Source organism: Loxodonta africana, chromosome 11 (genome assembly GCF_030014295.1).
Source record: "Loxodonta africana isolate mLoxAfr1 chromosome 11, mLoxAfr1.hap2, whole genome shotgun sequence".
Lineage (NCBI taxonomy): Eukaryota > Metazoa > Chordata > Mammalia > Proboscidea > Elephantidae > Loxodonta > Loxodonta africana.
The window spans coordinates 22,507,385-22,651,563 of NC_087352.1; the positions used below are offsets into that span (position 1 = coordinate 22,507,385).

The 144,179-nt window shown below is 41.6% G+C and overlaps 3 protein-coding genes and 2 pseudogenes across 8 annotated transcripts in view; 4 read left to right on the forward strand and 1 right to left on the reverse strand.

The window, feature by feature from the left end:
• The first annotated feature begins 20,891 nt into the window (after window positions 1–20,891).
• Window positions 20,892–42,554, forward strand: ZNF761 (zinc finger protein 761). The gene is given in 5 exon segments (XM_010586601.3): window positions 20,892–21,017; window positions 23,163–23,248; window positions 24,690–24,816; window positions 35,432–37,563; window positions 37,565–42,554. Coding segments are annotated over 4 exon segments (2,343 nt in total). The 5' UTR covers window positions 20,892–21,017; window positions 23,163–23,233; the 3' UTR covers window positions 37,634–42,554.
• Window positions 42,330–70,658, forward strand: LOC104845569 (zinc finger protein 160-like; annotated as a pseudogene).
• Window positions 70,659–93,775: 23,117 nt separating this feature from the next.
• Window positions 93,776–110,121, forward strand: LOC100659319 (zinc finger protein 331). 6 transcript variants are annotated; one of them, XM_064294215.1, is made up of 6 exons: window positions 94,304–94,502; window positions 96,920–96,986; window positions 98,166–98,248; window positions 99,031–101,036; window positions 102,074–102,200; window positions 105,834–110,121. In XM_064294215.1, exons 4-6 carry the CDS (start codon window positions 101,013–101,015, stop codon window positions 107,102–107,104), a joined length of 1,422 nt encoding a protein of 473 aa, XP_064150285.1. In that variant the 5' UTR covers window positions 94,304–94,502; window positions 96,920–96,986; window positions 98,166–98,248; window positions 99,031–101,012; the 3' UTR covers window positions 107,105–110,121. The 6 variants fall into 6 exon arrangements, with proteins under 6 accessions (XP_064150289.1, XP_064150287.1, XP_064150285.1 ...); XM_064294219.1 differs by lacking the exon at window positions 94,304–94,502 and adding an exon at window positions 93,776–94,297 and having other exon boundaries at window positions 98,166–101,036; XM_064294217.1 differs by having other exon boundaries at window positions 94,269–94,372; window positions 98,166–101,036.
• Window positions 110,122–130,791: 20,670 nt separating this feature from the next.
• Window positions 130,792–138,564, forward strand: LOC104845570 (zinc finger protein 331-like; annotated as a pseudogene).
• Window positions 138,565–142,484: 3,920 nt separating this feature from the next.
• The window catches only part of LOC100659608 (cationic amino acid transporter 3-like), a 7,455-nt gene continuing 5,760 nt past the window's right edge, over window positions 142,485–144,179 (reverse strand). Inside the window, exons 5-6 of the mRNA XM_064294221.1 lie at window positions 144,033–144,141; window positions 142,485–143,864 (exon numbers count right to left, since the gene is read on the reverse strand). Coding sequence (XP_064150291.1) covers window positions 143,746–143,864; window positions 144,033–144,141 — 228 coding nt within the window. The 3' untranslated portion in view covers window positions 142,485–143,745. The remainder of the gene's footprint in view (window positions 143,865–144,032; window positions 144,142–144,179) is intronic.

A 144,179-nucleotide genomic window follows, 5' to 3' on the forward strand; every position in this document is an offset into this window, starting at 1 on the left:
AGGGAGTTTCCTTGGGGGTGTGGCCTGAATAGAATATAAGCAGACTCTCTGGCAAGGCTCTCAGGCTTTTGCTCGCTCTGCATCCTGCAGCTGGCTCCTATTCGTCTGACCTCCAATTCTTAGAACTTGAGCTAGCAGCTTACCTGCAGTCTTGCCTGCTGATCTTGGGATTCGTTGGTCTTTGCAGCCTGTGAGCACGAACCCTGCTGTCTGACCTGCCAGTCTTGAGTTCACCAGCCCCTGTTACTACGTGAATCAGGAAAAGCCTACAACCTGTCCCACAGGTTTGGAATTTTCAAGCCACTACAACTGCATGAGTCATTTCCTTGTTGTAAATATAAATCTCTTTATATAGATATAAATCTCTCTATATACGCTTTACTGGTTTAGCTTCCCTAGAGAACCCAGCCTAAGACAGATATTTAAATAAATTAATGTTTTTGGAGGGTTTAACATGTTGCATGGCATATAGTTAAGTACTGAAAAGTTACCTTTGTTTAGTAAGATGTATCAACTTTCTATCATGTTTATTATGGGATTGATTTTTTCCTTTTGCCTGCATCATATCTTGCGTGTTTTCATTTCACAATTCGATCTGTATCAATGTTGTCTGTGGTGTTAAATAATAAAATTTCAAAGCACACACTCTGTATGATGTAAGTCTTGTGGGGGCAGAACTGGATGAGGAAAGGGTGCTCCATAGTTAGGGCGTTGCTCTATTTACTGGCTGGTACATAACTGTAGGCGTGAAAACAGAATTATGATTTCTGAATGCCTTCCATAATTCTTGATCTTTATAATATATATATATTTACCTAAACCTGGTATTTCAAAAGCCAGTGATTCTCAACACATTTTCCGATCCTCATATAGTGTGCTTGTATGGATTTATAGTCTTTTCTCTTGTTCTTTTTAGAATTGCACAGACTACAATTTTGTATAATTGTGTATACTTATTATCAACCTTCTGGATTGATCACAAGTTACTACATTGTTTTATTTACTTATGATATACAGATGATGGCTTTTCAGTATCTAGTATAGACTATAACGGCCATGCGCCAATTGTTAATGTTTCAAAATGCCCATTTTTTGTAGGCGTAGTTTTATAACAGGTATTTAGAAGAATATTTTGTTATTCTTATAATAGTGTTTTACTAAATTCTTGAATTTCCCAGTGCTATTTTTGTTTTACAATTCTAAATTCCTGTTTATCTTATTAATTAGATAAGTTTTATGTGGATTGTTTACAAATATAATGCATCGGGGTGTTTTTAGCATTTATTTGTATATAATAAGTATTCAGTACACATGCATGGAAAATATTTGTTTCTCTTCAAACATGAGGCAATCATGTGGCTACTGCCAGTTGGTGTGTATTTTGGAGTGGCCGGCTGAAAAATACCACTTCTGTTAGAGCTAATATAACCTTACCTACTGTGAGTGGTTTGAAAATAGGTTACTTGAAACTATGAAAATAATTTGAATTGCATGTAATTACGCTTTTTCTATTGAGCAATCCTATTACCTTTGGATTCCTAAACAACTGAGTATCGTGGCTGACAAAGTTCATAATTCTGTCCATCACAGGTATTACTTTTGGTGTAATTTATTTTTCGGTATGAAATATTCACTTTTTAACTCTACTTGATAGGAAGTCCGTGGGCTCCCTGGGTGGTATTAAGCACTCAACTAATAGCCAAAAGATTGGTGATTCAAATCTACACAGAAGTGCCTTGGAAGACAGGCCTGGCGATCTGCGTCTGAAAGACCACAGCCTTGAAAACCCTGTGGTGCAGTTCTACTCTGCGCACGTGGGGTCGTAACGAGTGTGAATCAACTTGACAGCAACTAACAGCAACAGTGGTTTTTTTTTTTGATTGTTTATTCATCTTTCAGGCCTCTCCTCTAGATGTATGATTAAGGAATTGTCACCAAAAGAGACCATTAATAAAGGAGGATTATTCCAAACAATGATGTTGGAAGGATATGAGAGCCGTGGCATCAAAAGTTTTGACTTCAGGGAAAATATGCATGAGTTTGAGATTCAGTGGAAAATGGTGGAAGAAATGACAAGGGAGTGACTATGACCTATAACCAAAATCTCACTGTTAGAAGAGATCAACACAGTAGAAGAGATTCAGGAAACAAGTATATGACGTATTTTATAAATAGGCTTTCAGCCGCCTCCCAGTGATCTGCAAAGATTTCAGACTGAAGAGCAAATGTATGTATGTAACCAAGTTGACAAATCTGTCAACAAGAGTTTCTTAGTTTCACCACTTCAAGGAATTCCTTCTAGTGTCAGTACTGACATTTTTAGTAAATACGGGGAGGTTTTCATGCATCCTTCATTGCTTACGTTACACCAGAAAACCCATATTAGAGAAAAACCTTTCAAACGTAATAAAGGTGGAAAGGTGTTTAGCCAAAGGTCAAACCTCACTCATCATCAGAGAATTCATTCTGTGCAAATATCTTACAACTGTAACGAGTGTGGCAAACCCTTCACTCAATTTGCAAACATTACTAGACATCAGAGAGTCCATACGAGAGATAGACCATATGAATGTAACATATGTGGCAAAGTCTGTAGTAAGCGTTCAAATCTTGTAAGTCATAGATGAATTCATACCGGAGAAGAACCTTACAAATTTACTGAACATGACAAAACTTTTGAGCAGTGTTCAACCCTCACTCAGCATAAGCGAATCCATCCCGAAAGAAACCTTACAAATGTAGTGAGTGGGAAGAATTTTAAGTAATTCAAACCTCTCTAACCATCAAATAACTCACTCTCGGCAGAGACCTCAAAAACGTAATGACTGTGGGAAAGCCTTTAACACCTTCTCACACCTCACTATACCTCAGAGAATCCATACAGAAAAGAAACCACATAAATGTAACATACGTGGCAAGGTCTGTAGGCAAGATTCAAAGCTTGCAAGTCGTCAGATAATCCATACTGGAGAAAAACCTTAGAAATGTAATGAATGTGGCAAAGCCTTTAACCAGCCCTCAAACCTTGTCATGCATCTGAGAATTCACACTGGAGAGAAACCTTATAAATGTAATGAATGTGGCAAAGCCTTTACCCAATTTGCATACTTTATTGAAAAGAAACATTATAAAGCTAACATATGTGGTGGTGCTTTTACCCAACACTCAAGCCTTAGGGGTTATCAGAAAATTCATAGTGGGAGAGAAACCTTACAAATATAATGTGGCAAATCCTTTAATGTGTGTTGAAGCCTTACTAGACATCAGAGAATGCAATACAGAAGAGAAGCTATAAGAGTAATGTATTTGGCAAATCCTTTAACCAGGGCAATCTGCTCCTGTTAAGATTTACCGCCTTGGAAATCCTGTGAGGCAATTCCACTGTCATATACGGTTGCTGTGAGTCTGAATTGACTTGACAGCCCACACCTCTCTACACATGAGAATATACATTTTGAGAGGGAACCATACAAATGTAATGTGCGTGGCAAGGCTTTTCTCCAAAGTTCAAATATTGTGCAACATCAGAATACACATTGGATAGAAACCTTTCAAATGCAATGAATATAGTAAGCTATTACCAAAGTTCCCACCTTTGGGGTCTTGAGAGAATTCTGAAGAGAAACCATACAAGAATATTGAATGTGGCGAGGGCTTTAGGCAATGGACTGACCTCAGGATTCACCAAAGAATTTATACTGGAGAGAAGCCTTACAAATGTAATGAGGATAATTAATCATTTAACCAATTTTCAAAAAATTCATACTGGGCAGAACTGAGTTTCTACTTCTCAAAGATTAATCAACCTCAGATGTTAGATTGTGCAGAGTAGATAAAAGTCAGAATCATATATAATTCTTTTGATAATCGGTGTCGGAGGTGGCATGTCATCGGTGCAAAGGTCTATTACCTTCATTTGATTAAATAGGTTAATTCAGTTTTTTGAAGCTTCTTGAATAGGCTACAATAATATTGATGATTTTCAGCCTGAGGTTTGAAATCTGTTCATGTTATGCCTTCATTACAGGCTTTGCATGTGTCACTATGATGGTCTCTAGGCAGGGCTCAGTAAAATGAAAGAGCCTGCTTCATCAGGTGGGGTTGATTCATATCCACAGTCCCTGAAAGAACAAGGACACAGCTTGCCCAGTTATGTGAGGAAGAAAGGGAAAGGGACAGCTGAGGCTTAAAACTTAGTAGTCAAACATTGAGAAAATGAAATAAGATGAATTCAACATTGAATGTTTATTCTTGAATCTCCTACCTCTTTGATTGGGAAAACCCACAATTTTCTTCATACTCATAATTTTGAGTCCTTTTCCTGCTGCACACACAGGACTCATTGCACAATAATTGTTGAAAATGCTTATGAAGGACTGTCTAGATAAATTGAAACTTTTTTGCACTAGTTTCTTGAAAATGTTTAGAAATGTTTATCAGACAAATATTCAGTAATTTTACTAGAAGAGCAATTTTTCAAAGGCTGTAAAAATGTCAATTTGTGATTATAATAATAAGCCTTACATTTTATGGTTGTTTTTCCAACTTTTGCAAAATTCCTTTTTAGAAAAAATGTCCTTACCATGATACATTTTCCACACCTTTTAAACCAATGTGTTCAGTGATAAATTTGGAAGATACAGAGACCAAGGAGTTTTTTAGAGATGTTTATGACATAAAGATGCACAGAGAGCAGTGGCAGTTACAACGGAGGTGCTCCATAACACGAAAAGAGAGGCTCCATTTAAGCGTTTCATTCAGAGAAAGGACTTAAATTATACAAGATGATGGAATGAAATCTCATGGAAGCAGGAGACTTGTTTGTTGCTACACTATAAGCCTCACATGGAATTCTGGGAACACAATATGCTTGTTTTAAAATGATCTCTCTAATTTTTTCCCTTGCCATTATCATTGTAGTCATCATTCTCTCTTGCTCCATTGTTGAAACTGATAGGCCCCTGTATCTCCAAGCTCTTGTACTCTACGGTCAGTAGATCAGGATGGTTTTCTAAACTCAGTGTGAAGATAGAAGATGTTTGTTTTATTGATGGATAATAAACATACCATAAAATTAACTTTTTAAAGCATAGAATTCAGTGGGTTTTAGTTATGTTCTCAAAGTTGTGTAACCATCAGCACTAATTTCAGAACATTTTGATTACTCCAGAAAGAAACACTAAACCCTTTCGGTTACTTCCCACCTCTACTCCCCATCTCCTGGAAACCACTCATCCTTCTGTCTGTTTGTATGTGCCTATTCCGCACATTCCATATCAGTGTGATCATACAATATGTGACATACGTGTCTGCTTTCCCTGAGATGTTTTCTAGGTTCATCTATTATATTGCATGTATCAGTACTTGATTTCTTTTTATACCTGGATAAATAATCCATTGCGTGGATATATCACAGTTTATCTCTTCATCTGTTGATGGGCACTTAGGTTGTTTCTACCCTTTGGCTATTGTGAATAATGGTGTACAAGCATCTGAGTCCCTGCTTTCAAGTCTTTTGGGTACATACCTAGGAGTAGAATTAAAGGACCGTGTGGTAGTTCTATATTTAACTTTATAAGGAACTGTCAAACTTTTCTACAGCAGCTGCACCATTTTACATGCCCACCAGCAATGCATGAAAGTACCAGTTTCTCCAGCTCCTCATCAACATTTGTTATTTTCCATCCTTTTTAATATAGCTATCTTACTGTATCGGAAGTGGTATCTCCTTGCGATTTTGTTTTGCATTTCCTGATGACATGATGTTGACCATGTTCTCATGTGCTTATTGTCCATTTATATATTTTTGGAGAACCAAGCCAAACCAAACCCAGTGCTGTCGAGTCGATTCCGACTCATAGCAACCCTATAGAACAGAGTAGAACTGCCCCATAGAGTTTCCAAGGAATGCCTGTCGGATTTGAACTGCCGACCCTTTGGTTAGCAGCCATAGCACTTAACCACTATGCCGCTAGGGATTCCTTTTTGGAGAAATACCCATTCGAATCCTATACCTATTTTTTAATTGGGTTATTTGTCTTTTTTATGTTGAGTGGTAGAATTTTATATATTAGGGATATAAGACTCATCTGGATTGTCTTTTCACTTTCTTGATACTGTCCTTTGGAACATAAAAGTTTTTAATTTTGATGAAGGTTGATTTACTTTTGTAAAAACGGCATGGCAGCAGTGTCTGACCTCGTCTAACTTCACAAGGGTGAAAGAGAATGAAGATCAACAGCCCAAGGCTGATTGCTATGAGGCAGAGGTCAGACATGGCTCCTCTCTTTGCCATCTTTACCAATTCTGACACCAACCATCCCTTCCAGGGCACTCTCTACTTCTCTGCTGCGTTCAATTGTTCATTGCAGTGGCCACACAGAACTCACAGACAATACGCTTGATTATAGAGTTTATTAGAGAATTAACAGGTTACAATTCAGGTTGAGGAACACTCAGGGTACTGGTCTTCCATCAGGACAGCCTCTTCCCAGCTATGCTCGCATGCATGCCTTTCTCTGGCCCCTTGGCCTCAGTTCTGCTCAGACAAGTGTTCCAGAGCTCTTAGATCTGCCAAAGCGTGCCCAGAGGCACCCCACTCCTACAGTAAGTCTCAGCCCAAAGGCACTCAGCTTTCTCGCTCTGTGGTCTGGGAAGTCAACTGCACCATCTCTTGCTGGTCTCTCCTGCTGCAGTTTCTCTGCCACCATTTCTTGCTGTCTTCAGTGTTACAGCTCACTCTCTCTCTGCTTCCTGGTTCCAGGAGCTTCTCAGCGTAGGGGTCCCAGGTCCAACGGACACGCTCTGCTCTTGGCTCTCCTTCCTTGGTGGTGGTGGTGGGAGCCTCTCTTTCCTGCCTCTGGGATGGCTTATTTCAAGCCCCAAACCAAAACAAAACCAACCCCATTGCTGTCGAGTCAATTCCGACTTATAGCGACCCTATAGGACAGAGTAGAACCGCCCTGTAGAGTTTCCAAGGAGCGCCTGGTGGATTTGAACTGCCGACCTTTAGGTTAGCAGCCGTAGCATTTTACCACTATGCCATCAGGGTTTCCTTTTAAGCCCAGTGGATAGCAAAACTAACCAATTCATTTGGTGGATCACAATCACCCTATTTGCACAGTTCCACCCAATCACTTGGGTGGGAGTTACAAGACCGTGGCTAGAAAGGCCACAAAAAAGCAATCCATCACACTGCAACATCTTGTGTGTGTCGCTTGCGCTTTTGGAGACATCAAAGAGAACACTGCCTAACTCAGTGTCAAGAAGATTTACACATATGCTTTTTTCTGGGTGTTTTGTACTTTCAGCTGTTACATGAAGATCTTTATTCTATTTTGAGTTAGCTTTTATATATGGCGTGAGGTAGAGGTCCAACTAAATTCCTTCCTATGTGGATATCCAGTAATCCCACTTATTTGATGTTTTTAAGCATCAGAGTTCTTTTACTAGATTTTAAAGTATCATTAAAATCATTGAGACCAAATGCCAGTGGACCATGGGACCAATAAAGCAATGCTGGTTAAGATTATTAGACTTTGAAAACATGGAAATAGCATTATTCTGGAGGGTTGTATCAGTCTGGCCAGGAAAATATACTCACACAATTACATTGGCTATAAGAATTATTATATTTCTTACTAAAATACATTCTTCCTTCGTCATGAGGTTTCCAAACTGTGTTCCCTTGTTATATGTTTAACCTTTATGTATCACTTTTATATAACCTTTATGTAACACTTCCTTTGCCTGCATAAGTCATCATTATTAATGTTTATGTGAACTAACTTATTTAATCTTCACAACCCTATGAGACAGGCACTAATATTATTCTCATTTTATAGACAAGGAGGACTTTGGCAAAGAGAGGTTAAATGATGTATATAAACCCCGTTTAGGGGTTGCATCAGGATTGTGACATGGGCAGCCTGGTGCAAAGATGATATTCTTAATCACTGTACTGTGCTAACATAATGGGTTGGTTGTGTTCTTCAAGGAGGTTGCTGGATGGCATAAACGATTTGTGTTTGACTACTAACTTCATGAGAAGTTGGTTCAAACCCTCTCAGTGGCTCTTCAGAAAGAAAGATCTAGCAAGCTGCTTCCTTAATGATTCCAGCCAAGAAAAGCCTAAAGAACTCAGTTCCATTTTATAACACATGGGGTCACCAAGAGTCAGAATCAGCAGCAAAGGGTTTGGTTTGGTTTTTGTGTTCTTCAAATCCTTCAAAACTACATTAGATGTGTTTACATACCTTGCCATTTTCTTTTAGACTGGTGCCATTTAATTTTCAATTTGTTTAATATTTATTTTATAGGACAAAACCATTACCAGGGGAAAAAAATTGCCATTGAGTCGATTCCAACTCATAGCAACCCTATAGGACAGAGTAGAACTGCCCAACAGGGCTTCCAAGGAGCGCGGGTAGATTTGAACTGCCAACCTTTTTGGTTAGCAGCCGTAGCTCTTAACCGCTATGCCACCAGGACAAGTATTACATAAATAGGAATTTAGAGATGTTAAAATACACATACTGCTGTGCAATGAATTAATATGGTCCTTCTAGCAAAAGGAGGAAACTCTAAGCAAAATACATCATAAGCAAAATGCAGTATACCTGGAACCAAAATTTTTATACAGTATTGGAGTGTGTCCTAAGCTACCAGACATGAAACACAAGCAGGCAACAAATTAGGTAGAAACCGAATTAATTCTCATATCTGTTTAATGATCATTAATATTAACTGAAACTCAATGTGAGATTTAGAAAAGATATTAAAATATCAGAAAAATACGTGAAATGGATTCTGAAAGGCCAGGAATCTTGTAGTTTGAATAAATTAAAATAGCAGAGCAATGATTTGGACCTGGAAATGATACTACAACACTTCAAAACTAGAGAAAATATCAGAAGATATATTTGAACTTGACCATCACTAAAGCCCATAGTTTTTTACTGCAATCTGGAACCTTCAATTTTGAAAATAACTTTTCTTTAAATGCTGTTTCTCTAACTTCTGAAGGGAAAAATGTGTTAGTTGCCATAGACTCATGGCAACCTTTCCTGTAATACAATAAAACAATGCCCGGTCCTGCCTCTCACTATGGTCAATTTTAGAAATATTTTCAGTAGAGACATGGTTGCTGTCTCCATTAAGTTCATCATATGCTGAGATTTAACAAAGAAAAAATAGAGTTCAATTGGTGCTCAGATACAGGGTTTCTGCAAAGAATTAGAAAATTTGATTAACTCCGTTAGATTCATTATCAACGTATGGAGGCTTATAGAAACAGATAATTCTGATTTTTTTTTTTTTTGGTGATTTTGTAGAGAAGACTTTATAGCAACTTGATGTCTACATTATAACCTTAAGCACATTAAAAATTCAGGTTTCATTACTGCTTGGAATAGAAACATCAACAACAAATGTGAGGATTACAGTGATTTACTTTGGGAGCAACCGGGGATTTGTGTAGCGTCAAGAACAGCAGTCTTCACAGACTCACCCCTTCTTGTATGGCTTTGGCACTGAACCTATTTCTACCCCAAACGCGTTGCCATTGAGTCAGTTCTGATTCACGGTGACCCTATGTGTTACAGAGTAAAATTGCTCCCTATGGTTTGCCTGGCTGTAATTTTTACGGAAGCAGATGGCCAGACTTTCCACGATGCCACTGGGTGGGTTTGAACTACCGACTTTCGGGTTAGTAGTTGAGCGCACACTGTTTGCGCCACACAGGGACTTCATTTCCGCCCCAGGAAGATACTTTTTCTGGACATGAGAGCTTACCCAGACCTTAGTACACCTTCCCTTACAGACTCTGCCTGTCGGACTGAGATTGAAAGTACTTACCTGACTCCTTCCTGCTGCCAAGATGGCGGGCTCCATTGAGGGTCTTGACAACCATTGAGTGCGGTAGGGAAGGAGCCAGAGCCTGATAAGAAGGTTTGTAATTCTGCGACCTCACTTCCCCACAAAACTGCAATTATTTCATCCGTAGTAGCAATGGCAGTGCACGCATGAGGAGCTGAAATAATATTTGAAAAACTCTTTTCCCAGAAACTGGGAGAGCTCTTTCCTTTCCATGAGCCTAGGAGGTAGCCGAGGGCGTACAGAGAGAGAATGGAAAATGATGAGGTCTGAACCATTAGGGATTAGCAGAGATGCACATGGGTCCCACTGTATTCTGAACTTCCCTGAGAAGTTCTTTATCCCTCCCCCTGCCCCAAAATCTACTCTGACTTTCCTCAGACCTCTGAGCTACATCAACATTTTTTTATGGGCAGAGAAAGGCTATGTCACAAAGAAACGATGAGGATTTACCAATGGTGAAAGAGTGAAAGGAAGAACACGTCAAGGATCAATATTAAAAGTCACCAGAGAACAAATTGTACAATTCAGTGCAAATGAGTTTAAAAACATGAAAGGAATAATATATATGCAAAAAAAAAAATGAAATCTGTTGTTGTCAAGTTGATTCTGACTCATGTGTTGCAGAATAGAACTGAACTCCACAGGATTTTCTTGGTCTGTAATCTTTATGGAATCAGATTGCCAGGCTTTTCTTCCATGGCACTGCTGGGTGGGTTGGAACTGCCAAACTTTCGATTAGCAGTTGAGTGCAAACCATTAGCACCACCAGGGACCTATATATCTATATAAGAATATATCTATTTAAATAGATATAGAGTATCCAGTAAAGGTAGAGATTCTAAACTGAACCATATGCACAGAAGAAACAGAGAAGTCTATACAAGATTTCCTCACAAAAAGCACCAGATGCAAAAAAAAAAAAAAAAAAACCCCACCTGATGCATGTTTCACCATGACATTCTCCCAGTCTTAAGTACCAGATCAAGCAATGCTGCTTACATTACTTAAGAGGATTAAAGAAAGACTTCCAACTAATTTTTTAAATAATTTTTATTGAGCTTTAAGTGAAAGTTTACAAATCAAGTCAGTCTGTCACATATAAACTTATATACACCTTACTCCATACCTCCATTTATTCTCCCCCTAATGAGTCAACCCTTCCAGTCTCTCCTTTCGTGACAATTTTGCCAGTTTCTAACCCTCTCTACCCTCCTATCTCCCCTCCAGACAGGAGATGCCAACACAGCCTCAAGTGTCCACCTGATACAAGCAGCTCACTCTTTGTCAGCATCTCTCTCCAACCCATTGTCCAGTCCCTTCCATGTCTGATGAGTTGTCTTCGGGAATGCTTCCTGTCCTAGGCCAACAGAAGGTTTGGGGACCATGACCGCCGGGATTCCTCTAGTCTCAGTCAGGCCATTAAGTCTGGTCTTTTTATGAGAATTTGGGGTCTGCATCCCACTGATCTCCTGCTCCCTCAGGGGTTCTCTGTTGTACTCCCTGTCAGGGCAGTCATCGGTTGTGGCCGGGCACCATCTAGTTCTTCTGGTCTCAGGATGATGTAAGTCTCTGGTTCATGGGGCCCTTTCTGTCTCTTGGGCTCATAGTTATCGTGTGACCTTGGTGTTCTTCATTCTCCTTTGCTCCAGGTGGGCTGAGACCAATTGATGCATCTTAGATGGCCACTTGTTAGCATTTAAGACCCGAGATGCCACATTTCAAAGTGGGATGCAGAATGTTTTCATAATAGAATTATTTTGCCAATTGACTTAGAAGTCCCCTTAAGCCATAGTCCCCAAACCCCAGCCCTTGCTCCGCTGACCTTTGAAGCCTTCAGTTTATCCCGGAAACTTCTTTACTTTTGGTCCAGTCCAGTTGAGGTGACCTTCCGTGTATTGAGTATTATCCTTCCCTTCACCTAAAGTAGTTCTTATCTACTAACTAATCAGTAAATAACCCTCTCCCACCCCTCTCCCGCCCCCCCTCGTAACCACAAAAGTATGTGTTCTTCTCAGTTTATACTGTTTCTCAAGATCTTATAGTAGTGCTCTTATACAATATTTGTCCTTTTGCCTCTGACTAATTTCACTCAGCATAATGCCTTCCAGGTTCCTCCATGTTATGAAACGTTTCACAGATTCGTCACTGTTCTTTATCGATGCGTAGTATTCCATTGTGTGAATATACCACAATGTATTTAACCATTCATCCGTTGATGGACACCTTGGTTGCTTCCAGCTTTTTGCTATTGTAAACAGAGCTGCAATAAACATGGGTGGGCATATATCTGTTCGTGTGAAGGCTCTTATTTCTCTAGGGTATATTTCGAGGAGTGGGATTTCTGGGTTGTATGGTAGTTCTATTTCTAACTTTTTAAGAAAACGCCAGATAGATTTCCAAAGTGGTTGTACCAATTTACATTCCCACCAGCAGTGTATAAGAGTTCCCAGCTCTCCACAGCCTCTCCAACATTTATTATTTTGTGTTTTTTGGATTAATGCCAGCCTTGTTGGAGTGAGATGGAATCTCATCATAGTTTTAATTTGCATCTCTCTAATGGCTAATGATCGAGAGCATTTTCTCATGTATCTGTTGGCTGCCTGAATATCTTCTTTAGTGAAGTGCATGTTCATATCCTTTGCCCACTTCTTGATTGGGTTGTTTGGCTTTTTGTGGTTGAGTTTTAACAGAATCATATAGATTTTAGAGATCAGGCGCTGATCGGAGATGTCATAGCTGAAAATTTTTTCCCAATCTGTAGGTGGTCTTTTTACTCTTCTGGTGAAGTCTTTAGATGAGCATAGGTGTTTGATTTTTAGGAGCTCCCAGTTATCTGGTTTCTCTTTGTCACTTTTGGTAATGTTTTGTATTCTGTTTATGCCTTGTGTTAGGGCTCCTAACGTTGTCCCTATTTTTTCTTCCATGATCTTTATCATTGTAGTCTTTATGTTTAGGTCTTTGATCCACTTGGAGTTCGTTTTTGTGCATGGTGTGAGGTATGGGTCCTGTTTCATTTTTTTGCAAATGGATATCCAGTTATGCCAGCACCATTTGTTAAAAAGACTATCTTTTCCCCAATTAACTGACACTGGGCCTCTGTCAAATATCAGCTGCTCATATGTGGATGGATTTATATCTGGGTTCTCAATTCTGTTCCATTGGTCTATGTGACTGTTGTTGTACCACTACCAGGCTGTTTTGACTACTGTGGCTGTATAATAGGTTCTAAAATCAGGTAGAGTGAGGCCTCCCACTTTCTTCTTTTTCAGTAATGCTTCACTTATCCGAGGCTTCTTTCCCTTCCATATGAAGTTGGTGATTTGTTTCTCCATCACATTAAAAAATGTCATTGGAATTTGGATCGGAAGTACATTGTATGTATAGACGGCTTTTGGTGGAATAGACATTTTTACTATGTTAAGTCTTCCTATCCATGAGCAAGGTATGTTTTTCCACCTAAGTAGGTCCTTTTTAGTTTCTTGTAGTAGTACTTTGTAGTTTTCTTTGTATAGGTCTTTTACATCTTTTGGTAAGATTTATTCCTAAGTATTTTATCTTCTTGGGGGCTACTGTGAATGGTATTGATTTGGTGATTTCCTCTTCGATGTTCTTTTTGTTGATGTAGAGGAATCCAAGTGATTTTTGTATGTTTATCTTATAACCTGAGACTCTGCCAAACTCTTCTATTAGTTTCAGGAGTTTTCTGGAGGATTCCTTAGGGTTTTGTGTGTATAAGATCATGTCATCTGCAAACAGAAATAATTTTACTTCCTCCTTGCCAATCCGGATACTGTTTATTTCTTTGACTAGCCTAATTGCTCTGGCTAGGACCTCTAGCACAATGTTGAATAAGAGCGGTGATAAAGGGCATCCTTGTGTGGTTCCCGTTCTCAAGGGAAATGCTTTCAGGCTCTCTCCACTTAGAGTGATGTTGGCTGTTGGCTTTGTATAGATGCCCTTTATTCTGTTGAGGAATTTTCCTTATTCCTATTTTGGTGAGAGTTTTTATCATAAATGGGTGTTGGACTTTGTCAAATGCCTTTTCTGCATCAATTGATAAGATCATGTGGTTTTTGTCTTTTGTTTTATTTATATGGTGGATTACATTAATGGTTTTTCTAATATTAAACTAGCCTTGCATACCTGGTATAAATCCCACTTGGTCATGGTGGATTATTTTTTTGATATGTTGTTGAATTCTATTGGCTAGAATTTTGTTGAGGATTTTTGCATCTATGTTCATGAGGGATATAGGTCTGTAATTTTCTTTTTTTGTGATGTCTTTACCTGGTTTTGGTATCAGGGAAATAGTGGCTTCATAGAATGAGTTAGGCAGTATTCCGTCATTTTCTATGCTTTGAAATACCTTTAGTAGTAGTGGTGTTAACTCTTCTCTGAAAGTTTGGTAGAACTCTGCAGTAAAGCTGTCCGGGCCAGGGCTTTTTTTTGTTGGGAGTTTTTTGATTACCTTTTCAATCTCTTTTTTTTTGTTATGGGTGTATTTAGTTGTTCTACTTCTGATTGTGTTAGTTTAGGTAGGTAGTGTTTTTCTAGGAATTCATCCATTTCTTCTAGGTTTGCACATTTGTTAGAGTACAATTTTTCATAATAATCTGATATGATTCTTTTAATTTCAGTTGGGTCTGTTGCGATGTGGGCCCATCTCGTTTCTTATTCGGGTTATTTGTTTCCTTTCCTGTATTTCTTTAGTCAGTCTAGCCAATGGTTTATCAATTTTGTTAATTTTTTCAAAGAACCAGCTTTTGGCTTTGTTAATTCTTTCAATTGTTTTTCTGTTCTCTAATTCATTTAGTTCAGCTCTTATTTTTATTATTTGTTTTCTTCTGGTGCCTGATGGATTCTTTTGTTGCTCACTTTCTATTTGTTCAAGTTGTAGGGAGAGTTCTCTGATTTTGGCTCTTTCTTCTTTTTGTATGTGTGCATTTATCGATATAAATTGGCCTCTGAGCACTGCTTTTGCTGTGTCCCAGAGGTTTTGACAGGAAGTATTTTCATTCTCATTGCATTCTATGAATTTCTTTATTCCCTCCTTAATGTCTTCTATAACCCAGTCTTTTTTCAGCAGGGTATTGTTCAGTTTCCAAGTATTTGATTTTTTTTCCCTAATTTTTCTGTTATTGATTTCCACTTTTATGGCCCTGTGGTCTGAGAAGATGCTTTGTAATATTTCGATGTTTTGGATCCTGCAAAGGTTTGTTTTATGACCTAATATATGGTCTATTCTAGAGAATGTTCCATGTGGGCTAGAAAAAAAAGTATACCTTGCAGCAGTTGGGTGGAGTGTTCTGTATAAGTCCATGAGGTTAAGTTGGTTGATTGTAGCAATTAGGTCTTCTGTGTCTCTATTGAGCTTCTTACTGGATGTCCTCTCCTTCTCTGGAAGTGGTGTGTTGAAGTCTCCTACTATAATTGTGGAGGTGTCTATCTCACTTTTCAGTTCTGTTAAAGTTTGTTTTATGTATCTTGCAGCCCTGTCATTGGGTGCATAAATATTTAACATGGTTATATCTTCCTGTTCAATTGTCCCTTTTATCATTATGTAGTGTCCTTCTTTATCCTTTGTGGTGGATTTAACTTTAAAGTCTATTTTGTCAGAAATTAATATTGCTACTCCTGCTCTTTTTTGCTTATTCTTTGCTTGATATATTTTTTTCCATCCTTTGAGTTTTAGTTTGTTTGTGTCTCTAAGTCTAAGGTGTGTCTCTTGTAGGCGGCATATAGACGGATTGTGTTTCTTTATCCATTCCGAGACTCTCTGTCTCTTTATTGGTGCATTTAGTCCATTTACATTCAGCGTAATTATACATATGTATGTGTTTTTATGTGTTTAGTGCTCTCATTTTGATGCCTTTTTAGTATGTGTTGTTGACAATTTCATTTTTCCACTTACTTTTTTGGGCTGAGACGTTTTTCTTTGTAAATTGTGTGTTCCTCATTTGACTTTACGTTTGCTGAGTCGTTACATTTTTCTTGGTTTTTATTTTGAGTTACGGAGTTGTTATACCTCTTTGTGGTTACCTTAATATTTACCCCTACTTTTCTAAGTAAAATCCTAACTTGTAGTGTCCTATATTGCCTTGTATCCCTCTCCATATGGCAGTTCTATGCCACCTGTATTTAGTCCCTCCTTTTGATTTTTGTGATCTTTTACATATTGACTTCAATGATTCCGTGTTTTGAGCGTTTTTTTCTTTTTAAAATTAATCAATTTGTTTTTGTGATTTCCCTATTTGAGTTGATATCAGGATGCTCTGTTCTGTGACCTTGTGTTGTGCTGGTATCTGATATTATTGGTTTTCTGACCAAACAATTTCCTTTAGTATTTCTTGTAGCTTTGGGTTGGTTTTTGCAAATTCTCTAAGCTTGTGTTTATCTGTAAATGTCTTAATTTCACCTTCATATTTGAGAGAGAGTTTTGCTGGATATATGATCCTTGGCTGGCAGTTTTTCTCCTTCAGTGCTCTGTATATGTCATCCCATTGCCTTCTTGACTGCATGGTTTCTGCTGAGTAGTCTGAACTTATTTTTATTGGTTCTCCATTGTAGGAGACCTTTCTTTTATCACTGGCTGCTTTTAAAATTTTCTCTTTATCTTTGGTTTTGGCAAGTTTGATAATATGTCTTGGTGATTTTCTTTTTGGATCAATCTTAAATGGGGTTTGATGAGCATCTTGGATAGATATCCTTTCGTCTTTCATGATGTCAGGGAAGTTTTCTACCAACAGATCTTCAACTATTCTCTCTGTGTTTTCTGTTATCCCTCCCTGTTCTGGGACTCCAATCACACGCAAGTTATTCTTCTTGATAAAGTTCCACATGATTCTTAGGGTTTCTCATTTCAATTCTTTTATCTCATTTTTTTTCAGCTATACTGGTGTCAATTCCCTGGTCCTCCAGATCTCCCACTCTGCATTCCAATTGCTCAAGTTTGCTCCTCTGACTTCCTATTACGTTGTCTAATTCTTTAATTTTATTGTTAATCTTTTGCATTTCTGAATGCTGTCTCTCTATGGATTCTTGCAACTTATTAATTTTTCCACTATGTTCTTGAATAATCTTTTTGAGTTCTTCAACTGCTTTATTAGTGTGTTCCTTGGCTTTTTCTGTAGCTTGCCTTTTTTCATTTCTGAGGTCATCCCTGATGTCTTGAAGCATTCTGTAAATTAGTGTTTTATATTCTGTATCTGGCAATTCCACGATCGTATCTTCATTTGGGAAAGATTTTGATTCTTTAGTTTGGGGGGTTGTAGAAGCAATCATGGTCTGCTTCTTTATCTGGTTTGATATCGACTGCTGTCTCCGAGCCATCACTAAGATATTGTAGTGATTTATTCTATATTTGCTCACTGAGTCTTATCTTGTTTTGTTTTCTTTCAATATACGTAGATGGGCTACTAGATTGCACTGTCTTGATTGCTGTAGCCCTTGAATCACTTATGTCCTATTACCAGCTGGGGGCTGTTACCAGATATATAAGCCTGAGTCCATTCACTATTCTTGAGTAGAATCTGATTTTGGTCATCAAGTGTGTGGTGCAGACTGTCTCCTATCCACCTAGAGAAGTAGTGGTGATAGTTGTGTGCACCAGATTCTAGTAGCAGCAGGGTTTCACACTCTGGGGGAGCAGGATGCTGACAGGCTTCCCCCAAGTGCCAGTGAGGCGGGTGTGTCTCTATTCCTAAAGCACTTTGGTGGGTGGGCTCTGCAGCTGTACCTTAGGCCCCCAATGCAAGCACCTCTACAGATTGGTAGGTGTCACCCTCCTTAGACCCCTAAGGCAGGAGGCTAGGTGGTCTGGGGGGAGCTTCAGCCCTCAGTTCCCTGTTGTGGGTCAGTGAGGGCTCTGTTGAATAGGCAGAGATATCAGACCTGGGAAACTTGTCTTTCCAGTAATCAGATCCCTATCAGAATTGGCTTTGCATTATAATAGCCACCTTGTTCCCTGTAGGGATGCAAGCCCAAGGCTGTGGATCACATATGCTTGGCTGGAGCTAGTTCTGTTTTTTTAGTCCAATTAGGGAAGGATTTTTGGTTCCTGGGTTTTTTGTAGCTGCTTCTCTCAGGCCAGGAGAGTGGGTTAGGAAAAGACCAAAAAAAAAAAAAAAAAGAAAGAAAGAAAGAAAATCCACAGCACAGTTCACTCTCTGGCTCAGGAAATTCCAATGTTAATGAAGCCGTCTGGGAAGGGGAGGGGAGGGTTCAGATAAATAGGAGAGAGTGGCACCCCGGAATATAGACAAAGTTACTTATCTTGCTTGGGATGACTGTTTTATCTGAGATTCCCGAGGGGCGTGTCGACTGTGTGCGCTGGCTGTGTAGAGATTGCCCCCAAGGGTCAGGCCCGGGTCCCGTGCTTGCGCTGTCTCAGAAGCCGCGGTTAGTTCCTCCGCTCCCAGTCCAAATCCCAGCACCAAGGTTCCCCGGCTGGGACGCCGCACTCCCGGCTCCAAAACCAGTCGCTGCCTCCCGGTGACTTCTCCTCCTGTCAGCTGCGTCACTGGGCTATCTGCGTGCACTGGCTGGGCTTCCCCCAAGGTCAGTTCTAGGGGCTAGGGCTGCATCCTGTGTTTGTACCGTCTCAGGATGCCCTGCTCAGCTCCCCTGCGCCCTGTCCAAAGCCCGGCGCCAAGGTTTCCTGACTGGAACGCTGTCTCCAAGCTCTGAAAACAGTCGCTGCTTCCCGTGGTTGTTCGTTCTCAGTCTCTGTCACTCAGGTCAACTCTTTAGATTTGTGTTTGATGGTCAGGGTTCGTAGATTGTCATGTATGTGATCGATTCACTTGTTTTTCCGAGTCTTTGTTGCAAGAGAGATCTGAGTTAGCTTCTACCTAGTCAGCCATCTTGGCCCCGCCTCTAAATAATTTTTAAGTGTGAAGCCAAAAATCTTCCAAAGGTTAGGTCAAATATAATATTACAGAGAAGTCGTACCTATTAACAGAGATGAAAATATTGAACACTAGAAATATTGCGACACATTAAAATATTTCACAGCCAGGTTGAAGTTAGGTGAGGAATGCAATGATGGCTCAGTATTATAAAATCCATTAATGTTAATTAATTAAATTTATACTGTAAGGAGAAAGTCATGTGAACATGTTCATAAATGAAAAAGATGCTCTTTGAGAAAAATCTACAGGATATAAAGCAATCTCTGGGGGAATTGGTGTACACTTCCTTAACTGGATGCAACTTGTATCACTGAGCCTTTAAGCTATCATATTACGTATGGGAAAACGCTTGATTGAGTCCCACTAAAGTCAGAACATGAGTTGATCCCAAATCTCTATTTAGTATTGTTTTGGAAGAATTAGTCAAGGTAATTCAGATAAGGACAGTGGGAATAGACAACCTTGCAATCCTAGGGGGAAAGCATTAAGTCTTCACCATTAGGTATTTTAGCTGTTGGTTTTGTTTTAGATTCCCTTTATCACTTGGGATGTTCCTTCCTACTCCTAGTTTGCTGAGTTTTGTTTGTTTGTTTTGTTTTTATGGATACTGAAGTTTAAAAAAAGAAAAAAACTTTTCCTGTATCCTTCAAGATCATCATATGGTTTTGCTTTTTTTTTTTTGGACATCTCCCAATTTCATTGTGAATATTATCAATTTGTTTTTAAATGTTGAACCAGCCTTGCATTTCCAGAATAAACCCCGCTTGGATGTAGTGTATCATCCAATTTAATATGTTAGTGGATTTGGTGTGTTTGTATTTTGAGTTTTGCATTTATGTCCATGAAGGTGTGCCATTTTGTTGTAAAGTCTTTGTCTAGTTTTTGGGTTTTTTGTCTAGTTTTTGGTATCAGGACCTCACAGTGGCTTGGAAGGGGAGGTGAAAATGGTTGTTGCTCTTCTATTTTTCTGGAAGTTTCTTTCTTTGTTAAATTCACCAGAGAAGACATCTGCCCTGAAGTTTTCTTTATTGGGAAGCTTTTAACCATGAGTTCTATTTAATACATATAGGCCTATCCAGGTTACTGTTTTTTGTGAGTGTTGTTTTGAAGGAATTAGTTCCATTTCATATGTTGTTAGGTGCCATTGAGTGGGTTCCAACTCAGTGACCCTATGTGCAACAGAATGAAATACTGCCCAGTTCTGCGCCATCCTCACAATCGCTGTTATGCTTGAGCCCATTGTTGCCGCCACTGTGTCAATCCATCTTGTTGAGGGTCTTCCTCTTTTTCACTGACCCTCTATTTTACCAAGCATGATGTCTTTCTCCAGGGACTGATCCCTTGTGATAGCATGTCCAAAGTATGTGAGAGACAGGCTTGCCATTCTTGCTTTTAAGGAGCATTCTGGTTGTACTTCTTCCAAGACAGATTTATTTGTTCTTTTGGCAGTCCATGGTATATTCACTATTCTTCGCCAGCATCACAAGGAATTTATATATTTCATATAAGTTGTCTAGTTTATGAGCATGAAGTACAGTGAAACCTGTGAGAGCTGGAACTTGAGGGGATTTCCTTGTTTCTCCAGGTCTCGCAAGTCTTCAGCCTTTTCAGGGTGCAGTTTTACCACTTTGCTATGGCTCTTTTTGGTGGAAAATATTTGAGTTTTCCTTCTCTGACAGGTTTCCGCCTTACACAGGTTCTAGCTTTCAAGGGTTTGAATGTAGTTCCTAATATTCTTCTTATTCTTTTAATGTGAGTCGTAGTATCCAACTACAGTGGCCTACACAACTCTAATCTTTTACCTCAAATCATCTGAAACATTAACTTAAAATAGTCAGAGGGTACCCGTGAAAACGATGTGCATTTTGCAATTGTTTATGGAATGTTCTATAAACGTTAACCAGACTAAGGAAGTTGACAGTATTTGAAGATCTATGTCCTTATTATTCCTGTTTTGTTTGATTTGTCTATTTCTATCAACTGCTGAGAAAGGAGTATTAAGGTTTTTTGGAAAACAAAACAACAACAACAAAAATAGTCCCCTGTTCCAAGGGACACAAGCTAATTCAAACTGCTCCAAACCCAGAAACAGGGACACCTTAAGGGTGGGGAAGAAGGAAGCTCAGGCCTCGACCCCGCCTACCTTGTCCACGCCCCGCTCCGTGCCGAGCGCGCCTGCGCAGTCCCCTACAGACCCGGAAGCGAATTGCGCAGTGGGGCGGTCACACGGGGGTGAGTAAATTTACGTTTTTGTGGTTTGAATCTTCGCTTCGCGGTTCCGATCCTCCACACCTAGCCCGGGGGTCGCTCCGGACGTTGAAATACCCGTACTTGCCCTTCCCACCCCCGGAGATCCCGGCGCGGCCGTGAGACGTTCCGAGCCCTGGTTGCTCCGCCGCCGGCCGGGGATCCGCATCCGTTTCGGTGTAAAATCACACTGAGGAGGGTCCCCGCTCTGGGCTTTGTGCCCTCGGGCCGTGCAGACTCCGCCTGCCGCGTTGTTTTCCCGCTTAAACAGTTCCCTGACCCCCGCCCGCCTGCCCCGGGTCAAGTCCTCACCCGGGGTCTCTGGCGACATCCCGCCCCTCCCCCCTCAGTGTCGCCCCTGGAGGGCAGCGCGGGCTGCCGGTCCTGTCCTGGGACTCTGAGACCCCACCTCTCTCCAGAGACCCAGGACCTCACGTCTTACTCAGGCTGCGTCCCACCGCCCCGCCGGCCTCCCCGTCGCAGTCTGACCTCCGTGTCGGGAGAGGGGATCCGGGTGTGTCCTGTGATACCCCATGTCCTTCCGTCCCCGGTCCTACCCCCCTGGAAGGTGTGCTCTTCCCGGGCAGCGGGCATCTCTTTCCATCCCTGTGCACGTGTGGGCTAGAGGATCCGGAGAAACAGAGAGCAGTTGCAAGAGAAATAGAAATACTGAGAGGAGAAAAGAAGACTGGCAAAATAGAGGCTGGGGGAGGGACTTGATAAGAGACGCCAGGAGTGAAAGAATAAGCAGGAAAAGTAGCAGAGCAAAAAACTAGAGAAGAGGGGATCTAGGGAGTGAGGGCAAGTTGTGTCTGTTTTAATTTTCTCTCTCCTTCCTGATCACGTCTCATTTTCCTTCTCTGGTTTTTCCTGCACCCCCTGGTCTCTCAACTTTGGAACCCCCAGGCTGCAGCAGTCGGTGGACCTCTTCTTTAGTCTGTCCACACCCACGGCCTTTCGCAGTCATCTCGCTACTTTAAACACCTTGACATCTCCCAATGTCACCTCTCCCCAGATGTCCAGACTCGTGGCTACCTGCTCCAGATCTCCGCTGGGGCCTCTCACAGGCATCTCCACCTTAAAACGTGCAAAAATGACATCCAGCTTCCCCCAAATGTGTCACTTGTCACCTACACTTGTCAAAGCCTCGGTTAAGGGTGACCCCAAACTTCCTCGGACTCCGGTGAACATCTTCGTGTGTTTTTAAAATAAACAAGATAATTCATTATTTCTAAGTGTTTTAACTTATAAAAAAAAAAAAAGTACATTATTAAAACGGGTGAGAGGATACATAGTTTCCAAAATTCTTCCTAATGTGGGAGAAAAAAGAGTTTAAAGACCTGGGACCTCTCTGATCTCATTTCTTGTGTCCTCATACACCTGTTCCAGCCATCCTGGTCCCTCACAGGCACCTGTAAACACCCTTCCTCCCTCAGCTGTTTGTTCTGATATCACTTTCTTGGGGCAACTTTTCTGAGGACACACCCTCACCCCACCCCTGGCCCATAATGCCTGCTCTGAATGTTTCTCTCTGTTTCTGCCCCTTCCTCTGTCTGGATCCAGGTGACAGCTCAGTCCTAGGGGAGAGCAGAGGCACAAGTAACAGGTATGGTGGGCTTGCCTCCTCTAAGCAGGCTCAGCACTGGTTCTGCACTGATGGCTAAGACATTGTGTAAACATCTTGCTTATCCCCTCTCCCCGGAGATCCCCCTCAAATAGCTAGGGTAGAGCCATCATCTAGAAAGTTTAATTGCCTCAGGTGATTCTAATCTGCATCCAGTATTGAGGGCAGACTCTGGGTCATCCATTTCTCAGGGCTGAGACCAGCCCCGCTTCCAAGGGGAGCTGAAGGGACTCTGCTCTGCATCAGGTGTGGTCTCAGGGCAGGGTCTGTGACCTGAACGGGAAGGTCAGTCCAGTCCAGATCCCCCTGCTGCAGCAGAGTGTGGGCTTCACCAGGAGGGGAGGGTGGTAAACTCACCTGTTGGTCTCCATGTAGGAGGTTATTGACCCTCCTGGGGCAGTGGGCAATAGGGACCATCCTTTCCCCAAGGTTTTGTCCTCCCTGTGTGTGTGGTTGTGGCACACGTGCTGATTCTAAGAATTTGACAGCATATTTTCAACACTCAGGATTGATTTCTCAAGACTGATCTTGCCTGAGAAAGAATCCCGGAGAAAGTGGAAAGAAAGAGGCATCCAGAATGGCTCTTTCCCAGGTAACAGTCATGTTCCCAATTGGTGGCTCTGTCCTTTCCTTCCTGAAATGCTGTCCTGAGAATTTGCACATCTCCCCTGACCCTGATGGGTCCTGCCTGACAAGTTCACTCGCCATCACCAAGGGCCTTCCCTCAGTCCCCTCTCATCTCCACACAGATTCCATCTCCCTATGACCCAGGGACTTGGGACTTGTAAAGAGGCTCCATTTGGAGAGCGTTCTAGGAAGGGCTTCACACCAGGCCTGGGTGAGAGACACAGAGTGGGCCCCATGGGGGCAGTGAGGTTGGGAAGCAGGGAAGGTTTAGGTGCCACTCTCTATGCCCTGTGAGCAATTTGTGGACCAGCCTGGAAGAAATTGCACATTTATGTGCTGTATTGATGTGCACAACCAGCTGGAAAATTCTAGAAAAGGAGACGAATTAAGGGAAATCCTGCTCTGCCTGATTTTATAATACATTCAAAGCTAAATAAATTAGGCAGTGTTTTTGGCACAAAAATTTAAATCATTTGGAATTAAATGGGAAGTTCAGAAACAGATATCAGTGATAGAGAATGTTTTATTCCATAATTGGTTTTAAAATATGGAATCGACCTAAATGTCTAATACATGTTAATGAGTTAATAGTAGTAAGAGTAGTAACTCATTTTGTGTGTGTGCATATATATAGTGGCCTTTTATCCAGCTCCATGCTTTTGGCCTTGAACTTGTTGCAAGTTTTCTCAGGAAACTCTTTGTCAACATACTTTTAACGCTGTATCAATTTCTTAACTGTTGGATTTTTAAGGTTCAATTCTGAGGCTCAACTGTCTGGGTTCAGGTGCTGGCTCTGCCACTTATTAGCTTTTTGACCTGAGGTGAGATTTTCAGAGTGTCTGTGACACAGTTGTCTCCTCTGTAACATGAGAACATGTCTCTAAAGGGCTGTTATGTCATTATATTAGGTAATACATGGAAAGCATTTCAGTTAATACCTAGTACATGGGAAACGTTTAAAAACTTATTACATGCTGTTATGGTCATTATTAAACAAGGTTTAGATTCTGACCTTTCTTTGAAGCCACAGTGGACTTTGTCATCCCTGGAAGACCCCGCGTCTGCTCTGGCTCACCTAGAAATTGAATATTACTTGGTGTGTAGAACATAGTATCTGGAACTTCTACATAGACAGACCTTTGTTAAATATTTTTTATTTACATATTTCTTTTATCATCCACAGAAATGTGACTTAGCAGATTTTATATCCTCTGATGAAAAAGTACAATAAAACAAAATTAGGAAAAAAAATTAGGGACATATAACTTGCTTAAAGTTCTCACTTGTGGATCCGTCAGGATACTCACTGCAATCTAAGCACTAGCTAATACCTTTCTCCTCCTTATTTTGTGTGAAGATAAGAATTCTCCCCATGTCCACTTGGTGAGATGTGTTTTCCATTACAGGCACCATTGACATTCAGGGACGTGGCCATAGAATTCTCTCAGGAGGAGTGGGAATGCCTGGACCCTGCTCAGAGAGCTTTGTACAGGGACGTGATGTTGGAGAACTACAGGAACCTGGTCTCCCTGGGTGAGGATACTGTCCCTCCAGAAGTTGTGATCTGTCCTGTGTATATTTGCATTTTCACTTGTGAGTCTCTTGGGAGCTGCTCCCTTGCCTGGGGTAGTTTCAAATCCTGGTTCTTAAGGCAGAGATTGAAGTTGATTGACAAATGAAAAGCTTCATAATGTGACATCTGGACTGTAACCTTCCCTTTCTTCTGATGATCTGCCCACTTCACAATAGATCAGTGGTGGTTCCAGAACTTGAGTGTGCACAAAACCTTATGACCAACTTTTAAAATATCTGATTCCCTGGTTTTACCCCTATGCTTTTGATATACTAGTTCTTGGAAGAGAGTTGGATATCTGCATATTTTAAAAACTCCTTAAGCATTCAGAAGGAGACAGACAGTGGAGACATTTGTGACCCATCTGTAATGTCTTCTCAGCCAAAGAACTGGGATCGTATTCTGGAAAAGCCACAGCACATCATATACCTTTTTTCACATAAGCTGGAATCTCTCTTTCTGAGTGGAATATTATTTCCATTTGTAGAAAGGGAAAGAGGCTTTGTTTGTGGACACTAACGTGAAAATAGCAAAAAAAAAAAAAAAAGCCAGGTGGGTAGGAATGTATCAAAGGTGTGAACACAGGTTAGAGTTCAGATGGGAAAGCCGCACAATTAAATATTGTTTAGGGAACCTCCCAAATGCGAGAGGTCTGTGGAAAAACAAAAGTTTATTTCTTGTGAGTTCTCAAAATTTTTCATTCCCTGCACTTATCACTCTATTCTTCACACATGGAAAAAAAATTCATCCTTCTACTCTCCAGTGGTGCTCTAACTCATGCAGAGACAAAGGCAAAGTCTTTCTCAGGACCTACAATACTCTGTTGTCTTTGCTACATTAACTATGAGGGGCATAGGGACTTCTTTGATATATTAACTATGTATCAAACTTCTTTGGTACCTTAACTATGACTTCTTTGGTACATTAACTATGAGGGGCATAGGGAAAACTTTATATGGCATCCCCTTTGTCCCTTGGTCTCTCCTTGTATACTCCATTCTGAGTCCACACAGATCAGAGCTGAGTTCTCCCTAGCCCTGGCCAAAGGCCTTTTCCAGTTTCTATTCCTTTTTATGTACTTGGAGACCTTCTTGGGAGATGAGAAAACACTAGCTACTCTTCCATTGCATCGCGGCCCTCAGGAAACTGCATGGGGCTATCTTGTGCCTTCTCTGCCTGTTCCTACACCTCAGCCATTTCTTCAGTTTGTCTTTTGCGACACGTCAAGACAGTGTGTAGCAGGGAAATTGTGGGAACTTTCTGAGATATTTACTTGGCAGTATTGTAAAGACATTGTGGTTCTTGGTGGCTCAGGGGTGGTTTGAGCCTATATGTGGTAGACCTGGGCTCCATTTCCAGCCAGTGCACCTCAGTGGAGGCTTGCATGTTGCTGTGATGCTGAACAGGTTTCATCCAAGTTTCCAGATTAAAATGGACTAGGGAGAAAGGCCTAGCAATCTACTTTTGAAAATCAGCCAGTGAAAACCCTACGGATCACAAGGATTCGATTATGTGCACGGGGTCACCATGAGTCAGGGGTGAACTCAACAGCAGCTGACAACAACTGTAAAGGCAGGGGACAGAGAGATCCTCTATCAGATTCCTCAGTCCTAAATGGGGTCCATAACTCAGTTTTTAAGGCATTTAACCTAAGGTTTATGGGCAGAGCCTTTCTCACAATCCCCACGAAATTTGACCCATTTTCTATACTCCCATATCTTGCCTTTTCCAGCTTTTGACTTAGTCTGGAAATACAGAAAAACCTTGGCTCTTCCTGATTTCATTGTGTGATTTTCCCTCTGAAACATGTTTGTGTTTTTTTTTATAAGCCATACTGTCAATTCCTGCCTTTTAATTGCAGAGTTTAATCCATCTACATTTAATGTAATTACTAATAAAGAAGCACTTTTGCTATTTTACTATTTGTTTTCTATATGTTTCTCAGAGTCTACATTTTTGCCTTCTTTTGTGTTAAATGATATTTTCTACTGTACTATTTTGATTCTCTTCTCATTTCCTTTACTATGTGTTTTTCTGTTTTTCAGTTGTTGGCCTGGCGATTACAGTATTTTTACACAAAACATGCACGTTATACATTTTTTTGCCACCACACCCTGTTCCCCACTGAGGTATTTTCGTAAGTGTGCTATGCTAAGTTTTTTCACATGTTGCCATAAAAAAAAATTAACATAGCATACTTACAAATATACCTTGCAGGGGGAGGATGCAGATGGCAGAAAATATATAATAGGCACATTATTTGGATAAAAATATGGCCCAACTAACGTCATGATTTATAATGATCTGCTCTGAATTAATACCAACTTAGTTTTAATGTTGTCGTCGTTGTTAGGTGCCGTTGAGTTGGTTCCAATCGATAGTGACCCTGTGTACCACAAAACGAAGCATTGCCCGGTCCTGAACTATGTTCATGATCGTTATGCTTGAACCTATTGTTGGAGCCACTGTGTCAGTCCATCTTGTTGAGGATTTTCCTCTTTTCCATTTCACCCTGTCCTTTACCAAGCATGATGTCCTTCTCCAGGGACTGATTCCCTCCTGACAACACATCCAAAGTGTGTAAGACACAGTCTCGCGATCCTGGAGCATTCTGATTGTACTTCTTCCAAGACAGATTTGTTCATTCTTTTGGCAGCCCATGGTATGTTCAATATTTTTTGCCAACGCCACAATTCAAAGTCGTCGATTCTTCTTCAGTCTTCTTTATTCGTTGTCCAGCTTTCACATGCAAATTATGCGATTAAAAATACCATGGCTTGGGTTAGGTGCACCTTAGTCTTCAATGTGACATTTTTGCTTTTCAACACTTTAAAGAGGTCTTTTGCACTGATTTGCGCAATGCAGTGTGTCTTTTGATTTCTTGACTGCTGCTTCCATGGCTGTTGATTGTGGACCCAAGTAAAATGAAATCCTTGACAACCTCAATCTCTTCTCCGTTTATCATGATGTTGCTTATTGGTCCAGTGTGAAGATTTTTGTTTTCTTTATGTTTAGGTGTAATCCATACTGAAGGCTGTGGTCTTTGATCTTGATAAGTAAAGTGTTTCTTCTTCACTTCCAGCAAGCAAGCAAGGTTGTGTCATCTGCATAACACAGATTGTTAATGAGTCTTCTTCCAATCCTGATGCCCCATTCTTCTTCATATAGTCCATCTTCTCAGCTTATTTGTTCAGCATACAGATTGAATAGGTATGATAAAAAGATACAGTCCCGATGCATACCTTTCCTGACTTTAAACCATGCAGTATCCCCTTGTTCTGTCTGAACAGCTGCCTCTTGATCCATGTACAGGCTCCTTGTGAGCACAATTAACTGTTCTGGAACTCCCATTCTTCGTAATGTTATCCATCATTTGTTATGATCCACACAGTCGAATGCCTTTGCATAGTCAATAAAACACAGGTAAACATCCTTCTGGTATTCTCTGCTTTCAGCCAGGATCTATCTGACATCACAAATATCCCCGGTTCCATGTCCTCTTCTGAATCCGGCCTGGATTTCTGGCAGTTCCCTGTTGATACACTGCTGCAGCCATTTTTGAAGGCTCTTCAGCAAAATTTTGCATATGTGTGATATTAATGATAATTGTTCCATAATTTCCACATTTAGTTGGATCACCTTTCTTGGGAATAGGCATAAATATGGATCTCTTCCAGTCCGTTGGCCAGATAGTGTCTCTCAGATTTCTTGGCATAGACGAGTGAGCACTTCCAGCGCTGCATCCATTTGGTGAAACATCTCAGTTGGTGTTCCATCAGTTCCTGGAGCCTTGTTTTCTGCCATTGCCTTCAGTGCAGCTTGGGCTTTTTCCTTTAGTACCATCAGTTCCTGATCGAATGCTACCTCTTGAAGTGTTTGAACGTTAACCAATTCTTTTTGGTATAATGACTCTGTGTATTCCTTCCATCTTCTTTTGATGCTCCCTGCATCGTTTAATATTTTCCCCATAGAATCCTTCACTGTTGCAACTTGAGGCTTGAATTTTTTCTTCAGTTCTTTCAGCTTGAGAAATGCCGAGCATGTTCTTCCCTTTTGGTTTTCTATCTCCACCTCTTTGCGCATGTCCTTATACTTTACTTTGTCTTCTCAAGCTGCCCTTTGAAATCTTCTGTTCAGTTCTTTTACTTCGTTTCTTCCTTTTGCTTTAGCTGCTCAATGTTCAAGAGCAAGTTTCAGAGTCTTTTCTGACATTCATTTTGGTCTTTCTTTCCTGTCTTTTTAATGACCTCTTCCTTTCTTCATGTATGATGGATGTCCTTGATGTCATTCCACAACTCATCTGGGCTGTGGTCATTAGTGTTAAATGCATCAAATCTTTTCTTGAGATGGTCTCTAAATTCAGGTGGGATATACTCAAGGTCATAGTTTGGCTCTCGTGGACTTGTTCTAATTTTCTTCAGTTTCAACTTGAACTTGTATATGAGCAATTGATGGTCTGTGCCACAGTCGGGCCCTGGCCTTGTTCTGACTGATGATATTGAGCTTTTCCATCATCTCTTTCCACAGATGTGGTCACTTTGATCCCTGCATATTCCACCTGGCAAGGTCCATATGTGTAGTCACCGTTGATGTTGGTGAAAAAACGTATTTGCAATGGAGAAGTCATTGGCCTTGCAGAATTCTATCATGCGATCTCTGGCATCATATCTATCACTAAGACCATAGTTTCCAACTACTGATCCTTCTACTTTGTTTCCAACTTTTGAATTCCAATCACCAGTAATTACCAATGCATCCCGATTGCATGTTTGATCAATTTCAGACTGCAGAAGCTGGTAAAAATCTTCCAATTCCTTCATCTTTGGCTTTAGTGGTTGGTGCATAAATTTGAATAATAGTCGTATTAACTTGTCTTCCTTGTAGGCATATGGATATCCTATCACTGACAGTGTTGTACTTAGGGATAGATCTTGAAATTTTCTTTTGACAATGAATGCAATGCCACTCTTCTTCAAGTTGTCATTCCCGGCATGGTGGACCATAGGATTGTCTGATTCAGAATGACCAATACCGGTCCATTTCAGCTTACTAATGCCTAGGATATCAATATTTATGCTTTCCATTTCATTTTTGATGATTTCCAATTTTCCTAGATTCATACTAAGTACTTTCTATTTCCAGTTATTAACGGATGTTTACAGCTGTTTCTTCTCATTTTGAGTCATGCCACATTAGCAAATGAAGGTCCTGAAAGCGTGACTCCATCCACTTCATTAAGGTCCACTGTACTTTGAGCAGGCAGCTCTTCCCCAGTCGTCTTTTGAGTGCGTTCCAACCTTGGGGTCTCATTTTCTGGCACAGTATCAGACAGTGTTCTGCTGCTATTGATAAGGTTTTCACTGGCTAATTCTTTTGAAAAGTAGACTGCCAGATCCTTCTTCTAGTCTGCCTTAGTCTGGAAGCTCAGCTGGAACCTGTCCACCATGGGTGATCCTGCTGGTATCTGAATAGTGGTGGCATATCTTCCAGCATCACAGCAACACGCAAGTCCCCACAGTACAACGAACTGACAGATACGTGGGGGAGTTTTAATAGTATACTAAAACTTTTGTTTTGTAGCTCCATCCCTCTCTCACACACACACATCCCTCTCTACATATTGTTATTGTCACAGATTACATCGTTAGGCATCGTGTACTCTCAGCATATGTTTATAAGTATTGTTTTAGGTACTTGTTTTTAAAATTATGTAGGAGAAAAAAATGAGTTATTAATGAAAAATACATTAATATGATTTTACATTTACCGGGTTAGTTACCTTTATGATGATCTTTGTTTTTTTATGTAGATTTCAGTTACACTGTAATGTGCTTTCGTTTCAGCCTGAATGACTCCCTTTAGCTTTTCTTGAAGGGCATGTCCACTAGCAATGAAATCCCTGAGTTTTTATTTATCTGACAATGTCTAATTTCCCCTTCTTATTTCTTCACCCTCCAGCTGGGATCACTGTGTCCCATCAGCTAGTGTGAGAAGATTCATCACTTAACTCCACAGGCAGATTCATGTTTTGACCACTGCATTAACAGCACACCAACAGATCTTCTTTTAGCTACCTTTCCCAATATTTTTATGGCTAAATTGCAGTGAGAGTCAATATTTTTATTGTGGGATGGGTTCGTGAGGCTGTATTATCATTATTATCCTAGTTGTTCGTTGAGACCATATGACTGTTTTATCATGTAAATCCTTCAGCTTATATTGACTCAGACTATCTCCAGAAACATAATGATCTTATCAGATCTATCTTTGTCAATTATAACACATATAAAATATCCCTATGTTGGATCTACTTACTCTGCTCTAATGACAAGGAAGGTCTTGTGTGAAAAATGGTAGTGGCTGGGGACAGTAATTGTGGTGAAAGGTTAAGGAATTCCTTCACGATGCCAACTGAGCCACTTGTTATGTTAGAATATCGGTTAACATTGAAACAAAGAAAAATTTCATACTGCAGTCATTGTAATGTGTGATGTTATAATAGAAGACATCATTGCTTCTCTACAGGATCTAATACTCCATTAGTTCTGAAACTTGAGTATGCATCAGAATCACCTGAAGGACCTTTTCAAGCACAGATTGCTGGGCACCAGCACATAGTCCCTGGTTCAATATGTCTGTGGTGGCATCTGAGAATTTTCATTTCAGATAAGTTCCCCAGTGTTGCTGATGTTGCTGTTTCACTTTGAGCACTGCTGTGTTCTCAGGCCTACTGATCAGAAACGCTGGCCCTGGCACCCAATAATCTGTGCCCCGTTAAGCCATCTAGGTGACTCCGATGCATGAAGAAAGCCTGAGAATCACTGGTTAAATAACATTGAGGAAACACTGCATCCTGGTTAATTAATCTTTACCGAGCAGGTGGACAGAGTTTCAAGGAAGACATTTTAATTTCACTGACCTGTCATTTAATGAAAATCTTTTTTTTTTAATTCCCCGTCCCCAATTCCCCCTGCTCCCGGTAACCACCAATCTTTTGTCTTGATGGATTTGTCTATTTTAGATATGTCATACAAGCACAGTCATACAGTATTTGTCCTTTGGTGTCTCAGTTATTTCTCTTAGCATAATGTTTTCAAGGTTCATTCAGGTGGTAGCATGTATCAGAACTTCATTTCTCTTTATAGGTGAATAATATTCCATTGTATGTACAGTAAAACTTGCAAAAGCCAGAACCTCTGTAAGGCAGAAACCTGTCAGAAGGGGAACTCAAAATTTTTCCACTACTAGAGAATGATAAAGAAGTGGTAGAACTTCACCCTGCCCAAGGCAGAAAACTTGTGAGACCCGGGAAAAATGAGGCAGTCTCATTAAGTTCCAACTCTCAGAGGTTTCACTGTATATACCACATTTTGTTTAGCCTTTCATCTGTTGATGGACGCTTTGGTTGTTTCCACCTTTTGGCTATTTTGAATGATGCTGTAATGAATATTGGTATACATGTGTCTATTTGGGTCACTGTTTACAATTCTTTTTGGTATATAGCTAGGAGTGGTATTGCTGGGCCATGTGTAAGTCTGTGTTTGGAACCGCCGAACTGTTTTCCACAGCAGCTGCACCATTTTACAGTGCTGTCAGCGGGGTACAAGCGTTTCCATTTCTGTACAGCCTCATCCACAGAACTCCCTTTAGCGTTTCTGGTAGGGAACGTCTACTAGTGATCAGCTCTCTCAACTTTTGTTTATCTGAGAATGTCTTCATTTTTATTTCCATTTTGAAGGGTATTTTTGCCAGATACAGAATTCTTGGTTGACAGTTTTTTCATTCAGCACTTTCCATGTCATCCCACTGCCTTCTGGCCTCCATGGTTTCTGAGAAGAGACCAGCTATTAATGTTACTGAGGAGCCCTTGTATGTAACTAGTTGCTTCAGTCTGGCTGCTTTCCGATTGTTTCATTGATTTTGTTTTTTGGATGTATCTTGATTTTGATCTCTTCAAGTTTATCCTGCATAGGATTTGTTGAGCTTCTTAGATATGTAGATTCATGTGTTTCATCATATTTACAAAGTTTTCAGTCATTATATATTAAAATATTCTTTCTGTCCCTTTCTCTTCTCTCCTTCTGGGATTCCCATTATTTATATTTTGGTATGCTTGATGGTGTCCCACAAATCTCCTAGGCTCTGTTCATTTCTCTCCATTATATTTTTCTTTCTGCTCCTAAGACTGTGTAATTTCAATGAACCTGTCTATATATTTGCTAACTCTTTTTTCTTCCTGATCAAATCTGCTATTGAACCTCTCTTGGCAGTTTTTCATTTTAGCTGCTGTTCTTTTGCGCTCCAACATTTATATTTGTGTCCTTTGTATATTTTGTGTTTTTTACTGATATTCTTTATTTGTTGAAACTTTATTCTTCTTTGTTCGTACATGTTTTCCTTTGGCTCTTAGAGCAGGTTGAAAATAATTTATTTAAAGTGTCTACTCCATTGCTTGGGCTTCCTCAAGTAGAATTTCTATTAATTTGGTTTTTCTGGCATGTGGGTGCATACTTTCTTATTGCTTTGCCTGCCTTGTAATTGTGTGTTGCAAGCTGGCATTTTTAATATTATGGCAATTCTGAAAATTAGATTCTACCCCTTCCCCATGGTTTGTTGTTGAATGTTGTGATTACTATTGTTAGTTTATTAACTTCTCTGAGCTAATTTTGTATGGTTTGTTTTCTCTGTCCTGTGTGGCCACTGAAGTCTGTTCATTTAATTGAATCAGCAGTACTCATTTGCAGAAATTACCTAAAACACCTGGAAGAAAAAAAAAAAAAACTCCCACTTTTTGCAGATTGGCTCTTTGTGTGTGTTGGGGAACACCTTAGACACTCAACCAGGAACTCTGCCGCAGCCTTCATCACTTCTGGCTTACACAGAGCCTGACAGTCACTCAGAGGTAAAAGCTTTGGGGCTTCTCAGGTCTTTTTTTACCATGATCCCAAACCTGGGCATACACATGACCTTCTGGAGTCCAAGAAATTATGTGGGAGCTGGAAAATCCCTTATTCCCAAAAGCATTTCATTCCCCAGTTTTTATTCCCAGGCTTTTCATCTGTCTATCATTTATGCCAGGTGTTTTCCTCTGGCCCCAGGTAGAAGGACCTAATACATTTTCTTTAAGTGTTTTCAAAAAATGCTCCCTGGGTAGCATCTTCATCAGATAGATTTCTAAGTTAGGCAAAATAAAGGCATGCCTTTTCATCCAGTTTCAGGGAGCCAGCAGCAGGTGAAAACAAACAGCCATTATTCTCTGAAAATAAGGTTTGTTCTGTCCCCTCCAGTACTATAAACCTATATCAGGTTTGGGGCCTATCATCTTCAAGGGCACTGCTGAGTTGGGGACTAGGAGATGGGAGTCAGGGTAAGTTAAAACTCCACAGAGCTCTTAAATTGATATTCAGGTGACTTTTTCTTGACTAAGCATGTGCTTGGTTGCTGTGAACCTTTGATAAATTTCCAGAATTCTGATGGAGTTGATTCTGATATCGTTCACTAGTTTACTCACTGTTTTTATAGACAGACATACCTTTGGAATACTCAGCCCCATCATTTTTGCTGATGTCACCCATCCCCATTGTTAACCTTTATAATGTTGTGTGATTCTCAAGGTATTTTTCAATTCTCATATTGCGTGCTCCTTCTGGAGTAGAAGTCCTTTCTTTTGTCCTTAGGACAGAATTGTTTAGAATTACACACACTGTAATTTTGTATCCTCATCAAGATGAATTGCACAGTGGCTGCAAGAGTGGGCACAAACATAGCAACAATTGTGAGGATGGTACAGGACTGGGCAGTGTTTCTTTCTGTTGTATATGGGGTCACTATGAGTCAGAACCAACTCAATGGCACCGAAAAACAACAACATAATTTTGTATAATAACAAAAAAAAATAATAGCAGTTGCTTATTATTAACCTGCTGGATTGATCATGGATTACCAAATGTTTTCTTTGTTAATTTTTATTACAATTTACAGGTGATAATTTTTCAGTGTCTATTATGGAGTGTAACAGCAAGTCACTGGTTATTCATGTTGCCAAAAAAGCCTATTCTTGCCGGTTATAGATAGTTTTGCAACAGTTATTTAGAAGGATATTTTGTCATTCTTCCGACAGTGTAATACTAAAATTTTCTAATCTTTCCATTAACATTTTTGCTTTATAATTCTGAATTTCCATTTACCTATTTTATTATTAGGTAAGTTTGTTGTAGATTATTTGTCACGATATCACATAGTGCTATGCTTTAGCTTTTTTGTATTCCATAATTATACATTAAATATGTATTAATGTAACATCTGTTTCTTTTTTCAAATATGAGACACCCGTATGTCTCCTGTGCGCTGGTGTGGGCTTTGGGGTGCTGTGGAAAAAGACCTCTAATTATATGTAATCACCCTTACTTTATTGAGGAATCCTGTACTTCAAAGGTGCTCCTAAACCTTTGAAGGCCATAGGTGAAGTTTCATAGCTTTTCATTAAAAGAACATAAATATTATGTTTCTCAATATAAAATATTTGCCTTCAAACTCAAATTAATATGAATACTGTGATTTTTATGTACCTTTCAGATATCTCTGCTAGATTTGTGATCAAGGAATTACCACCAAAAGATGATAAAGGAGAATTTTATCAACCTGTGATAATGGAAAAACAAGAAAACTATGGTATTGAAGATTTTTACTTCAGTGATGTCTGGGAAAACAAGCATGAAGTCGAGAGTCAGTTGGCACATGATGAACAAAATTACAAAGTAGTAACTATGACCCATAACAAAAATTTCACTGGTATGAGAGGGCAACAACTTAACAAATCCTGGACTAATTTACCACTAAAACTGTGTGTTTCTGAAAGAAAACATGCATATCAATATTGTAAACATAACTCATTTATAAGGAATTTGTTAAGACTAAAATACAGCTTAGGCTATGTAGGAAGAAAATATGGGAAACATTTTAAAACCAATATTGGATTAAGCTTTCAGTCACATCTGGCAGAAATGCAAAGATTTCAAACTGAGGATAAAATGTATGGCTGTAATCAAGTTCAAAGCTCTATCAACAATGGCTCCTCAGTTTCACTTTTTGAAAGAACTCCTCTTAGTGACAAAACCAGCATTTGTAGTAAATATGACAAGGTTATTAAGCATCCTTCATTGCTTACACAACACCAGAAAATACACACTAGAGAAAGTCCTTACAAAGGTAATGAATGCGGAAAGGCTTTTAGGCAATGCTCAATCCTAAACAATCATCGGAGAATTCATTCTGAGCAGAGACCTTACAAATGCAATGAGTGTGGCAAAGCCTTCACCGATCATTCAAATCTTACTCAACACAAGAGAGTTCACACTGGAGAGAAACCTTACAAATGTAATAAATGTGGTAAGGAATTTACCAGACGTTCATACCTGCGGGGTCATGAAAGAATTCATACAGGAGAGAAACCTTACAAATGTAATGACTGTGGCAAAGCCTTTAACCGACTCTCAAACCTCAGGCGGCATCAGAGAATCCATACTGGAAAGAATCCATATAAATGTAATGTATGTGGCAAGGATTTTACCATGCATTCACACCTTTGGGGTCATGAGAGAATTCATGCTGGAGAAAAGACTTTCAAATATAATGACTGTAGAAAAGCCTTTACTGAGCATTCAAACCCTACTCAACATAAGCAAATACATACTGGCAAGAAACCTTACAAATGTAATGAATGTGTTAGGGATTTTCCCACACATTCATACCTTTGGGGTCGTGAGAGAATTCATACTGGAGAGAAACCTTTCAAATGTAATGACTGTGGAAAAGCCTTTACTGAGCATTCAAATCTTACTCAACACAAGAGAATTCACACTGGAGAGAAACCTTACAAATGTAATGAATGTGGTAAGGAATTTACCAGACGTTCATACCTGTGGGGTCATGAGAGAATTCATACAGGAGAGAAACCTTACAAATGTAATGACTGTGGCAAAGCCTTTAACCGACTTTCAAACCTCAGGCGGCATCAGAGAATCCATACTGGAGAGAAGCCATATAGATGTAATATATGTGGCAAGGATTTTACTATACGTTCACACCTTTGGGGTCATGAGAGAATTCATACTGGAGAGAAGCCTTTCAAATGTAATGACTGTGGAAAAGCCTTTACTGAGCGTTCAACCCTTACTCAACATAGAAGAATCCATACTGGCGAGAAACCTTACAAATGTAATGAGTGTGGTAAGGATTTTCCCACACGCTCACACCTTTGGGGTCATAAGAGAATTCATACTGGAGAGAAGCCTTACAAATGTGACGTATGTGGTAAAGCCTTTACTGAGAGTTCAAATCTTACTCAACATAAGAGAATCCATTCTGGAGAGAAACCATATAAATGTAATATATGTGACAAGGCCTTTAGTCAAAATTCAAGCCTTACCGTTCATCGGAGAATTCATACTGGGGAGAAACCTTACAAATGTAAAGAATGTGGCAAAGCATTTAAGCAGTACTCAAGCCTCACTAGACATCAGAATATACATCCTGAAGAGAAACCACACAAATGTAATGTATGTGGTAGGGCTTTTATCAAACGTTCACACCTTTGGGATCATGAGAGAACGCATAATGGAGAGAAACTCTACAAATGTGTTCTATGTAGTAAGGCCTTTAGGCAATGGTCTGACCTCAAGATTCACCAAAAACTTCATACTGGAGAGAAACCTCACAAATGCAATGAGTGTGGTAAATCGTTTAACCAGTTTTCACAATGGACCAAACATCAGATAATTCATTCTAGAGGGAACTAAATCTCTGGTCCTTTTCAAAGATTAATCAACCTCAGATATTAAATTCTGCAGAGTAATTACAAGTCGAAATCATTTAATAGTCATGAGGTATCGAGTGTCAAAGGAACAAGGATGTCTGTAGAAAGGTTCAGTTATATTCAGTCTATAAAATATTAATTGAGGTTTCTCTAAAAAGCTACATTATTATTGATGCCAGTCAGCAGGAGGTGTGAAATGTATTAATTTTATGCCTTCATCATAGATATTTTATGTGCCGTCATGATGTTTTCCTGAAAGGGAGAGGGCCTACTTTATTAGGTAGTGTTCATTCACATCCATGTTCCTTGGTAAAAATAAGGACTTTGAATTTTAAAATACAATATTGTATAAATGAGAATGACACTCTGGAGAGGGGAAGAGAGCAGATATAAAACTGTAATCTTAATCATCATATTTAATATGTTCAGGGTCCCATTCTACAAGTTTGTTGGTATGTGGAGGGCCACTGTGGATTATCAGGAAGGACTGCTCTGCCAGCTGGCCATGAAACAGAAAGAACAGGCCAGAACGTTGAGAGGCTGAGCTTTTTATTGCAGCACCATTATAAAATACCAGGGATTGCTTATCTGGTAGAGTAATAGAAGGGAAATGATGGTCACTCTCTCGTTTGAAAGGAAATAGCTGTTGTGTATCAAAGATTAATGAAAAAATTATATTGGTAACTGAAGAGAGTAGTTATCAGGGAGCAGAAATGAATCAAAAGAATCAGAATACAGTACATATGTGGAATTCACATAACCACTGATACGCATTTTGCTACCATTTAGAATGTATTAGCACTCATTTTAATTAATAAAATTTAATCGTTTTTCATTAGCCTGAATTGTTTTTCTTCTATCAGGTCTATCCCACATCACTAAGGTACTTCATAAGCAGTACAATTTAGGCTCTCCATGGTAGAATCAAACACTATACAATTTTGGGAATATACATAATTTGCACCTGAGTTATTGTCTCCACACTCTGTCCCTTGGATATTTATGTGGCTGTAATAAAATTTTGCAATTTTAGATTCTGCCCTCCTAACATCTATATCACTGTTCGTGAATATGACCATAAAGTTATATTTCTACAAGGCCCTTTTTTTCTTGTGGAAATATACACATCAAAATGTAGTCAATGTGCCAGCACAACTTCCACATTTACAACTTAATGACATTGATTACATTTTCATGTTGTGCCACTATTATCCTTTTCCAAAATATTCCACCATCATTAACATAAACTCAGTGCCCCCAAACAGTCACCCTTTCCTTCCCTCTCCCTTCCGTGGTAACAATAATCTTTGGTTTCTATATTTTGCCTATTTTCATGTAAGTGAGATCACTACAGTATTTGTCCTTTTTGCAGCATTTCACTCAGCATAATGTTTTCAAAGTTCATGTTGTGGCAATATATGAGAACTTATTTTCTCTTCATGGCTCTGTAATACTCCATTGTGTGTATATACCACATTTTGCTTATATACGTATTTGTTGAAGGACATTTTGGTTGTTTCCACCATTGGGCAATTGTAAAAAGTGCTGCAATGTACACTGGTATACAGGTTTATGTCCCTGCTTTCGTATCTTCTGGGTATATACCTAGGAATGGAATTGTTGGATTGTATGGTAGTTCCATGTTCGACTTTTTGAGGAACTGCCAAAATGTTTTCCACTGTGGCTACCATTTTACATTCCCACCAGCAATACTTAAGGGTGCCAGTTTCTCCACAACCTCACCAATTTTGTTGAGGGTTTTATCCATATAACAAGGATTGAGAAACTACAGACCCATGGGTCAGATTTGGTCTGTGGCCTGTTTTTGTCAAGCATGTGAGATGAAGTGGTTTTAACTTTTTTTTCATTATGATAAAAATAAAAAACGTTTGCCAATTCAACAGGTTTTAACATTTTTAAAGGATTACGAGAAAACATTACGAAGTAGAAACTATATGTGGCCTCCAAAGCCTAATGATTATCTGTCACTTTACAAAGTGTGCCAAACCTTGCTACCGGACATTATTTTAGATAACAATTTGCAACTCAGTACAATGAAGAAAATGTGGGCTTCACTTCAAATATGAATCAGCCATATATCTATTACTGATAAAAATATGTGTCTTTCCATGCGTATAAAATACTCTAGGTATATACCCAAGAGACTTGAAAGCAGTGACACAAAAAGATACATGTACACCAGTGTTCATTGCAGTGCTGTTCCCAATAGCCAAAAGATGGACACAACTGAAATGTCCATCAACCAAAATGTCCATCAACTAATGAATAAAGAAAATGTGGTACATACATAAAGTGAAATACTACTCAGTCATAAAGAGAAATGAAGTCTTGATACATAGTACAACATGGATGAACCTTAAAAGCATGTTGAGTGAGATAAGTCAGTCACAAAAGGACATACGCTACTTGTATGAAAAACAAGAATACGCAAATGTATAGAGACTGTCATGGATTGAGCTGTGTACCCCCAAAATACCTGTCAACTTGGCTAGATAATGATTCCCTTGTATGATTGTATGACTATCTACCATTTTATCTTCTAATGTGATTTCCATGTGTGTTGTATACCCTGTTACTATGATGCAATAAGATGGATTAGTGGCAGTTATATTGATGAGGTCTACAAGATTAGATAGTGTCTTAAGCCAATCTCTTTTAAGAGATAAGTGAGCAGAGAGACAGGACCTCATACCATCAAGAAAGCAGCGCTGGGAGCAGAGCGCGTCCTTTGGACCTAAGGTTCCTGTACTGAGATGCTCCCAGACCAGTGGAAGACTGATGCGTCACAGTGACTTTCCTCCAGAGCCAACAGAGAGAAAGCTTTACCCTGGAGCTGACACCCTGAATTTGGACTTGTAGCCTACTCAATTGTGAGAGAATAAACTTCTCCTTGTTAAAGCCATCCACTTGCGGTATTTCTGTTATAGCAGCACTAGATGACTAAGAGACCAAACTATCTTGGTGGTTACCAGGCATGGGAGGGACGGGGAAAGGGAGAGTCATTGCTTAGGAAGCAGTGAATTTGTTATGGTGATGGGAGGTTTGACAACGATTTATGGGTGATGGTTGCATGATTAATGTAATTGATATCACTAAATTGTATAACTCAAAAATGTTGAATTGCTAAATGCGTTGTGTACATTTTTACCACAAAAATATATAAAATACTCCCCTCTGTTTAAAGATAATAAATACTAAATGAAACTCTTAATGTGAAACTTCGAAAAGATTCAGATATGAGAAAATATTTTAAAATGGAATCTGAAAGGCTAGGAATCTTGTAGTTTGAATAAAATAGCAGAGAGATGAGTATGAACCTGGAAATGATATTAGAACACTTCAAAACTACAGAAAGTACCAAGATATATTTGAACTTGACAAACACTGAAACCCATAGTGTCTTCCTGCCATCTAGAATGCTCAACTTGAAAATAATTTTCCGTTAAATGTTACTTCTCTAACTTTCAAAGGGAAAATGTTAGTTACTGTAGAGTTCGCTCCAACTCATGGCAGCGACCTTAGCTATAACAGAACAAAATGTTGCCCCCTGCTGCATCTCACTGTAATCAAGATTTTAGGAATATTTTCAGTAGAGACGGTTGCTGTCTCCATTAAACTCATCATACATTGAGATTTAACAAAGAAGAAATAGTTCAATTGCTCCTCAAATACAGTGTTTCTGCACAGAATTAGAAAATCTGATTAACTCTGCTAGACTCATCAATGTATGGAGGTTTATAGAAACAGCAAATTCTGAAAATTTTTTGGTGATTTTATAGAGAAGATTTTATAGCAAATTGATTTCTACATTATAATCTTAAGCACATTAAACATTGAAGTTTCATTACTGCTTGAACTAAACATCAACCAATGTAAGGATTACATTGATTTACTTTGGAAGCAGCCAGGGATTTGTGTAGGGTCTAGGACATCAGTCTTTCTTCACAAGCTCATTCCTCTTGTATGGCTTTGGCTTGGCACTTGTTTCTACCTGCAATGCAATGGGTTTCTTTTTTATATGGCCTTTCTGGCCCTGGGTTTGTAATTCCGACAAAAATGACTGGTTGGGCTGCAGTCTGCCCTGTGGTTGGTCTATTTTACACACTTTAGAGGGATTGGTTGATTTTCTATTCAAATAATGGCCTGAAAATCCACCCAATAGGATTGAGTGACTTGTGGTCCATATTGGGGACTGGTCAGTTCATGGTTCTGCTGGGAGGGCCACACTTTGAAATTGACAAACAGTTTGCTTATATAAGTGGCTAACCTCTCAGGTTTGTTATAGGGAGAGAGGAGGAGGGGACCTACTAAAGGTCAAGGGCTGTAACACTGCAGATGATGAGGATCCCAGAAGGGACCTGTCTACAGAGCCCACAAAGGGGCCTGGCAGCAGAGAGCCAGTGGTGAGAGGCCTAGAATGAGGACTGGTGACAGCCGGTGGCAGAGCCAGAGGTGATGGCAGAAAGCTGCTGCTAGGAAAGCAACTAAGACAGCTGAGCAGGCTGCTACACCGGCCATGAGTTGGGACAGTTACCAGTGGAGAGGCTGAAGGCTGAGAGGTGTGCATGGCCGAGAGGATGTGTGCATGGCCAAGAGGGGCTTGCTGGTTTACATGGCCAAGACAGCCTGCTTGCTAGCATGGTAGACAGGGGCCTGATAGCATGGCAGCAAGCAGGTAAAGAGCTGTCCTGGTTGGAAGCTGTCCTGCGCTGATGAAAATTAGGGATGTTCTCTCCACTCCAGGAGAGCCTTCCAGACCTTGCCTATGCGCTTCCTGATTCTGAGGTATACCTGTTACTTCCCTAATAAACCACATAACTGTGAGTATGGTTTGTGAGTTCTGTGTGGGCCATTGCAACAAATCATCAAACCCAGCAGAGAAGTACAGAGTGCCATAGGGGGAACGGCTGGTGTCAGAAATGGTGAAAAAGTTCAAGAGTGGAGGTATGTCTGACCTCCACCTCGTAGGAACCAGCTTTGTGCTGATCCTGATTCTTGTCCCCCATGAAGTCAGATGATTCCTCAGGTCACATCTCACTACCCAAAACCTATTGCCATTGAGTCAATTCTGATTCATGGTGATCCTGAGTGTTACAGAGTATAACTGCTCCATAGGGTTTGCTTGGCTGTAATCTTTATGGAAACAGATTGCCATGCCTTAATTCTGCGATGCCACTGGGTGGGCTTTAACTGCCAACCTTTTAGGTTAGTAGTTGAGCACAAACTATTTGTACCACCCAGGGACCTCATTTCTACCCCGGGAAGATCTTTTTTTCCAGTCATGAGAGCTTACCCAGATTTCTGACATGTTCGTTCCCTTACAGATTCTGCGTGTCAGACTGAAATTGAAAATACTTACCTGACTCCTTCCTGTTGCCAGAACAATGGGCTCAGTTGATGGGCTTGACAGCAGCCGTTGAGTGTGGGAGGGAGGAAGCCAGAGCCTGATATGCAGGTTTGTGATTCTGTGACCTCCCAACTCTCCCATAAAACTGTAATTATCATTTGATCTGTAGCATCAATGACAGTGCTTGCTTGAGGAGCAGAGAAAATTTCTGAAAAGCTCTTTTTCTCAAATGCGAATTCCCAGAAATTGGGAGAAGTTCTCCCCTTTCCATAATCTTAGGAAGCAGACAGGGGCTTACAGGGAGAGAAGGGAAAATGCTGAGGTCTGAACCATGAGAGATTAGCAGAGAAGCACGTGGGTTTCTCTGGGTTCTGTGCTTCCCTGGGAAGTTCTTAATCCCCAAATATCTACTTACCTGATTTTCCTCAGAGCCCTGAGCTACATTATTATTTTATTATGGTCAGAAAATGCTACATCATAAAGAAACCAGGAGGAATTAACAATAGCAAAAGAGAAAAGAACATGTCAAGAATCAATGTTAAAATTTGTTAAAGACCAAGTTGTCCAATTCAGTTCAAATTAATTTGAAAACATACATATATATATATGACGGCACCAACAGTTAAACACTCACCTACTATCTAAAAGGTTAGCAATTCAAAACCTCCCAGAGACACCTATGGAGCAGTTCTACTCAGCCCACATGGGATTGCCATGAGTCAGAAAGGACTCAATGGAAACTAACAACATATGTATACCCGTTAAAAAACTGTTGCCGTCTATAAACCAAACCAAACCCAAATATGTTGTCATTGTGTCGATTCTGACTGGTGGCAACCCTATAGGACAGAGTAAAACTATCCTAGAGAGTTTCCAAGAGTGGCTAGTGGATTCAAAGTGCTGACCTTTTGATTAGCAGCTGAGCTCTTAACCATTGCACCTCCAGGTCTCCATATGATATATATATATCCAGAAAACCATATGATATATATATATATCCAGAAAACCAAACCAGTTGCCATTGAGTTCATTCTGACTCATGTTCACCCCACGTATGTCAGAGTACAACTGTGCTCCGTAGAGTTTTCAATGTCTGATTTTTTGGAAGTAGATAATCAGACAGTTCTTCCAAGGAGCCTCAAGGTGGACTTGAACCACCAACCTTTCAATTAGTAGTGAGTGCATTAATCATTTGTACTACCCAGTGACTCCTATGTACCTATGTGTATATATATATATGTGTGTGTGTATTATCTGTTGTTGTTAGGTGTCATCGAGTCAGTTCTGACTCATAAAGACCTTATGTACCACAAAATGAAACACTGCCCAGTCCTGCGCCACACTCACAATCATTGTTATGCTTGAGCCCATTGTTGCAGCGCTGTGTCAATCCATCTCGTTGATGGTCTTCCTCTTTTCCACTAACCCTGCACTTTACCAAGCCTGATGTCCTTCCCCAGGGACTGATTCCTCCTGAAAACATGTCCCAAGTATGTAAGACGCAGTCTCGCCATTCTTGCTCCTAAGGAGCATTCTGGTTGTACTTCTTCCAAGACAGACTTGTTTGTTCTTTTGGCAGTCCATGGTATATTCAATATTCTTCGCCAATACCACAATTGAAAGGCATCAATTCTTCTTCGGTCTTCCTTATTCATTGTCCAGCTTTCTCATGCACATGATGTGATTGAAAATACCATGGTTTGGGTAAGGCGCACCTTAGTCTTCAAGGTGACATCTTTGCTCTTCAACACTTTAAAGAGGTTCTTTGCAGCAGATTTGCCCAATGCAATGTGTCTTTTGATTTCTTGACTGCTGCTTCCATGGCTGTTGATTGTGGATCCAAATAAAATGAAATCCTTGACAACTTCAATCTTTTCTCCATTTATCATGATGTTGCTTACTGGTCCAGTTGTGAGGATTTCTGTTTTCTTTATGTTGAGGTGTAATCCATACTGAAGGCTGTGGTCTTTGGCCTTCATCAGTAAGTGCTTGAATTCCTCTTCACTTTCAGCAAGCAAGTTTGTGTCATCTGCATAATGTAGGTTGTTAATGAGTCTTCCTCCAATCCTGATGCACCATTCTTCTTCATATAGTCCAGCTTCAAGGATTATTTGTTCAGCATACAGATTAAATAGGTATGGTGAAAAGATACAACCCTGAAGCACACACTTCCTGACTTTTAACCACACAGTGTCCCCTTGTTCCGCCTTAACAACTGCCTTTTGATCTCTGTACAGGCTCCTCATAAGCACAATTAAGTGTTCTGGAATTCCCATTCTTTGCAATGTTATCCATAATTTGTTATGATCCACACAGTCGAATGCCTTTGCATAGTCAATAAAACACAGACGAACATCCTTCTGGTGTTCTCTGCTTTCAGCCAGGATCCATCTGACATAGCAATGATATCCCTCATTCCATGTCCTCTTCTGAATTTGGCCTAAATTTCTGGCAGTTCCCTGTTGATATACTGCTGCAGCCGGTTTAAAATGATCTTCAGTGAAATTTTATCTGCATGTGATATTAAGGATATTGTACAATAATTTCCGCATTTGGTTGGATCACCTTCTTGGGAATAGGCATAAATATGAATCTCTTCTAGTCTGTTGACCCAGTAGCTGTCTTCCAAATTTCTTGGCATAGAAGAGTGAGCATTTCCAGTGCTGCATCCATTTGTTGAAACTTCTCGATTCATATTCTGTCAATTCCTGGAGCCTTGTTTTTTGCCAATGCCTTCAGAGCAGCTTGGACTTCTTCCTTCAGCACTTCAGTTCTTGATCATATGCTACCTCTTGAAATGGTTGAACATCGACCAATTCTTTTTGGTTTAATAAGTCTGTGTATTCCTTCCATCTTCTTTTGATGCTTCCTGCATCATTTACTGTTTTCCCCATAGAATCCTTCACTATTGCAACTCGAGGCTTGACTTTTTTCTTCAGTTCTTTCAGCTTGAGAAATGCCTAGAGTGTTCTCCCCTTTTGGTTTTCTATCTCCAGCTTCTTGCACATGTCATTATAATACTTTACTTCGTCTTCTTGAGCCGACTTTTGAAATCTGTTCAGTTCTTTTACTTCATCATTTCTTTCTTTTGCTTTAGCAGCTCGATGATCAAGAGCAAGTTTCAGAGTCTCCTCTGATATCCATTTTGGTGTTTTCTTTCATTCCTGTCTTTTTAATGACGTCTTGCTTTCTTTGTGTATGATGATGTCCTTGATGTCATTCCACAACTCGTCTGGCCTGTGGCCAGTAGTGTCCAACGTGTCAAATCTATTCTTGAGATGGCCTCTAAATTCAGATGGGATATATTCAAGGTCGTATTTTGGCTCTCGTGGGCTTGTTCTAATTTTCTTCAGTTCCAGCTTTAACTTGCATATAACAACTGATAGTCTGTTCCACAGTCGGGCCCTGGTCCTGTTCTAACTGATGATATTGAGATTTTCCATCATCTCTTTCCACAGATGTAGTTGATTTGATTCCTGTGTATTCCATCTGGTGAGGTCCATGTATATGGTCACCGTTTATGTTGGTGAAAAAACGTATTTGCAATGAAGAAGTCATTGGTCTTGCAAAATTCTATCATGCGATCTCTGGCATTGTTTCTATCACCAAGACCATAGTTTCCAACTACTGATCCTTCTACTTTGTTTCCAAATTTCGAGTTCCAATCACCAGTAATTACCAATGCACTCTGATTGCATGTTCTATCAATTTCAGACTGCAGAAGCTGGTAAAAATCTCCAATTTCTTCATGTTTGGCTTTAGTGGTTTGTGTGTAAATTTGAATTACAGTTGTATTAATTGGTCTTCCTTGTAGGCATATGGATATTATCCTGTCACTGACAGCATTGTACTTCAGGATAGATCTTGAAATGTTCTTTTTGAGGATGACTGCAATGCCATTCTTCTTCAAATTGTCATTCCTGGCGTGGTAGACCATATGATTGTCTGATTCAGAATGACCAATACCAGTCCATTTCAGCTCACTAATGCCTACGATATTGATGGTTATGTCTTCTGTTTCATTTTTGACGATTTCCAATTTTCCTAGATTCATACTTCATAAATTCCACATTCTGATTATTAATGGATGTTTGCAGCTGTTTCTTCTCATTTTGAGTCATGCCACATCAGCAAATGAAGGTCCCAAAAGCTTGACTCCATCCACATCATTAAGGTCCACTCTATTTCGAGGAGGCAGCTCTTCCCCATTGTCTTTTGAGTGTATTCCAAGCTGGGGTGCTCATCTTCTAGCTCTATATCAGACAATGTTCCACTGCTATTCATAAGGTTTTCCCCGGCTAATTCTTTTCAGAAGCACACTGGTGGGGTCCTTCTTCCTAGTCTGTCTTAGTCTAGAAGTTCAGCTGAAACCTGTCCACCATAGTGATCCTGCTGGTATCTGAATACTGGTGGCATAGCTTCCAGCATCACAGCAACACGCAAGCCCCCACAGAACGATGAACTGACAGACACGTGGGGGGTAAAAAAATATTATATACACGTATTTTTTATATTATATATAAGGGAAAAACGTCTATATATATGTCTATATATATACATATCTATATATATGTCTATACATATGTGTGTCTATGTATATAGAGACCTCCAGTAGCGATAGAGATTTTAAAGTAAACAGTATACATAGAAAAAACAGAAGTTTGTAAAAGATTTCTGTCACAAAAGGCACCAAATTCATATAGTTTCACCATGACATTCTCCCAGTCTTTTAAATACCAGGTCAAGCAATGCTACTTACACTGCTTAAGACTACTGAAGGAGGAAAGCTTCCAATTAAATTTTATGAAGAGTATATGAGAGTGAAATGGACAGCTTTGAAAGATTACATTAAATATAATACTTCAGACAAATCTCACATATTGTCTTAGTTATCTAGTGCTGCTATAACAGAAATGCCACAGTGGATGGCTTTAACAAGCAGAAATTTATTCTGGCACAGTTTAGGAGGCTAGAAGTCTGAATTCAGGGCACCAGCTCTGGGGGAAGACTTTCTCTGTCAGTTCTGGGGGAAGGTCCTTGTCATTTATCTTTCCCTGGACTAGGAATTTCTCAGCACAGAGATTCTGAGTCTAAAGGGCGTGCGCTACTCCAGTGCTTCTTTGTTGGTGTTATGAGGTCCTTCTCTCTGCTCAATTCTCTTTTATATCTCAAAAGATACTGTCTCAAGATATAACCTAATCCTGTAGATTGAGTCCTGCCTCATTAACATAAACTTCCTCCAATTCTGCGTCGTTAACATCATAGAGGTTAGGATTTACAACACATAGGATAATCACGTCAAATCACAAAATTGTAACCTGACCCTATGAATGCCAGTGAATTTCTATTAGTCAGAAAAGACTGACTTAAACTTTTCCAAGCCAGATTTGGCCTGCCCTGCATGTGCAGAAGGGCCAGCTGTGACCATTTATTGCCCTCAGCAGCTGACACAGCAACAGGTGGAAGGAATCAGAAAGAAAATCATCACCCGGACCCCACTCCAAAGTGAGAGGTCTGACAAGAACCAGGTTACCTCCAGTTTCCTGACCACCATAATTTCTGCAATGTCTTCCTTCCAGAATTTTCCCTCCCCAGTATGCCTGCGCGGCTGTCATCTTGCTACTCAAATCACATACAAGCCCTGCTTCCCCCATAGCTCGGGGAGTCGGATCTGAGGAACTTCCTGCTGGCTCCTTGCTCTGTGCATTGCAATAAAGTTACTTTCTCTTTCTCAAAGGCAGGTGTACGGGTTACTTGCAAGTCTGAGCGCACCAGACAGGGCTCACCTCCCTGGGTTCGGCAACAAAATGGGGACAACCACACAATATGGGGAATCATGGCCTAGCCAAGTTGACTTATGTTTTGGGAGGACACGATTCAATCCATAACACATATTAATGCTGATGAAAATATTAATCATGAGAAATATTGCAACAACACATTAAAATATTATATCATGACTAGGTTCAAGTTATTCAGGAATGTAATGATTATTCAATATGACGAAAGTTATTAAAACATTTATCAATTTATAAAGAGAAAGTCATGTAGTCATATTAATAGATGAAAAATGCCATTTGGCAGAAATCTACAGGACAAAATGATAAATAAATTAAGCCATCTAGTGTATGGTTCTATAATTGGATATAACATATATCACTGAATTGTTAAACTATCATACTGCTTAGGGAAAACGTTTGATTGAGTCCCACTAAAGTCAGAAAGAACATGAGTTGATGCCAATTCTTCTCTACTCTTTATGTTGTATGGGAAGAATTAGTCAAGGTAATTAAATTAAGGAGAGGGAAAGTGGACAACCTTGCTTTATTCCTAGTCCTAGGGGGAAAGCATTAAGTCTTCACCATTAGGTATTACTTTAGATGTTAGTTTTGTTTTAGATTCCCTTTATCACCTGGGATTTTCCTTCCTATTCCTAGTCTGCTGAGAATTTTTTTTTTTTTAGTGAATGGATGATGAATTTTTTCAAATTTTTTCCCCGTGTCCTTTGAGATCATCTACAGTTTTTCTTCATCTATTGATATTGTGAATGTTATCAATTTATTTTTAAATGTTGAACCAGCCTTGGATTTCCAGAATAAACTCCATTTTGATATGATGTATTATACAACATATACATTACTGGATTTGGTTTATGTTTTGAGAATATTTGCATTTATGTCCACAAAGGTTTGTAGTTTTCTTTTCTTGTAAAGTCTTTATCTTGTTTTGGTATCAAGACCTCACAGGGGCTTGGAAGAGGAAGTGAAAGTTGTAGCTGCTCTTCTGTTTTCTGGAAGAATTTGTGTAGAATTGGTACTATTTCTTTCTTTGTAAATTCACCAGGGAAGACATCTGGGCTGCAGTTTTCTTTATTGGAAAGTTTCTAACTATGAATTCTATCTCTTTAATACAGATAGGCCTATCCAGGTTACTACAGTAAAACCTGTAAAAGCTGGAACCTGTGTAAGGCGAAAACCTGTAAGAGAAGGAAAACTCAAATATTCTCCACTAATAGCGATAGAAAAGTGGCAAAACTGCACCCTGTCAAAGGTGGAAAACGTTTGAGAGCTGGACAAACAAGGCAGTCACTTGTGTTCCATCTCTCACAGGTTTCACTGTATTTCTTCGTGACTTTTGTTTTCAAGGATCTAGTCTCACTACATCTAAATTGTGCAATTTATGGGCATCGAGTTCTTCGTAAAATTATTATTCATTTAATGTCTGTGAGTCTATGGCGTGCAACATCAGTGCCCCACACAATTACTAACTTTTAAATTGTATGAAATCTTAAAACAGGCAGTGATTAACGCGGTTCCAAACCCAAAAACACGGACGCCTTCGAGGAGAGGCAGAGGGACGCTCAGGTCCCGCCCCTGCCCCTGCAACGTTCCCGCCCACCTCCTACGCGCCCCACCCCTTGCCGATTGGCCCCGCCCCGACATCGCTTCGTCCCGGCAGGCGCGCTTGCGCAGTTTCTTACAGAAGCGGAAGAGAATTGCAAAAAAAGTCACCGTGAGATGAATGAGTTTCCTTCGTTCAGCCTACATATGCGCTTCGCGGTCCGAGTCGTCTACACGCGGACCCGGCGGTCGCTCTGAACGTTAAAACCCCCGCACCCGCCCTTCTCACCCCTGGAGATCCCCGCGCGGCCCTGACACGTTCCGAGCCCTGGTCGCAACGCCGCCGGCTGGGAATTAGCGTTTGTTTCGGTTAAAAATCCCCGCCCCGCCCTTCCAGCCCTCGAGCCGTGCCGACGCCGCCTGCCGCGTCGTTTTCGTGCTTAAAACCCTTCCCTGGCCCCCGCCCGCCTGCCGGGTCAAGTCCTCGCCTGTGAAGTCTCTGGAGACATCCCGTCCCTCCCCCTTTGCTGTCGCCCCTGGAGGGCAGCGCCGGCCGCCCGTCCTCTCCTGGCCCTGGGACTCTCAGACCCCACGCCTCCTGAGACCCCGTCCTCGGGTCTTTCACAGGCCGGGTCCCACCGCTCCGCCGGCCTCCCTTATGCAGTCACCGCTTCCTCCCTGACCCCCGTGTGGGAGGCGGGGATCCAGGTCTGTCTTGTGGCACCCCGTATTCTTCCATCCCCGATCCCACCCCCTGGAAAGTGCGCTCTTCCTGGGCAGCGGGTGTCTCATTGCATCCCTGTGCAATGTGTGGGTGAAGGCTTCGGGAGAAACAGCAACTGGGAGAGAAATGGAAACACTGAGGAGAAAAGACTGAGGGAGAGCTGTAAACAGATGGCAAAATAGAGGCTCGGGACCATAAGAGTGAAAGAGAGTAAGTGAGAGAGTAGCATGGGACGAGAGAAGACAGAAACGTAGTGAAAAGTGGGATCTCTAGAGAGTTAAAGGGAGCTCAGTCTGTTTTAATTTTCTCCCTCCTCCCTCCCTGATCACTTCTCAGTTTCCTCCTCTCCTTTCCCCTGACCCCCTCGTCTCTGAACGTGGGAGTGCCCAGGGCGCAGTCCTTGGACAGCCTTTTTCTGTCATCTAATCTCGGTTCCTTAAACACCTTGACGTCTCCCAATTTCACCTCCAGCCATACGGCTCCCCTGAACTCCAGTCTCATGTGTCCAGGTAGCTCCTCAACCTTTCTGCTGGTGCCTGTCACAGGCATTTCCACCCTAAAATGTACAAAAATGACCTCCAAATTCCCCCAGACATATCCCCCTTGCAGTCCTCAATACTTCTGTTAAGGGCAACTCCAAACTTCTGGAGCTTAGGTGAACATTTCAGTATGTTTTAAATATATATATTTATTTCTAAGTGTATTAACATGATAAAAAACTAGGAGCTATTTAAAATAGACATGTCTCCAAAAGTTTTGTGGTGTGGGAGAAAAAAGTTTAAAGACAACAAACAGGTCCATCCAGCTCTGCTTCCCTCAGATGATTTTGTTCATCCCCCGGATGATCTCACCTTCTTACCTCCTCACACACCTGCTTCAGCCACAGGCCTCTCTGCTCTTCCTGGAGTGTTTAAGAATGGTGAAGCAGTGTCAAAAGTCCTCAAACTTCACAAGGGGGAGGAGAGCCATCAGCATCAGCCTAAAACTGATTCCTAGGAAGTGGAAATTAAACATACCTACGCCCTCCAAACTTTTACCAATTCTGATACCAGCCATTCCTTCACGGCACTCTCTGTTTCTTTACTACGTTCGGTAATTCATTGCTTTGGCCACACAGAACTCACAGACAATCCTTATGAGGTTTATTAGGGAAGTAACAGGTTACAACTTGGGATCCAGATCAACAGGCTACAACTCAGGACCAGGATCAGGAACCACGTAGGCAAAGCCTCCCTTCTTCAGTGCCAGACAGCTCTCTCAGCTCCTGTCTGCCATGCAGGGCTCCTCTGGTCTCCCTCAGGAGAGGTTCTGCTCAGGCTTCTCAGATCGGGCCTCCTCTCTTAGCCCTCGGACTGAGCCCTAGGCCCAGCCTCTGCCCTGCTCAGGCAAGTGTTACAAAGCTCTTTAGCTCTGCCAATGTTACTGCAAATCACGGATTGGAGCTGCCTGCCACAAGGCCAATACTGAGACAGGAGGAGGTAAGCAGCAAGAGGGCTTTATTGGACACCAGCGTACAAGAGACAGAGGGGGTTAAATTTCTCCCAAATTCTGTCTTGTCTTTGAAGGGCTAATGGGAGGGTTTTATAGGGGGGAGGTCAGAGTTACCTAATGTTTTTGAGCATGTAGCCCACAGATGGTCATATACATCACAAAACAACTACAAGAAACTCTTAATTGAACTAAAAATATGCATGTCAGACAGCTGGACTCTAATCTGTATGTTTGTAACAGGCTGAAAAAAACTTATATAAGAATCGCTCAGCTAGTGGAACTGTTCTGCCAAGTACACTCTGAGATAAGGAGCAAGAAAGAAAGTTGCAGATGAAAGGGCCAGGCAGCCTTCCTAGCTGCTGCCTTGCGGGCTGAAGGCCATTTGCAAAACAAAGGTCAATCATGCTGGTTATGTTAAGAGCAGAACAGCTGCTCAGCCATCTCTTGAACAGAACCTGCACCATTTTTCAAAGACTAGAGATGAATCACAGCTTATACAGCTATACCAAAACAAACTAGAAAATATATTCCCTCTACTTTAATATTAAAACACTAAAGAAAATGTTTTTTCCCTACTTCACCAATAAGTGCCCAGAGGCATCCCACTCCGCCAGTAAGCCTCAACCTAAAGACGGTCAGCTCTCTCTGTGGATCTGCACGCCTACTGTAGCCGCCTTCATCCATGGGCTGGGAGTCCACCCTACTGTCTTGTGTTGGTCTCCTGGAACTGCTGCCATTTCTCTATCGCGCTTGCTGCTGCTGCTTTCTGTCTCACACCTTCTCTGGTGTTGTAGCTGTCTGTCTCTTGGGTCTAGGAGGTTACTAGCAGGGTCCAAAGGATGCACTCCACTTCTGGCTCTTCTTTTTCCTGTTAGTGAGGTCCCTTCTTTCTGCCTCTGGGATGGCTCACTTTAAGTCTAACAGCATGGCAAAACTGACCAGTCCCTTCATTAGGGTTCCATGTGTTTTATTTGCACAGTTCCAGCCATTTTGTGGGAGTCACAAGACCATGCATGGCCAGGAAGGCCATAAAAGGTAACTCAGTGCAGTGCATAGAGCCAGAATCCCCACTTCAGGGCCTTCACACGGGCAGTCCTTCTTCTTGGAACTCTCTGATGCTCACATGCACCTGGCAAACAACCCTTCTTCTTCAGCTCTTTGTTCTTATATCACCCTCTCAGGGGAACATTCTCTGATGCCCCCATTTAACATTCCAGCCACATCTTTACCCCACACCTGGACAATAATGCCTGCTCTGCACATTTCCCTCTTCTCTTGCCCCTTCCATTCTCCAGATCCAGGTGACAGCATGGCCCCAGGGGAGAGCATGGCCACAGGTGGGAGGTGTGCTGGGCTTCCTCCTGGGAGTGGGGCTCAGCCTTTGGTCCACACTGGATTGCTGAGGCATCTTACAAATTTATTGCTTGTACCCCTCCCAGAGAACCAAAACCAAGCAAACTACCATGAAGTCAGTTCCGACTCATGGCAATATCTTGTGTGTCAGAGTAGAACTGTGCTCCGTAGGGTTTTCAAGGCTCTCACCTTTTGGAAGCAGATCGCCAGGCCTTTCTTCCAAGGTGCCTCTGAGTGGGTTTTAATCACCAACCTTTTGGTTAGCAGCTAAGTGCTTAACCACATGTGCCACTAGGGACTCCCCAGAAATCTCCCTTCAAATACTCTGGGTGGGGCCTAGGTTCAAGAGTGATATATGTGTCCATAGTATATCACTGTGGCATCCAGCATTGAGCCCCAAGGCTCTGGGTCCTCAGTTTCTGAGGGTGAGACCAGTCCCCATTCCAGGGGGAGACTAGGGGGCTCTGCTGTACATGGGGTGTGGTATCAGGGCTGGGATTGTGACCTGAAGGGGAGGGTCAGTCCACCCAGATCCCCCTGCTGCAGTGGAGTGTGAACTTCACCAGGAAGGGAGGGCTATAAACTCACTTGTTGGTCTCCATGTAGGAGGTTATAGTCCCTGCGTCCCTCCTGGGGCAGTGGGCAGCAGGGACTGTCTTTCCCCAAGGTGAGGTCCTCCCTGTGTATGTGGTTGTGGCACCAGAAGGCGGTGTGCTGACTGTAAGCATTTAACAGCATATTTTCCACACTCAGCATTGACTTCGCAAGACTGATCTTGCCTGAGAAAAAGAGGAAAGAAAAAGGCATCTGGAATGGCTCTTTCCTAGGTAACAGCCATATTCCTGGTTGGTGGCTCTGTCCTCTCCTTCCTGAAACGCTGTCCTGAGGATTTGCTCATCTCCTCTGACCCTGACGTGTCCTGCCTGATAGGTTCGCTGCTCTCACCCAGGGCTTTCTCTCAGTCCTCTCTCACCTCCGCACAGATTCCATCTCAGCGTGACCCAGTGACATAGGACTTGTGAAGGGGCTCCATTTGGGGAGTGTCTGGGAAGGGCTTCACACAAGGTCTGGGTGGGAGATGGGGAGTGGACCCCATGGGAGCAGTGAGAGGGGACAACAGGGAGGGTTTAGAAGCCACATCCTTGTCAGCTGTCTGTGGACCAGCACTGAAGAAACTGCACATCAAAACTGCTGCATTGATGTGCACGAACAGCTGGAAAAGTTCTGGAAAAGGAGACTGATAATGAGAAACTTCTGCTTAATTTATAATGCAGCTGATGCTAAAAAAGCAAATCAGTGTGTTTCTCACCCCAAAATATTAATGATTTGGAATAGACATCAGTGATCGAGGGTGTTTTATTCCATAACTGGTTTTAAAATACAGAATCGACGTAAATGTCTAGCACATGTTAATGAGCTAATAGTAGTAAGAACAGTAACTCATTATGAGTGGCATGTGTGTGTGCAAATATGTACATAAAAAAAAACCTGCTGTTGAGTCGATTTTGAGTCATAGACAGAGTAGAACTGCCTCATAGGGCTTCCAAGGAGCGCCTGGTGGATTCGAACTGCCAGTGTTTTGGTTAGCAGCCATAGCTCTTAACCACTACACCACCAAGTTTTCCATATGTGTATATAGATACATAATGACCTTTTATCCAATTCCATGTTCTTGGCCCTGAACTTGTTTCAGGTTTTCTCAGGAAACATTTTGTCAAATCCTTTTGGTGCTATATCTCTTGCTTAATGGTTTGATTCTTTAGGTTCAATTCTGAAACCCAGCCACCTGGGTTCAGGTGCTGGCACTGTTACTTATTAGCTGTTTGACCTGAGGCAAGTTTTTTTAGAGTCTAGTCTAGACTGTAACATGGGAACATATCTCTCTCTCTTACACAAGTTAATACATGTAAAGCATTTTGATTAATGCTTAGTACAGGGAAGGTATTCAAAATTTTATCCATTGCTATTATGACTGTTGGAAACGCTGGTGGTGTTTAAGTGCTACAGCTGATAACCAAAGGGTCAGCAGTTCGAATCCACCAGGTGCTTCTTGGAAACTCCATGGGGGAGTTCTACTCTGTCCTGTAGGCTTGCTATGAGTTGGAATCGACTCAGCAGCAATGGGTGGGCCATTATGACTGGTATTACAACTTTTAGATTCTGACCTTTCTTTAAAGCCACAGCAGATGTTGTCATCCCTGAACACACCACTCCTACTCTGGTTCATCTAAACTGAAACACCAAACCCGTTGCTGTCAGTTGATTGCAACTCATAGTGACCCCATGTGTTACAGACTAGTACTGCATTCCATAGAATTTTCAAGGCTGTGGCCTTTTGGAAACAGATGCCAAGGCGTTCTTCCCAGGCACTTCTGAGTGGGTTCGAACTGCCAACCTTTTGGCTAGTAGTCAAGTGCTTAACCGTTTCTGTCACCCAGAGACCTGGCTCATCTAGAAATTGAATATTTCTTTGTGTGTAGAACGTAATATCTGGTACTTCTATATAAATGACCCTTTGTTGAATATTTCTCATTTGTATATTTTATTGTTTGCAAAAATGTGAAATGCATAGCAATTTAGTATATTTTATATCGTCTGATGGAAAAGTATAATAAAACAAAATTCAGGATATAAAACTAGCTCAAAATTATCTGTTGTGGCTCTGTCAGAACACTAACTTCTATCTAATCAATACTTAATACCTTTCCCCGTCTCATTTTGTGTGAAAATAAGAACTCCCCCATGGCCCCTCAGTGAAATGTGTTTTTTATTTCAGGGACTATTGACATTCAGGGATGTGGCCATAGAATTCTCTCAGGAGGAGTGGAAATGCCTGGACCCTGCTCAAAGGACTTTGTACAGGGACATGATGTTGGAGAACTTCAGGAACCTGGTCTCCCTGGGTGAGGGTAACTTCCTTCCAGAAGTCAGGATCTGCCCTTGTGTATCTTTGCATTTTCCCTTGTGAGTGAGTTTCTTGAGAGCCCGTCTTGCCTGGTGTAATTCCAAATCCCTATTCTCAAGGCAGAAGGTGCAGTTGATTCACAAATGAAAGGCTTCGAAATGGAGCATCTGGACTTTAACCTTCCACTTTGTCTTAGGTTGGGTTCTCTAGAGATGCAAAGCCAGTCAGCGTATCAGTATGTATATAAAAAGAGATTTATATTTAAAAAATGGTTCACATGGTTGTAGAGGCTAAAAAGTCCCAAGTCCGTGGGTCAGGCTGGAGTCCTCTCCTAATTCACATAGGCTCAGGTGCTAGTGAATCCAAAATCGGAAGGTAAGATAGCAGGCCTCTGGCTCACAGGCTGTGGAGACCTGCGAATCCCAAGATCAGCAGGTAAGAGCACAGGTAAGCTGCTAGCTCAAGTCCCAAGAGCCAGAGATCAGATGAACAGGAGCCAACTGCAGGAACCAGAATAAGCAAAAGCCAGCAAGCCTTACCAGAGAGTCCACCTATATAGGATGCAGGCCATACCCCCAGGGAGATACTCTTTCAACTGATTGGCTGCTCACAACAGATTTCATCATGGAGATGATCCCATTATATCAGATCTCATTATGGAGGTGATTACATCATTAACAACTGCCATACTACATTATAACTGCTAAACCACTGAAGATTGCGGCCCAGCCAAGTTGACACATAACTTTAACCTTTCTTCAGGTGATCTGCCTACTTCACACGAGATCAGTGGTGTAACTCAGTGTACAGGCAGTCCCTGGGTTACAAATGAGATCTGTTCCTAAGTCCATCTTTAATGTGAGTATGTAAGTAAGTTGGAAAGGGTACACCCATTGCTGTCTAGTCGATTTTGACTACATAGAGTTCTTATTTAGGATCGGTTGGTCGAATGTTTCTTTTAGTATATATTTTACATTTCTACGCATATAAAACACTTAAGAAACACTTCTTCCTGCTCATGAACCACTGAAGCCATGCAGTGTTTTCATGAGCGTCACAAAGTAGTGTGTGCATTTGTTATTATGAACCATTGTACGTAATTCAAATTTTTAATACGATGGGCTTTAAGTTCTTAAGTATGAGTTGTCCATAAGTTGGATGTTTGTAACCCAGGGACTGCTGTAAAATGAATTGTCTAAATTCATGAGGGATCAGAATCAGGATCAGGTGCACTTAATTTCATGCAAATGTCGCATGTGATCAGGCAGAGGTGCTCACAATTGATGTTGACATAAAGGCAAAGGTCTGGATACATTTTTGTTATCCTCTTTTTAAAAACTGTAGTCTTCTTAATTAAAAATAAAATTTGGTAACAAACAAAAACAATCAGGATCAGCACAGAGCTTGTTCCTTTGCTGCAGAATTCAGGTATATTTCTACCTCTCCATGTCTACTTCTCCATTTCTCCTGACACTAGCTGCTTCCTGCCCATGGCACTTCCGTTGCAGCAGGCACACAGAACTCAGCCACACAGAACTCAGAGATCATGCAGTTATATGGTTTACTAGGGAAGTAACAGGCCACACCTTGGGATCAGGCAAACTTGGAATTAACAGGAACAACTCGGGATCAGCATCAGAAAGCACACAGGCCTCCAGTGATCAGCAGGCACGGCATGTTTGCTGGGCAGCTGCCTTCTCTACCAGTAGGTGCCCCGACTTGGCCTCTCTGCCTGCAGCTGCCTTCTCTGCCATATGGGCCTCTCTGCTCTCAGGCTCTGCATTGTTGGGGTCCCTGCCATCTGCTTGTCTTCCATCAGCCTCATCTGCTACTAACTGCCCAGCTCATAGCCAGCGAAGCAACCTGCTCAGCTCTCTCAACTGCCTCTCTGCTATTGGGTGCTCTGCTGTCAGGCTACTGGCCATTGGCCTCTCTGCTGCTAACTCGCCCAGCTCATAGCCAGTGTAGCAGATTCAGGACCAGTAGGCTCCGACACGGCTTGCTTCTGTGCCATCCCAGCACTTAGCCAGCATCTCTCAAACAGCAATCCTCTCTCAAGTGGCCGTGTTTCAGCCATTTATATATCCTGATCCTCATCACCTACAGTTCCAGAGTTCAACAATCCTCAATCACCCATAAGATGTCAATCAACTTAGGTTTTGTTAATTACCAGCAAAAGTATCAAATCATCCTGTTGCTTACAGCTTATCCTGGAAATGTCAGTCAACCTAGAGAATCAGGAGGACAAAAGTAAGAAACCCTCTGGGCTACAAAACAACCTGGGAGCCTCCTCCCCAACTTGCCTCTCCAAAGAACTAGATTAAAGGTAAACAATTCCTCAGGGCTTAGGAGAAAAAAAATCTCTCAAGCTGTTTTTCCAAAGAACCAAGGCAAAAGGCCACGTAAAGGAGTTCCTTGCACCCCAAGTGGTGATTTCAGAACTTGAGTATTCACAAAACATGGCAAATGTAAAATACCTGGTTGCCTCGTTTTACTCCTGTGCTTTCGATGCAGTAGTTCTTGAAAGAGAGTTAGATGTCTGCATATTTTAAAAAGCCCTTAAGCATTCAAAAGGAGGCAGACAGTGTAGAAATTTGTGAACAATTTTTCTAGATCCATCAGTAATGTCCTTTCTTTTCAGCCAAACAAAGGGCTGGTCTTGTATTTTGGAAAAGCCACAGCACATCATGTACCTTTGTTCATGTAAACAGGAATCTCTCTTTCTGAGTGGAATATTATTTTCATTTTGGAGCAAGGGAAGGAGACTTAGGCTGTGGAAACTGAAGTGAAAATAGCAAAACCAAACCAAACCAGGTGGGTGGGAATGTATGAACGGTGTGAGCACAGGTAAGAGCTCAGATGGGCGGATAGAAGGCTGCACCATTAAATATTATTTGGCAAACTCCCCAAATGTGAAATGTCTGTGGAAAGATAAAATTTATTTCTGTGAGCCCTCAAAGAAAGTGTTTCATTCCCTGCACTCAGCACTCTGTTTTTCACACATGGAAAAGTTTATCTTCCCATGGTGTTCCAGCTTATGCAGAGACAAATGCAAAGTCCTTGTCAGGACCTACAACACTGTGTTATCTGTCTCCTGTGACTTCTTTGATACCTTGACTATGAGTGGCATAAGGAAGCCTCTTTATATGGGGTCCTTCCATGGTTTCTCATTCAATACTCAGTTGTCAGTCCACACAGATCAGAGCCAAGGTCTCCCTAGTCCCGACCCAAGGCCTTCTCCAGTTTCCTTTCCTTTTTTTATGTACCTGAAGACCTTCTCATGGAATGGGAAAACATTGCCTATTCTTCCATTGCATCTGGGCCCCTAGGAAACTGCATGGGGCCATCTTGAGCCCTCTCTGCCTGATCCCAAACCTCAGGCATTTCTTCAGTTTGGCTTTTGCAACACATCGGTATGATGAATGATGGGGGGTGGGGGAGGCTTTTGAGATATTTTTATTCGGCATTACTGTAAAGACAGTGGACAGAGAGATCCTCTGTTCGATTGCCCAGTCCTTCATGAGGACCTTATCTCAGTCTTTGGGGCACTTAGCCTAGGTTTTATGGGCAAAACCAATGGTCCTTTCTCATGATCTCCACAGAATCTGATCCCTTTACTCTCATAGCTTGTGTTTTTCAGCTCTCCATTTTTCTCCCTCCTCCAGCTCTCTACCTAGTCTGGAAAAGTAGGAAAACCTTGGCTCTTCCTGATTTTATTTTTTCCTAAGTTTGTGTGATTTTGACTCGGAAAAATTGCTTTTGAAATATACTTTCCTAGAGTCTGAAGTTTCACTCACTTTTTGTCCTGTGATAGCCCACCCTTCAGTAATGAACAACCTCTGATGGACTCTCCTATTTTGGTTGTGTACCAGGTAACAAAATTCTTAAGGAGAACACTTTGATTGATAGATTACAGTATCATCCTGCTACATACAGAAGTGCCCCTTGAAGCCACTGAGTGGTCAGCGTGTCCCAGCTGCAGCAGAACCAGGAGACCAGTGCCTGACAACGCTGAAGCTGACCCGTGGAGTGCAAGAGCTGAGTGTCTGTGTGCAGGAGGCTTCCTGGTGGACTGGGGTGCCTCCAGGCACTTATCGGTAGAGCTACAGAGCTTTGGAACACTTGCCCCAGCAGGGCAGATGCTGGTATGAGGCCCAAGGAGCAAAGAAGCCAAGAAACCAGGAAGCAGAAGCTGAAGAGACAAGAAACAGCCTCAGTCTCAAAAGGCATGGCCAGACCCTCTGGGGTTTCAAAGGGTGGAACCATGGCCTCTGGTATTTCTAACAGTGTAGTTGCTGCTTAGATGTACAAGGAGAATGGTGTGCCTAACCCGAGGGAGCAGAGTTGCTATCCCAGTGGCTGAGGGGCCTCCACTCAGAATCTGGAGAGTATGGCCACTACCTAGAATCTGGAGGGCAGGGCCATTGTGTAAATTGTCTCAGAGAACAGAGGATTATTTTCAAAGCCTTGAGGGCTAATGTAATGTGTTCTGCTGACTTGCTTGGTGCCTGTTATCCTTTCTTTTCCTTCAGTTTCTCCCATTTGTAATGGAAATATCTAACTTGTGCCTGTTCTGCCATTGTACTTATAGAAACAGATAACTTGTATTCTAGATTTCACAGTGAAGAGGAATTTTTGGATTTTGGACTTGGAGTTAAGACTTTTACTGTGATGTGATGAGGTGAATATGTTTTGCATATTGCAAGGATGTGATTTTTGGGGGGCCAAAGGGTGAAATGTCCTGGATTGAATTGTCTCCCCCCTCCCCGAAATACCTATCAACTTGGTTAGGCCATGATTCCCAGTATTCTGTGGTTGTCCTCCATTTTGTGATTGTAATTTTATGTTAAAGAGGGTTAGGGTGGGATTGTAACACCCTTACCAGATTACAGCTCTGATCCAATGTAAGGGAGTTTCCCTGGGGCGTGGCCTGTATCACCTTTTATCTCTCAAGAGATAAAAGGAAATGGAAGCTAGCAGAAAGGGGGGAACTCATACCACCAAGAAAGCAGCACCAGAGTACAGCACGCCATTTGGACCTGGGGTCCCTGCGCCTGAGAAGCTCCTCCACCAGGAGAAGACTGATGACAAGGAATCTTCCTTCAGAGCCAACAGAGAGAGAAAGTCGTCCCCTGGAATTGACACCCTGAATTTCGACTTGTAACCTAATAGACTGTGAGAGAATAAATTTCTCTTCGTTAAAGCCATCCACTTGTGGTATTTCTGTTATAGCAGCATTAGATAACTAAGACACTTGCTAATAATGTAAACAAGGTGCATGGCACCCTTGTGGGGGGTGGGACCATGCAAATAAGGTGTGTGGAACCCTAATGAGGGGATTGGTCAGTTTTGCCATCCCGCTAGGCTTAAAATGAGCCATCCCAAAGGCAGAAAGGGGGACCTCATGACCACCAAGAAGAAGAGATGGGAGTGGAGTGTGTCTTTTGGACGTGGGATCCCTGTGCTTAGAACCTCCTAGGCCGAGGAGACAGAGAGAGTTGTAACACTGGAAACAGTAAGAGACGGTGAGAAGCAGTGGAAGATAAATGGCAGCAGCAGAGGCAGCAGAAGTAGGAGGCTGGCAGGAGACTGCATGTTGGGCTTCCTGGTCCATAGAGCAAGAAAGCTGAGTGACTTCGGACAGGAGGCTTGCTGGTGGAGTGGGATGCCTCTGGGCACTTGGTGGAGCTAGGCTCACCAACTCACAGAACAAGAGAGCTAAGCACTTCCTGGCGGGGGGCTTGCTGGCAGAGTAGGGTGCCTCTGGGCAGTTATTGGTGGAGCTAAAGAGCTTTGTAACACTTTCCCTGGCAGGACAGAGGCAGAGGACCAGAGAAAGGCATGCCTGTGGGCTCAGCTGAGAAGGAGCTGTCCTGACTGAAGAACTGTATCCTGAGTTGTTTCCGATCCTGAATTGGAACCTGTTACTTCTCTAATAAGCCCCATAATCGTGAGTATTGTCTGTGAGTTCTGTGTGGCCACTGCAATGAATCATCGAACCCAGCAGAGAATAGAGAGTGCCATGGAAGGGATGGTTGGTGTCAGAATTGGTAAAAAGGTGTGAGGGTGAAGGTTTGTCTGACCTCCGCCTCATAGGAATCAGCCTTAGGTTGTTAATCTTGATTCTCCATCCCCCTCGTGAAGTTAGAGCAGGTCAGACGCCTCTGCCATACCATTTTTACAGATACCCTCGTCCAAAATCAATTGACCATAAATATATGGGTCTTTTCTAGACTCTCAGTTCTATTAGAGGTCTATATGTCAATCCTCGTGCCAGTACCACTTTATTACTGCAGCTTTGTTGTGAGTTTTACACATACCATATTTAAGTTTATATGTACCTATTTTAAAAATATTCTATCTGAATTCTCATACACCAGAATTTGTATCATGAATGGCTGATAGAATATTTTTGTTGGGCAGTCCTGAATTAAATAAGATTGGGTGGTTAAATTAATATGATCAAACATTTTTAAATTGTGATAGTAATTTCGGTTCAGCAAGTGTTATCACTGCTTTCCCCTTCTAAAGATATGTTTGGACTTGAGGCTGTGTTGGATTAGTAATGTCCAATTTTTCACAAAGATGGTGATTGCCATCTCACAACCTATAGAGGACTGATTTTAGATTTATATAACCGTGGTTATATGAATATATTTAAATACTGGAGAAGTCTCTTCACTGTCTCATGGAACATGTGTTTTGATTTGTATTCATTAGCCTGTTTAAATGCAAGGACTGGAGGTAAGGTAGCAATGGCCACTTTATCTTTTTGCTCTTAACTATGTCGATCTAATTAAAATTCCCTGTATCTTTTAAATAAAAAAAAGATCGGATTTATAAAGATATCGATAATAAAAGGCAATAATAAAACTTAAAAAAATTAGGTATTCGATTTATGTGAGAATTTATGACAGAGTCATCAGAACAGAGTCCTGTACTAAGCTGGGTACTACTTACATTTGCTTGTTTTGTATAGGTGAAATCATACAGTGTTTGTCCTTTTGCAAACTGACTTATTTCACTCAGCATATTTTCAAGGTTCATCCATGTTGTGGCATGTATTAGGACTTCATTTCTCTTTATGGCTGAGTAATATTCCAGTGGCATACCACATTTTTTAATCCATTCATGCACTGATAGACATTTCAGTCTGTCAGGCTATTGTGAATAGTGTTGCAGTGAACATCGATGTACATGTGTCACTTTGTGTTGCTGCTTTCAGATCTCTCGGGCATATACCTGCGAGTGGAATTGCTGGGTCATATTGTACTTCTTTGTTTAACTTTTTCAGAAACTTCTAAACTGTTTTCCACAGTGGCTGTAACATTTTGCATTCCCACCAGCAATGGATAAAGGTTTCAATTTCTCCATATTCTCCTTCCTTTTTAAGGATACTTTTGCAAGGTACAGAACTCTTGATTGAGAGTTTCTTCTTTCAGAACTTTACATATATCATCCCACTGCCTTCAGGCCTCCATGGCTTCTGATAAGACATCAGCTATTAATATTATTGTAGACCTCCTGTATGTAACTAGTTGCTTCTCTTTTGCAGCTTCCAAGATTTTTTGTCTTTGTCTTGCCACTGTCTGACTGTGGTGCAGTGAATTACTTAATATGGCCCTTCTAACCATTGTCTTTGTAACTCCCACGAAATGACTGGGTGAGACTATGCAAAAGACGTCTATGGAACCCTAACAAGGGGATTGGTCAGTTTTGCCATCCCTCTAGGCTTAAAAGAGAGCCAATCCCAGAGTAGAGGGGGATCTCACTACCACCAAGAAAGAAGAGCTAGGAGTGGAGCTTGTCCTTTGGACCTGGGATCCCTGTGCCAAGAACCTCCCAGCAGACAGAGAGCTGTAATACCAGAAATGGTGAGAGTTGGTGAGAAGCAGCAGTAGAGAAATGGTGGCAGCAGAGGCAGCAGGACCGGGAGACTGGCAGGAGACGGTGCATGGGCTTCCTGGTCCACTGAGCAAGGCGGTTATAGTCTGCGTGCCGATCCCCAGTATGAGAGAGCTGAGTGCCTTTGGGCAGGAGGCTTACTGGCAGAGCAGGGTGCCGTGAAGTGAGAGAGCTGAACTCCTTTGGGCCAAGTCTTATTGGTGCAGTGGGGACTCTGCAGGTACTTATCAGCAGAGCTACAAGAGATTTGTAATGCTTGCCAGAGCAGGGCAGAGGCCGGAACAGCCCAAGGGGCTGAGGGGCCAAGGGCCAGAGAGAGGCCTGCCTGTGGCATGGCTGAGAAGCTGTCCTGAGTGAAGAACTGTATCCTGAGCATTCCTGAACCTGAATTGTGACCCGATATTTCCCTATTAAACCCCTTAACTGAGAGTATGGTCTTTGGGTTCTGTGTGGCCACTGCAATGAATTATTGAACCCGGCAGAGAAGTAGAGAGTGCCGTGGGAGGGACAGCTGGTGTCAGAATTGGTAAAGAGGTCAGACAGAGGAGGTATGGCTGACCTCATAGGAATCAGCCTTGCGCTGTTGATGTTGGTAACGATTCCTCCCCCTTGTGAAGTTAGAGGAGGTTAGATGCCTCTGCCGTGCCATTCTTACAGATTGTAATGTGTTTTAGTTTGGATCTCAAGTTTATCCTGCTTGGAATTTGTTGAACTTCTTAGATATATAGATCCATGTTTTTTATCATGTTTAGGAAGTTTTCAGCTATTATCTCTTCTAATATTCTACCCCTTTCTCTCCTCTCCTTTTGGGACTCTTATTATTTATATTTTGTGTACATGATGGTATTCCACAGGTCTCTTAGTCTTTATTCATCTATCCTCATTATTTTTGTCTTTCTGTTCCTCAGGCTGTTTAATTTCAAGTGACCTATGTACAAGTTCACTAACTCTTTCTTCATCCTGGTTAAATCTGTTGTTGAGTATCTGTAGGCAGTTTTTTTTATTATATTTATTGTTCTTCTCAGCTCCAGAATTTATATTTGTTTCCTTTTTATATTTTTATTGATATTCCCTGTTTCTCCAAACATCGTTCTCCTGGTATCCTTTTATTCTTTGCCCATGTTTTCGTTTAGCTCTTACAGCATGTTTAAAAATAGTCAATTTAAAATGTTTATCTAGTAAGTCCATTGCTTGAGCATCCTCAGGTTGACTTTCTATTTCTATCAATTTTGTGGCATATGGGCATACTTTCTTACTGCTTTGCCTGCCTTGTAATTATGTGTTGAAAGCTGGCATTTTAAATACTATCTTGTGACAACTCTGAAAATTAGATTCTACCTTTTCCCCATGATTTGTTGTTGATTCTTGTTGTTAGTTTGTTTATTAGCTTCTCTGAACTAATTTTGTATGCTTTATATTGTTTGTCCTATATGGCTACTGAGGTCTGCTCAGTTGGCTGAGTTGTCAGTGCTGACTTGACAGAGATTTCCTAAAATACCTGGAACAACAACAAAAAAGGCAACAATAATAACAACAACAACAAAACTCTCCCAGTCTTTGCAGATTTGTTGTGTATGTGTATTGGGAAACACGGACACACAGCCAGGCAGTTTATAAATCTGCGTAGACTTCACTTCCTCATCACACAGAGCCTGACAGTCACTCAGAGTTGAAAGCTTTGAGTTTCTCAGGTCTTTTCTTTCATAATGCATCCTAATTTTCGAGCAATATGTAGGAGCTTTTCAAAGTCCTTATTCCTCAAAGCATCTCACTCCCCAGTTTTTATTTCCTGGCTTTTCCATATGTCCACTTCTGCCCAACTGTTATCCTTTGCCCTGGATGGCAGTACCTAATACATTTACTCTCTTAGTTTCTTAGAGCTGCTGTAACAGAAACACCTCAACTGGATGGCCTTTACAAACAAATTTATTTTCTCACAGTTTAGGATGCTAGAAGTCTGAATTCAGGGTACTGGTTCTAGGGGAAGGTTCCCTCTTTTGCCCTGAGGGAAAATCATCATCTCAGCTTCTTCTTGGTGTTCATTGGAGATCTCCACGTGGCACCTATATCTCCCCCACTCCTGCTTGCATTCTTCTGTAGCTAATCTTCTCCTTTTATATCTCAAAAGTAATTGGGATTTGTTTGAGACACACCCCACAGTGATATGACCTCATTAACATAACAAGGAAAACCCTATTCCTAGATAGAACTATATCCTCATAGATAGGGTTTAGGGTCCCAACACATATTTTGGTGGCGGGGGTAGGGGGAGCGCACAATTCAATTCATAACATTTACCTTTAAGTGTTTTTTAAAAATGCTCCCTGGGTAGCACCTCCCTCCAGGTAGATTTCTGAGTTAGGCAAAATAAAGACACACCTTTTAATCCAGTATTTCAGGGAGCCATCAGGCAGGTCAAAACAAACAACCACAATTCTTTGAGAATAAGGGCTGTTCTGCCCCTGCAGTACTAGAAACCTGTATCAGGTTTGGGGCTGACATCTTCAAGGCTAACACTCAGGTGGGGACTAAGAGATGGGATCAGTGTAAGTTAAACCCATGAAGCTTTTCTATTGAGATTCAGTTGCTTTTTTCTTGACTAAGCATATGCTTGGTTGCTGTGAACCTTTGATTAATTTCCAGAATTCTGATAGAGTTGACTCCAATATTGTTTACCAGTTTATTCACTGTTTTTGTAGACAGACAAATGTTTGAAATACCCAACTCCCCCACTTGTGCTGATGTCACCCTTCCCCATTGTTAATTTTTACAATATTGTGTGTTTACCTGATCCTAGTATTTCAAAAATTGGTGATTCCCAAAATGTCTTCAAAGTCTCATACTGTGTGTGTTCCCTCTGGAATAGAAGTCCTTTCTTTTGTCTTGGGGGAGAAGTCTTTAAAATCCCAAAGACTAGACACCTACTCCTCACTTATCAACTATCTCATCATCTGATATTTACAGCAATAGTAAAAAATCTGTCTGGCTATTTTGCCATTAACAATATACATCTGGCAATAACGAATGCTGAGGTGCGAAGTGAGAGTAATGCTGGCTGTGTTGGTTCAGGTTATGTGTCAATTTGGTTGGGCCATGATTCTCAGTGGTTTGGCAGATATATAATGATATAATTTGGCAGTTATGTAATGATGTAGTCATCCTCCACTTTGTGATCTGATGTGGTTCTCCTCCATTTTCACATAATGCCAATTTTTGCATAATGACATGGTCTTTGGAACCTAACAATGTCAATAAGTGAGGAATGGATGTATTTTACATAATTATGTTTACTTATTGAAGGTGCACTGGTGGCCTAGAGGTTAAGTGCTTGGCTGCTAACTGAAAGGTCAGTGGTTGGAACTTACCCAGTGGCTCCACAGGAGAAAGACCTGGTAATCTGCTCCCATAAAGATTACAGTTCTACTCTGTCCTATAGGGTCGCCATGAGTTGGAATCAAATCAGTGACAATGGGTCTGGTTTTGAGTTACTTATTATTAACCTGCTGTATTGATCATGAATTATCGAAGTGTTTCATTTATTAATTTTTATTATGATTTTTAGATGATAATTTTCAGTATCTATTATAAAAAAAAATTTTTTTTATTAAAGAATATAACAGCCATGGATCAATTATCCATGTCATAAAAGTGCCTGTTGTTGATGGTTATAGATAGTTTTGTAACAAGTATTTGGAAGACTGTTTTGTTATTCTTTCAATAGTGTTTTATTAAATTTTTCTTGATGTTCCCAGTGCTATTTTAGTTTTATAATTCTGGTTTGCCACTTAGTTATCTTATTCATTACACAAGTTTGTTGTGGCTTACTTATCATTATACAGTGCTGTGTTTTGGCATTTTTTATGTTCAATAATTATGTACTAAGTGTGTATTAATGTAACACCTGTTTCTTTTTTTCAAATATGAGACCATATGTCTCCTGTGAGTTGGTGGGTGCTTTGGGGTTGCAATGGTAAAACACCTCCATTTATATGTAATCACCCTTTATTGAAAAATTCTATAATCTGTGTTTCTAAATCTTTGAAGACCATAGTTGATAATTTCATAACTGTTCACTAAAAGTATTACTTTTGCTCTAATATTATATTTCTCAATATCAAATATTCACCTTCCAACTCTAATTAACAGGAAGCCTATGGTTTTTATGTATCTTTCAGATATCTCTGCTAGATTTAGGATCAAAGAGTTACAACCAAAAGAGGGGACTAATAAAGGAGCATTATACCAACCTATGATAAGAACAAGAAAGGCATGGCATTGAGTATTTTGGCTTTGAGGATTTCCAGGAAAACATGAATGAGATTGAGAGTCAGTGGGGACATGATGAAAGAAATTACAGAGGAACGTCTATGACCCATAACAAAAACCTCACTGGTACAAGAGACCAACAGCATAACAAACCCTGGAGTAATTTACCACTGACACAGAGTGTTTCTGTAAAAAAAAAAGTGCATATCAATATTTCAAACATAGGTTGTGTATAAAAAATTTCAGTCAAAACTAAAATATAACATAGGCTATGCAGGGATATAGGAAACACTTTCAAAGATTGCATTAAGCTTTCAGTCACATCTTGCTGAAATGCAGAGATGTCAAACTGAGAAAAAAATACATGAATGCAATCAAGTTGAGAAGGCTATCAGCAATGGCTCCTCAGTGTCACCACTTCAAAAACCTCCTTCTAGTGGCAAAACCAACATTTGTGGTAAATATGGAAAGGTTGTTATGCACCCTTCATTGCTTACACAACACCAGAAAATACATTCTAAAGAAAAACTTTACAAATGTAATGAATGTGGGAAGTCTTTTAGCCAATGCTTAATCCTCAACAGTCATCAGAGAATTCATTCTGAACAGAGACCTTACAGATGTGATGAGTGTGTGGCAAAGCTTTTACTGATTGTTCAAACCTTACTTGACACAAGAGAATCCACACTGGAGGGAAACATTACAAATGCTGTGAATGTGGCAAGGAATTTACCAGATGTTCATACTTGTAGGGTCACGAGAGCATTCATACTGGAGAGAAACCTTACAAATGTAATGACTGTGGCAAAGCCTTTAACCAGCTGTCAAACCTTATGAGGCATCAGAGAATCCATACTGGAAAGAAACCATATAAATGGAATATATGTGGATTTTACCATGCATTCACACCTTTGGGCACACGAGAGAATTCATACTGGAGAGAAGTCTTTCGAATGTGATGATTGTGGCAAAACCTTTACTGAGTGTTAAAACCTCACTCGACATAAGAGAATCCATACTGGAAAGGAAATTTTTCAAATGTTTTACGGACTGTGGCAAAGCCTTTACCGAGCATTCAAACGTTACTCAACATAAAGGCATCCATTCCGGAGAGAAACCTTACAAATTAATGAATGTGGTAAGGATTTTCCCACCTGTTCATAACTTTGGGGTCATAAGAGAATTCATACTGGAGGGAGGCATTACAAATGTCACGGATGTGGTAAAGCCTTTACCAAGAGTTTAAATCTTACTCAACATAAGAGAATCCATACTGGACAGAAACCATATAAATTGATATAGCAAGGCCTTTAGTCAAAATTCAGGCCTTACAGTTCATCAGAGAATTCATACTGGGGAGAAACCTTACAGATGTAAACACTGTGGCAAAGCCTTTAAGCAGTATCAGGTCTCACTAGACATCAGAATATACATCCTGGAAAGAAACCACACAAATGTATGTGATAGGGCTTTTATCAAATGTTTGCACCTTTGGGATAATGAGAGAATGCATACTGGAGAGAAAGCCTACAAATGCGTTGTATGTAGCAAGGCCTTCAGGCAGTGGTCTGACCTCAAGTTTCACCAAAAACTTCATACTGGAGAGAAACCTCACAAATGCAATGAGTATGGTTAATCGTTTACCCAGTTTTCGCAGTGGACTAGACATCAGAGAATTCGTTCTAGAGAGAACTAAATCTCTAGTCCTTCTTGAAGATTAATCAACATCAGATGTTAAATTCTACAGAGTAATTACAAATTGAAATCATTTAAAAGTCATGAGATGTTTAGTGTCAAAGAAACAAGGACGTCTGTGGAAAGGTCCAGTTATCTTTACTTTATGAAGTATTTTTGTTCTGATAGTTGAGGTTTCTTAAAAAGGCTACATTATTATTGATGTCTATCAGTGAGAAGTATGAAATGTGTTAATTTTATGCCTTCATCACAGACATTTCATGTGACACCTTGATGTTCTCCAGAAAGGGATCAGTAAGATGAATGGGCTTACTTCATTAGGTAGGGTTCATTCATATCCATGTTCCTTGAAAAAAACAACCAAACCTGTTGCCATCAAGTCAATTCTGACTCATAGTGACCCTATAGTCTTTGAAAAAAACAAGAACAATGAATTTTAAGATACAGTCTTGTGTAAATGTGTTCTACTTTGGTGAGTAGCATCTGGAGTCTTAAAAGCCTGTGAGCGGCCATCTAAAGTACTCCGCTGGTCTCACCCGTTTGGGAGCAAGGAAGAATGAAGAAAACATACAAGGAAAAGATTATTTCAAAGGACTAATGGACCACATCTATCATGGCCTCCACCAGACTGAGTCTGTACTGAGGGCCCCAACCTCGGCTGAACCCATCCCCATTCGTGCTGTCCAATAAGACTACTGAAGCAGCTTGGAGTTGCACAAGCAAATTTATTTTGCCAGCAGCTAGCAAAAGGAGACAGTAAGGGCTAGAACCTTCAGAGAGACTGTCTCTCTGATTTGCCTAAGAGTTAAGTATTAAAGGGTTTCAACAAGGAAGGGTCTTGATGTTTATTCATGAGGTTCTTGGGGAAAGGACGAAGATTTCTGAGAAGGAGTTGAGTTATGCAAATGAAGGTGCACACGCAGGATTTCTTCAAGATGGAAGTCCTTTGGTTCCCCTTGACATAACTCATTATGGATTGTGATACAGGTGCACTGGTTCCCTTTGTCACATTGCCCCCTTCGGCTGGCACAGGAAGGTCAAACAGTGGTCACTCTTACTTCTTTTGCACACACTCTGCACCTGTGGAGTTCTGCAAGATCTACATTAACAGTTTATTTGCAACATCTTGCAGAATTTCAGTTTGTTCCACCCCACAGCTGGAACATTTTGCCCCACAGGGCCTGTGTGTTCAGTTTTAATCTCCAGGAGGTGGGTTATAGTTGCACCAGTGCCAATAGGTCAGTTTGTTTATCCCACTCTCTGTCTCGCTTGACTTTTTCCTGGCCTATGTGTCAGGAGGGGTTGGGGCCCAACCGGCCCTGCTCCAGCCTAGTCCTGTCTCAAGTTCAGTACAATTAGATCGTGCCCGGCTACCACCACTGATTGCTCTGACAGGGATCACAATACAGGCTCCCGGACAGAGCTGGAGAAAAATGTAGAACAAAATTCTAACTCACAAAAAAAAGACCAGACTTACTGGCCTCACAGAGACTGGAGAAACCCTGAGAATATGGCCCCTGGACACCCTTTTAGCTCTGCAATGAAGTCACTCCCGAGGTTCCCCCTTCAGCCAAAGATTAGGCCCATAAAACAAAATGAGACTAACGGGACACAGCAGCCCAGGGGCAAGGACTAGAAAGCAGGAGGGGACAGGAAAGCTGCTAATAGGGAACCCAAGGTGAAGAAGGGAGAGTGTTGACATGTCATGGGCTTGTTAACCAATGTCATAAAACAATATGTCTACTGTTTAATGAGAAACTAGTTTGTTCTGTAAGCCTTCATCTAAAATACAAAAAAAAGAAAAAAAATCTTGTGTAAATGTGAATGAGATGGTGGAGAGGGGAAGAGAACAGATATACAACTATGTTAATCATCATATTTAATATGTTCAGAGTCCCTTTCTAGAGGTTTGTTGGTACAACAGAGGTCCACTTTGGATTATTAAAAAGGATTGCTCTACCACCTGGCCATGAAACAGAAAGAGTAAGTCAAACCATTGAGACATTGAGCTTTTCATGGGACCAGTACAATGGGTTACCAGGGACTGCTTAATGGTAGAAATAATAGAGGAGAATGATGGCCACTCGTATTTGAGGAGCCCTGGTGGCACAGTGGTTAAGAAATAGCTGTTGTATATCAAAGACTAATGAGAAAATATTCTTGGTAACTGAAGAGAGCAGTTATCAGGGAGGGGAGACTAATCAAAAGAATTAGAATACAGTGCATATATGGGGTTCACATTTAACCATGCATTTTGCTACCATTTTATTTAGAATATATCAGAGCTCGCCTAGTAATAAAATTTAATCAGTTTTCATAAGCCTGAATCAATTATATTTCTTCATCAATTCAAGTCTGTCCCACCTTATTAAAGCACTTCATCACAAACAAACAATACACCTTTAGGCTCTCAAAGTTGAATGACATCTATAACAATTTCTGTAGTGGAATCAGGCAGTTTGGGGAATATATACTCATAATTTGTACTTGAATTATTGTCTCCACACTCTGCCCCTTGGATATTTATGTGGCTATAATAAAAAGAACATATGTATGCAGTTTTAGATTCTGCCCTTCTATCATCTACATCACTCATTCATGAATATGCACCATAAAATTATATTTCTACATTTTTTTTTATTGTGTGAAAATACAGACACCGTAACGTTTGCCAGCACAACTGCCACATTTACAATTCAGTAACACTGAATGTGGCAAAGCCTTTAAGTTGTGCCACCATTATTGCTTTCCTTTTCTAAAATATTCCACCACCACTAACATAAACTCAACGCCCTCCGCAAACAAAACCCCCCTTTCCATCTCCCTCCCACCCCTAACCATTAGTAATTTTTGGTTTCTGTATATTTGCTTATTTCATATCAGTGAGATCATACAGTGTTTGTCCTTTTACTAATGACTTATTTCACTCAACATGGTGTTTTCAAGATTCTTCCACGTTGTGGCATGCATCAGGATTTCATTTCTCTTATGGCTAAGTAAGATGTGGAGAATGAGAAAATGCAGTGATGGCATCCTTAGAAAGGTAGGAAAGACATGATAAAAAATATGGGGAAGACTTTTGAAATGTGGAGGTGTCCCCTTACGTGTTCCACAATGTCAGGGTAACCACATACAATATGGTGTGATGAACCAGTGTTGAAAGGCATGAGATGGTAGATTGGGACAGGTAATGAGTTTCTAAGGATTATGGAAGTGGAATCCCGACTCCATGATTTAGAGAAGTTACTGGACCTGAGGACCATATGCTATTGGGAAAAAGATTATTGTACTTCCTGGGGTCAGATCAATGGCATTGCGAATGGAAGAAGCATTTTGGATGAAGCAAACTTTCTGCACTTAATTTAAAAATGTCCTCGTCAGAGACTAGACTAGGGCTATTCCTGGGCTATTGTTTAGGGCTATTGTTTATTAAATTGTAATGTATAGTTTAAAAATATTATTGCTTGATGGATTTTGACTATGGCTTGATGGATTATAAAATGAGTATTTATTATATTTTGATTTTTGCTTTGTGTTATAATGTGTTAAACATTTTCAGTGTTCCATGTGAGCTAAAATGCATATTCTTCATTTTTTATGGCACATATTTGAATATACGTTAGGCCAAATTCAGTTTTTCACATTTTTTAATCTTTAATAATTTGCATCAACTTTATACTGTCATTACAGAAAGGTGTATGTTCAAATATTTTCTGTTATTGCGGACAATATTTTTTTAAATGCCTCCATTTTAATCCCTTGGAAATTTCATAAGCAACAAAACTCTCCATAAGCCAATTGGACTATGACTCCCACTTAAAAATGGCTAATTCCCTACTGCTCCAAGTAGGCTCCTTCATATTTACAAAAGGAACAGGAGAGCCAATCCTGAATCCTTTTTCTTGTATACATAGATAGTTGATATGACTGCATAATACAGAATAATCAACCTAGAAACAACTCTAAAATTTATTCCAGACACCATGTGTCTATTTGTCACTTCTCAGCTAATCTCTTTAAAAAATCTGCTACGATGCTTCTTGATTAAATGTGCTAATATTGTAACCATGATCATATTTCAATTGACTACCATTTCTCTAAAAATGGTAAGTTAAATGTATAACTTTATTTTCCCTCCAGCTTCATATCATACCATTTGTATTAGAAGGAATGGTCATGGTTTTATTTCTAAAATGATCAACACAAATACTACTCCTATTTTATGTAACTTTTTAAAAATAACTTATTTTTGTTATTGTTGAGAATACACACAGTAGGACATACACCAATTCAACAATTTCTATATTATGTCACCTTTTTTTTTTTACACAACTCTATGCAAGTTAATCCTTGGAAAAGTTTTATATCTCAGACGCAAAGTTACACACTCAAAGGAGTTCTATAATCTCCAGATTATTTCACAACCCACTTGTCATGGATTGATTGAGTTGTGTCCCCCAGTAATGTGTGTCAACTTGGCTAGGCCATGATTCCTAGTATTGTGTGGTTGTCTACCATTTTGTGATCTGATCTGATTTTCCTACTGAAAATCCTAACCTTTATGATGTTAATAAGGCAGAATTAAAGGCAGTTATGCTAACGAGGTAAGAGTCAATCTACAGGATTAGGTTGCATCTTGAGTCAATCTTTTTTGAGATATAAAAGAAGTGAGCAGAGAGGAGATGGACCTCATACCACCAAGAAAGAAGTGCTGGGAGTGGAGCATGTCCTTTTGACCTGGGATCCCCGCACTGAGAAACTCCTAGACTCAGGGAAGATTGATGAAAGGACCCAACAAGAGAGAGAAAACCTTCCCCCTGGAGCTGGCACCCTGAATTTGCACTTCTAGACTCCTAAACTGTGAGAAAATAAATTTCTGTTTGTTAAAGCTATCCACTTGTGGTATTTCTGTTATAGCAGCACTAGATAACTGAGATGGGGTGGGGAGGGGCAGGTTACTGAGTTTATGTTAATGGTGGTGGAATAATTTGGAAAAAGGATAGCAAGAAACGTTGCAAAGCTTAAAGAATATAATCAGTGTCACTGAATTCTACAGGTAGAAATTATTGAAATGGTGTATGTTTTGTTATGTGTTTTCACTGCAATACAAAAAATTAATGTGCAACTAGGGAACATTAACATATCAGACAAATATACAAAATGTAATCTGAAAGGCCAGGAAGTGTGTAGTTTGGATAAACTGAAACAGTAGAGGGATGGTATGGCCTGGATATAATGTTTTAAAATGTTTAAAACTAGTGAAAATATCACAAGATATACTTGAGTGTGACAGTGAATGAATTGTCAAGGCAATAAGTGAATGCCGTATTTTTTTCTACCACCTCGAACCCTATTTTTTAAATTAATTTTCCTTTAAATGCTCCTCTGACTTCCAGAGCAAAATAGTCTCATGTTGATCAAGCAATTAGAAATATTTTCAGTACAGACACAATTATCATATCCTAAGATTTAATGAAAAACAGAGTTCAACAGTTACTACTCAGACACACTGTTTCTGCACAGAATTAAAAAAAAAAAAATTTAACTCCATCAGACTCATTATCACATGTATGGAAGCTTTATAGAAACCCCTCAGCTAATTCTGGAAAAATTTCAGTGATTTTGTAGGGAAGATTTTATAGCAAATTTATTTCCACGTTATACTCTTAAGCACCATAAAAACCACGCTTCATTACTACTTGTACTAAACATCAACAACCAACATAAGAGTACCATTAAATTACATTAAGAGCAGTAGAGATTGTTGTAGGGCCATGAGCCTCCAGCTGTGCTCCGTTAAGTTCATAGCATTAGGAATTATAACTCCTTCCTGTGTGTCTTGATACTGAACCAGTTTCTAACCCAGAACTTTTGTGTTTGGTATGGTTTTTTGACATTTGAAATTTTTTATTTAAATTATTTAGTATATTGAAAAAAAAACAGTTGCCATTGAGTTGATTCCAACTCATGGAAACCCCATGTATGTCAGAGTAGAACTGTGCTCCATAGGGTTTTCTTCTTTTTTTTTTAATAATTGTTGCAAATATATAACACATTTGCTAATTCAACATCTTTCATGTGTATAACTTAATGACTAATTATATCAATCATGTGCAATCATCAACAATAATCATTACCAAATTTTCCATCACCATGAACAGATGCTCATACCCAGTCTTCTGATATATCTTCTCTACATTCTCTGCCATCAGACTGAAATAGATTACTCACAACTTCTCACTGCCAGGACACTGGGATCACTGTGAAGGTCAAGACAGCCGGTGTGTGTATGTGTTTGTGGGAGGGAGGCAGTCAGACCCTGAGATAACAGTTCATGATTCTGTGACCTACCTCCCCTTAGAACTGCAATTATCATTTCACCTGTAGTAGTAGTAATAGTGCACACTTGGGGTGCTGATTCTATCCCTGAAAAACTTCCTTGCAGTTGCTAATTACCAAAACAATTAGAATGTTTTGAGCATCTCCAAAGAGACCACTGGTATGTTTGGAAAAAGCTCTTCCCTTTCCATGATCCCTAGGGGGAAACAAGCTCAAATGGAGGGAGCAGGAAATGCTGGGTGAGGTGTGAGCTGTGAGGGACTGGTAGTGAAGCACATGTGTCTTACGTACGAGAGTGTGTGCTTCTCTGAGAAGACTTTCAAACCCCCAAATTGAATTCTTAGGTTTTCTTCAGACCACTGACCTCCACCGTTATTTTTTTTAGGAACAGAAAAAGGCTATGTCCAAAAGAACTCAAAAAAGATTTATCAGTGAGAAAAGTGAAAGGAAGAAAATGATGTCAAGAATCCATATTAAAACTCATTAGAGGCCAATCTGTATAACTCCAAATCCATTGCTGCCGAGTCGATTCCAACTTATAACGACCCTATAAGACACAGTAGAACTGCCCCATAGGGTTTCCAAGGAGGAGCTGGTGGATTCGAACTGCCAAACTTTTGGTTAGCAGCCAAGCTCTTAACCACTGTGCCACTTGGGCTCTTTGTATAACTCAGTGTAAATTAATTTGGAAACATACATGAAATGGAATATACATACAGTGAAACCTGTGAGAGCCAGAACTCGACAGGACTGCCTTATTTTTCCAGGTCTCACAAGTTTTCAGCCTTTGACAGAGTGCAGTCTACCACTTTTCTATCACTCATTTTATTGGAAAATATTTGAGTTTTCCTTCTCTGACAGGTTTCTGCCTTATACAGGTTCAGGCTTTTGCAGGTTTTACTGTATATATACATATATATATACGCACACATACGTATATATATGTGAAATATATATACACACAAAATATAGATATATATGTAGCCCCCAACTTACGATATATTCAAGTTATAATGAACCACACTTATGATCATCTTTTTTTGGTACATCTTATTGTTAGTAATATGTACTATATACAATATTCAAATATATCCATGAGTTTATATGTAATGTTTCCAAACCCCAAAGACAAATGAAGATCAGATTTATAAAGATACTGATAATAAAAGGTAACAATAATGAAAACTGAAAAAATAAAATGAGGTATTCAACTTATATCAGAACCAACTTACAATGGAATTGTTGGAACAGAACCTCATTGTAAGACAGGGACTACCTATACACACACAGTGTCCCTGATTAAGGGTTAAGCACCCGACTACTAGCCAAAAGATTGGCAGTTTGAATCCACCCAAAGATGTGTGAGAAGGGCCTGGTGATCTGCTTCCAAAAGGTCACAGCCTTGAAAACCCTATAGAATGCAGTTCTATTCTGCAGACATGGGGTCGTTGGAATTGACTGGACAGCAGGTGGTTTGAGGGTTTTTTGTTTTGTTTTTTGGTTTTATAATGCAATAATTTAATTCACATTTATAGAACTAAACGAGTCCCTGGGTGGCACAAATGGTTAAATGCTCTGCTACTAACTGAAAGGTTGGCAGTTCAAGTCCACTCGGAGATAGCTCAGAAGAGAGGCCTGGTGATCTACTTCCATAAGGTCACAGCCATGGAAAATTCTATGAAGCACAATTCTACTCTGAAATATATGAGGTCACCAGAAGTCGGAATTGAATCATGGAATCCACTCAATGGCAACTGTTTTATTTGTTGTTTGTTTATTTGTTTTGTTCGAACCACTGAACTTTCGATTAGCAGCTGAGCACTTAACCGCTGCACCACCAGCGATCTTTATATACACACATATACAATTTAATTCATATTTACAGAACTCAGGAGAAAGTCATTTGATCACGTTCATAGATATAAAGTGCCATTTGGCAAAACTCCATAGAAAATAATGGTAGAAATTACTCTAAGGAAATTGGTGTATACTTCCCTGACTTGATACAATGTATGTCACAGAGCCTTTAAACTATCATCTTACTTATATGGGAAAACACTTGATTGAGTCCTGCTAAACTCAGAAAAAAGTCCACAGATAGTGCAAACAGTTTGTGCTCAACTTCCAACCTAAAAGTTGGTGGTTTGAACCCACCGAGGGGTGCCTTGGAATAAAGGCCTTGATACGCTTCTGTAAAAACTACAGCCAAGAAATCTCTATGGAGCAGTTCTACTCTGTAACACATGGGGTCATTATGAGTTGGAATCAACTCGATGGCAACAGGTAAAGTCAGAAAGAACCTGAGAAGACAGAAAATCTCCACAGTTTAGGGCTGTATTGGAGAAATTAGCCAAAGTAGCTACAAAATAAAGCATGAAAAACATTCACCATTAAGTATGATCTTGCTGGTTTTGTTGTAGGTGCCTTTTATCAGGTTAAGTAAGGATTGCGGTGCAATGGATCACTTTTGTATGGCCTTTTTGCCATGGTTTTGTAACTTCCACTGAGTGACTTAGTGGGGCTATGCCAAAAAGGTGCTTGTGGCCCACCAAGGAGATTGGACAGCTTGCTAATAATGCAAATAAGGTGCCGGGAACCCCTGGGGGGTGAGATCATGCAAATAAGGTATATGGAACCCTAATGAGGGAATTGGTCAGTTTTGCCATCCCACTAGGCTTAAAAGAGAGCCAATCCCAAAGCAGAAGAGGGGACTTCACCACCAAGAAAGAAAAGCTGGGAGCGGAATGCATCCTTTGGACCTTGGGTTCCTGTGCTGAGAACATCCTAGGACCGGGAAGAGAGACAGAGCTGTAACACCAGAGATGGTATGGTGGGCTTCCCAGCTCATAGAGCAAGAGAGCTGGGCACCTTCAGACGGGAGGCTTGCTGGTGGAGTGGGGTGCATCCAGGCACTTGCTGGAAGAGCTAAAGAGCTTTGTAACACTTGCACAAGCCGGGTAGAGACCAGGGCAAGGGGTCAAGAGGCCAAGACAGGTGTGCCTGCGAGCATGGGTGAGAAGAGGTTGTCCTGATGGAAGAACTGTATTCTGAGTTGTTTCTGATTCTGAATTATAACCTGTTACTTCCCTAATAAACCCCATAACAGTGAGTATGGTCTGTGAGTTCTGTGTGGTCACTGCAACAAATTATCGAAACGAGCAGAGAGGGAGGACTGGTGTCAGAATTGGTAAAATGGTTGGAGAGTGAAGGTATGTCTGACCTCATAGGTATGTCTGCCTCATAGGAATCAGCTTTGGGCCAATGCTGATAATGATTCTCCTTCCCCCTCGGGACATTAAAGGAAGTCAGATGCCCCCATCATGCCATTTTTACAAGGATAGTCCCTTCTATTCCTACTTTGCTGAGAGGGCTTTTTTTTCCAGTTATGAATGAATGTTGGACTTTTTTCAGAAAATTTTCCATATCTGTTGATATGATCATGTTGTTTTTCTTCATTAGTCTACTGATAAAAAATATGATGGATATAATTGATTTTTTAATGATATTTTATTGTGCTTTTGGTGAAGGTTTACATAGCTGTTTAGGTTCCTACTCAACAATTTCTATACAAATTGTTCAGTGACATTGGATACATTTTCACAATGTGTGGACATTATTCTCTCCGTTCTGGTTGTTCCATTTCCATTAATCTAGTTTCTCTCCCCCTTTACCTTCTCATTTTTGTTTTAAATTAATTGTCAACCATTTGTCTCATATAGATCTTTTTTTAAAAGAAGCACACTACTCACTGGGATACTCTTTTTTTGTGAGCCAATCAGTTATTTAGCTAAAGTGACCTCAGGGGCTCATTTCAAGGTTTAAAGCTAGTTCAGGGCAATCAATGGTCTCAGGGAGTCCTCCGGTCTCAACCAGTCTAGTAAGTCCAGATTTTTTAAGAATTAGAAGTTCTGTCCCACATTTTTCTCCCATTCTATTAGGATCCATTTATTGTGGCCCTGATCAGAATGGTCGGTAGTGGTAGCTGGACACCATGTAGTTTTTCTGGTCTCAGAATAGATGAGGCTGTGGTTCCTGTAGACTATTAGTCCTGTAGACTAGTTTCTTCTTTGAGTCTTCAGTTTCCTTCTTTGTCCTTTGTTCCAGATGAATAGAGACCAATAATTGTATCTTAAATAATCTAATGATTGATTTTTAATGATGAACCCAGTCTTGCATTTCCAGAATAAACTCTGCTTGGCTAAAATGTATTTTTCTATCACAGTGAAACCTGTAAGATCCAGAACTCCATAGGACTGCCTTGTTTTTCTGGGTCTCACAGGTTTTCTGCCTCTTACAGGGTATACTCTCACCACTTTTCTATTGCTATTAGTGGAAAATATTTGCATTTTCCTTCTCTGACAGGTTTCCACCTTACACAGGGTCTAGTTTTTCCAGATTTTTATGCGTATTATTTCTGGCTTTGATTTGCTCAAATTTTGTTGAGCATTTTTACATTTATGTCAGAGTCTGTAGTTTTCTTATCTGTGTCTAATTTTGGTATAAAATGAGTTGGGATGTGTTTGCTTCTCTTCCATTTTCTGGAAAAATTTGGGTAAGTTGGTAATGTTTCTTCCTTTGGTAAAATTCATCTGTGAAAACACCTGGGCCTGCAGTTTTCTTTGTGGAAATAAACAGCAACCACTTGTTTATTCAGAGCTTGCAACCATATCTTTCATTTAACAAACTCAAAGGCATGCAGGCAAGTGGAAAAGCTTTAGAGTGAAAAAAGAGAAGGCTTCAGGTTTGCCCTGATTGGCGGGTGTTGGCATGGGAAAACTGGAGGTAGACTAACTAGAAGAGGAGCATCCTGTGTGATTGATTAAAACCACCAGTTGCCATAGAGCAGATTCTGACTCATGGCAACCCCATGTGTCTCAGAGTAGAACTGTGCTCCATAGGGTTTTCTTTCTTTTTATTTTTTATTGTGGTTTAAGTGAAAGTTTACAAATCAAGCCAGTCTCTCATACAAAAATTTATATACACCTTGCTCTGTACTCCTAGCTGTTCTCCCCCTAATGAGACAGCACACTCCTTCTCTCCACCCTGTATTCCCCATGTCCATTCAGCCAGCTTCTGTCCCCCTCTGCCTTCCCATCTCGCCTCCAGGCAGGAGCTGCCCGCAGAGTCTCACGTGTCCACTTGAGCCAAGGAGCTCACTCTTCACCAGCATCATCTTCTATCTTACAGTCCAGTCCAATCCCTGTCTGAAGCATTGGATTTTGGAATGGTTCCAGTCTTGGGCCAACAGAAAGTCTGGATCATGACCTCCAGGGTCCCTCTGGTCTCAGTCAGACCATTAAGTCTGGTCTTTTTATGAGAATTTGAGGTCTGCATCCCACTGCTCTCTTGCTCCATCAGGATTCTTTGTTATCCATAGGGTTTTCAATGGCAGATTTTTTTGGAAGCAGACTGCCAGACCTTTCTTCTAAGCTTCTTATGGGTGGACTCAAACCTCCAACCTTTCAGTTAGCAGCCAAGTGTGTTAACTGTGTTGCACCATAGAGGGACCCCAACTGTGGAATTGAGTAACAAATACAAGGAAAAACAAAGAGAACATATATAGATAATAGATAGATAAAAATATATATATATATATAAAATATTTTTCAGCAGTGGTTCCTGACCTGATGTATCACATGACCTAGCCTTCCACCCCCACACTTTAGGTGCTACCCCACGGAAGCCACTAGAACTGAGCGCAGGGTTGTCTGTCTCCTGAGTGAATGGGGAATAGAAATGGAAATTATGTTCTGCTGGGAGTCATTATGAAACTGCACGTTCTCCACAGGCACGGTTTTGTGTTTCATATGCTAATTTCCATCGCCTACACAGACAACTCCAGTCCTGGTCTAATAAGCCATTCTAATTTTCTAGAGTCTCAGACATTCCCAGATCCAACCAGTGCCCGACCTTGATCCCCTACCGAGGTCCCATCTCCCCCATGGCTCAATCACTCCTGCCCTCCTTGCAGGACACATTTCTCTACTGACTCCCCAAAATAATCCTTCTGCCTTAAACCGTTTTCAACTTGTTCCAACTTGAGGAAAACGTCTCAGCTTCCAATTTTAGTGGCCCACAAAACGCTAAGCTTTTACTCTAACTGCTTGAAACATTAACTTGAAATAGGCAAGAAGCAGATCTGCTCCACAGATGTGAACAGGACGCCACAAATATTCAAATGGTTGCAAATGTAGACTAACTCCAGATTCGGATGGGCCAAAGGCCTTGTTGTTGTCAGCTATCGTTGAGTCCATTTCGACTTGGGTGCTCCTCCATGTGTACAGAGTACAGCCCCCAAGGCACTTTCAGTTGCTGGTGGAGTGCTTAACCATAGGAGCCACCCAGCTGCCTAAGGTTAGGCCTAAGGATTTACAAGGCCCTAAACGAGATGATTTCAACGAGATGAGGAAACCCTGGTGGCTTAGTGGTTATGAGCTTCTGCTGCTAACCAAAAGGTCGGCAGTTCAAATCCACCAGATTTTCCTTGGAAACCCTGTGGGGCAGTTCTACACTGTCCTATACGGTCACTATGAGTCGGAGTCGGCTCTATGGCAATCGGTATGGTCTGGTTTTAGTAAAAGAGACAGTTTGACACAGTGGCTACAACGATGGGCTCAAGCGTAATGATTGTGAGGATGGCGCAGGACCGGGCAGTGTTACTTTCTGTTGTACATTGGGTCGTTATGAGTCAGAACCACCTCTACCGAACCTAGCAACAACAACGAAATTCCCTGGGGAGGGAAATCTAGTGAACCCAGGCCCCGCCTCCTTCCGGACCCCGCCCCCTACACAGCCCTCAACATAGCAGCCCAAACAAGACCAGTGCTCAGGTCCCGCCCTCGACGCTGCAGCCCCGCCCAGAACCCCAACCTTTGGTCCGCAACACACAACCACCGCGACCCCCGCCCCAGCCAAGCGCACGCGCACAAACAGTTTCCGGTAGACCCGGAGGCGGATCCTGCAAGGCGAAGGTCACGCTCGGGGTAGGGAGCTTTCATTGTCGTACCTATGCTTCCCAGCTTGTGCCCACAGTTTTCCACAGTCAAAGTCCAGGGGTCGCTCTGTAGGTTAAAATCCTCACACGGGCCTATCCCAGCCATGGTGAGTCCTGGCGTGGCGGCGAGATGCCGAGTTCAGTCCTCTGCGGGGGGGGGGGGCGGCCTGTGCTGGCTTCCGTTTCCGGTTGCAGTCGCTCTGGTGTTGGCGCCGGTCCCGCCGTTTCTGCCGTTGGTCCAGGTAGGCAAGGCGTGCCGCGTTTTCCTGCTTAAAACTTTTTCTGACTCCTTTTCTTACCCCTGTGCTGTGAAAACTGAAACAGGCTGCTCAGCCACATTGAAAACCCCAATCAACACCCCTTCCCCCCTCTTTGTCTTGCTAACCACAAGCTTGTTCTGAGCAGGAAGTCGTAGTAGGTAGTGGCTCCGTCCACTGACTAGCTCTAGTTACACCTGGAAGCATGCACAGATTGAAACCACACCCTTCAACTGATCTCCCCCGACCCTCAAATATAGGCATGGGAGGGCTAAAGGCAGAAAGTTCAGGGTACCAAACCCAACCCCCTGAGGCCATTGGAAACAAAAGGCTCCCCAGCCCTCTTAGCGAGCACGTGGCCTTATGGTCACCAGACCCGGCGCGCTCCTTGTATGCGCAGACAGTAAACTTGCCACTTTCTGTTTCCTTTGCGGTCAGTGTCCATCTTATTTCAATGGGCTAATAAGACTTATTAAAAAAAAAACTAGTTTTTTTTTTTTTAATAAGACAGGACAAGAACCCGAGTGGCGTTCGGTTACGAAACTACTTGGGAGATGGGTTAACGCCCTTTGCCCCACCCTCCCCCCCACCCTCCTCTACCCTCTCGGGCAGCTTCGTCCGTTCCACGTGCAGTGTGGGACACAGCGACCTCTTTCTGGCCTGGGACTGTGAGGACCCTACCTCTCTCCTAAGACAAAACTCACTGCTGTCCAGTGGATTCCGACTCATAGCAATCTCTCTCCTGAGAGTCATATTTGCGTCGTTAGGCCTGCCCCTCCCCTTCGTCGTCACTGCCTCTGGGAGGTCCCTGAGCCCCTTGTTGGGGGAGATGACCTGCTCCTGTTCTGTAAACCACGTGTTTCTTTCCTAACTTTCCAGGAGAATTATCTTGCAAACTTTGCTCTTTGATGGGTTAGAGATGTTAGAACTTCGTAAAATACACAGCATTTGTGGGGGAGGGCCTAGGATGAGAGCAACACTTCCAGCTTTTTATAGCCTAAGCTGATTGCGGAAACCCTGGTGGCGTAGTGGTTAAGTGCTGCGGCAACTAACCAAAGGGTTGGCGGTTCCAATCCGTCAGGCACTCCTTGGAAACTATGGGGCAGTTCTATTCTGTCGTATAGGGTCGCTATGAGTCGGAGTCGACTCGACGGTACTGGGTAAGCTGATTCCAGGATTTTTTCCTTTTTTAATGACTTCTTTTGCTTCTCCACCATTTACAATCCAACAGTAGTCTTTTAGAGTACAATATCATCTTCTATTAAATTTGTGGTTTAGGTTACTATCTTCTTTTGGTTGCATTGCTGAAGTAACTTCTTAACTATTGGTTTCATTCTTAATCATCTTCAGTCACATGTCTGTACAGCCCTGAATGATCATTTCCCCCTACATTTTCCTACAAAAATCTTAAAGTGTTCAGAAAATGGAAATAGCAAAATGAACATTTGTATAAATGCCAATAGATATAAAAAAAATTGACATTTTGTTATATTTTATTGCTCTGGAATATCTTCTATGCGAGTATTCAAAGGCAGAATTTTTTCAAGGTTTTCTTGAGATGTAATTTACAGACTAAAATAATCCACCACTGTAAGTGGTTATCTGATGATTTTTTTTTAATTGTATTTGTGTAACCATCACCCCAGTTCCGGTTTAGAACATTTCCATCTCCAAAAAACTTTCTATGACAATTTGCAGTTAATCCTTGCTTCCACAACAACTCCAGGAAACCACTGCACCACCAGGGCTTCTTTGTTTCTATAGATCGGCCTTTTCTAGAGAAAGTGTGTCAATGGAAATTTTGTAAGGGTTTAGCTCTGAATCCCAAGGCTGTCCAAAATGTGAAGTTTGGGAGAGAAGGAGGAGGAGGACCCTTCAAAGGAAAAGAAGATGGAGGAATTCAGTGTTACGGGAAGAAAGAAAAAATTGTGATTTCCAGAAACCCAAAGAAGCCAAGTGTTTCCAGGTTAAGGGACACTGACTCTGTTGGAAGCAGGATAAATACCTAAAAGAGAAATGCCCATTGTATTTGGCAAAACAGTAAATCTTGGTAATGCATAAAAGCATATCAATGAAGTGATACAGATAGAAGTCAAATTGGAGATGACCGAAGAGTGAATGTGAGGTGAGGAATTGAGAACAATTGAGTATGAGCATCTCGTTTGAAAAATTTTGCTGTAACAGAGCAGAGAGGGATGTAAGATGAAGGGAAGTAAGTGTTAAGGAGGGTGATACAAGAACTTATTTCCATGCAATGGGGAATGCCCCAGAAGAGACAGAAGTAGTGAGGACTCCAAAGAGAAAGGAGATAGTTTGCAGACCAGAGACAATCACAGGATGTAATAAAGCCTATTATGAGTGGTGAATAGGAGGTTGTAGTGCCTTAGACAAAGCACGAGATACAAACTGAAAGGTCCACTGCAGTTGAGGCCTGTGCTGGGTTTTGAGGAAACTGGAACATTTTGCCAAAGGGGTAGGTCTGAAGGCAGAAGAGTTCCAGGCAGAGGAGAAAGCACGTGCAAAGGAGGCAAGAGAGAGTAAGGTGACTTTGGGAATGTAATTAGTTGAACTTCAGTGTAGAATAGGAGTCTCTGGGTGGTGCAAGCAGTTAAAGCACTCGACCACTGGATGCAAGGTTGGCGGTTCGGACCCACCCAGGGGCACCTCAGAAGACAGGCCTGGCAATTTGCTTCCAAAAGCTCACAGCTTTGAAAATCCTATGGAGCTGTTTTACTCTGCACGCATGGGTTCTCCATGAGTCAGAATGGACTTGATGGCAGCCAACAAGCATAGAAAGGGTGGAAGAAAACACCAAAAGGTGAGTTTGAAATGGAAAACAGGTTGTCATTAAGAACCGTAAATGAAAAGTAGAAGCATTTGGGTTTTCTTAAACATAACTGAGCCACTGAAAGGTAGGCTTCTGTATACCCCTCACACTTACCAGCCCGCCGCCTCTTGAATGATGGCAGGAGCTGCCGGGATGGGTGATATCCAAGGGCGAGAAACAGACCATGAGGCCCAGACCAAAGCTGCAACTTCCTCCATTGCAGCATCCTGCATTACTTCCAGGACCAGGCGCCAAGGGTGTGAGCCCTTGCCTAGCTAACTGGAAGTGGGAAAGCATTATAGGGAGCACATGGGCTCAGGAAGTCCTTGGCATCACCTGAATTCATGCTTCTTTAGGGCTCATTTATCCTCTGATATCTTCCAGTACTCACATCCTCATAGACTGTAGTCTTAGCCAGAAAAATTGGTTACCAAGCTCCATGAAGATATCCAGTATTACAATAAGGTAGAGAATGACTAAAATGCTCTTTAAGAATGAGTCAACACATTGCCTGATAAACTCTTACCAAATCCAGGTATCATTTTGGTTCTCTTGCCTCTATGCCAGAAAGTCCTGTATGTACTGAATTTGCTGCATTACACATGTGGTGCAATGAATCACTTTAATATGGACTTTCTAGCCATGGTCTTCTAACTCCCACAAAACGATCGGCTGGGACTTTGCAAATTGAGTGACTTAATGGTCTACTGAGGGGATTGGTCAGTTTGTGGTCTTGGTGGGAGGTCCATGCCTTGAAATTGACAAGGGGTTTGCTTCTACAAGGGCCAATCCCACAGAGGTTAGGGAGGATCCCACTAACATCAAGAAGAGCGTGTTTGGACCAAGGACCGGAGGCCTCTGTGCTGAGAACCTCCTAGACTCAGAAGAAAGAGTGAACACCGAAGACCGCGAGAGACAGCAGCAGTGGGCTTGCCAGCCTACAGAGTAAGGCAGCTGCGGTGGGGTTCCAGGCCCATGGAGTGACAGTTAAGCTCCTTTGGGCAGGAGGTTTGCCAGCAAAGCTAACAAAGCTGTAACACCTGCCCTGAGTATGCCCTGTGCAGGGGTTTCCTCAGAAGGTCCTGTGCAGTGGTCTTCCTACAGCAGGGCACAGCTGGATGCCTTTTGGCAGGAGTTAAAAAAGCTGTAACACTGCTTACGCAGGGCAAGAGAGGCCTGAGCACGCCCTATGCAGGGGTTGCATGTCTTTTCTCCTGGGCAGTGGGCACCCAGGTAGCGTGGCAGTGAGAGCCCCTCAGGCTTAGGTAGCATGGTGGGAGCCAGCAGCAGAGGCTTAGAGGGGCCTGGTGGCAGAAGCTTGGGAGATCCTGTGCAGGGGTCATCCCACCATTGAGGCAAGGCCCAGCAGCGAAGCAGAAGCCTAGGGCAGCTGGAGGCAGCAGTGACATGAACACAGCATCTGACCTGAACACAAAATCTGACCCTTTAAACCACAACATTCCTGGCCAGTGACATAAGAATACATGGATAATTTGGGGGAAGGATAAGCATGTTGCCTTTGGAAATCTGTTGTTATTGTTTACTATTTGCTTTCTATAAATAATAGTGGCTTTTACTTTGCCAACACTGTTTAAGTGTCTTGTGTGTCCAGCTCAGTCATAGATGAAAGTAGGACCCATAAAATGGTTGATGTTAGTGGGTATAAGTGCCTTATTCCTAGCAGCATTATAACTGCTTGGGAGTTTGAGGAACAGCCTGTCTGCATGTGCAGATAATGTGGTCAGACATACCTCCTCTCTCTAACATTTTTACCAATCCTGACACCAGCTGTACCTCCCATGGCACTCTCTCCTCCTCTGCTGGGTTCGTTAATTTGTTGCAATGGCCACACAATTCACAGACATTACTCGTAATTATGGGGTTTATTAGGGAAGTTACAGGATACAACTCGGAATCAAGATCAACAGGCTATATACTTGGGATGAGATACAGGAAGCATGTAGACAAAGTGTCCCTTCTTTAGTGCAGGACAGCTCTCTCAACTCCTCTTCCACCATACAAGGCTCCTCTCAGCCACCTCAGGACAAGCCTCCACTCAGCCCTCAATCCTTGGCCCTGCTTGGGTTTGGTCTCTGTCCTGCTTGGGCAAGTGTTACAAAGCTCTTTAGCTCCATCAATAAATGTGCAGAGGCAACCCACTCTGCCAGGAAGCCTCCTTCCCAAAGGCACTTAGCTCTCTCACTTTGTGGGTTGGCACACCCACTGTAGATACCTCACTTCATGGGCCGGGAAGCCCAGTGCACTATCTCATGCTAGTCTCCTGGTTCTGCTGCCACCAGTTCTCTGCCACTGCTTTTTGCTGTCTTGTGCTGTCTCTGGTGTTACAACTCCCTCTCTGTCTCCTGGGTCTAGGAGCGCAGGGACCCTGGGTCCAAAAGACATGCCGCACTCCCAGCTCTTCTTGATGGAAGCAAGGTCTTCTCTTTCTTTTTGGGATTGGCTCCCTTTAAGCCTACCAGGATGGCAATTCCCTTGTTAGGGTTCCATACACCTTACTTGCATGGTCCCACCCCCACAGGGTTCCATGCACCTTATTTGCATTGTTAAAAAGCTATGCAATCCCCTTGGTGGACTATAGCACCTTATTTGTATAGTCCCACCTGATAATTTTGTGAGAGGTACAAAGACTATGGCTAGAAGGACCATATTAAGTAACTCTCTGCACCACATATGTGCATACAGATTAACATGTGAACAATGGATTTCAAAAGTTCTCGGCCAGACAGTAAACTAAATAGGACACAGTGAAAAATGAAAGTCGATTTTCTTGAAAGATCACTTGGAAACTAATATAAAATGTGAAAATTTTCAGATATGTGATACTGTGGATGACATTTTCATAAGATGTTAAATAATGCCTTAAAGGAAAATAATAACTGCTCAAAAGGAGTATTTGAAGCATATTCTGCTGTTAAGTATTCAAATACTATACTTGAGTGGGGCTCTGGTGGCGCAGTGGTTAAGCATTCAGCTGCTATCAAAAGGCTGACAGTTAGAATCCACCAGCTGCTTCTTGGAAACCCTGCAGGGCAGTTCTGCTCTGCCCTATTGGGTCACAATGAGTCGGAATTGGTTCAACAGCAACCAGTTTGGTTTTTGGTATCCTTGAGTTTGATATGAACTCAGTTTGAAGACCTAGAGGAATAAGACATTTTCTTGGTAACCTAGAAAGGAAGCATGATACAGCAACCAATTATTTTTGTATACTATTGAGTCTAAGGAAACCCTGGTGGTATAGTGGTTAAGAGCTACCGCCACTAACCAAAAGGTTGGCAGTTCTCATCTACCAGGTACTCCCTGGAAATTCCATGGGGCAGTTCTACTCTGTCCTGTAGGGTCACTATGAGTCATAATTGACTTGACAGCAGTGGGTTTTGGTTTTGGTTCATTGAGTCTAAGTGGAGCTGAACAAATTCTGGAAAGAGATGTGTACAAAGTTCATTGAGGAAAAAAACAAGGAAACCAACTGTGAACATAGTATTCTGTTAGAGGCCACTCTGCCTCGACCAGCCAACTCTCAGAATGCCCGCAGCCTCGGTTGCACCGAGTCTGTGTTAATTTAGTGAATGCAAAATACGTCCCCTGTACATCTGTGTTGTTAGGATAATGGTTCCAGTGATACTCGTGAAAGCAGTTCTCTTGAATTTGATGACAAATCAGGAATTTGAGTAGCATTAACTATGAAGAAGCCACTTGTAATGACATCAAAGAGGATATTTTAGAGGAAAAAAAAAAAAGAACCAAAAAAAATCTTACAAACATTTGATACTTTTCTTGGAACTGATGTAGAAAATTAACTCCTAGAATTCCCATATTACTGCTCATTATTTGCTGACTGCCATTTTACAGTGGAAAGAAACAAAAAAGTATTTAAACGTTCAAGGTGGACAAATGGTAGCACAGGAACCAGATCCCTGCTAGGATGTGTATTGTACCAGGGTCCAGGATCGCCAACAAAAGGCACAAACCACGTGCTGTAAGAGTGCGTAGGACAGTGCTTTACTCACATAGAGAAAAGACAGAGCGAGATCAGCTTCACTGGGGGGCACTGATCTCCAGCGAGTCCCCTCTTACAGTTGGTGCAGAGCAAATGCTCCATGCACGCCATTCTCATGTTGTGGTCAAAGGAGAGACCCTGTTCCCGCTGGGAAAAGATATAGAATTGGGGTTGGCAGATAGGGAAAGTTAATGTGTGCCCAGAACAAGGAGGAAGGCTTCTCTGATAAGGAAAAGGAACTGGAAGAGAGAGAGAAAGACCCAATTTCTAGCCTCCTTATCACAGAATGTTCTGGACCCAGTCCACCTAGGCAGCCTGGATAGGAGACATAGATGCAAACTGTCCGCCCAACAATGTAGAAGCCAAGTTTTGCATTTATTTACAATGTGCATAACAATATGTATTAATTACCTATAGTTTTAAGAAGACAAGTAGTTCTCTGAAGAACTTAGAATCTTAAATGGGGTCCTGGCCATTCCTGAGTCAAGGTATTTTGTTCAGAGAATTGAAAAAGGAATGCCTTACGTGGCATCCAGGGATTCTGACTTCCTAAATGTAGGCTCTAAACCTTACTGCCTCCAAGTTACTTCTTTAGCCCAAAGCTTTTCAAATGTAGTTACTCAGTCCGCTTAATGGCACAAGCAACTGGAAACTGACTTCTTACAACCTACGACAGAGGCAGAACAGCTGCTACTTCACCAAAGGAAATCACTTACTTTGGATTCTTTCTTATTTTAGAAAACAAGTTTATGTTGATTTATTCATTTCTCCATAAAAATAATTTATTTGATTCAGTATGGAGAGTCCACATTATTGTCAGATAAACTCGAGATCTGTATATTTAAATTTTTTGACAAATTTGATACTACCAAAAAAAAGTGCATTAATCTCTTCATTTCAAATGAGACTGGGTTTATGTTCATAATCATAAACAGGGTCATAGTTCCACAGGCACACTTGATAGAGTAGTTTAAGAACATCAAAATCACTCTTCCCCAGCTACACAGACTCTTGTACACAGTTTTTCAGGCACGTGACAAATCCACTGGCAGTCCACATAACCACCATGAAATGCACAAAAAAAGCATCAAAATAAACACAAATATTAGAAATACTGCTCACCTACAAATTCACAAAAACATACAGTCTTAAATACATCATAATCAAGGTCAGAACCTCATGGGTACTCTCGATTCCACCAGGCTCCATCCTAATTCCATGCACAATCACAAATTCACTTACAGCCACCCACTGTTGGCTCGCAACAATCGCATATAATTTTGAGCACAAAGCACCTCACACCCAAGGAAATAGAATCTCACAAGCAAGAACCACACACACAGAGTTGCAGGCAAGGTTCCAGGCACAAGAACACTGTCCACAACCCAAAATGTCACACACACACACCCCCCCCCACACCCACACATACTCAAATGTCAGGCAGTGTTCTAAGCGCTGGAACAGCATCAAGGAATAAAGCACCAAGTCTTGCCTTCACAGAGCTCACCCAGTTCACCCATGGGAACCTACTCCCTGACACGTGCCTTAAGGTATGGCTTCTATTTCCGCACCTGCACTTTCCAGCACTGGCTGGAACTCGCAGAAATCTCAGCGCACAGCGCTTGCAGGTGGGACTTTGGTGGTTCAATGGTAGGATTCTTGCTTTCCGCATGGGGGACTAGGGTTCCGTTCCGGGCCAGCGTACCTCGTGCACAGCCAGCACCAGTCTGTCAGTGGAGGCTTGCCAGTTGGAGATTTGCTGGTTGCTGTGATGCTGAACAGGTTTCAGGTCAGCTTCCAGATGAAGACAGACTGGGAAGTAAGGCCTGGTGATATACTCCCCAAAATCAGCCAGTGAGTATACTATGGCTCGCAACGGTCCGATCAGCAGTTGATGACTGTGGGCTGCATGTTTCCTTCCGTTGCGCATGAGGTCGCCATCCTGTAGGGACAGGCTTGTAGCGTGCTGGGAGCTATCTGGAGACTCTGGCTCACATTTCTTGAAGATTTTCTGGCCCTGGACTTATTTCCCAGAAGTGTCTGGGGCACAGCCCTGACAAAGGGGGTCGTGTTGCTGGGAGAAATTTGAATGGCTAGGCTCAGAGCTTTTGGAATTTCTCTGACTCTCGCCTACATTTCCTGGAACCCACCAGGGACAAATCTCTGTTATGGAGGGGTCCGAAATGTTGGAAGCAATAGGTACGGTCTATCTTTGGGGGCTTCCCTTGCTCTGGACTTCAATTTTCTGTAAGTCTGTGTGGGCATTGTCCTTTATGGTGAGCAGAGTTTCTTGCTAGATGAAATCTGAATGACCTGCAGGGATGCCAGCATTTGCAAATTCTCTTACACGGAACTATATTTCTCCTAAGTCTCTGAGAACATAGCTCCTTCAAAAACGGTGGGAGATGCATCCTGAGAGCACTCTGAAGGCCGCACTTCCCAGTTCTGAGGAGTCCCTGCTCTGGAACACATTTCACAGTTTCTGAGTCACAGGATCTTTAGCGGCATCTTTTATTTGGTCCTGGAAGTACCTGAATGTTCACGCTTAAACTCAAACGCCGAGGAAGTCTCTGAGACAGGGCTCCGTTAGTACCGCGTCGAGTTGGATACTGGGAAAATGTGGAGAGCTGCGCTTCCTGCTCTGTGGATTCTTGTGGAGTCTGGACTGCATTTCCCAGGGGTCCCTGATGCAAGGCTCCATTAGTGCCAGGTCAAGTTGCATGTGGGGAGTCCTGCTTCCAGCTCTGCAAAATACCAGATTGCGGACATTTCCTGGAAGCCTATGTGGCATAGCTCCGGTGGTACCGCGTCGAGTTGCAGGCTGGGAAAATGTGGACGGCAGTGCTTCGAGGGCTGAAGGTTCTCGGGATCTGAACTACATTTCCCAGAGGTCTCTGAGGCATGGTGTCATGGGAAGCGTGCCGAGTTGTATGCTGGGAGCATCCTTGTGCTCTGGTTTCCCTGGACACCGTTCCTGGCTAACCTCCACTTCAGCGCCCCCTTCTGGCGTCCCAATGGCTGATGACCCCGAAGAGGTGGAACCAATGAGGAGCGACGGTGAGGGAGGCGCTCCGGGCCTCGCCCAACGTCGAGCGTCAGCGTTTGGCGGCGGGGCCAGCTGAGGGGGAAGTACGACACTTCATTTGTATGTGTGACAGACGGCGCGGTGGGGTCGGCTTTGTCCCCGTTACTGAGATACGTGTGTGTGAGCGCCTGTGGGGTATGGGCCGTGTCCCCGTTATTGAGATAGTGCATGTGAGCGCCTGTGGGAAGACGGGCTGAGTCCCCGTTACTGAGATAGTGCATATGAGCGCCTGTGGGGGTACGGACCGTATCCCCGTTATTGGCATGTACGTGTGAGCGCCTGTGGAGGGACGGGCCATGTGTGTGTGGGCGGTGGGGGCGGGAGGGAATGGGGCAGGGCCTGGCCAGGTCCTTGTTACCGAGGTATGTGCATGTTAGCGTGTGTGGCGGGGGGAGGGGGTAGACTGGGCCCGACCGGGTTCCGGTTACTGAGATATGTGCGTGTTGGCGCCTGTGATGGCGGGGGAGGGGGGGACCGAGTCCGGCCGGGTCACTGTTACTGAGATATGTGCGTGTTAGGGCGTGCGACCTGGGGGACTGGGTTCAGCCGGGTTCCCATTACTGAGATATGTGCGTGTTGGCGCCTGTTATGGCGGGAGGGGAGAACGGAGAGCGGCCGGATCCCAGTTATTGAGATATATGCCTGTTAGCGGGTGTGGCTGGGGGCGGGGGGGGGGGACGGGGCCCGGCCGGGTCCCCGTTACGGAGATACATGCGTGTTGGCGTCTGTGATGGCGGGAGGGAGCGATGGAGTCCGGCCAGGTCCTCGTTACTGAGATATATGTGGGTTGGTGCGTGTGGCGGGGACTGGGAGGGAGTGTCCGGCTGGGTCCCCATTACGGATACGTGTGTGTTGGCGCGGTTCGCGGGGGAGGGACGGGGCCCAGCTGGGTCCCCATTACTAAGATATGTGCGTGTTGGCGCCTGTGATGGCGGGTGGGGGGATGGAGTGAGTCCGGCAGGGTCCTCCTTACTGAGATACGTGTGTGTTGGCGCCTGTGATGGCGGGAGGCGGTGGACAGAGATCGGCTGAGTCCTGGTGACTGAGATATGTGCGTGTTGGCGCCTGTGGCGGCGGGGAGGGGGGGCGGGGGCCAGGTCTCCGTTATTGAGATTCATGCGTGTTGGCGCTTGTGGCTTGGGGTGGGGGTGGGGGGCGGGAACGGTGTTGGTCGGGTCCAGGTTACTGAGATATGTGTGTGTTGGCGCGTGTGGGGGTGCGGAGCACGGCGGCCAACCATGTTCCGGTTGCTAAGATACGTGCGTGTTAGCGCGTGTGACGGGGGGGTAGGGGGAGGATAGGGCCTGGGCGTGTCCCAGTTACTAAGATATGTGCGTGTTGGCGCGTGTGGGGGGCGGGGGACGGTGCCCGGCCGTATCTTGGTTACTAAGATAAGTGCGTATAGCTGCGTGTGGCAGGGGGAGGGGGAAGGGACGGGACCTGTGCATGTTGGCGCTTGTGGGGGGGGGGCACGGGAAGGGATGGGGCCTGCCAGTGTCCCTGTTACTGAGATAGGTGCGTGTTGGCGCGTCTGGCTGGGTGGTGGAGGGAGGAGGAGGAGGACGGAGATGGTGTCTGGCCGTGTCTGGGTTGGTGAGATATGTGTTTGTTGGCACGGGGGCGGGGGGGAGGACAGGGCCCGGCCGTTTCCCCATTACTGAGATATGTGCGTGTGACCACTTGTAGAGGGATGGGGATGGGCTGCATTTCCTTGGCTCTGCTGTGTGTGGGGTACTTGAGTGTATGCTCTGTGGGGTTGGTGAGCTATGTGCCTGCTTACTTCTGTTGGATTGATAGGGCTTGGCAGCGTCCCTTTTATGTGAGCATATGTGAATGTGACAGGGCCAGGGTGTGTCTCATATGATGCTTGCGACTGTGAGGTTGTGACTGGTGCGGGGGAGGGAGATTGCAGAGGCAAAGCGCCATCTTCATCTGGGTGGGTAATTGGCTGCATTGCGTGGCCTTTCGAGTAAGCATGGTTGCTATGGCAACATGGTGTTTGGCGTATAACCTGTGGTTCTGGACGTTTCTCTGCAGCTTCCTCTGCCTTTAGCTGCCAGGAAACAATGGCCCCAAAGAGACAAAGCCCAGGTCCTATAGTGAAAACGACCAACGAAGCTTTTTATGGGATGACAATTTTAGTGCCTGGAGTGGGCTCCGTAAAGGCTACAGAAAGATAGGATGGAAAGGTCTAGGGAGTAGGATTCTGTTTTGGGGGGAGATCAGGTCCCTGATTGGAAGCTGAGGGAGGGGGCAGCTACCTGTTCCAGAACTCTAGTTGCTAGAGATTCATCTCTGGGAGTCTTTAAAGTACTCAAACAGATCTCAAAATCCAAAACCCAAACCTATTGTCATCAAGTTAATTGCAGCTCATAGTGACCGTAGAGGACAGAGTAGCACTGCCCCACAGGGCTTCCAAGACTGTAATCTTTACAGAATTGGACTGCCGCATCTTTCTCCCTTAGAAGAGCGGTCAGGTTTGAATCTCTGACCTTTCGGGTAGCAGCTAAACACTTAACCACTGTACCACCATGGTTCCTTAGACAGATCCCAGTGCACACTTATTTCTGATTGGTTTTGGGTATGAGATAGGGGCAGGTACGGTCCTGGAGAGTATTTTCTAATATAGCCTGTGTTCCAGGAAGGCCATAATGTTTCCTTATATCCTTCTTTTTTCCCCAGGCCAGCTGTCCTCCATAAGAAGCATCCTGAGAAGGAAGAAATAATTGTTACACACCTTAAAATCAAGGTTAAAGTGTTTCCTTTTTGTTCATTAAATCATTTGTGTTTACAGGTCTTAAGAATATTTGCTTTCCTTGGCTTGAAATGTTCTCCTTAACAGAAGCTTAAAAGGTCCCTAAGTAGTGCAAACAGTTTGGGCTCAACTGCTAACCTAAAAGTTGGTAGTTTCAACCTCCCAGAGGTACCACAGAAGAAAGGCCTGGTGATCTCCCGTAAAGATTACAGGCAAAACCCAGTGGAGCAGTTCTACTCTGTAACACATGAGATCACCATGAGTAGGAATCATCTTGACAGCAATGGTAATGATAGAAATAGGGAAATACTAAAAGCCTGTTGCTCTCAAGTCAATTCTGCCTTACAGTGACCTGTAGGACAGGGTAGAACAGCTGGTTTGAGAAGCACATATTTTAGCATAAGAAGAAACAGCCAACTTGAGTTTGTTGAAGGCTTTATTTAGGAATTTTAGCTATTTTTCCATACATGTGGGCATATGTGGACATCAAAGAGTTAGTTTAGGTATTGGAAACTAAAAGGAAACGGAAAAGTTACTCAGTAAAATAATCCAAAATTAATGTATCTTGAGCGTTTTCTCCATGTTTAAGAGAAGACTTCAAAAAAAAAGAAAGTTTTTCTGTCTTTTGGGAGTGTAATTGTCTCCTAATAAGCTTAAAATAAAGGAAGGTATACACACAGTTAAGGAGCCCTGGTGGCGCAGCAGTTAAGCACTCAGCTGCTAACTGAAAGATTGGTAGTTTGAACCCACCCTGTAGCTCTGCAGGAGAAAGACCTGGCAATCTGCCATCACAAATACTACAGCCTGGAAAACCATATGGTCAGCTCTGCTGTGTCACATGGGGTCACTATGAGTCAGAATCAGCTCTACAGCAACAGGTTTTTTTTTTTTTTTGCTTATTTTGTATAAGTGAGATCATACAGTATTTGTCCTTCTGCCACTGCCTCATTTCACTCAGCAGGATGTCTTCAAGGTTCAACCGCATTGTGACACACATCAGGACTTCATTCCCTTTATGGCTGAGTAGTGTTCCTTTGTGTACATCACATTTTGTTTATCCATTCATCTGTGGGTGGACATTTCGGTGGTTTCCACCTTCTGGCTTTGTAAAAGCGCTGCAGTGGACACTGGTGTACCACACCTGGTTTTAATGCCTCTTTTTCCTCCCTCTAGCTCTGGCTTCTCTGGACTGTGTCTTCACTAAAATAAACCAAAAGAGGACTGGTCAGTTCTTAAATTCTAAAACTATGGCCCACGTAAGTATGTATTTCTGTTTCCTCTGGAAATGTGATATTCAGGCCCTGGAGATATTTTCATTCATTATCCTGAAGTCTCCTATCTCAGTGAGCACCATCTAATTCTCCCACTTCCTGTTTCAGTGAAGGATAATGCCAGGTAGTCCCATCTTGGTTTCCTAGTGCTGCTGTAACAGAAATACAACAAGTGGGTGGTTTTAAAGAATAAAAATTTATTTTGTTACAGTTTAGGGGGCTAGAAGTCTAAATTTAGGGCATCAGCTCTTTGGGAAGGCTTTCTTTCTTTCTCTTGGCTCTGGGAGGAAGGTCCTTATCTCTTTTCAGCTTCTGTTCCTTGGAGATCTCCACATGACATCCCTCTTCCCCATTTGTACATCCTTGTTTCTGTGGCTAATCTGCTCTTTTATGTCTCAAAAAAGATTGATTTAAGACACACCTTACACTAATACTGCCTCATTAATATAACAAAGAAAACCCTATTCCCAAATGAGATTACATCACAAAAGTAGGGGTTAGGGCTTACAACACATATTTCGGGGAGACGTGGTGCAATCCATAACAAGGGTCACAACCTGCTTTGTGGCTAGCGGTCACTTAATCATTGAACACATTATTAATTATCCCTTATGTGATGGTTTTTTTGTCTTGAGTAATATTGGGGCACTGAAGGAATGAAGTCTCTTCAGGGAAATATTTGAGTCGAGTCTCTCGTTTGACGAATTAGAGGTGTTGGTCCAATTTGAATAAGGAGAAAACAAAAATTCATTGATTTTGTTTTCCAGGTGTGTGAAAGGGAATGTTCATGTTCTTTGATCTCCGTCCTGGTGTGTGCTAAGATCTCAGGCTTTATGAGGCTTTTAAAATTGGATAGGAATGTGATTAGGGCCTACAAACATGGAGATCATACTCTTGCCAAGGAAACTCAGAAATGAATTGTGTTGTTGAACAGACCTGCTGAATTTGGGTAACCTCTACATCACTCTGGATCATTTCACACCAGAGTCAAAAACCCATTACAATCGAGTCAATTCCGAGTCATAACAACCGTATAGGACAGAGTAGAACTGCCCCATAGTGTTTCCAAGGCTGTAAGCTTTATGGAAGCTGACCGACACATCTTTCTCCCGTGGAATGGCTGGTGGGTTTGAACTGCCAACCTTTAGGTTAACAGCTGAGCACTTAACCACTGCACCACTAGGGCTCCTTCATTTCACACCAGTGTCCTCTAAATCAGTTTCATTATGTTGTACGTAGGGTTGTGGTTAGTCAGCACTGACTCAGTGACAACTAACAAACATCCTCTAAATTGAGGTCTCTGGGTGGCATAAACAGCTCTCAGCTACTAACCTAAAAGTTGGTGTTTCATCCCCACCCAGCAGCTCTGTGGAAGAAAGTCCTGGTGCTCTGCTTCCCTAAAGACTACATCCAAAACATAAGGGGGCAAGGAAGCTAGATTAATGAAAATGGAACAACCAGAATGGAACTAATGAGACTGTTTCATGCATTTGAAGAATGTAGCCAGTGTCACACAGAAAAAAACATCTTGGATAGTTACCAGAGTAGAAAGGGGAGGGAAGGGGAAATCATTAACTGGATAGTAGAAAAGTGTTAACTTTGGTGAAGAGAAAGAGAACACACAATATAGGGGAAGTCAGCACAGCTTGACCAGGCAAAGTCATAGAAGCTTCCTAGACACACCCAAACACCTTGAGGGACCGAATTCCTGGGGCTGAGGGCTGGGGACCATGATCTTGGGGGGGCATCTAGGTCAATTGGCATAACATAGTTCATAAAGAAAATATTCTACATCGTACCTCGGTGAGTACTGTCTGGGGTCATAAAAGCTTGCGAGTGGGCATCTGAGATAAATCTGTTGGTCCCATCCCATCCGGACCAAAGGAGAATGAAGAAAACCAAAGACAGAAGTGAAATGTTTGTCCAAAGGACTAATACATGTGAACCACAGCCTCCACCAGCCTGAGCCCAGAAGAATTAAGTGGTGCCCAACTACCACCACTGACCGCTCTGACAAGGATCATAATAGAAGGTCCTGAACAGAGCAAGAGAAAAATGTAGAACAAAGTTCAAATTCACAAAAAAGACCAGACTTATTGGTCTGACAGAGTCTGGAGGATCCCCCAAGACCATTGCTTCTGGACACGCTGCTAACTCAGAACTGAAGTCACTCCCAAAGTCCACCTTTCAGCCAAAGATCAGACAGGCCTATAAAATAATAATAAACGTGAGGCACATGCTTCTTAGTTCAATCACATATATGAGACTGAAGGGGCAAGACTTGCCCAAAAACAAAGATGGGAAGGCAGGAAGGGAGGGAAAAACTGGAAAAATGGACACCGGGAACCCGAATGGGAAAGGGGAGTGAGGATTGCAACCAATGGCACAAAACAATTTGTTTATAAATTTTTGAATGAGAAATTAATTTGCTCTGTAAACTTCCACAATAAAATTTTTTTAAAAAGAGAAAAGAATGTAGCCATGGTACTGAACAACTTGTACAGAAATTGTTAGATGGGAACCAGAAATCCTACATACACCTTCACCAAAAGAACAATAGTTTTTTTTAATGAATAAAAATTGTATTTTAAATGAAAACACCTACACAAATATATTTTCAGCATGGGAATTTCCACAAAAATTATTTGTTGAAACATTTTTAATAGAAAACAAAATGGAATCTTAAAAAAAAGATCGCAGTCAAGAAAACCCAGTGGAGCAGTTCTACTCCGTAACACATGGGGTTGCCATGAGTTGGAATCAGCTGCAACAGGTTTGGGTTTTCTTGTTGTTATTTTGTTTTATCCTCTAAATCATGAACAAATAAAAGGCAGGGGTGGTGGATGGTAACAGGTAACAAAACCATCTAATACTGAAGTAGTATGTGACCAGATATAACCAGAACTGGCGAAAACCTTAAATGTTTAACCTACATGTAACTATAAGAGAAAATTTAAGTCTGATTTATCCATACAGTGGAATCAAATGCTTTTGGCATTACAGAGGAAGACCGCTTAAAATGTAACCTGGCATCATGATGAAATTGAGGCTTGAAAACATTCCAACACGCAAACCCAGTTTTCTAAGATAAAAGGTTTTAGATTACATTTGGGGAACAATCCCAGGATTTCTTTTCTTTTCCCTTAGAGGGAAAAAAGATGCTGTAGGAATCCATGCTTGTGGGACTTTATGGGAGAGACACATACCAGACTCTGTGCTTGTAAACGGGAAGAAAAATGGAATGATTTTATCTGTTCCCTGACACATTTGGGTACTCAAGAATTCTACAGTGCACAGGTGATTTTCTCTGCAGCAGTAGGGTTCTCAACAGTGTTGTGTTGTCAGTTGCTGTCCAATCAACCCTGACTCACAGCAACCTTACCTATAACAATGAGATGTTGCCTGATCCTGCACCATCTTCAAGATCCTTCCACCCTAGGAGGCTTATTTTCCAGCACTATATTGGACAGTGTTCTGTTGTGATCCATAAGGTTTTCATGGGATAACTTTTGGAAGTAGATGGCCGGGCTTTTCTTCCTAGACTCTCAGTCTGGAAGCACCACTGAAACCTCTCCATCATGGGTGAACCTGCTGGTATTTGAAATACCGGAGGCATAGCTTCTAGCATCATAGCATCTTGCAGGCCACCACAGTACAACAGACTGACAGGCGGGCGTTGGGGGGTTCTTCAGTAGCATGTAGGAGTTCTGCCTCAGTCACATGTCCTGATGGCCCTCCCCTTCCTCCCCTTTCCATTGTCTTGAAACTTCCGTTTCACCTCCTCAGTATTATGTGGGTGTGTGTTTTCAGGATTTGGTGACGTTTGCAGATGTGGCCGTAGACTTCTCTCAGGAGGAGTGGGCATGCCTGGACACTGCTCAGAGGGATCTATACTGGGATGTGATGTTGGAGAACTACAGCAACCTGGTCTCCCTGGGTGAGTTCCTGCCCCAAAGAACATATGTGGTATTGTTAGTTGCCATCAAGTCGATTTTGACTCATGGTGACACCATGTGTGCAGAGTAGAACTACTCCATAGAGCTTTCAAGGCTGTGACATTTCAGAAGCAGATAGCCAGGCACTTCTGGGTGGTTTGAACCACCAACTATTAGGCCAGTAGTCAAGCTCTTAATTGCTGGCACCACCAGGGACTCCTTAAAATTTGGGTTAGGCTCAACCAAAAAAATTTTCAACTCCCTGAAACTATTGCCCTTTGATAATCTTAAAACCTTAATCCAAAAATATTCCCTGAAGTCTTCTTAAAACTGACAGTAGTTTAGCTTAACTAGTAAAGAGTGTCTGCCTTGAGCATTGTGTTCTTCTAAGGCCTATATGGGATCAAAGTGACAACAGCAACTTGAAAGATTTGATAGGAAGCTTAGGGGCCAGTGAGATTATGTTAATGGGGGAGAGAAACAACTCAGAAAAGGAAAGAGAGAATGGCTGCATAACTTGAATGTAGTTGATGTCTATGAGTTATACCTTTAGAAACTTTTGAGTTGGTGCATGTTTTGCTGTGTATATTCTCAACAACAACAAAATAAATAATATTTTTAAAAAATTTTTTGCCTATAATGTTAAAAATTTGTTTTCTGCGTCATGTGGCATTTCTTGAAAGCAGGGCATTTCCTTTCTAAGTCAAATTTGATTATCTTACAGAAGCCAGGGAGAGAACCTTTATGGCTGGGAGGGAAAGGACAAGAAAAGAGTACAGAGGAAGTGAAAGCCAGTTAGGCAAGGACCGGTGAGCATTACAGTAAGTGGCCCAGCTGAGAGGGGATCTGGTGCATCCCTAAGGTGTTTAGAAAGTGCCCTTTAAAAGTCTAAGGCTACTGAGACCAGAAGAACTAGATAGTGCCCAGCTATCACCACTGACTGTTCTAACCAGGGCCATGATAGATGAACCCTGATAGAATAGGAGAAAAGTGTGGTACAGAACCTCAAATTCCAAAAAAAAAAAAAACCCAGACCTACTGAACTGTTTGAGACTGGAGGATTCCCCAAGACTGTTGCCCTGAGATACTCTTCAAACCTTGAACCAGCCTAACTAACCCCTGAGGTCAACTTGTAGCTAAATAACAAATTATCTCAAAATAATAATAATGAATATTACCCATAAGTACTGTGCTCCTTTAAAAAAATCATCTGCATGAGACCAAATGGTCAACAATTCCTTTAAAACAAAGATGAGAATATAAGGGGGCAGAGAAACTAGATTGATGCTAATGGAACAACCATAATGGAAATAATGAGAATATTCACGCATTGTGAAGAATGTAACGAGTGTCACTGAACAACGTAGTAGAAATTGTTGAATGGGAACCTAAACTGCAGTGTAAACCTTTACTGAAAACACAGTAAGGTATTATTTACAAAAAAAAGTCCATGGTCTCAAGAAATAATGATCTTACCATGAACTTTATCTTCACCCCATTTCCTTCTCACCTTGTTTCTCTTCTCGTATTTCACCCCTAGTTCGTGTGTTGCTGATGCCGCTGGTCTGTGGACCACACCTTGAGTAGGAAGGATGTAGATAACGTGACTCTCTGTTGTGGCTAGTTTCTGAAAGTTGCCTTTTGTCCTAGGTTCAGTTGCTTTTTTTCTTTTTCCTTTATTATTTGGTAGTAAGGATTCCTGTCTTTCCATCTGTTCGATTCTTTCATCACAAGACACCTAATAGCTAATTATCCCTTATTTTATGATGTTAACAATCACTGATACTGAGTGCCAAGATTCAGTATTTCATTGGGGTTCAAAATGGTGATATTCTATCATTGCTTCTTCGTGTATTCTCCGTAATGATTCCTTAAAGACAAACTTTGCCTCATTGCTACTTTGTTCCTGCATTGGCGCAGTTTATATTTGGATAAGAAGATAAAACTAGAATCCTGATCAAAAGGGGGAAAATGCACAACTGAATTTCAAATTTTTAAGAACTCTAGACTTTCTGTAGGGTTGCTATCAGTTGGAATTGACTCTACGGCAGTGGGTTTGGTTTGGTTTTTTTTTTGGTCCAGACTTTCTGGTGCCATGGAGGCTGGATGAACCCCTGAAACTTTTGCCCTGAAAAAAAAAATTAAATCTTAAACCAAAAATATCCCCTGACTTCTTCTTAAAACCAAACAATAGTTTAGTTTCACTAGTAAAAATGTCTACCCTGAGCATTGTGCTCTTCTGAAAACTATATGGGATCAAATTGACAACAGCAACTTGGAAGATTAAATAGGAGTCTTAAGGGGCAGTGAGTTTCTATTAATAGGGGAGGAACAAATCCTAAAACAAGAGTGAGAATGATTGAATACTACTCGAAGAATGTAATCAGTGGTACTGAATAGTATATGTAGAAACTGTTGAATAGGTGAATGTTTTGCTGTGTATGTTCACCACAACAACAAAATAAATAAAATTTTAAAAAGAAAGATAACTTTTTTTTCTTCTTTAATTACAAGTTTTTATAATAAAGGGTTAATTTCCTAGCATGCAGTTAACATGCTCAGCTGCTAACCAAAAGATTAGAGGTTCGACTTCACCCAGAGGCACCTCAGAAAAAAGGCCTGGTGATCTACTTCTGAAAAAAATCAGCCATTGAAAACCCGATGGAGCACAGTACTACTCTGACACCCATGAGTTGGAATTAACGGCAACTTTTTTTTTTTTCCTAGCATGTTCCAGAAGTGGTCATCATGAGCTTATAGATTTAAATATGTTTGATGGTTTTTCTTTCCATTGCAGCTAGTGTCCTTACTGATGCACAGATTATTCTAAGCTTGTCCTCGTAGGTGTTCCGTATTTCTTAAAAAGTTTTATACTACATACTGTCTTTTTTGTCGCTTTTCAGTATTGGTCTTTTTATCCAGAATAACTGATCACTATGTTAGCTATATATATATGTTTATAAATTTTAGAATATTTATTTTATACACAACTACCCAACTGCACGTTCATATTTTTTGCAGTAATTCTGTATTTTGTTTTCTTGAGTTTTCCAGGTATGTCATCATATCTTCTCCAAATTGTGCTCATTTTTCAACTTTATTTTTGAGGTTTACACCTCTGATTTCTTTTGCTTAATTATGTCAGCTAATAGGAAGCAAAATCAGCCCTGGTGGTGTAAATGGTTAAGTGTTCGACTGCTAACTGAAAGGTTCAGCCCACTCAGAGGCTCTGCTGGAGATAGACCCGGCAATCTGCTTCTGTAAAGATTACAGCCTAGAAAACCCTATGGGGCAGTTCTACTCTGTCACATGGCGTTGGCATGAGTGGATGAGTGGAAATTGACTTGACAGCACCTAGCGACAACTGTAATAGGGAGTCATAAGGATAATACTATGGTTTTCTTGTTCGACTTTAGCATGAATGCTTCCAATGCTTTCTAGTTAAGTTTTGTGGCGCCAGAAGTAGAATCTGTATTTTCACAAGATCCCTAGGAGATTCACATTTATTCTGCTGGAGAATTTTGTCTTCTACTAGAGAAGAAGTTGTTTGTGTCTAGGTTTTGTTCTTTTTTGGTCATTGTTGTGATGGTGGTGGCTTTCCTTGAAAGGACACAAAATACATTATTTCTTTCCAGATTTGGTGTCAGCCTTTGAGACCGAGGGTTTGCCTACAGAAAAGAACATTTATGAAATAAATTTTTCCCAGTGGAATGCACATCGAAAAAGTAAATCTCTTGGCCCTGACCGGAAGCGTACAGGTGAGTTAGAGGCACCACCAGCCCAAAAAGAGAGAGATTTCCGTCAAATGATAATCAACTGTAAAAAAACACCCGCCTGTAGAGAAAGTACCCCTGGTAGACCACCTCAGAAACCTCATAATAGAGAGAATTCCTTTGAGTGTAAGGAATGTGGGAAGGCCTTTAGTCGCGGCTATCAGCTTGCTCAACATCAGAAAATTCACACTGGTGAGAAACCCTATGAATGTAAAGACTGTAAGAAGACCTTTCGTTGGGGCAATCAACTTACTCAGCATCAGAAAATCCATACTGGTGAGAAACCGTATGAATGTAAGGATTGTGGGAAGGCCTTTCGGTGGGGCTCAAGCCTTGTGATTCATAGGAGAATTCACACAGGTGAGAAACCCTATGAATGTAAAGACTGTGGGAAGGCCTTTAGGCGTGGCGATGAACTCACTCAGCATCAGAGATTTCACACTGGTGAGAAAGACTATGAATGTAAAGACTGTGGCAAGACCTTTAGCCGTGTGTATAAACTCGTTCAACACAAGAGAATTCATAGTGGTGAGAAACCTTATGAATGTAAAGATTGTGGGAAGGCCTTTATTTGTGGTTCGAGCCTTGTTCAACATAAAAGAATTCATACTGGGGAAAAGCCCTTTGAGTGCCAAGAATGTGGTAAGGCCTTTACTCGTGTAAATTATCTTACTCAACATCAGAAAATTCATACTGGTGAAAAACCTCATGAGTGTAAGGAATGTGGGAAGGCCTTTCGCTGGGGTTCAAGCCTTGTCAAACATGAGAGAATTCATACAGGTGAGAAGCCGTATAAGTGTACAGAGTGTGGGAAGGGTTTTAATTGTGGCTATCACCTTACTCAGCATGAGAGAATACATACTGGTGAAACACCTTATAAATGTAAGGAATGTGGGAAGGCCTTTATTTATGGGTCAAGCCTTGTTAAACATGAGAGAATCCATACAGGTAAGAAACCCCATAAATGTGATGAATGTGAGAAGGCCTTTGGTCATCGCCATCAACTGATACAGCATCAGAAAATTCATACTGGTGAGAAACCCGATGAGTGTAAGGAGTGTGGGAAGGCATTCAGTAATGTAAGCCAACTTTCAGAACATGAGAAAATTCATACTGGTGAAAAATCTGCATAAAAAGTGTCAGAACACTTCCATACAACTGTCATGCTTTCCTCAACACAAGGAAAATTCATGATATAGTTTAACATAAGAAAACCTTCACTGATCACTCTTCTGCTTACAGAACATCAGAGTAGTCATACTAGAGGCAAATGTGGAGTGTAGAGAAGATTCATACTGGTGAAAAATCTGCATAAAAAGTGTCAGAACACTTCCATACAACTGTCATGCTTTCCTCGACACAAGGAAAATTCATGATATAGTTTAACATAAGAAAACCTTCACTGGTCACTCTTCTGCTTACAGAACATCAGAGTAGTCATACTAGAGACAAATGTGGAGTGTGGAGAAGTCACAGTTTCTTCGTGATCACAATATACTCAGTGTATGTGTTTTTTACTGGATAGGTTAGCTTAATGAATGCATGGAAACCTTCCAGTACGTTCAATCCTTGTTGAACTTCAGCTGATACATTATAGAGAATCACCCTGCTAATGTAATACTTGTGGGAACGCTTTTAGTCGTGGTCCATATCCTACCTGTCAACACTACAATCCCCGCCTCTTTACTCCCTGTGAGACACTGAGCAAACTCCGTATTACCGCTGTGCATTATTTGTAAAATGAGTATAATTATGCTTAACAAAAATTGCTGTTGTAATTGAGTGAGTCTGGTACATGTAAACTCTTTGAAAGTGTGTCTGAAACATTGTGTAAACTCAATAAATATCAGCTATTGTCGTTTTTATGGCCATTACCATTAGTGTCATTAGTGAATTCTTACAAGAGGAAGATCTGTGGATGCAGTGAGTTTAGAAAAGGACTATTGAACCTGTAGGGGAGAACATAGGAGATTATCTTGGTAACTTCATGCTAAATAAAGATTTCCTAATACACAAAAGAGACTAAACAAAATGAAAAATTAAGAAATTGGGCTTCTTCAAAATTACAAAGTTCTGTTCATCAACTGACACCATTATACTGTTCATATAGTGAAAAGGCAAGGAAGAGATTGGGAGAAGATACTCACTCTGCATACACCTGACACAGGATTCACAAAGAAAAATATAAAGACTCCCTGAAAGCAGTAACAAATCAATGAACCAATAAAAAGGAGGAAAGACTTGACTAGGCACTCTGCAAGAAAAGACCCAAATGGCCAGTAAGTAAATGATCATGTGCTCAACACATCCAACCAATAAAACCCATTGCTGTCGAGTCAATTCCAACTCATAGTGACTCTATAGGACAGTAGAACTGCCTCGTAGGGTTTCCAAGGTTGTAGATCTTTACAGAAGCAGACTGTCACATTATTCTCCTGCAGAGCAGCTGGTGGGTTCAAACTACCAATCCTTTGGTTAGCAGCCAAGTACCTAACCATCCCACCACTAGGGCTGCTTCATTACACATCAAGGAGATGCACAATGAATCTATAATGTGATACCAGTAGACACCAGAATAGCCAAAAGGAGTCCCCACGGTGGCGCAAACGGTTAAGGATAAGGGCTAAACTACCACCCACAATGTTGGCAGTTCCAACCCACCCCAAGGTGCCTTGGGAAATAGACCTGGTGATCTGCTCTGAAAGATCAAGCCTTGAAAACCCTAGAATATAGCAGTTCTACTCTGTCCCATGGGGTCCCCATGACTTGGAATTGACTCAGTGTCACTCAACAAGATCTCTGTATGGCTCGCTTTCTTACTTCATTCATGCATTTGCTCAATCCCCAACCCTTCAGGAAGGCTTCTGACCACCCTGTCTAAATAACCCTCTTGCCCTGTTCCTAGGAGCCTTGGTTGAGCAATGCTCAAGCACTCAGCTGCTAACTGAAAGGTTGGCAGTTTGAACCCACCACCTGCCCTGTAGAAAACCTGTGATCTAGGGAACCCTGTGGGGCAGTTCTACTCTCAAATGGGGTTGCTATGAGTTGGAATCAACTCGATGACAACCAGCTACAACAGTTTGAACACAGTTTGTGCCACCCAGGACTTGGGCAGGCAGAATCAGCAGCCGTCAACTCCAGGGCAAAGGACAGGCCCAGGGACCAAGGAAAGGACCTGCCTGTAGGCATGGCCAAAAAGCTGTCCAAGCTAAAGAACTGTATCCTGAGTCATTTCTGATCGTGAATTGTAACCTGTTACTTCCCTAATAAGCCCCATAATTGTGTGTATTGTCTTGTAGTTCTGTGTGGCCATTGCAGTGAACTACCAAATGCAGCAGAGAAGTTGAAAGTGCCATTGTAGGGAAGGCTGGTGTCAAAATCAGAAAAAAGTTTGGAGAGAATAGGTATGTCTGATCTCTGCCTCATAGAAATGTCACCCTTTGGCTGATGTTGATGTTGATTTTTCTCCCTCATGAAGTTAGTGATCAGGTGTCCACGCCACTGTTTTTATGCCCTGTGACTCAGTAGTTGCATTCTCAGCTATGTACCCAGCACAGTATGTTCATATATTTGTTAGAACACCTATACCACCATGTTCAGGAGTCACTGGGAGGTGCAGTAAACCATTCAACTACTAACCAAAAGTTTGAAGGTTCAAATCCACCCAGGGGCACCTCAGAAGAGAGGGCCGAAGAGCAACTTCTGAAGGATCACAGCCATTGAAAACCCTATGGAACACAGCTCTACTCTGAAACACATTGGGTTGCTGAGGCCTGAATCAATTTGATGACAACTAGTTTGGTTTAGTTTACCACCGTGTTCCTGGAAGCACTATTCTTAGCCAAAAACTGGAACTATGTGAAACAACATGGTTGAATCTCAAATCGTACTGAACAAAAAGTTCAATGTGTGTTTGGAGTCAACATAGGTGTTTGGAGTTCAACAACTGTTTGTAGTCAGAATAGTGGTTACCTCAGGAGGTGGTAACTGGAAACAGGGCCAAGAGGTACTTCTTAAGCCCTGAAAACCCTATGGAGCACAGTTCTACTCTGACATACTTGGGGTCGCCATAAGTAGAAATCAACAACAACAAAAACAGAGACCTCTAGCTGCCTACAAAATACAAAAAGGTGCTTTTTGTGTGTAGCTAAGATTCTGTTTCTCTGGGTGCTGGCTTCATAGTTGTATTTTGTCGTAGACTTAGGAACAAGCACTTTTCAAGGTTGTATATATACTTAAAATTTTTTTAATTAAAAACTGTGTGGCATTAAGTACATTTTGTCTACTACAAATAGAGGGCTCTGAACATCCCTCCACCACTCCCTGGAGATCCAAACTCTACTCCCTGAGCCAGAAGAAACTTCCAGTGCGGTGGATGGGTTCCACACAGTGTCTAGTTTCTGTCCTTAAGGTGATTCAGCATGAGGGATGTTTTTGTCAACATCTAGGGAGTTTGAGGTTGGTAGCTGTTAGTCACTCTTCTTCAGGCTGTGTCGAATCTCATATCCAAAATACATAGCTAATCCTAGTAGGGAAATGAGGCAAAGTTGTGAGAAAGTAGTTAATTCTCCCCACTTACAAATGTTCAATAGGCCTCATACTTAAGGGGTCTGAGACAATTTTAGGGAAGTGTGGTGGGGAGAATGTTAGGCTCAGTCACCCAAGAGCCCTCTTTTCCCCAGGAAGCCACTTACGAAAGAACATCCAGAGGTCAACTGCATCATCAAGTAAACATTTACAAAGATGCTCACCAGTGGGAGGAAAGGCAAAGTGGGGACCTGTGGGCAAAGTCAATTAATCCCCAAACTTATCACAGAAGTCTGGAAGGGAGATCCCCTATCCCACTTGCGAGGAAAGGAGTGCTGCAGTCTGACTCAAGCTCTGCATTGGTCATCCATTCTCCAGCATTCTATTTTGTCAGCACCTATGAAGTCTGCCAACTGCAAACTGACTTTTAGCTACAGAAGTTCACTGGGAGCACTATAGCCAGCATCACCCACTTCACCCCTATTGCCAAATCTAATAGTCATGTCCAGTGCCTCTTCATACTGAGTATCCCATTATTGGTTTCAGAAGAGACAGGTATTGGAAAGTGAAACTAATAAAGAATGTGGGGGGGGGGGCGGTGAGGGAATGATCCATTAGCTTTCTCACCTCCTCTTTTTCTGGTCCACTAAAAAATTCTTACGAACTCATTTGCCATGAGACCAGAAGAACTGGATGGTCCCCAGCTACCATTACTGAACATTTTGGTCAAAGATTCAATAGAAGAAGAGAAAAAAAAAAATTGTATGGAAGAATCCTGATGAAATGGGGTGAAATGTAAAATAAATTTTCAAATTTTAGTGGAACCCAGATTTTCTGAAGCCATGGAGGCTGGACGAACCCCTGAATCTGTTGCCCTGAGATAATCTTTAAAGCTTAAGCAAAAATATCCCCTGAAGTCTTCTTAAAACCAAACAGTAGTTTTGCTTAACTAGTAAAAAATGTCTGCCTCAAACTTTTTTAAGATCTATCCATATGGGATCAAATTGACAACAGCGACTTGAAATACTAGATAAGAAACTTTGGGGGCAGTAAGCTTATGTTAATGGCAGAGGAACAACTGGGAAAAAAAGAGTGAAAATGGTTGCAAACTTCAAGAATGTAATCAAGGTCACTGAGTCGTATGTTTAGACTGTTGAATTGGTGTATGTTCTGCTGTGTATATTCTCAACAACAGAAACAAAAATAAGTTACATGTTTTTAAACGTTTATGGACTTGTTAGACTTAACAGCTTGCAGGATTCATTCACTTTCTGGATATAAAAAAGATCACTAACCTTGAAGTGGAGAGCGGTAGAGTCCTAGGGCTGTCTCCAAATGATGAAAGTGATCCCAGTGATGAACACCAGCAGCACAGCCACTGTAGTATAAACCGAGTCCCCAGGGAATAGTTGTCTGAGCCTTTGGACCAGTATCAGGCACAGGACCATCAGCAGTATGACTGCAAGGGTCAAGTTGAGAGATCAGGTCCAACTGTAGAAGCCAAATATGTAAAGACCTTGTGCCACATCCCACCGCAAAACTGCCCATATCAAAGAGCCATCATCTCCAAGATGCCTCCTCAGATCCAAAGACCACTCAATCCCACCCCATCCTTTCAGTTTCAGAACACTCCAAAGAGAAATCCCACTGCTTACAAAGCAGAGAGACACAACCATAGACAATCCACCCAGATTTCAGAGTAGAGATGGTATTGATGGAGCAACACAGATGCTTCCATTTCAGGTACAAGGTCCACCTTCGTTGCCTCATTCTTGCTTAACTTCTTATGTGGCTGGGACCAATTGAATTAAAGGTATTAAGGCAATTGTCTCAGTTATCCAGTGCTACTTTTTTTTTACTGTAACAGAAGTACCACAAATGGATGTCTTTAACAAAGAGAAATTTGTTTTCTCACAGTCTAGGAAGCTAGAATTCTGAATTCAGTGTGCCAGCACTAGGGTAAGGTTTTCTGTCTCAGTACTGGAGGAAAGTCCTTGTCATCAATCTACTGGTCTAGGAGCTTCTCCTGAACATCATACATGAAGAAAGCAAGAGGTCTTTAAAAAGACAAGAGAGAAAGCAAAGACGTAATGGATGTAAGAACAGACTCTCCAACTTGCTCTTGAACGTCGAGTAACTAAAGCAAAAGGAATAAATGATAAAGTAAAAGAGCTGAACAGAAGATTTCAAAGGGCAGCTCAAGAAGACGGTATTATGATGACTTGTGCAAAGACCTGAAGGTAGAAAACTAAAAGGGAAGAACACACTCAGCATTTCTCAAGCTGAAAGAACTAACAAAATTCAAGTCTAGAGTTGCAACATGAGGGATTCTATGGGTCAAATATTAAACAACACAGGAAGCATCAAAAGAAGATGGAAGGAATGCAAAAAAGTCACTATGCCTAAAAGAATTGGTCGACGTTTTTCAACCATTTCAGGAAGTAACATATGGACAGGAACCAAAGGTACTGAAGGAAGAAGTCCAAGCTGCACTAAAGGGCATTGACAAAAAATGAGGCTCCAGAAATTGACAGAATACCAATTGAGATGTTTCACCAAACAAATGCAGCGCTGGAAGTGTTCACTCATCTGTACCAAGAAATTTAGAAGACAGCTACCTGGCCAACCGACTGAAAAGATCCATATTTATGTCTATTCCCAAGAAAGGTGATCCAACTGAATGTGGAAATTATAAAAAAAAAAAAAAAAAAATTTTTTTTTTTAAACTATCATTAATACCACGTGCAAGCAAAAGTTTGCTGAAAATCATACAAAAGTGGCTGCAGCACAGCTGGACTAAACCAAAAGCAAAGAAGTTTCCTGAATACAATGGAACACTTCGAAGGTCAGAGTAGCAGGTCTTGGGGCTTGGGGACTATGGTTTCAGGGGATATCTGGGCCAGTTGACATAACGAAGTATTTTAAGAAGACGTTCAGCATCCCACTTTCGTGAGAGACGTCTGGGGTCTTAAATCTAGCAAGTGGCCATCTAAGATGGATCAATTGATCTCAACCTACCTGGAGCAAATGAGAATGAAGAACACCAGAGACATGGTAAAGATGAGCGCCCAAAACAGAAAGGGTCACATAAACCAGAGACCGCATCGGCTTGAGACCAGAAGAACTAGATGGTACCTGGCTACCACCAGTCACTTCCCTGACAGGGAACACAACAGAGAATCCCTGATGGAGTAGGAGAAGAGTGGGATGCAGATCTCAAATTCTCATAAAAAGACCAGGCTTAGGGGTCTCACTGAGGCTAGAGGGACCCTGGAGGTCATGGCCCCCAGACCCATTGTTAGCCCAAGATTGGAACTATGCCCAAAGCCAACTCTTGCAGACAGGGATTGGATTGGACTAAAAGATAGAAAATGATACTGGTGAGGAGTGAGCTTCTTGGCTCAAGTAGACACATGAGACTATGTGGGCAACTCCTTTCTGGAGGTGAGATGAGAAGGAAGAAGGGGGACAGGAGCTGGTTGAGTGGACACGGTGAATACAGGGTGGAGAGGAGGAATGTGCTGTCTCATTAGGGGGAGAGGAGCTAGGAGTACAGAGCAAGGTGTGTATAGCTTTTTGTATGAAAGACTGACTTAATTTTAAACTTTCACTTAAAGCACAATAAATAAATTAACTGGAAAATAAAGTGCTACAGCAGTATATCATCAGGGATCTGCCAGAAATTCAAGCCGGATTTAGAAGAGGACATGGAACCAGGGATATCATTGCTAATGTCCGATGGAGCCTGGCTGAAAGCGGAGAATACCTAAAGGACGTTTATCTGTGTTTTATTGACTATACTAAGGCATTTGACTGTGTGGATCATAACAAATTATGGATAACATTGTGGAGAATGGGAATTCTGGAACACTTAATTGTGCTTATGGGGAATCTGTATATGGATGAAAAGGCAGTCTTTCAAACACAGCAAGGGGATACTGTATGGTTTAAAATCAGAAAAGGTGCGTCACAGTTGTATCCCCTCACCATACCTATTCAATCTGTATGCTGAGCAAATAATACAAGAAGTTGGACTATATGAAGAAGAACAGGGCATCAGGATTGGAGGAAAACTCATTAACAACTTGTGTTATGCAGATGAAACAACCTTGCTTGCTGAAAGTGAAGAGGACTTGAAGCACGTGATGATGAAGATTGAAGACCGCAGCCTTCAGTATTACACCTCAACATAAAACAAAAATCTTCACAACTGGATCAATAAGCAACATCATAATAAATGGAGAAAAGATTGAGGTTGTGAAGGATTTCATTTTACTTGGATCCACAATCAGCACCCACGGAAGCAGCAGTCAAGAAATCAAAAAACGTGTTGCATTGGGCAAATCTGCAAAAGGCCTCTTTAAAGTGTGGAAAATCAAAAATGTCACCTTGAGATCTAAGGTGTGCCTGACCCAAGCCATAATGTTTTTCAGTCGCCTCATACGCATGTGAAAGCTAGACAATGAAAAAAGGAGACCGAAGAATTGATGCCTTTGAACTGTGGTGTTGGCAAAGAATATTGAATATTCCATGGACTACTAAAAGAATGAACGAACCTGTCTTGGAAGAAGTACGACCAGAATGCTCCTTAGAAGCAAGGATGGTGAGACTTTGTCTCACATACTTTGGATGTGTTATCAGGAGGGATCAGTCCCTGGAGAAGGACATCATGCTTGGAAAGTAGAACTTTAGCGAAAAGGGGGAAAACCCTCAACAAGATGGATTGACACAGTGGCTGCAACAATGTGCTCAAGCGTAGCAACAATTGTGAGAATGGCAAAGGACCTGGCAGTGTTTCGTTTTGTTGTGCATAGGGTAGATATGAGTTGGAACTGACTCGACGGCACCTAACAACAACAGCAGAAGCTTCTCAGCGCAGGGAGCCGAGGTCCAAAGGATGCGCTCTGCTCCCGGCACTTCTTTTTTGGTAGCAAAATGTCCCTCTCCTCTCTGCTTGCTTCTCTTATATCTCAGAGGAGATCGCCTCAAAATAGTCTAATCCTGTAGATTGAGTCCTGCCTCATTAACGTAACTACCTCTAATTCTGCCCCATTGACATCATAGCGGTTAGGATTTACAGCACAGAGTGATCACCTCAGATCACAAAATGGTGGAAAACCACACAATACTGGGAATCATGGCCTAGCCAAGTTGACACACATTTTGGGGGAGGACACAATTCAATCTGTAACGGCAATATTAATACCAGCCCCTATTCAGTTCAAACTGATCTAGTGGCTCTGTGAAAGAAAGACCTGGTGATCTGCTCCCGTAAACATTATAGCCAGGGTAAAGATTACAGCCAGGAAAATCCTATGAAGCATTTCTACTCTGTCACATGGGGTCATTATGAGTTGAAATTGACTTGATGGCAACTAACAACAACAACTGGTTCAACATCAGATAGCCTAATCCACCCTATTTCCCACCCTAAGTGTGACAGTATACTTAGGAGTAAATTTGAGGGCAGAAGAGGAGGAGGATTAGCTCCCCAGGAATCCCCATGAGTCTAAGACCCCCAGTAAAGGTGTAGTGGAGTTTCACTTGAGGGCGAGAACAAAAAAGGCCATGATGGAGTAAGAAAGCACAGTCCCAGTTGATGTGAGATCCACAAGATCACTGAGCTCAAAGAGGAATGCCATGAGTGATAGAATTAATGGGCAAAAGGCGGGGGGGGGGTGGTAAGAAACTACTGGAAATATTCAAGTCAAGGAAATTGATAAAAGAAGATGAAGATTGTATCTTTCCACCTGCAGTGATTCCAGAGACCAGCGTGGCCGTGACAGGCGTTAAGTGTACGGGCACGCATACGGGTGAGGCTTCGGAAAAGGAGCCCATCCTCTGCCATTGCATAGATTACCCGAGGTATGGGGAACATGGCACCCAGGAGACTAGAGAAGAAAATAAGAAGGAGTGTGGGGACATGCTAAAGCATGAGGGTAATGGAAATCAACAACTATAGGTTGCAGAGAAATGGAACCCTCATCCATTGCTGGTGGGAATTTAAAATGGTACAGCTGCTGTGGAAAACAGTTTGGTAGTTCTTCAGTAAATAAACAAAGAACTATCATAAGACCCAGGAATCCCGTTCCTAGTTATATACCCAGAAAAAAAGGCAGGAAGGAAAAGAAATCTGCACACCAACGTTCATTGTAGCACTTTTCACAATAGCCAAAAGGTGGAAACAACCTAAATGTTTATCAAAAGATGAATGGATAAATAAAATTTGGTGGTGGTTATATTGTCCTTAGGTGCCACTGAGTTGGTTCTGACTCATAGCAATCCTGTGTACAGCAGAACAAAACACTGCCTGGTCCTGTGCCATCCTTACAATAATTGTTATATTTGAGCCCATTGTTGCATCCACTGTGTCAGTTGATCTCATTGAGGGTCTTACTCTTTTTTGCTAAGCCTCTAATTTACCAAACATGATGTCAGCTGTACAATGGTTAACTTTTGTGTGGACTTTCTTGCCATGGTCTTGTAACTCCCACCCAGGTGATTGGGCGGGACTATGCAGGTAGGGTAATTGTGACCCACTGAAGAGATTGGTGAGTTTTGCCATCCCACTGAGCTTGAAATGAGCCACCCCAGAGGTGGGAAAGAGAAGACCCCACCACCACCAAACCACCACCAAGGAATAACATCCAGGAGAAGAGAGTGCGTCTTTTGGACCCAGAATCCCTGCACTGGGAGGCTCCTGGAGCCAGGAGACTGAGAGAGAGAGCCAGCTGTGGCCCTGAAGATGGAGAGAAGCAGTGGCAGGGGAAACCAGCAGGAGACACAAGTGGGCTTCCCAGCCTATGGAGCTAGAAAGCTGAGTGCCTGGGTGCCTCTGGGGAATTATTGGTAGGGCTAAAAGAGCTTTGTAACCCTTGCCTGAGCAGGGTAGAGGCCTAGGGCCAGAGAGAGGTCTGCCTGCGAGTACAACTTAAAAGAGTCTGTCCTGATGGACGAACTGTATCTTGAGTGTTCCTGAGCCTGCATTATAACCTGTTAATTCCCTGATAAACCCCATAATCATGAGTATTGTCTCAGTTCTCAGTGGCCATTGCAATGAATTATCAAACCAGGCAGAGAAGTAGAGTGCTGTGAGAGGGATACGTGGTGTCCGAATTGGTAAAGATGGTGGAGAAGAGGAAACACTGGTGGTGTAGTGGTTAAGTGCTACAGCTGCTAACCAAAAGGCCTGCAGTTCGAATCTACCAGGCATTCCTTGGAAACCTTGTGGAGCAGTTCTACCCTGTTCTGTAGGGTCGCTATAGGTCAGAATTGACTCGAAGGCAATGAGTTCGGTTTTTTTGGTTTGGGTGCAGAACGGAGGCATGTCTGAACTCTGTTTCATAAGAATCAGCCTTGGGCTGTTACTCTTGATTCTCCTTCCCTTTTGTGAAGTGAGGAGGTCAGACTCCATCCTCATGCCGTTTTTACAATGTTCTTCTGCAGGGACTGTTCCCTCCTGATAACATGTGCAAAGTATGTGAGACAAAGTCTCACCGACCTCTCTTCTAAGGAGCATTCTGGTTGTACTTCTTCCAAGACAAATTTGTTCATTCTTCTGGCAGTACATGGTATATTCAGTATTCTTCACCAACTCCATAATTCAAAGGCATCAGTTCTTCTCTGGTCTTCCTTATTCATTGTCCAGCTTTTGTATTCATATGAGGCAATTGAAAATACCATGGCTTGGATGAAGCACACCAAAGTCCTCAAAGTGAAGTTTTTACTTTTGAATACCTTTTTTTAATTCTGCTTTAAGTGAAAGTTTACAAATCAAGTCAATCTCTCATACAAAAATTTAATTTATATATACCTTGCTATATACTCCTAGTTGCTTTCCCCCCAATGAGACAGCACACTCTTCTCCACTCTATTCCACTGTCCACTCAGCCAGCTTCTGTCCCCATCTGCCTTCTCATGTGTCCTCCAAGGGACAGGAGTTGCCTACATAGCCTCATGTGTCTACTTGAGCCAAGAAGCTCACTCCTCACCAGTATCATTTTCTATCTTATAGTCCAGTCTAATCCCTGCTGGAGAGTTGGCTTTGGGAATGGTTCCAGTCTTGGGCTAACAGTGGTTCTGGGGACCATGACCTCCGGGGTCCTTCTAGTCTCAATCAGACAATGCATTAAGTCTGGTGTTTTTGGTAGAATTTGAGGTCTGCATCCCACTGCTCTCCTGCTCCATCAGGGATTCTCTGTTGTGTTCCCTGTCAGGGCAGTGATTGGTGGTAGCTGGGCACCATCTAGTTCTGGTCGCTGATGTAGTCTCTGGTTTATGTGGCCCTTTCTGTCTCTTGTGCTCATAATTACCTTGTATCTTTGGTGTTCGTCATTCTCCTTTGCTCCAGGTGGGTTGAGACCAATTGATGCGTCTTAGATGGCCATTTGCTAGCATTTAAGACCCCAGATGCCACTCTCCAAAGTGGGATGCAGACTGTTAATAGATTTTATTATGCCAATTGGCCTAAATGTCCCCTGAAACTGTGGTACCCAAACCTGCGCCCCTGCTACACTGGCCTTCGAAGCGATGGGTTTATTCAGGAAACTTCTTTGCTTTTGGTTTTGTCCAGTAGTGCTGACCTCTCCTGTATAGTGTATTATCTTTCCCTTCAGCTAGAATAGTTCTTGCCTACTATCTAATTAGTGAATACCCTTCTCCCCCGCTCCCTCCGCACTCTGGTAACCATGAAAAATATTTTCTTCTCTGTTTAAATTCTTGAGTTCTTATAATAGTGGTATCATACAATATTTGTCCTTTTGCAACTGACTAATTTCGCTCAGCATAATGCCTTCCAGGTTCCTCCATGTTATGAAATGTGTCACGGATTCATCATTGTTCTTTATCGATGCGTAGTATTCCGTTGTGTGAATATACCATAATTTATTTATCCATTCATGAGTACCTTGGTTGCTTCAATCTTTTTGCTATTGTGAACAGTGTTGCAATGAACATGGATGGGTATATACCTGTCGTGGAAAGTCTCTTATTTCTCTAGGGTGTATTCCAAGGAGAGGGATTGCTGGATTGTATGGTAGTTCTATTTGCAGCTTTTAAAGGAAGCACCAAATCAATTTCCAAAGTGGTTTTACCATTTTACATTCCCACCAGGAGTGTATGAGTGTTCCAATCTCTCCACAACCTCTCCAACATTTATTATTTTGTGTTTTTTGGATTAATGCCAGACTTGTTAGATTGAGATGGAATCTCATTGTAGTTTTGATTTGCATTTCTTTAAATGGCTAATGATCGAGAGCATTTCCTCATGTATCTGTTAGCTATTTGAATGTCTTCTTTAGTGAAGTGCCTGTTCATATCCTTTACCCATTTTTTAATTGGCTTATTTGTCTTTTCGTACTTGAGTTTCTGCAGCATCATGTAGATTTTAGAGATAAGTCGCTGATGGGAAATGTCATAGCTAAAATCTTTTTCCCAGTATGTAGATAATCTTTTTACTCTTTTGGTAAAGTCTTTGGATGAGCATAGATGTTTGATTTTAAGAAGCTCCCAGTTACCTACTTTTTCTTCTGCATTGTTAGTAATGTATTGTATACCATGTATTAGGGCTCCTAGTGTTGTCGCTATTTTTTCTTCCATGAACTTTATTGTTTTAGATTTTATATTTAGGTCTTTGATCCATTTCGAGTTAGTTTTTGTGCATGGTGTGAGTATGGGCCTTGTTTCATTTTTTTGCAGATGGATATTCAGTTATGCCAGCACCATTTGTTGAACAGACTGTCTCTTCCCCGTTTAACGGACTTTGGGCCTTTGTCAAATATCAGCTGCTCATATGTGAATGGATCTATGTCTGGATTCTCAATTCTGTTCCATTGGTCTATGTATCTGTTGTTGTACCAGCACCAGGCTGTTTTGACTACTCTGGTAGTATAATAGGTTCTAAAATCAGGTAAAGTAAGGCCTCCCACTTTGTTCTTCTTTTTCAGTAATGCTTTACTTATCTAGGGCCTCTTTTCATTCCATATGAAGTTGGTGACTTGTTTCTCCATCTCATTAAAAAATGTCGTTGGAATTTGAATCAGAATTGTATTGTATCTGTAGATTGCTTTTGGTAGAATAGACAGTTTTGCAATGTTAAGTCTTCCTGTCCATGAGCAAGGTATGTTTTTCCAATTATGTAGGTCTCTTTTTGTATGGGTCTTTTACATCTCTGGTAAGATTTATTCCTAAGTATTTTATCTTCTTGGGGCTACTGTAAATGGTATTAATTCGATGATTTCCTCATCGATGTTCTCTTTGTTAGTGTAGAGAAATCCAACTGATTTTTGTTTGTTTATCTTGTATCCTGGTACTCTGCTGAACTCTTCTATTAGTTTCAGTGGTTTTCTTGAGGATTCTTTAGGGTTTTCTGTGTATAAGATCATGTCATCTGCAAATAGAGATACTTTTACTTCTTCCTTACCAACCTGGATGCCGTTTATTTATCTAGCCTAATTGCTCTGGCTAGGACCTCCAGCACAATGTTGAATAAGAATGGTGATAAAAGGCATCCTATCTGGTTCCTGTTCTCAAGGAGACTGCTTTCAGACTCTCTTCATTTAGGATGATGTTGGCTGTTGGCTGTGTGTAAATCCCCTTTATTATGTTGAGGAATTATCCTTCTATTCCTATTTTGCTGAGAGTTTTTACCATGAATGGGTGTTGAACTTTGTCAAATGACTTTTCTGCAGCAATTGATAAGATCATATGGTTCTTGTCTTTTGTTTTATTTTTATGATGAATTCTATTGATTGTTTTTCTAATGTTGAACCATCCCTGCATACCTGGTATGAGTCCTACTTGGTCATGGTGAATTATTTTTTTGATATGTTGTTGAATTCTCTTGACTAGAATTTTGTTGAGGACTTTTGCATCTTTTATGAGGGATATAGGTCTATAATTTTGTGTGTGTGTGTGTGTGGTGTTTTTACCTGGTTTTGGTATCAGGGATATGCTGGCTTCATAGAATGAGTTTGGTAGTATTCCATCCTTTTCTATGCTCTGAAATACCTTTAGTAGTAGTGGTGTTAACTCTTCTCTGAAAGTTTGGTAGAACTCTCCAGTGAAGCGTTCCAGGCCACGGGTTTTTTTGTTGTTGTTGTTGTTGGGAGTTTTTAATTACCTTTTCAATCTCTTCTTTTGTTATGGGTCTATTTAGTTGTTCTATCTCTGTTTGTGTTAGTTTAGGTAGGTAGTATTTTTCTAGAAATTCATTCATTTCTTCTAGGTTTTCAAATTTGTTAGGGTACAATTTTTCGTAGTAATCTGAAATGATTCTTTTAGTTTCAGTTGTGTCTGTTGTGTTATCACCCATTTCATTTGTTATTTGGGTTATTTGCTTCCTGTCCTGTTTTTCTCTTGTCAGTTTGGCCAATGGTTTATCAATTTTGCTAATTTTTTCAAAGAACAATTTTTTGTTCTTGTTAACCCTATTTTTCTGTTCTCTATTTCATTTAATTCTGCTCTAATTTTTATTATTTGCTTTCTTCTGGTTCCTGAGGGTTTCTTTTGTTGCTCTATTCAAGTTGTATGGATAATTCTTTGATTTTGGCCCTTTCTTGTTTTTGTATGTGTGCATTTATTAATATAAATTGATCTCTGAGCACTGCTTTAGCTGTGTCCCAAAGATTCTGATAGGAAGTGTTTTCATTCTCATTGGATTCTGTGAATTTCTTTATTCGGTCCTTAATGTCTTCTATAACCCAGTCGTTTTTGAGCAGGGTATTGTTCGGTTTCCAAGTATTTGATTTCTTTTTATGGCTTTTCCTGCTACCGATTTCTATTTTTACTGTCTTATGGTCAGAGAAGATGCTTTGTAGTATTTCGGTGTTCTGGTTTCTGTTAAGTCTTGCTTTATGACCTAATATGTGGTCTATTCTAGAGAATGTTCCATGTGCACTGGAAAAGAAAGTATACTTGGCTCCTGTTGGGTGGAGTGTTCTGTATATGTCTGTGAGGTCAAGTTGGTTGATTGTGGCATTTAGATCTTCTCTGTCTTTATTGAGCTTCTTTCTGTATGTTCTGTCCTTCACCGAAAGTGGTGTGTTGAAGTCTCCTACTATTACTGTGGAGCTGTCTATCTCGCTTTTCAGTACTGTTAGAGTTTGTTTTATGTATCTTGAATCCCTTTCATTGGGTGCATAAATATTTAATACAGTTATATTCTCCTGGTATATTGTCCCTTTAGTCATTATATAGTGTCCTTCCTTATCCTTTGTGATGGATTTAACTTTAAAGTCTATTTTCTCAGAAATTAATATTGCCGGTCCTGCTCTTTCATGATTGTTGTTTGCTTGATATATATTTTTTTCATCCTTTGAGTTTTAGTTTGTTTGTGTCTTTGAGGTATGTCTCTTGTAGGCAGCATATAGACAGATCTTTTTTTGTTGTTGTTCATTCTGCCACTCTCTGTCTCTTTATTGGTGCATTTAGTCCATTTACATTCAGCATAATTATGGACAGGTGTGAGTTTAGTGCTGTCATTTTGATGTCTTTTTTTGTGTGTTGTTGACAGTTTCTTTTTCCCACTAATTCTTTGTGGTGAGTAGTTTATATATTATTTTTTCCTCTTATTTGTTGTTGTTGTTGGTTTTGTTTTTGCTGAATATTTTTTTCTTGTATTTTATTTTGATGAGTAGGATTGTTAGTCTCCTTTGTGGTTACCTTAATACTAACTTCTGTTTTTCAGTTTAAACCTAACTTTTATTTCTTTATATCGCCTTGACTTCCTCTTGATGTGATAGATCTATGAGTACATTTTTAGTCCCTCTTTATTGTCTTAATGTTGTCATTGCTTACATAATGACATCACCATTTCCCTGTTTTGAGCATTTTTTTTATCTTGATTTATTTTTGTGATTTCTCTGTTTGGGTTGAGATCTGGTTGCTCTGTCCTGTGTTCTAGTGTTGGGTTGGTATCTGATATTACTAATTTTCTAACCAGATAACTCCCTTTAGTATTTCTTGTAGTTTTGGTTTGGTTTTCACAAATTCCCTAAACTTCTGTTTATATGGAAGTGTCCTAATTTTGCCTTCATATTTGAGAGACAGTTTACTGGATATATGAGTCTTGGTTGGCAGTTTTTTTTTCCTTCATTGCTTTATATAAATCATCCCATTGACTTCTTGCCTGCATGGTTTCTGCCGAGTACTCTGAGTTTATTCTTACAGACCCTCCTTTGTAGGTGACTTTTTGTTTATCCCTAGCTGCTCTTAAAATTCTCCCTTTATCTTTGGTTTTGGCAAGTTTGATGATAATATGTCTTGGTGACTTTCCTTTGAGATCTTCCTTATGTGGAGTTTGATGGGCATCTAAATTCAGGTGGGATATACCCAAGGTCGTACTTTGGCTCTTGTGGACTTCTTCTAATGTTCTACATCTTCAACTTGAGCTTACATATGAGCAACAGATGATCTGTTCCACAGTTGGTCCCTGTTCTTGTTCTGACAGATGATATTGAGCTTTTCCATCATCTCTTTCCACAAATGTAGTTGATTTAATACCTGTATATTCCATCTGGTCAGGTCTACATGTATAGTTGCCATTTATATTGTTGAAAAAAGCTATTTGCAATGAAGAAATTATTGGTCCTGCAAAATTCTGTCATGCAATCTCTGGCATCATTTCTATCACCAAGGTCATATTTTCCAACTACTGATCCTTCTTTATTTCTGACTTTTGCATTCCAATTGCCAGTAATTATCAATGCATTTTGATTGCATGTTTGATCAATTTCAGACTGCAGAAGCTGGTAGAAAATCTTCAATTTCTTCATCTTTGGCCTTAGTGATTGGTGAATAAATTTGAATAACAGTCATATTAACTGGTCTTCCTTGTAGGCATATGGATATTACCCAATCACTGACAGTGTTGTACTTCAGGTTAGAACTTGCAGTGGTCTTTTTGATGATGAATGCAACTCCATTCCTCTTCAATTTGTCTGTCCTGGCATAGTAGACCATATGATTATCCAATTCAAAATGGCCGAAACCCATCCATTTCAGCTCACTAATTGATATTTATGCCTTCCATTATATTTTTGACAATTTCCAATTTTCCTAGATTCATACTTCGTACATTCCATGTTCCTATTATTAATGGATGTTTGCAGCTGTTTCTTCTCACTTTGAGTTGTGCCACATCAGCAAATGAAGGTCCCCCAAAATTGGCTTCATCCATGTCATTAATGTCGACCTTACTTTGAGGAGGCAGCTCTTCCCCAGTCACATTTTGGGCGCCTTCCAACCTGAGGGGCTCATCTTCCAGCACTGTATCAGACAATGTTTCGCTGCTATTTACTAGCTTATTTTTTTTCAGAAGTAGACCACCAGGTCCTCCTCCGTAGCCTTATTCTGGAAGCTCAGCTGAAACCTGTCCACATGGGTGACGCTGCTGGTATTTGAATACCAGTGTCATAGCCCCCTGCATCACAGCAACATGCAATCCCCCACAGTATGACAAACTAAGAGATGTGTGGGATCAGGGACTCTTAGCTCCTCATAATTATGATGGTTGGTTATCCATGCCACTAACTTATTTCTCTATCCACTGGTTAACCACCATGAAGAGCCCAAATTAACCAGGCAGGAATCCTCACTGTGTTTCCTGTGGAAGTGTCCCCCTCAAGAAACTAGGGCTTTGAACTGGTTCGTTCCAGGTAGATCCCCTGCTGAGAATTTGCATTTCCACCCCCAGATATACTGAATCAGAATTTTTAACAAGCTCACCAGGTGATTCTTCTGTATACAGAAGAATCACCTGGGGGCTTTGTTAAAACGTAGATCCTGATTCAGTATGTCTGGGTGGAAAGGCAGGTTCTCAGCAAGGGGTCAGACCAGAATGAACCAGTTCAAAGCCGTGTGAGAAACAAAGATATCTCATCCAACAGATTCTTTTTTTGTTCCCTTCTATTGTTTTTCTCTTCTCTATTTCATTTATTTCTGCTCTTATCGTTATTATTTCCATTCTTCTGGTGGCTGTGGGCTTCTTTTGCTGTTCTCTTTCTGTTTGTTCATGCTGTGCAACTAAAGTTTTGATTTTGTCCCTTCTTTTTTGATGTGTGCCTCTAGTGCTATAAATTGACCTCTGAACACTGCTATTGCTGTGTCCCAAAGGTTTTGGTATGATGTGTTTTCAGTCTTGTTTGATTCTAGGAACTTTTTGATTCTATCTTTGATTTCTTCTATTACTCAGTGGTTTTTAAGCAGGGTGTTATTCAGTTTCCGTGTAATTGATTTTTCTTTTTCTTTTTCCTTGCTCTTCTTGTTGTTAATTTCTACTTTGATGGCATTGTGGTCAGAGAAGATACTTTGTATTATCTCATTGTTTTGGATTTTGTTGAGAATTGATCTGTGGCCTAAAATGTGGTTTATTCTGGAGAACGTCCCATGTGCATTGGAAAAGAATGTGTACTTTGCAGCTGTTGGGTGGAATTTTCTATATATGTCTATGAGGTCAAGTTGGCTGCTTGTGCACTTTAGCTCTTCTGTATCTTTGTTGAGTTTCTTTCTAGATGTTCTGTCCTTTACTGACAGTGGTGTTTTGAAGTCTCCTATTGTTATTGTGGAACTGTCAATTTCTGTTTTCAGTGCTGTTAGAGTTTGTTTCATGCATTTTGGAGCCTTGTCATTGGGTGTGTAGATGTTTATTATGGTTAAGTCATGATGGATCATCCATTTAATCATTATATAGTGCCCTTCTTTGTCTTTTATGGTGGATTTTGTTTTAAAATCTATCTTATCTCAGATTAGTATTGCCACTCCTGCTCTTTTTTGGTAGTTATTTGCCTGATATATTTTTTCCCATCCTTTGATTTTTAATAAATTTATATCTTTGTTTCTAAGATGTGTCTCTTGTAGACAGCATATTGATAGATCCTGTTTTTTAATCCATTCTGTCACTCTCCGTCTCTTTATGGGTGTATTTAGGCCATTTACATTCAGTGTAATTATTGACAGGTGTGAGTTTATTGCTGTCATTTTGTAGTACTTTTTTTGTGGTGTTAACATTTTCTTTGTTCCTCTTATTCTCTTGTGCTGCGTTCATTTTGTTTGTGGATTTCTTTTTCATTTGTTTTTCTAGATTTGTTTTTATTGAGACTTTGTTTTTCTTCCTTATTTTCATGTGTAGGTTTGTTAACTTTCTTTGTGGTTACCTTGAAATTTACGCTTGTTTTCCCAGGTTTTAAGCAGTCTATTATTACTTGGTATCACCTTGCCTTCCTCTCCATTAGAAAGTTCTACACCTATACCATTTATTCCCTCTTTTATTGTTCTGACTTTGTTGTCGTTTACAGATTAACTTCTCTGGTTCCCTGTTCCAATTGTTTTGGTTGGTTTTGGATAGTCCTTGAGAGTTCATTTCCTAAATTGGTATCTGTCTGGTAGAAGCTTGCCTCCTAGATTTAGGCTGTGGTCTGATGTTGTTTGTTCTCAGAGCAAAAGATGCCTTTTAATAATTCTTGTAAGCTTGGTTTGGTTTTTACATATTGCCTTAATTTCTGTTTGTCTGGAAATGTCCTAATTTCACCATCATATTTGAATGAGTTTTGCAGCATATATTATTCTTGGTTGGCAACTTTTTTCTTTCAAGGTTTTATATGTCATCCCATTGACTTCTTGCCTGCACAGTTTCTTCTGAATAATGAGAGCTTAGTTTTTTTTTTTTTAGTCTTATTGTTTCTCCTCTGTATGTGACTTTTTGTTTTTCCTGAGCTGCTTGCAGGTTTTTTTCTTTGTCTTTGGTTTTAGTGGGTGTGATTATGATATGCCTTGGTGTTTTTCTTTTGGGGTCCTATATGGGGTTCGTTGAGCTTCTTGGATGGTTAGCTTTTCATCATTCATGATATTAGGAAAGTTTTCTTTCTTTTTATATATTTTTATTGTACTTTAAGTGAAAGTTTACAAATCAAGTCAGTCTCTCATACAAAATTTATGTACGCCTTGCTATGTACTCCTAGTTGCTCTCCCCATAATGAGACAGCACATTCCTTCTCTCCACGGTGTGTTTCCCTGTCCATTCAGCCAGCTTCTGTCCCCCTCGGCCTTCCCATCTCCCCTCCAGACAGGAGCTTCCCACATAGTCTCATGTGTCTACTTGATCCAAGAAGCCCACTCCTCACCAGTATCATTTTCTGTCTTATAGTCCAGTCCAATCCCTGTCTGAAGAGTTGGCCTTAGGAATGGTTCCTGTCTTGGGCTAACAGATGATCTGGGGACCATGATCTCCAGGGTCCTTCTATTCTCAGTCAGACCATTAAGTCTGGTCTTTTTACTAGAATTTGAGGTCTGCATCCCACTGCTCTCCTGCTCCTTCAGGGATTCTCTGTTGTGCTCCCTGTCATGGCAGTCACCAGTTGTAGCCAGCCACCATCCAGTTCTTCTGGTCTCAGGCTGATGTAGTCTTTGATTTATGTGGCCCATTCTGACTCTCGGGCTCATACTTACCTTGTGTCTTTGGTGTTCTTCATTCTCCTTTGCTCCATGTGGGTTGAGACCAATTGTTGCATCTTAGATGGCCGTTTGCTAGCGTTTAAGACCCCAGATGCACCCTCCAAAATGGGATGCAGAATGTTTCCTTAATAGTTTTTATTATGCCAGTTGACCTAGATGCCCCCTGAAACCGTGGTCCCCAAACCCCCATCCCTGCTACACTGGCCTTTGAAGTGTTCAGATTATTCAGAAAACTTCGTTGCTTTTGGTATAGTCCAGTTGTGCTGACCTCTCCTGTACTGTGTGTTGTCCTTCATTAGGGAAGTTTTCTGTCACCAATTCTTCAGTGATCTTCTCTGTGTTTTCTGTTTTCTCTCCCTGTTCTAGAACTCTGATCATTCACAATTTTTGCTTTTGCTTGCATCCCTCATAATTCTCAGGGTTTCTTCATTTTTCTTTGTTCTTTTTTCTGATTTTTCCTCAAACAGAGTTGTATCCCAGTGTTTGTCTTCAGTTTTGCTGATTCTGTCTTCCATCATTTCAAACCTGCTCCTTAGCCCTTCTATGACACTGTCCATTTCTGAAATCTTGTTGTTTATCTTTTGGATTTACAACTATTGTTTTTGTATGACTTCTAGTTGTGAGTTTATTTTGGCATTTTGTTCCTGTATTACTTTTCTGAATTGTTCCATTTTTTTGGTCTGTATTTTCCGTGAATTCATCTGCCTTTTCCATAAATTTGTCTGTTTTTTCCTCATTTTTGTCTGCTTTTTGCTTCAACTCTTGGATTGCTCTGAATATTAGATATTTGAATTCCCTGTCAGGTAGTTCTAGTGCCTTTCTACTGGAAAGTTATCTGGTGTTTTGTTTTGGATGCCTACTAGAACCATCCTGTCCTGTTTTGTTTTTTATATATATATATGTTTTGATATTGTCTGCTGTCTTCGGGACATTTAGTAGTTATTTTCTTCATTTCTTGATTGTAGATTTGTTTGTTTCATCCTGCTTTTTTGTTTTATTTGGTTATGTCTGAGCAGGCAGGCTGTGCATTCTTTGTTGTTTGCTCATCTGTAGTCACAGTACTTTTTACCTCCTGTCCAATGGGCATGGCCAGTCAATCAGCTATGGTGCGGCAGAGCAGGTCCAGCTGAAGGGGAGGGGCTGAAATGGGTTGTTTGTGGCACGTATTAAGGCTGACAGGGTGGGCCAGGAATCCGTGCTGGGCAGGTTCCAGTAGGCCCTGCCTGTGCAGCTTGGGAGTGTGATGTTCAGTGCACGGTGCAGGTAGGCAGGAAAAAGGGGGGAGATTGTGATGTGTGGAGCGGGTGCTCTGTCTCCTACTGGGAACTTCGTGAAGCTGCTTTCCCATACTCTTTGTCTGCTGATCTCCAACGTGGGTTGGGTGAATCCAAGTGGCACAGACGCTGCACTTCCCAGCAGGTCGAGCCGTTGCAGTCAGCCAGGAAGCTTGGAGGTCGAGCCGCAGGGAGAGAATGGGGGGTGGGAAAGCATGTTTCGCTGGTTAGCAGGTGCTCTGTCTTCAGCTGGGAGTTCCGTGAAGCTGCTTTCCCGTGCTCCCTGTCTGCCAGTCCCTGACAGGAGTCCAAGATGGCGGATCTGTGCTGCATTAGCGATAGGGTCCTCTGCAGGTATCTCTCCTCGCTCTCTGTCCTCTCTCAGTTTCATATTCCATTCAGTGCTTGGCTGAGTTCTTTATCTCTTCATTTGACACTTCAGGTTCCAGGAATGACGTTTGTCTCTGTTTTACTTAGTTTTTCGGGTCTTTGCTGTAGAGGGACAGCATGGTGCTTCTGTCTGTGGCGCCATGTTGGCCGGAAGTCCTCATCCAACAGATGTTTAAATGAATGAGTTAATGATTTGGTTGCTTGAATCAAGTCATAGGTAAAAAACAGCTCAGTGGGTTCGTATTCCACCTAAAATACAATGTAATCCTTCTAGGCTATAAATAAATGTGATTCATTGTGTCTTCTATGTCCCTGGTCTTTATAACAGTGCCTGGCATAGTCATTCAGTTAATATTTGTTGAATAAATAAATCAATTAATCAGTAAAGAAAGACGCTGATTTCATAGATCTTACATTCTAGTTGTCGTCTCGATGTCCAAGGTTCACCTGACCCAAGCCGTGGTCTTTTCAGTTGCCTCATGTGCATGTGAAAGCTCTACAATGCAAAAGGAAGACAGAAGAATTGATGGATTTGAATTATGGGGTTGGTGAAGAATATTGAATATACCATGGACTGCAAGAAGAATGAACAAATCAATTTTGGAGGAAGTACAACCAGAAAGTGCCTTAGAAGTGAGGATGGTGAGACTTTGTCTTGCTTACTGTGATGGTTAAGTTTGTGTGTCAACTTGGCTGGGTGATGATTCTCAGTGGTTTGATAGTTATATGATATTGTGATCACTTACATGATGAGATTTGATATTATGTGATCACCTCCATGATGGGATCTGCTGTGAGTAGCCAGTCAGTTGAAAGGGAGTTTCCTTGGCTGTGTAGCCTGCATTGAGTGTAACTGGATATTCTGGCCAGGCTTGTGGCTTTTGCTTGTTCTGGATTCTGCAGCTGGCTCCTGTTCAACTGACTTCCGGTTCTTGGGACTTGAGTTAGCAGCTTACCTTTGGTCTTGCCTGCCAATCTTGGTATTCCTCAATCTTCCCAGCCCCTGTGGCTACATCAATCAGGAGAAGCCTCTATCCTGACCCACGGATTTGGGATGTTCCAGCCTCAACAACCAAGTGAGTCATTTCCTTGATATAAATATTTATTTATTTATACACTTTACTGGTTTTGCTTCTCTGGAGAACCCAGCCTAAGACACTTACTTTGGCCATGCTATCAGGATGGACCAATACCTGGAGATGGACATCATGCTTGGTAAAGTGTAAGGTCAGCAAAAACGAGGGAAACCAACCATGAGATGGATTGACACAAAAGCCACAACCACGGGCTCAACATATCAATGATCATGAAGATGGCACAAAACCAGGGAACATTTCTGTTGTGTTATATGTAAGGTTGCCTTGAGACGGAGCTGACTCAGTTTCAATGGGATTGGTTTGGTTTTTTAGGTCAGTGGGATCTGGATGGATAAACACACCCTACTCAGTTTGGAGAAGAAACCACATCCTGAGGCATTTTACGGTCAAAGGCTGAAGGATTATTTAGAGAAGAGGGTTGACAATGCCATTTGGATTACTGGGCTTGAACTATTGATTCCAGTGGGCCTAGGGGAGTAGTTTACAGGTAGAGAGAGCTAGGGGATTAACTCAAATTTATAAAGCCTTTAGAACTATAAGGAGATTAGAGAGTGATCAAGGAAAGGATAAGATTAAACATACGTTGCCTTAGAGTTGATTTCAACTCATGGAATCCCATGAGTTACGTAGTAGAACTGAGCTTCATGGGGTTTTCTTGGCTGTAATATTTACTGAAGCAGATAACCAGGCCTTTCTTGTGTTAGTGGAGGCAGACCCCAACCCTAATGAGGTTGACTGGAGCACACTGGAGGGAAAAAACAAGCAGCTGTGTATCAATACAGCTGGAGGACCAATAAGAAGTTATCTGGTAAGCCAAAAAACCAAACCCAGTGCTGTTAAGTTGATTCTGACTCATGGCAACCCTGTTCTGCAGAGTAGAACTGAGCTCCATAGAGTTTTCTTGACTGTAATCTTTTTTTAATTTTTATTGTACTATAAGTGAAAGTTTACAAATCAAGTCAGTCTCTCATGCAAAAACGATGCACACCTTGCTACATACTCCCAATTGCTCTCCCCCTAATGAGACAGCCCGCTCCCTCCCACCACTCATCTTTTCGTGTCCATTTTGCCAACTTCTAAGCCCCTCTGCCCTCTCATCTCCCCTCTAGGGAGGAGATGCCAACATAGTCTGAAGTGTCCACCTGATCCAAGAAGCTCACTCCTCACCAGCATCCCTCTCCATCCCATTGTCCAGTCCAATCCCTGTCTGAAGAGTTGGCTTTGGGAATGGTTCCTGTCTTGGGCTAACAGAAGGTGTGGGGACCACCGGGGTCATTCTAGTCTCAGTCAGACCATTAAGTCTGGCTTTTTTAATGAGAATTTGGGGTCTGCATCCCACTGCTCTCCTGTTCCCTCAGGGATTCTCTGTCCTTTTCCCTGTCAGGGCAGTCATGGGTTGTAGCCAGGCACCATCTAGTTGTTCTGGCCTCAGGCTGATGTAGTCTCTGGCTTATGTGGCCCTTTCTTTGACTGTAATCTTTATGGAAACAGATTGCCAGGCCTTTCTTCGGAGGTGCCACTGGTTGAATCAACCTCTCTATTAGTTAACGGCCCACCACAAACCATTTGCACTATCCAGGGAACTTATGATAAGATTAACCCCATTGATCTTTTGGGCTTGGTGGCCAGCTTCCTTCCTGGAATTGGTCTCCTAAGTAGACAGGGAGTGATGCTCTCAAAAGATGTCAGAAGTCCTCATTACAGTTTACTCCCCAGGCCCCAAAGCTGAGAACTCAGGACACCAACTTGATCCTTCCAACAATGGTGACTGACCTAGGAGCTTCCAACCCTATCTGGGTACTGTTGTTGTTAGGTGCCATTGACTCAGTTCCAACTCATAATGAGCAACACAGAAGGAAACGTTGCCTGGCTCTGGGCCATCCTTACAGTAGTAGGTATGTTTGAGCCCATTGTTGGTGCCACTGTGTCAATCCATTTCATTGAGGGTCTTCCTCTTTTTTGCTGACCCTCAACTTTACCAAGCATGATGTCCTTTTCCAGAGATTGGTCCCTCCTGATAACATGTTCAAAGTAAGTGAGATAAAGTCTTACCATCCTTGCTTCTAAGGAGTATTCTGGCTGCACTTCTTCCAAGACACATTTGTTCATTCTTCTGGCACTGTTATGTGCCATCAAGTTGACTATGACTCATAGCAACCCTACAGGACAGAGTAGTACTGCCCCATAGGGTTTCCTAGGTTGAAGTCTTTACAGGAGCAGATCACCAGGTCTTTTCTCCCAAGGAGCAGCTGATAAACTCACACTGCAGACCTTTTGGTAAACAGCAATGCTCTTAACCACTGAGTCACCAGGGCTCATTCTTCTGGCACTAGAACCACCTAAAGATTGGGTGGTTGGCCCCATCCAGACATTCATCTTGATCAACCCTAGCATGGGAGCCCAGGCATTTTAACTCCCTAGAGAATTATAATGAATAGCCATGTTTGGAAACCACCACAAAGAGTCAGAGATTTAGTTCATTTATGTCTTCTTTTCTCACCCTCAACCTGTAGGCTAATCCTTGAGGTATGCTTTCTCACATTCAGGTGCGCTCTGCTGAGAACATTTAATTTAAAAAGTTTAGTGAGGTCTCTCAAAAGAGGAGGGGTGCGAGCTATCTGAGGAGATCTTGGAATGCAGAGTTTATCTTTTTTTTCCTGTGGTAAAATATAAAAAAACATTTGCTGGTTCAACCATTTTTACGTGTACAATTCAGTGATGTTAATTATATTCACCATGTTGTTCAGCCGTCACCACTATCCATATCCATTTTTTTAACTCGCCTTTAACAGAAACTCAGTGCTGCTTGAGCAATAACTTCCCTTTCCCTTTCTTTGCATTTGTCCATTCTAGACATTTCTGATATTTAAGTGGGATCATCCAGTAATTGTCCTTTTGGTTCTGACTTATTTCACTCAGCATAATGTTTTCAGTGTTCATCCATGTTGTAACATGTATCAGGACTTCATTTCTCTTTAGGGCTGAAAAATATTCTGTTGTATGGATATACCACCATTCGTCCATCTACCTGTTGATGGGCACTTAGATTGTTTCACCTCTTGGCTATTGTGAGTAGGGCTGCAATGAGCATTGGTGTTCAAGTAATCCGTTTGACTCCCTGTTTTCCCTTAAAGGGAATAAGATGCTGTAGGAATCCATGGTTGCTGAGAATTTATGGGAGAGACACTTACCAGGCTTTTGCTCCTAAACAGGCAAAAAACTTGAATTATTTTATCTATTAAAAAAAAAAATTTTTTTTTTTTTTATTGCCTGACATGTTTGATAATTAAGAATTCCACAGGGTGTAGGTGGTTTTCTCTGCAGCAGTAGCGTTCTTAACGTTGTTGTTGTTAGCTGCTGTCCACTCAGCCATGACTCATGGCAGCCTTATGTAGAACAGAATGAAATGTTACCCAGTCCTGGATCATTGTCATGATTCTTCCAACCTAGGAGGCTTATCTTCCAGCACAGTTTATATGGATTGAATTGTGCCCCTCAAAAATGTGTGTTAACTTGGCTAGACCATGGTTCCCAGTATTGTGTGGTTGTCCGCCATTTTGTAATCTGATGTGATTATCCTATGTGTTGAAATCCTAATCTCTATGATGTTAATGGGACAGGATTAGAGGTAGTTATGTTAATGAGGCAGAACTCAATCTATATGATTAAGTTGTATCTTGAGTCAGTCTCTTTTGAGATATAAAACAGAATTGAGCAAAGAGGATAGGGACCTCATTACTACCAAATCAGAAGAGCCAGGAGCAGAGCACATCCTTTGGACCTGGAGTCCCTGCACTGAGAAGCCCCTAGACCGAGGGAAGACAGACAGAGAAACCCTTCCCTGGCACCCTGAATTTGGATTTTTAGCCTCCTAGACTGCGAGAGAATAAATTTCTATTTGTTAAAGCCATCTACTTTTGGTATTTCTGTTATAGCAGCACTAGATAACCCAAGGGTCGGCAGTTCAAATCTGCCAGGCGCTCCTTGGAAACTCTACGGGGCAGTTCTACTCTGTCCTATGGGGTCACTATAAGTCGGAATCGACTCGACGGCACTGGGTTAGATAACTAAGACAACTATATTGGACAATAGTCTGTTTTGATCTATCAGATTTTCATGGGATAACTTTCAGAAGTAGATCATCAAGCTTTTCTTCCTAGTTTTTCAGTCTGGAAGTTCTGCTGAAATCCGTACATCATGAGTGACCATGCTGGTATTTGAAGTACCAGTGGCATAGCTTCCGGCATCACAGCAACACACAGACCACCACAGTACAACAAACTGACAGTCAGGTGTTAGGGGGTTCTTCAGTAGCATGTAGGGGCTCTGCCTCAGTCACATGTCCTGACTGCCCTCTACCCACATCACAGCGCTCTGCCTAATCACTATATTCACTTCTGCTCACAGGTTAGCCCTTCCTCCTGTTTCTTTCATCTTGAAACTGTTTCCTTTCACCTCCTCAGTATTATGTGGGTGTGTATTTTCAGGGTTTGGTGACATTTGCAGAAGTGGACTTAGACTTCTCTCAGGAGGGGTGGGCGTGCCTGGACACTGCTCTGAGGGATCTGTACTGGGATGTGATGTTGGAGAACTATAGCAACCTGGTCTCCCTGGATGAGTTCCTGCCTCAAAATAAAATATGTAATGTTGTTGTTGTTATTTGTCAAGTTGATTCTGACCATTCCTGAAGCCAGGTCTTCAGACAAAGATTAGACTGGACTATAAGACATAAAATGATACTCATGAGGAGAGTACTTCTTAGGCCCAAATGGATACATGAGACTAAATGGGCAGCTCCTGTCCAGAGGTGAGATGAAAAGGCAAAAAGGGACAGGAGCTGGCTGAATGGACACGGGAAATGCATGGTGGAAAGGAGGAGTCTACTGTCACATTATAGGCAGAGCAACTAGGGTACATAACAGTGTGTGTATAAATTTTTTGTATGAGAAACTAGCTTGAACTGTAAACTTGCACTTAAAGTACAAAAAAAAAAAAAACATCAAAAAGAAACTAACTCGTGCAGTCACTTTGTAGCTAAATAACAGATTGTCTTAGAAAAATGTCACCCATAAGTACTGTGCTCCTTTAAAAAATCATCTATATACAGCCAAATAGTCAACAATTTGTTTAGAAAAGATAAGAATAGAAGGGGGCAGGGAGAATAGATTAATGGAAATGGAACAACCATAACGGAAATAATGAGAATATTCACACATTGTGATGAATGTAACTGTAAAAACGGCATAGGGTGGTGTCTGACTCATGGTGACACCATGTGTGCAGAGTAGAACTGCTCCATAGGGTTTTCAAGGCTGTGGCATTTTAGAAGCAGGTTGCCAGTCTTTCTTCCAAGGTACCTCTGGGTGGTTTGAACTGTCAGCCCTCTGGCCAATCGTTGAGTGCTTAACTGCATGCTGTCTTTTTTGTTGCTTTTGAGCTGTTACGGATTGAATTGTGTCCCCCCAAAAGTGTAGGTCAACTTGGCTAGTCCATGATTCCCAGTATTGTGTGATCAACCACCATTTTGCCATGCGATGTGCTTGTCCTATGTGTTGTAAATCCTGCCTCTGTGATCAAGGTTGGTTTATGGGCAGTTATGTTAATGAGGCAGGACTCAATCTACAAGATTAAGTTGTGTTTTAAGCCAATCTCTTTTGAGATATAAAAGATAAAAGTGAACAGAAAAACATGGGGATCTCATACCACCAAGAAAGTAGTGCCAGGAGCAGAGCATGTCCTTTGGACCTGGGGTCTCTGCGCTGAGATGTTCCTAGACCGGGAAAGATTGATGATAAAGATGTGCCCCCAGAGCCAACAGAGGGAGAAAGCCTTCCCCTGTAGCTGGTGCCCTGAATTTGGACTTCTAGCCTACTAGACTGTGAGAGAAAAAATTTCTCTTTGTTAAAGCCATCTACTTGTCCAAAGGTATGTTACAGCAGCACTAGAAAACTGACACATGACTGTTAGTCTTTTTATTCAGAATAACTTTTCATTGTATTAGCTATATATATGTCAATTTTAGAATATTAATTTTATATACAACTATACTAACTGCATATTCATATTTTTGCAGTAATTCCATATTTGGTTTTCTTGGGTCTTCTAGGTATGTCATCATATCTCCAAATTGTGCTCCTTTTTCAGGTTTATTTTTGAGGTTTACACCTCTGATTTCTTTTGCTTAATCGTGTCAGCTAACAGGAAGTAAAAGGGGCCCTGGTGGTGCAAACAGTTAAGCGCTTGGTTTCTAACTGAAAGGTTAAACCCACTCAGAGGCTCTGTTGGAGACAGACCTGGAAGCCTGCTTCTGTAAAGACTGCAGCCTAGAAAACCCTATGGGGCAGTTCTACTCTGTCACATGGGGTTGCCATGAGTCGGAGTCGAGCTGAGGGCACCTGACAACGCTAGTAGAAAGTAATAGGATAATAGTACAGTTTTCTTGTTTGACTTTAACAGAAATGCTTCCAGTGCTTTCTCATTAAGTATCGTGGTGCCAGAAGTAGAATCTACATTTCAACAAAATCCCTAGGTGATTCATATTTATTCTACTAGAGAATTTTTATTTGTACTAAAGAAGTTGTTTGTGACTAGGTTTTGTTGTTGTTTTCCTTGAAAGGAGACAAAATATGTTGTGTCTTTACAGATTTAGTGTCAATCTGTGAGACTGTTTACCCACAGAAAAGGACATTTACGAAATAGTTTTTTCCCAGTAGAATGCACATCAAAAAATAAATCCATTGGCCTTGACTAGAAGTGTATAGGTAAGTTTGAAGCACCACTGGGCCATCAAGAGGGATATTTCCATCAAATGATAATTAACTGTGAATAAATACCCACTTGACCACCTCACAAACCTCATAGTAGAATTCTTTTGAGTGTAAAGACTGTAAGAAGGCCTTTCATTGGGGCAATCAACTTATTCAACATCAGAAAATCCATATTGGTGAGAAACGTTATGAATATAAGGATTTTGAGAAGGCCTTTTGGTGGGACTCAAGCCTTGTGATTCATAGGAGAATTCACACAGGTGAGAAACCCTATGAATGTAAAGACTGTGGGAAGGCCTTTAGGCGTGGCGGTGAACTCCTCAGCATCAGAGATTTCACACTGCTCAGAAAGACTATGAATGTAAAGGCTGTAGCAAGACCTTTAGACATGTGTATAAACTCATTCAACACAAGAGAATTCATAGTGGTGAGAAACCTTATGAAGGTAAAGATTGTGGGAAGGCTTTTATTTGTGGTTCGAGCCTTGTTCAACATAAAAGAATTCATACTAGTGAAAAGCCTTTTGAATGCCAAGAATGTGGCAAGACCTTTACTCACATAAATTATCTTATTCAACATCAGAAAATTCATACTGGTGAAAAACCTCATGAGTGTAAGGAATGTGGGAAGGCCTTTCACTGGGGTTCAAGCCTTGTCAAACATGGGAGAATCCATACAGGTGAGAAGCCATATGAGTGTACAGAAGGGAAGGGTTTTAATTGTGGCCATCACCTTATTTGGAAACCCTGGTGATGTAGTGGTTAAGTGTTACGGCTGCTAACCAAAGGGGCGGCAGTTTGGATCTGCCAGGCGCTCCTAGGAGACTCTATGGGGTAGTTCTACTCTGTCCTTTCAGGTCGCTATGAGAATCAACTCGATAGCACTGGGTTTGTTTGTTTTTTTTTATCACCTTACTCAGCATGAGGAAACCCTGGTGGCGTAGTGGTTAAGTGCTATGGCTGCTAACCGAAAGGTCAGCAGTTCGAATCTACCAGGTGCTCCTTGGAAACTTTATGGGGCAGTTCTACTCTATCCTATAGGGTCGCTATGAGTCGGAATCGACTCAGTGGCAGCAGGTTTGATTTGGTTTAGGTTTTACTCAGCATGAGAGAATCCATACTGGTGAAAAGCCTTATAGATGTAAGGAATGTGGGAAGGCCTTTATTTATGGGTTAAGCCTTGTTAAACATGAGAGAATCCATGCAGGTAAGAAACACTGTAAATGTAACAGATGTGAGAAGGCCTTTGGTCATCGCCACAAACTGACACCAAAAAAAAAAACCAAACCCACTGCCGTGGAGTCGATTCCGACTCATAGCGACCCTATCAACTGACACAGCATCAGAAAATTCATACTGGTGATAAACCCAATGAATGTAAGGAATGTGGGAAGGCATTCAGTAATGTAAGCCAACTTAGTGAACATCAGAAAATTCATACTGGTGAAAAACCTTTTGCATGGCAAGAGTGTCAGAACACTTCTTGAACAACCGTCATGCTTTCCTCCACATGAGGAAAATTCATGATGTAATTTAACATAAGAGAGCCTTCACTGGTCACTCTTCTGTTTACAGAGCATCAGAGTAGTCATACTAGAGGCAAATGTGGACAATGGAGAAATCACATTCTTTTCATGATCACAATGATCACAACATAGTGTAGATTATTTTTTTACTCGATAGGTTAGTTTAATGAATGCATAGAAACCTTCCAGTACATTCAATCCTTGTTGCACTTCAGCCAATTCATTCTAGAGAATCACTCTGCTAATGTAATACTTGTGGGAACGCCTTTAATCATGATCCACATCCTACCTGTCACCACTACCACCCTCACCTCTTTGCTCCCTGTGAGACACTGAGCAATCTACTTATTACCACTGTGCATTATTTGTAAAATGGCGATAATCATGCTTAACAATGATTGCTATTGTTGTGATTGATGAGTCTGGTACAGGTAACCTCTTTGAAAGTGTTTCTGGAACATTGTGATAAGCTCAATAAATATCAGCTATTGTCGTTTTTATGGGCATTGCCATTAGTATTGCTATTAGTGAATTTTTATAAGACCTGTGGGTGCTATAAAAATGGCATGGGGACAGTGTCTGACCTCTGACTTCAGAAGAAGGATGGAAAATCAAGATCAACAGCACAAAGCAGATTCCTGTGAGGAGAATGTCAGATATGTCTCCTCTCTCCACCATCTTTACCAATTCTGACACCAACCATCCCTCCCACAGCACTCTCCACTTCTCTGCTGGGTTGAATAATTCATTGCAGTGGCCACACAGAACTCACAGACAATACTCATGATTATGGGGTTTATTAGGGAAGTAACAGGTTATAATTCAGGTTGACGACTGCTCAGGGTACAGTTCTTCCACCTGGAGAGCCATGCTCACAGGCAGGCTTCTCCCTGCAGGCCAAGTGTTACAAAGCTCTGTTAGCTCTTGCAATAAGTGCCTGGAGGTACCCTCCTCCACCAGTAAACCTCAGCCCAGAGGTGCTCAGCTCTAGCTATATGGGTTGGCAAACCTAGCTCCAGCAAGTTCCTGGAGGCACCCTACTCCACCAGCAAGCTTAGTGCCCAAAGGCAGTCAGCTTTCTCACTCTGGGGGTTGGGAAGCCCACCACATGGTCTTCTGTTGATCTCTCCTGCCATCAATTCTCAGCCACCACTTCTCACCGTCTTGTGTTATAGCTCTCTCTTTCCCTTTCTCTCAGCCTCCTGATAACAAGAGATTCTCAGTGCAGAGATCCCAGGTCCAAAGGACATGCTCTACTCTTGGCCCTTCTTACTTAGTTGTGAGATCCTCTCTCTGCTCTGGAAGTGTCTCCCTTTTTAAGCCTAGAGGGATGGCAAAACTGACCAACCCCCTTGGTGGGCCACAGTTATCTTCACAGTCCCACCCAGATATTTGGATGGGAGTTACAACACCGTGGCAAAAAAGGCCACATAAAAGCGATCTATTGCACTGCATGGATGATTTTTTACTGGATAGGTTTAACGAATGCATAGCAACCTTCCAGTATGTTCAATCCTTGTTGAGCTTTGGCCGATTCATTCTAAAGAATCACCCTGCTAATGTAACGCATGTGGGAATGCCTTTAATCATGGTCCATATCGTACCTTTCACCACTACTATCCCCACCTCTTTACTCCCTGTGAGACACTGAGCCAACTACTTACTACCACGGTGCATTATTTGTAAAATTAGTATAATCACGCTTAATAAAGATTGCTATTGTTGTGCGCAAATGAGTCTGGTACGTGTAAACTCTTTGAAAGTGTTTCTGGAACATTGCGTAAGCTCAATAAATATCAGCTTTATGGCCATTACCATTAGTATTACTATTAGTGAATCCTTACAAGAGGCAGACCTATGGGTCAATGGGTTTAGAAAATGACTATCAAACTTCTAGAAAAAAACCATAGGAGATTTTCTTCGCAATTTTGGGTTAGACAATGATTTCCTAGTACACAAAAGACACAAAACAAAAAATGAGAAGTTAAGAAATTGGGCTTCAATAAAGTTACAAATTTCTGTTCATCAACTGACACCATTGCACCATTTAAATAATGAAAAGACAAGAAAGAGACCGGAAGAAGACATTTACTCTGTATACACCTGACAGAGGACTCACATAGAAAAATATAAAGACGCCCTGAAGTCAGTAATAAAACAATGAACCAATAAAAAGGGGGAAAGACTTGACTAGGCACTTCACAAATAAGACGCAAATGTCCAGTAAGTAAGCAAAATGCTCAACACCACCACACATCCAACCAAAAAAAACCCATTGCCTTGAGTCAATTCCAACTCATAGCAACCCTATAGGACAGAGTAGAAGGGCCCCGTAGGGTTTCCAAGGCTGTAAATCTTTACAGACTGCCACATCTTTCTCCTGTAGAGTGCAGAGCAGCTGGTGGGTTCGAACGAACAGCCAGCCCTTGAGGTGGCAGCAGAGCCCTTAACCATTGTACTGCTGGGGCTCCTTCATTACGTATCAAGGAGATGCAAAGAAAAACTACAACGTGATGCCAGTAGACACCAAAATAGCCAAAAAGAGTCCCCACGGTGGCGCAAATGGTTAAGGGCTCGACTACTAGCCAAGAGGAAGGCCATTCGAACCCACCCAGAGGTGCCTTGGAAAACAGCCCTGGCGATCTGCATCTGAAATGTCACAGCCTTGAAAATCCTATGTACAGTTCTACTGTGGCATGTGGGGTCGCCATGACTTGGAATCGATTCAGTGGCACCCAACAACAAGATCTCTACATGCTTCACTTTCTCACTTCAGTCATGTATTTGCTCAATCTGCAACCTTTCAGAGAGGCCTTCTCTGACTACCTTGTCAATATAACCCCCTTGCCCTGTTCTTAGGAGCCCTAGTAGAGCAACAGTTAAGCACTCAGCTGATAACTGAATGGTTGGCAGATAGAACTCACCAGCTGCTCTGAAGACAAAGAGCTGGTGATCTGTTCACATAAAGTCTATAGCATAGGAAGCCCTTTGGGGCAATTCTGTCTGTGAAATGGGGTCACTATGAGTCAGAATTGACTCAGCAGCACCCAATTACAACAACAGTTTGAACACAATTTGTGCCACCCAGGGACCTAGGCAGGCAAATCAGCAGCTGTCAACTCCAGGGCAGAGGCCAGGCAAAGGGCCCAGTTGCCAAAGGAGGGACCTGACTACAGGCATGGCCAAAAAGCTGTCCAGACTAAAGAACTGTATCCTGAGTCATTCTTGACCCTGGAGTCCCTAGGAGACACAGTTAACCACTCAACTACTAACCAAAAGTTTGGGCTCAAATCCACCCAGGGACACCTTGGAAGAGAGAGCTGTCAACTTCTGAAAGAGCACAGCCATTGAAAACTCTGTGGAGTGCAGTTCTACTCTGAAACACATAGGGTCACTGTGAGTCAGAATTGACTCAACTACATCTGGTTTGGTTTGGTTTGATTTACAACCACGTTCATGGAAGCATAGTTCTTAATAGCCAAGAACTGGAACTACAACTACGTGAAACAACATGGCTGAATCTCACATCATATTGAACAAAAAAGTACAGTATATGTCTGGAATTCAACAAGTTCAATATGCACTTAGAGTTCAGCAAGTGTTTGTAATCAGAATAGTGGTTACCTCAGGGGGTAATAACTGGAAAAAGGGCCCAAAAGGTGCTTTTTCAGCCTTGAAAACCCTATGGAGCACAGTTCTACTGTGACATACATGGTGTTGCCCTTAGTAGGAATCAACAACTGACAACAGCAACACCACCAGAGGCCTCTAGCTGCCTACAAAATCCAAAAACATGCTTATTGTGTGTAGGTAAGATTCTATTTCTCTGTCTAGGTGCTGGCTACACTATTGTATTTACTTTGTGAAATCCACCTTGCTGTAGACTTACAGAAAATGTACTTTTCGGGATGTATGTTGTTAGGTGCCGTCGAGTTGGTTCCAAGTCATAGTGACCCTATGTACCACAGAACGAAACGCTGCCTGGTCCTACGCCATGCTCACAACTGTTATGCTTGAGCACGTTGTTGCTGTCACTGTGTCAGTCCGTCTTGTTGAGGGTCTTCCTCTTTTCCATTGACCCGGTACTTTACCAAGCATGTTATCCTTCTCCAGAGACTGATCCATCCTGACAACATGTCCAAAGTATGTAAGACACAGTCTCGCCATCCTTGCTTCTAAGAAGCATTCTGGTTGTACGTCTTCTAAGACAGATTTGTTCATTTTTTTGGCAGTCCCTGGTATATTCAGTATTCTTTGCCAACACCAGAATTCAAAGGCATCCGTTCTTCTTCAGTCTTCCTTATTCACTGTCCAGCTTTCACATGCATATGATGTGATTGAAAATACCATGGCTTGGGTCAGGCGTACCTTAGTCTTCAAGGTGATATCTTTGCTTTTCAAAACTTTAAAGAGGTCCTTTGCAGCAGATTTGCCCAATGCAATGCGTCTTTTGATTTCCTGACTGCTGTTTCCATGGGTGTTGATTGTGGATCCAAGTAAAGTGAAATCCTTGACAACTTCAATCTTTTCTCCATTTATCAAGATGTTGCTTATTGAATACATATGTACTTTTAATGTTTTACTTAAAAATTATACAACATTAAAGACATTTTGTCTACTAGAGATAAATAGAAGGCTCTAAACACCCCCATCACCACCACTCTATGGAAATTAAAACTTTACTCTCTGAGCCGAAAGAAACGTCCAGTGTGGTGGAGGGATTCCATGTGGCATCTAGTTTTGTCTTTAGGCCAATTCAGCACTAGGGATGTTTTCATTAACAGTTTGAGAGCTTGAGGTTGTCAGCTGTTGGTCACTCTTCTTTAGGCTGTGTCGGATCCCATATCCAAAATATATAGCAAATCCTAGTAGGGAAATGAGGCAAAGAGGTGAGAAAGTAGTCATTCTCCCTACTTACAAATACTCAATAGGCCTCATCCTTATGGTGTCTGAGACAGTTTTAGGGAAAGGTGATGGTAAGAATGTTTGGCTCAATCACCCAAGGGCCCTCTTTTCCCCAGGAAGCCACTTACCAATCACTATCCAGATTCCGAATCGGACCCAGGTCCCAGAGTTCAACTGCATCATCAAGTAAACATTTACAGAGATGCTCACCAGTGGGAGGAAAGGCAAAGCAGGGACCTGTGTGAAAAGTCAATTAATACCTAAACTTATCACAG

Coding starts and splice junctions, on each gene's coding strand:
- LOC100659319 (XM_064294219.1), top strand. CDS start 101,013: ATGAGTTGGAATCAGCTGCAACAG. Junction 101,037..102,073: donor GTTGGAATCAGCTGCAACAG/GTTTGGGTTTTC, acceptor GTGTGTTTTCAG/GATTTGGTGACGTTTGCAGA. Junction 102,201..105,833: donor CAGCAACCTGGTCTCCCTGG/GTGAGTTCCTGC, acceptor ATTTCTTTCCAG/ATTTGGTGTCAGCCTTTGAG.